This window comes from Phocoena phocoena, chromosome 13 (assembly GCF_963924675.1).
Source record: "Phocoena phocoena chromosome 13, mPhoPho1.1, whole genome shotgun sequence".
Lineage (NCBI taxonomy): Eukaryota > Metazoa > Chordata > Mammalia > Artiodactyla > Phocoenidae > Phocoena > Phocoena phocoena.
The window spans coordinates 39,858,807-40,002,985 of record NC_089231.1 but is presented as its reverse complement, the minus strand read 5'-3'; the positions used below and the strand labels follow the sequence as shown (position 1 = coordinate 40,002,985).

The 144,179-nt window shown below is 38.0% G+C and overlaps 2 protein-coding genes across 2 annotated transcripts; one reads left to right on the top strand and one right to left on the bottom strand.

Annotated features, from left to right (window-relative positions):
- The first annotated feature begins 21,557 nt into the window (after positions 1–21,557).
- C13H18orf21 (chromosome 13 C18orf21 homolog) lies at positions 21,558–28,811 on the top strand. Its single transcript, XM_065890177.1, has 5 exons — positions 21,558–21,677; positions 21,758–21,780; positions 24,060–24,259; positions 25,842–26,041; positions 28,398–28,811. The coding sequence occupies exons 1-5, from the start codon at positions 21,601–21,603 to the stop codon at positions 28,549–28,551; spliced, it is 654 nt and encodes a 217-aa protein (XP_065746249.1). The 5' UTR covers positions 21,558–21,600; the 3' UTR covers positions 28,552–28,811.
- A 23,846-nt stretch (positions 28,812–52,657) lies between these two features.
- On the bottom strand, positions 52,658–121,379 carry RPRD1A (regulation of nuclear pre-mRNA domain containing 1A). Its single transcript, XM_065890234.1, has 7 exons — positions 121,229–121,379; positions 90,448–90,577; positions 87,544–87,650; positions 87,367–87,464; positions 84,125–84,251; positions 83,840–84,015; positions 52,658–52,807 (listed from the first exon to the last, which is right to left on the bottom strand). Exons 1-7 carry the CDS (start codon positions 121,377–121,379, stop codon positions 52,658–52,660), a joined length of 939 nt encoding a protein of 312 aa, XP_065746306.1.
- Between the last annotated feature and the right edge of the window lie 22,800 nt (positions 121,380–144,179).

Sequence of the window (144,179 nt, the reverse complement as noted above, 5' to 3'; positions counted from 1 at the left end):
AGTGAGGAGCTGCCAGCTCACAATGCACACAGAGAGGGGGTTGAGGCAGCCTGAGGTCACGCAGGACAGAAGCTTTGGAACAGAGGAAGAGGGTCGAGGCCAAACACAGGAGCACGGCCCACGTGCCAAAGTCTGAGAGTAATGATCCCATAGGACCTTGCTCCTGAGGTCCCATAGGTGCCTTTTCTGTTTCAAGCTGCCACCAGGTAACTGGCAGCTGTGTACAACTGTTCACCCCTCCCCAACCCCACCTGGGATAGCCATCCCCTTCCTCTATAATAACAGACTTCTACCACTTCCAATGCAGCCAAGGACCCAAATAATGAACCTCACTTCTTGGCCATCCTGGCATTTGGAGGCAGGGGGCCAACTGATTGTGTTTCAACACAATTCAGCAATGATTATCATTTTTGACAATTCTGTAGGTTGGCAAGGCTTAGCTGGGTGGTTCTTGTGTATCATGTGGTATCCGCTGGAGCTCAGCTGGTGCTGGTACAACCAAGATGACTTAATGTACATGATTGATACCTCAGCTGGGGTAGCTGGAATAGCTGGGGACTGGCTGCACCTCCCTTCAGATGGTTGCTCATTATTAAGTAGTCTAGTCCAAGTCTCTTTACATGGTAGCTAGATCCCAAGAGGGTAAAAACAGAAACAACAAGGCCTAGTAAGGCCTTCCAATGCATTCTATTGGTCAAAGCAAGTCACAGGGCCAGCCCCCACACAATGAGAAAAGAAAGAGACTCCACTCCTTGATGGGAAAAATGACATGAGCATACAAGAATGATTGGCAGCCATCTATGTGGACAATATACCACAAAATATATCAAGGCAAGGTACCCGTCACTAAATAGTGGAAGTTGTTAAATCTTACTCAGCTACCAGGTACCCTCTGCCCTTCTCCCTTTCTTCTTTGCTCCCACCTAGAATGTGGGTATGATGACTGGAACTTCAGCAGTCACCTTGCAACCATGAGGCAACCTGGAAGATGGATGCTACACACTGAGGATAACAGAAAGGAAGAAGGTTCCTGGTGAGATACAGGAGCTGCTACACCAGCCAAGGACTGCCTACTTCCAGGGTATTTACACATTTATAAAAGATAGACCTCTGGGACTTCCCTGGTGGTCCAGTGGTAAAGAATCCACCTTCAAATTCAGGGGATGAGAGTTTGATCCCTGGTGGGGGAACTAAGATCCCACATGCTGTGGGGCAACTAAGCCCCTCGCACCACAACTAAGACACAATGCAGCCAAAAATAAATCAATAAAAAAGATAGACCTCTATCTTACCTAAGCTATGATTATTTGGATTTTCCAGTGGGCAGCAGCTCAAATGTGAACAGCCAACAGAAGGAATCACATAGCCCACAACACATTTCTTATTAAAAAATATATATATATGTACATATATATATAACTAATAGCACATATCCTGATTAATCATTAAGTTCCATTAGAGCCATATAAAATATACTAAAGCAAAGGTAAATGTTTAGTGGCAAGTAACTTCTGCCTCTAAGGTACTAGGCATCAGTCCCTGGGGGCTTACGAGAAAATGTAAAGATGTTCCTTAATACTTCCATGTAAACCGTACCTGAGAAAAATATTTTTAATGTCTTTCAGCCAAAACGAAGCTTGAGTGCCTATTCTAAACTCCTCCCCATTTAGGAAGAAATAGGATGTAAAGTTCAAATGGGGTTACCATATCCTACCCCAAACCCCTAATTTCTCATTTTCCATGCAGTCAAATGATCCCGTCTCCAACAATTGAGGCTGATTTATGAGCCTTTCCTTCCCATTCCAAATTTTCTTAAATGTCAAGCAAACAGGCAAGTTTTAAAACACAAGAATGGGATTTTTTTTTTTTTAACAGATGTGCAAAGGAGGACCCTAGGACCGGTAAATTGAGGAGTGGGAAGGACAGTCAAGTATTACAGGCCTGACTGGGGCACACAGACCAAATCTGCAATAACAAATAGCCCCCAGCACTCAAATACAAAGACAGGGGAAATGGCTGCATTGTAGCCTAATACATCTCTTCCGAAAAGTAGCTGAAGTTGGCTATGTTATTATTTCACTCATTTTCGTGTAGGGTTTGGCAAATGTTTTATTTGATGTTTTGCATATATTTCAAATGACTGGAATATTTTAGATTCCTGTCTATTTAAAACTAGTAATCAGCTATCTTAAAAAAGGACACATTCTTGAAATATTTTTTAAACATAATTAGAGTACTACTGCTGCTACATGCAGTATTATTAAGACCTAGAGTAATTAAAAAATTTGTTGTGCTGTTTTGCAACCCTTTAATCCTGAAGTCTAATTATTTACACGAAAGGCTTTTCCAGAGATTCCTCTCTGAATGTTCATCAGGGTGCAGAAAAACAAAGCATCTGGCAATTTATCTCCTAAGCCAATTAAATGTGTACACCTTATCATTTGACCATTTGTCGGAAGAAAACTTGCTGACATGGTGCACGCGTTTCTATCCCTACCATGATAACCTTATAATACCAGCGATAACCAGTGGGTTCTGAAACAATGACCTCCTTCCTCTGACTCCAACAATCTGCTTAGGGTCTGGCTCTCGACAGACAGACGTCAACCCGGACGCACTCGTGCTGCTAACCTGCGCGCCGCACCGAGCTGCGGGGTCCACCCGGCTGTTTCCACGCGGTTCCTTTCCTTGACTTCCCATATCTTTGCTTCTTATCTTTCTGTTCTTTGCTTTCCGTCTCCAATCTCTCTCGCTGCTTCATCACCCACTGACTTTCCATCTTAAAGATCTCGAAAGTGGTGGCTGTTTGTTTCCAGCCGCAGCTCATCATTTGCCCACGCATTTACTCTGGGGCACAGACCCAGGCTCTACGACTGGTCACCAGATACAGAGTTTAGCCAAGATCCTGGAGGGAATAGTTAACATTCAGCGCTAATAAAATAACCACTCTCCTTCCCCTTCCACACACAGCATCTCAGGAGCATGGTTTATTTTTAAGGCTAATACTGTGAACACACTTGTCAGGAGAATGTCCTTCCCAAGCTCCTGATCCCCGCCCTGGAAGACACAACTGTGCAGGCCGGTATCTTGAATCACCAGCCGGCTTCGCTGTCCGCTTCAAACCATTTTGCCCTCTGACTGCTTGAGTCCTATGACCCGACTCTGACCGGGACCCTAGAGTCGCTGGACGCGGGCTCACCTGGTCACCGGCGGACACGGGCGTACGCTCACCTGGCTCCCACTCGGACTCGGGCGTGGGCTCACCTGGTCACCCGCGGAGCGGCGCGCGGCCCCACCTGGGTCCCCCTCCTGCCCGCGCCTCTGCGGCCGCTCTGGAGCAGGCTTTGCGCTGCTGCAGCCCTGCATGCAGGGCTGAGCGGTCAGCAGGGAGTTCCAGCCAACTTACCCCGTGTGCCTGGAAAGACAGGGCTGCTGGGACTATGTATATTCTGTTTCGCGGGTCCTTGCGTTCCGAGTGACCGCTCTAGGCCACTTACCTCTGTACACTGACCGAGATCTCCCCGGCGCTCTTCCCTTCTTTTCCTTTGGTTAGGGAATTAGCTGCGAGGCGCCGGGATCCATCGGAAACAGAAAACTACCTTTCCCCCTGCTGGTGACTGTAAGGAACTGCATGTGGTGGATTAAACCCGCAAACAAGGCTTCCTAACCTCCTAGCAGTTAAGATTAGGGTTCTTGCCCACCCCCACGCCTGCCATATCAAACTTTTGAAAACTTTCCTTTTTATTCATTTTACTGTATTTTAAGTGCCATATTAAGGGAAGGCAACTCATTTTTAGCCTTCGAATTAATGAGAATTAGAAATTTTAAGACAATTAAGACCAAAAAAATTAAGACAAAATCCTGTGCAACCCATTTTTATTTCTTTTTGTAATTATAGAAAATTGCTGGGCTACCCTGGTGGCCCAGTGGTTAAGAATCCGCCTGCCAATTCAGGGGACACAGGTTCGAGCCCTGGGGAGGGAAGATCCCACATGCCCAACTAAGGCCCTGCGCCAAACTACTGAAGCCTGCACACCTAGAGCCTGTGCTCTGCAACAAGAGAAGCCACCGCAATGAGAAGCCCATGCACCTCAACAGAGAGTAGCCCCCACTCGCCATAACTAGAGAAAGCCCGCGTGCAGCAACAAAGACCCAACGCAGCCTTAAATAAATAAATTTATTTTTAAAAAAAAGAAAATTGCAGACATAAAAGTATGCAGAAGAGTATAAGAGATTCTAGCTTTTGGTAATGGTGGACTAATCTTCATGCAGATAAGATTTCTAAAATCTGAGCAAAACATTTAAAAAAAATATTTGAAGGCCTTGGAGATTGACCAGAAGAAGGTTGAAGCTGGAGAGGAAACCATCCTTGAAAGATGAATGGAAATTGTTGAGATTGGTGAGGTTGTGGATTTTTATCTGAGGGCAACCCCCAATCCATGAGCAGCTCCAGCTGAAGAGAGCCACAGCCTGACTGGCTTGAAGGAGACACAAGGCCAGTAGAAGAACGGGAAAGCTAGCGGGAAAATGCACGGAGGAATCTATGGAGAGGATGAACTCCAAAATATGTGTTGTATTAGTTTTCTATTGCTGCCACAATAAATTACCACAAGCTTAGTGACTTAAAAACAACACAGATTTATTATCTTACAGTCCCGGAGGTCAGAAGTCCTGTGCAGGTCTCACTTGACCAAAATCAATGTGTTGACAGGCTACACTACTTTCTAGAGGATGTAGGGGAGAATCCGTTTCTGGATCATTCAGGTTTTTGACAGAATTCAGTTCCTTGCAGTTGTAGGACTGAGTTTCCTGCCTTGTTGCTGGCTGTCAGCTGAGGGTCATTCCCAGTTCCTACAGGCCTCTGCCACATTCCTTGACTTGAGGCCTCCTTCCTCCATCTTCAAAGCCTACAACTGTAGGTTCAATCCCTTTCACACTCTTCACTGTCTCATCTCTCTGACTCAGCCCAGAAAGTTTCTCTGCTTCTAAAAGAATAATGTAATTAGATTGGGCACACCCAGATTATGCAGGATAATCTTCCCATTTCAAGGTCAGTAAACTTAATCCCATCCGTGAAATCCCTCTTGCCATGTAAAGTAACATATGGACATATTCTGGGGATTAGGGCATGGACATCTTCAAGGGGCCATTACGCTGTCTATGACAGTCTGCCCTCTGATCCCTCAAAGATGTCACATCTTAATATCAATAATTACATTAAATATAAATACACTAGGCATGCCAATTAAATGACAGAGATTGTAAGACTGGATTAAAAACTAAAGAAGACAAGACCCAATTGTATACTATCTACCAAAAGAAAAGACTTTAACTACAAAGACACAAATAGATTGAAAGTAAAAGGATGGAAAGAGATACACCATGTAAACAGAAAGAATAAGAAATCTGAAGTGGAAAGTAAAAGGATGGAAAGAGATATGCCATGCAAACAGAAAGAATAAGAAATCTGAAATGGCCAACGAGCACATACATGAAATGATGCTCAATATCACTAATAATAAGAGAAATGAAAGTCAAAACTGCAATGAGATATCATCTCATATCCATTAAGATGGTCACTATTAAAAAACAAACAAACAAACAAAAACAGACAATGACAAGTGTTGGTAAAGATGTGGAGAAATTGGAACCCTTGCGTACTGTTTGTAGGACTATAAAATGGTGCAACTGTATGGAAAACAGTGTGGAGGTAGAGCAAAACATTAAAAAAATTAAAAGTAGAATTACCATATGATCCAGCTATCTCAGAAAACTAAAAGTAGAATTACCATATGATCCAGCAATCTCACTTCTTGGTATATATGCAAAAGAATTCAAAGCAAGATCTCAAAGAGATATTTGCACACTCATGTTCACTGCAGGATTATTTAAAGTAGCCAAGAGGTGGAAGAAACCCAAGTGTCCATCGACAGACAAATGGTTAAAGAAAACCTGATATATACATATGGTGGAATATTATGCAGCCTTTAAAAATAAGGAAATCCTGTAACATGCTGTCACATGGATGAAACTCAAGGACATTATGCTAACTGAAATAAGCCAGTGACAAAAGGGCAAAATACTGTATAATTGCACTCATACAAAATATCTAAAGCAGTCAAAACTCATAGAAACAGAAAGTAGATAAGTGGTTTCCAAGGGCTGAGGAGAGAGGGAGGGGAAATTAGTGTTTAATGGGTATAGAGTTTCAGTTGTGCAAGATGAAACTGTCCTAGAGATCTGTAGCACAATATGAATATACTTAACACTACTGAACTTAAAAGTTGTTAAGGTGGGGTTTCCCTGGTGGCACAGGGGTTGAGAGTCTGCCTGCCGATGCTGGGGACGTGGGTTCGTGCCCCGGTCCGGGAAGATCCCACACGCCATGGAGCGGCTGGGCCTGTGAGCCATGGCCACTGAGCCTGCGCATCCGGAGACTGTGCTCCGCAATGGGAGAGGCCACAACAGTGAGAGGCAAGTTGTTAAGATGATAAATTTAATGTTATGTGTTTTTACAACCCCCCCCACAAAAAAAAGAAATCAGAAGTGGCTATATTAATATTTGACAAAATAGACTTTAAGACAGAATATTATTAGAGATAAAAAGGGAAATTTCATAACTGTAAAAGGTCAATCCAGACAGAGAAAGACAAATACTGTATGATATCACTTATATGTGGAATCTAAAAAATACATACTGAATATAACAAAAAATAAACAGATTCACAGATTCAGAGAACAAACTAGTAGGGAGAGGGAAGGGGGAGGGGCAATATAGGAAATTAAGAGATAACAAACAATTATGTATAAAATAATCTACAAGGATATATTGTACAACACAGGGAATATAGCCAATATTTTATAATAACTATAAATGGAGTATAACCTTTAAAAATTGTGAATCACTATATTGTATACTTGTAACGTATAATATTGCACATCAACTAAACTTCCAGTTTAAAAAGGGGTTAATCCATCAGGAAATCTTAACAATTATAAGTTTTTATGCACCTAATGTCAGAGCTTCAAAATAACCTTAAGCAAAACTAACAGAACTGAAGGGAGAAATAAACAAACCCACAATCACGGTGAAAGACTTTAAGGCCCTGCTTTTGATAATTGATTGAATTAGACACAAAAACTCAGTAAATATATAGAATATCTTCAAAACACTATAGTCCAGGGATCGGTGAACTATGGTCTCTGACCAAATCCCATGAATAAAGTGTTATTGGAAAATAGCTACATCCATTTTTTTATGTACTGTTTATGGCTATCTATGGCTGTTTTCATAGGACTGAGCAGATGAATCAGATCCAAATGGTTTGCAAAGCCCAATAATATTTACTACCTAGCCCTTCATGGGAAATTTTGCTGTCTTTCTACTTTTCAAGAGTGTTCTTGTTGGAGCATTTGTACTATAGGTACTTTAAAGTCTTTGTCAGATAATTCCAACATCTGTGTCAATCTCAGCTTTGATGTCTGTTGATTTTTTGGCCATGTGAGTTGAGAATTTCCTCGTTTTTTTTTTTAATATACCAAGAATTTTTTTACTGTCTCCTGGAAAAATTTAATACTGTGTAATGAGACTCTAGGTCTTGTTTAAATTCTATGGAGAATGGACATATTTTTGTCTTAGGCAATAGACTTGCTTAGGTTTGGGCTACAAGTTCACCCTGCCTTCTGTGGGTTGTGGGTTCAAATGTAAATTCAGTTTTCAAAGCCCTTGCAGTACCATTTGGATAGACTCTGAACATGTGACACTCAGTCATCTGGAACCTGGTCGGTTGTCTGTTAGTTCAGTTTTCAAAGTCACAGCTATCCTGATCAGACCCATGTGTGCAGAGCCTAGTGGTGACCCCAGAAATTCATGTACAGCTTTATGAGATTTTCCTATAAAATTAAGAAAGAGCACCTCTTTCTACACAATCTCCCCAGTACTGTGCAGTTTTCTACAATTCCCCCTTTGGATCCTATGGCCAGAAAGTTACTTCACTCTGTGTACTCCTGTGACTGCTGCCATCTTTGGCCAAGTGGCAGAAGACAGAAAGAGGATAAAGAGGATAGGAGGCTTCCCTGGTGGTGCAGTGGTTGGGAGTCTGCCTGCCAATGCAGGGGACACGGGTTCGAACCCTGGTCTGGGAAGATCCCACGTGCCACGGAGCAACTAAGCCCGTGAGCCACAGCTACTGAGCTTGTGCGTGTGCGATGAAGAGTGGCCCCCGCTCTCCGCAACTGGAGAAAGCCCTCGCACAGAAACGAAGACCTAACACAGCCAAAAATAAATTAATTAATTAATTAAAATTTTTTTTAAAAAAGAAGCAATAGGGATTGGTCAAATTGGGGAGGAATGTTCCCCTTCCTCAGAGTTTTGGCTCCTGCTGGTTCTTGTTGTGGCCTTTGCCGCTGTCACCACAGGAAGGCTTAGGGGCTGGGGCTACAGAAAATTGGGAGAAGAAAAAACATGGAGAATTCCACACACACTCTCTCTGAGTGTTAGGAGTTTCGTGATAATCAGCCAGAACTAAAGGGCCTCCCCTGGAGCTCCCTCTACATGCATCCCAGGCTACATTGCCACCAAAGGAACAAAAATGATAAACCCACATCTAGCTCACTGGTACTTCAAGTCATCTTCCCATTTAGCCTGCTACAATTCACTTTTCAGTCTTCCTGTAGGTGCCCTATGCATTCTATCCAGGTTTTACAGTTACATTCAGTGGAGGGACAGAATGGAGTGTGCTCACTCAATCCTTACCCAGAACCACAATATCAAAGATTAAAGCGAGGATATCACTACAGACTTTACAGACATGAAAAAGATAATAAGTTAGTATTATAAATAATTTTATGCCAATAAAGTTGACAGTTTAGATGAAACAGACAAATTGCTTAAAATAAAACTTACCAAAAGTAACACAAAAAGAAATGGAATATATGAATAGTCTTATATATTTTTTTATTAAAGTAAAATTAACTTCCAATATTATATTAGTTTCAGGTATACAACATAGTGATTTGATATTTTTATGCTTACTAAATGATCACCACTATAAGTCTAATTACCATCTGTTACCAAAGTTGTCACAATATTATCAACTATATTCCTTATGCTGTACATTATGTGCCCATGATTTATTTATTTTATAACTAGAAGTCTGTAACTCTCTTAGAACCCTTGCCCTATTTCACCCATCTCCCCATTCCTTCCCCTCTGGCAACCACCAGTTTGTTCTCTGTATCTATGAGTCTGTTTCTGCTTTATCTTTGTTCAATTGTTGTTTTTTAGATTCCATATAAGTGAAATCATAAGGTATTTGTCTTTCTCTGTCTGACTTATTTCATTTAGCATAATACCCTCTAGGTCCATCCATGTTGTCACAAATGGCAAGATTTCATTCTTTTTATGGCTCAGTAATGTTCCAGTGTGTGTGTGTGTGTGTGTGTGTGTGTGTGTGTGTGTGTGTACATCTTCTTTATCCATTAATCTAGTGATAGACACTTAGTCTGCTTACATATCTTGGCTATTGTAAATAATGCTACAATGAACATTGGGGTGCATTTATTTTTTTCCAATCAGTTTTTTTGTTTTCTTTGGATAAATACCCATAAGTGGAATTGCTGGATCATATAGTAGTTCTATTTTTAATTTTTTGAGGAAACTCCATATTTTTTTCCATAGTGGATGTACCAAATTACATTTCTACCAACAGTGCACAAGGGTTCCCTTTTCTCCATGTCCTCACCAACACATGTTACTTATCTTTTAGATAGTAGCCACTCTGACAGGTGTGAGATGATACCTCACTGTGTTTTTTATTTGCATTTGCCTGATGACTAGTGATGTTGAGCCTCTTTTCATATACCTGTTAGCCATCTGTATGTCTCCTTTGGAAATATGTCTATTCAGATCCTCTGCCCATTTTTTAAATTTGCTTGGGTTTTTTTAGGTTGTTGTTGTTGAGTTGAATGAGTTCTTTATATATTTTGGATATTAACCCCTAATCAGACAAATCATTTGCAGATATCTTCTCCCATTCAGTAGGTTGTCATAGATTAATATAAGCATGGGTTCACTTTGGGCTCTCTATTCTGTTTCATTGTGTGAAAGACACATCTGTGTCTGTTTTTGTGCCATACCATACTGTTTTGATTATTAAAGCTTGGCAGCATAGTTTGAAATCAGAGAGCATAATACCTCCAGCTTTGTGCTTCTTTCTCAAAATTGCTTTGGCTATTTGAGGTCTGTTTTGGTTTCATATAAATTTTAGGATTGTTTGGTCCAGATCTGTTGAAAAATGCCTTTGGTATTTCGATAGGGATTGTACTGAATCTGTAGATGCCTTGGGTAATATGGTCATTTTAACAATATTATTGCTTCCAATGCATGAGCCTAGTATATCTTTCCATCTGTTTGCATCATCTTCAAATTCTTTCATCAATGTCTTATAGCTTTCTGAGTACACACCTTTACCTCCTTAGGTAGGTATTTTGTTCTTTTTACTGCAGTTGTAAAGGGGACTGTTTTCTAATTTCTCCTTCTGGTATTTTGTTATTAGTGTATAGAAATGCAACAGATTTCTGTATGTTAATTTTGTATGCTGCAATTTTACTGAATTAATTTATTATTTCTAATAGTTTTTTGGTGGAGTCTTTAGGGTTTCTATATATAGGATCATCATCTGCAAACAGTGACAATTTTACTTTTCCTTTCTTATTTGGATGGTTTTTATTTCTTTTTCTTCTCTGATTGCTGTGACCAGGACTTCCAATCCTATGTTGAATAAAAGTGTCAAGAGTGGGCTTCCTTGTCTTGTTCCTGATCTTAGAGGAAATGATTTCCATTTTTGACCATTGAGTATGATGTGTGCTGTGGTTTTGTCATAAATGGCCTCTATTATTTTGAGATATGTTCCCTCTATGCCCACTTTGTTGAGAGTTTTTACCATAAGTGGATGTTGAATTTTGTCAAATGATTTTTCTGCGTCTATTGAAATGATCATATGATTTTTATCATCTTGTTAATGTGGTGTATCACACTGATTGATTTGCAGATACTGAACCATCCTTGCATCCCTGGAATAAATTCCACTTGGTCATGGAGTATGATCCTTTTAATGTGTTACTGAATTCAGTTTGCTAATATTTTGTTAAGGATTTTTGCATCTATGTTCATTAGGGATATTGCCCTGAAATTTTCTTTTTTTGTAGTGTCTTTGTCTGGCTTTGGCAATGCTGGCCTTGTAGAATGAGTTCAGAAGCATTCCTTCCTCTTCAATTTTTTGTAGTAGTTTGAGAAAGATAGGTGTTGACTCTTTAAATGTTTAGTAGAATTCACTTGTGAAGCCATCTGATCCTGGGCTTTTTTTTGTTGGGAGTTTTTGGATTACTGATTCAATTTCATTACTTGTTTTTTGTTTATTGTTTTTAATTAATTTATTTTTGGCTGCATTGGGTCTTCATTGCTGGGCACGGGCTTTCTCTAGTTGCAGAGAGTGGGGGCTACTCTTTGTTGTGGTGCGCGGGCTTCTTATTGTGGTGGCTTCTCTTGTTGCAGAGCACAGGCTCTAGGTGCACAGGCTTCAGTAGTTGTGGCTCATGGACTCAGTAGTTGTGGCTCGCGGGCTCAGTGGGATCTAGAGTGCAGGCTCAGTAGTTGTGGCACATGGGCTTAGTTGCTCCATGGCATGTGGGATCTTCCCCGACCAGGGCTCGAACCCGTGTCCCCTGCATTGACACGCAGACTCTTAACCACTGCACCACCACGGAAGCCCCAATTCCATTACTTGTAATTGGTCTATTCAGATTTTCAATTTCTTCCTGATTCAGTCTTGGAAGATTGTATGTTTCTAGGAATTTAGCTTTCTTCTGGATTGTCCAATTTGTTGGCATGTAATTGCTTATAGTAGTCCCATGATTCTTTGTATTTCTGTAGTATCAGTTGTAATTTCTCCTTTCAGTTCTGAATCTATTTAATCCCTCTCTCTCTCTCTCTTTTGATAAGTATGGCTAAAAGTTTATTTTTTAATCTTTTCAAAGAACCAGGTCTTAGTTTCATATATCTTTTCTATTATTTCTTAGTCTCTATTTCTGATCTTTATTATTGCCTTCCTTCTACTAATTTTGCAGCTTTGTTTCTTCTTTTTCTGTTCCTTTAGGTGTAAAGTCCAGTTGTTTATTTGAGATTTTTCTTGTTTCTTGAGGTAAGTCTGTATCAGTAGGAACTTCCATCTGAGAAATGCTTTTGCTGTGTCCCATAGATTTTGGAAAAGTTTGTTTCCACTTTTATTTATCGCAAGGTATTTTTTATTTCCCCTTTGATTTCTTCATTGATTCATTGGTTGCTTAGCAGCATGTTATTTAGTCTCCACATATTTGTGGGTGTGACAGTTTTCTTCTTGTAAGTGATTTCCAGTTTGATATCATTGTGGTCAGAAAAGATGCTTGATATGATTTCAATCTTCTTAAATTTTTTGAGACTTGTTTTGTGGCCTAACATGTTCTATCCTGGAGAACATATCATGTGTACTTGAAAAGAATGTGTACTCAGCAGTTTGGGGATGGAATGTTCTGTATATTCCATCTAGTATAATGTGTCATTTAAGGACAATTTTCCTTATTGGATGAGTAGATGATCTCTCCATTGATGTAAGTGGGGTATTAAAACTCCCCTACTATTATTGTATTATTGTCAGTTTCTCTCTTTATGTTTGTTAATATCTGCTGTATATATTTAGGTGCTCCTGTATTAGGTGCATATATGTTTAAAAATATTATATCCCCTTCTTGTACTGATCCTTTATTATTATATAATGTCCTTCTTTGTCTTTTATTGTTGACTTTGTTTTAAAGTCTACCTTGTCTGAAATGAGTATTGCTACCCCAACTTTCTGTTCATTTCCATTTGCATGGAATATCTTTTTCCAACTCCTCACTTTCAGTCTCTGTGTGTCGTTAAATGTGAAGAGAGTCTCTTGTAGGCAGTATATAGATGGGTCTTCTTTTTTTAGTCATTCAGCCACCCTACATCTTTTGATTGGAACATTCAGTCCATTTACATTTAAAGTAATTATTGATAGGCGTGTACTTTTTGCCATCTTGTTAACTGTTTTCTGGTAGTTTTCATAGTTCTTCCCTGTTATTTTTTTCTCTTGGTCTCTTCCCTTTCTATTTGATGATTTTCTTTATTGTTATTTTGGGGTTCCTGTCTCTTCATTTTTGTGTATCTATTGTAGGTTTTTGTTTTGTGGTTACCATGAAGTTCCTAAATATTGACTTATATGTATAGTTGTTTAAGCTGATAGTCCTTAACTTTGAATGCATTCTAAAAGCACCTAAAGTTTTACTCCATCACCGCCACAATGTTTTGTTTTTGATGTCTTATTTTATATCTTTTAATTTTGAGTATCCCTTAACTACTTACTGTAGTTATAGTTGATTTTAGTACTTTTGTCATTTAACCTTCAAACTAGCTTTTTAAGTGGTTGGTCCATTCCCTTTCCTGTATACTTGCCTTTACCAGTGAGATTTTTTCTTTCATATATTTTCTTTTTTTTTTAACATCTTTATTGGAATATAATTCATATATTTTCTTATTTCTACTTATGGCCTTTTATTTTTTACTTAAAGAAGACCCTTTAAAAATAGCTTTAAAATGCAACTTACCAAAACTAATACAAAAAGTAGAATATCTGAGTAACTTTATATTTATCGATGAAATTTAATTTATTACCAAAAACTGTCAAGAAACCCTAAGCCTAAGATGGTTTCACTAGTAAATTCTATCAAACATTTAAGGAAGAAATAATATCAATCTTAAACTCTTTCAGAACACAAAGGATAAAGGCACACTTTCTAACTTGTTTTATGAGATCAGCATAACCCTGATACCAAAGACCTTATAAGATATGAATACAAAAATTATTCACAAAATATCAGTAAATCAAACATAACAATACATAAATCCATCATGAAAAAGTAGGGTTTACTCCTAGGAATACAAAGTTTGTTTAGCATTCAGAGACCAACCAATGTAACCCACCATATTTAGGTAATAAAGAAAAACATATGACTATCTCAACTGATGCAAAGAAAGCATCTGACAAAATTCAATACCTATTCATTGTGAAAAAAAATGTTTTTAACTCTCAGTAAACTGGGAACAAAAGAGAGTTTGTTTAATTCAATTGCAGATATCTGTGAAAAACTTACAACTAATTAATTCTTAATGGTGAAACACTAAACATATTTTCCCTAATAATAGAAAGAAAGTAAGGTTTTCTGCTCTTGCCAATTCTATTGTATTGGAGGTCTTTGCCAGTTCAATAAGGGAAGAAAAAGAAACAGAAGGCACATAGACTGAAAAAGAAGAACTATATATACCCCTATTTGCATGTGGCATGATCATTTATATAGAAAATCCTAAGGAATCAACTACAGGAACAAACCTTCTAGATCTAATACATGAGTTTAACTAGGTTACTCGTAAACTAATGGGTGAGATTAACTAAGTCAATATATTAAAATCAATAGTATGTCTACATTGGGAAAGTGGAATTAAAAAATAATCTTGGGGACTTCCCTGATGGTCCAGTGGCTAAGATTCTGTGCTCCCAAGGCAGGGGGCCCAAGTTCGATCCCTGGTCAGGGAACTAGATTCCACATGCTGCAACTAAAGATCCCACATGTCGCAATGAAGATCCCATGTGCTGCAATGAAGATCCAGCATGCTGCAATGAAGATCCAGCATGCTGCAACTAAGACTCTATGCAGCCAAATAAATGAGTAAATAAATAAATAAATAAATAATCTCATTTACAATACCATCAAAAGCATAAAGTATTTGGAATAAATTTCATAAAAGACATGTAAGCCCTATACTCTGAAAACAACAGAACATTGCAAAGATACATTAATGAAGACCTAAATAAATGGAGATATATACTACATTTATGGATTTAAATTCAACATTTTTTAGCTGTCAATTCTCCCCACAGTGGTCTCCCTACAATTCAATGTCAATAGGCTTCTTTTAGAAATTGGCAGGAAAATTCTAAAATGCATATGTAAAGGCAAAGGATCTGGAATAGCCAAAGCAATCCTGGGAAAGTAGAACAAAGCTGGAGCACTTACACTACCTGACTTCAAGGTTTATTACAAAATTATAGTAATTAAGACAGTATGGTATCTACATAAGGGTAGACAAATAGATCCATACAACAGACTAGAAAGTCCAGAAATAGACCCACAGTTAAGTGATCAACTGGTTTTGACAAAGGTGTTAGATAAATTCAATGGCGAAAAGCTAGTCTTTACAACAAATGTTGCTGGAACTACTAACACCCTGCCCTCACACCACACAAAAATTAATTTGAGATACCTCATTGACTTAAACATAAAAACAAAATTACCAAGCTTTTAGAAGACAACATAGGAGACTATCTTAAAATCTGAGGCTAGATGAGCAATAACCATACAAGAAAAATAACAAAAATTAACAAATTAGATTTCAGCAAAATTAAAACTTCTGCTCATCAAAATACACCATTAAGAAAATGGGTAGTCAAGACTTTTATTAAAAATATATAACGGGGGGACTTCCCTGGTAGCGCAGTGGTTGAGAATCTGCCTGCCAACGCAGGGGACATGGGTTCGATCCCTGGTCTGGGAAGATCCCACATGCCGCGGAGCAACTGGGCCCGTGAGCCATAACTACTGAGCCTGCACGTCTGGAGCCTGTGCTCTGCAACAAGAGAGGCCACGATAGTGAGAGGCCCACGCACCACGATTAAGAGTGGCCCCCACTCGCCGCAACTAGAGAAAGCCCTCACACAGAACGAAGACCCAACACAGCCAAAAATAATTAAATAAATTAATTTTTTTAAAAAAAAGAATATATAATGGGAAATTCCCTGGTGGTCCAGTGGTTAGGACTCCACACACTCACTGCCAAGGGCCCAGGTTTAATCCCTGGTCAAGAAACTAAGATTCCATAAGCCGCGTGGTGCGGCAAAATGAAATGAAATGAAATAAAATAAAATAAAATAAACTCCTACAATTTGATAATAAAAACAAACACAATTTTTTAAATGGGCAAAAGACTTGAATAGACACTTCACAATGGAAGTCACACAAATGGCCAATAAGCACACGAAAAAGTGCTCAATATCATTATTCACCAGTCAAGTGAATATTGAAACCACAAAGAGATATCATTCCATACCATTACAATAGTTCAAAAGTTAAAAGACTGACAACACCAAATATTAGCAAAAATGTGGAGCAACTGGAACTCTCATACATTCTTGATGAGAATCCAAAGCCATCTAAATACCTTGGAAAAATATTTGCCCATTTCTTTTAAAGTTAAACATGTTCATTTGACCAAGAAATTCTACTATTATTTACCCAAGAAAAGTGAAAATATAGGTTACAAAAAGACTTGTGTAACAATGTTAATCACAGCTCTATTTAAAATAGACAAAAACCGGAAACAGTCCAAATGTTCAACAGGTGAATGAAAAAACAAAATGTAGTATAACCATAAAATGGAATGCCACCCAGCAATAAAAACAGTAAAAGAAGTACATACTATTTCAATCCATTAATGTGAAGTTCTAGAAAGTCATAACTAATTTATGTGAAAAGTATATATCATATGATTCCACTTGTATGAAATTCTGGACAGGTGAAACTAATATATGATAGAAGAAAAAGAAGAAGGAGAAGAAGAAGAAGAAGAGGAAGAAGAAGAAGAAGAAGAAGAAGGAGAAGGAGAAGGAGAAGGAGAAGGAGAAGGAGAAGGAGAAGGAGAAGGAGAAGGAGAAGGAGAAGAAGGAGGGGGAAGAGGAGGAAGAGGAGGAAGAGAAGGAGATGAAAAGTGGTGCCTCTTTGAGGGGCAGGTGACTGGGAAAGATCACTACAGGGACTTACGGGATGAGGAAAATCTTGATAGAGTGTAGTTCCTCTTCCAGGGGGTTGGAAATGTTCTATATATCTTGATAGGAGTATACTCACTTTTTAAATTGTACATTTAAGATTTGTATATTTCAACATAAGTACATTTTTCCTTAAAAATGTTTACAATTGTTATTATAACTGAAGGGGAGTAGGGAGAGTTAGAGATGAAACAAGAATGCCAGGATGCTGAGAGTTGCTGTGTGATGTATATATGAAGGTTCATTATATTATGGTGATTATTTTGTGTATGTTTGAGAGTTTTCATAATAAAAAGCTTAAAATAAATAAATAAACATAACAAACTCACTGCCAACAACTGTCAACTCATGGCTAATCTAGTTTTCTTTTCAACCCCTTCAACTTCCTTTCTTTCCAGTATGATTTTGCAGCTCCTTATTGAGCCCCTGCTCTGTTGCCAGGCCCTGGGCTGGGGTCCACGTAAAAAGCAACAAAAAGGACAGACCAAGTCCTGCTGCCAAGGCATTCAGGAGGATAACAGGAGGAGAACAGGTAAACCATGAACAAATAAGGCAATTTCAGATAGTGAGGTTACTATGACAACAATAAAAACTAGTTATGGCAGAGAGTGACTTGGTGGGTGGGCCAGGAGCAGTTCTTTATTGGGTGGTCAAGTAACGCCTCTCTGAGAGAGTGATATTTGAGCCAAGATGAATGAGGAGGAAAAGTAGCCACGGAAAGGATCCTCATTCAAAGCCAAGGCCCTGGGGTGGGTCTGAGCAGGATATGTTGAGTGACAGAGAGAAGGCTGGCAAGACCGGAGCAGTATGAGTATAGGTAGGGGAGACAAGGTGAGGTCTGCGGTGGGGCAGTGACCAGCCAGCCACATGGGGCCCTGGAGAGCAGGGCAAGGAGCTTGTGTTCCAAGTGCAACGAGGAGCTTGCAGAGGACACTCCATGTCCCCCCAAACGATTTACATTTTAAGAATGTCACTTTGTCTGCCCTGTGAAGAATGGACTGGGAGAAAGGAAGCAGGAAAAGAATGTAGGAGCCAAGGTAGGGATGCAGGCAAAAGAAGAGAGGATGGCCAAGGTGTGAGGAGAAGTGGGCAGAGTCGTGATCTGCCTCTGACTGGGAGCCCGCAGAACTTGTGGGTGGAGTGGCTACAAGGTGTGGGAAGCAGCAGCAGCAATGGCTCTTTGGTGGGGGAAGCCAAGGGTGCTATCTGGGCCCCACCGTGTCTGAGAAAATAAGTTGTGATGCAAGTAGTGGTGCTGACGAGGCATCTGGTTATAGGAGTGCGGTGTTCAGAGCAGATAGAAGGAAACAGCTGAAGGAAAGTGCTGGGGGCCAGGGGAGTATGTACACATGCGTATACAGTGCGTTTCTCCTCTTCTGCTTTACTGGCTAGTGAAACAAAAAAAATCTAGAAGTAGATGCAACTTTATTTTAAAAAAACTTATATAGATAAGCTGACATTTCACCTATGCCACGGGGTTGTGAGGATGACATGAATTAATACAAGACACTTTAAAAAGTGCCTGGCACATATGCAGTGTTCAGTGCATATTTTTTTAAACTTCAATTCCAGTAGAAAAAGACTAGTTTAGCTAGTAAGGGATCTTTGCATAACTTGCTGTCCATCTGGAAAAAATTCCAGTTATATGTTCTACCTCATACTTAAGTGAAAATACAGTTCATACGGTTTAAAGATGTACATGGAAGAGAGACTTCCCTGGTGGCGCAGTGGTTGAGAATCCATCTGCCAATGCAGGGTACATGGGTTCAAGCCCTGGTCCAGGAGGATACCACATGTCATGGAGCAACTAAGCCCCACGACTACTGAGCCTGCGCTCTAGAGGCCATGAGCCACAACTACTGAGCCCACGTGCCACAACTACTGAGGTCCGTGCACCTAGAACCCGTGCTTGGCAACAAGAGAAGCCACCACGCTGAGAAGACCGTGCACTGCAACGAAGAGTAGCCCCTGCTCGCCGCAACTAGAGAAAGCCCACACGCAGTAACGAAGACCCAGCGCAGCCAAAAATAAATAAATAAAATAAATAAATTTATTAAAAAAAAAGAGATGTATATGGAAGAAACCAAACTAGAAAAGTATGAGAAAAACATTTGGATGAATAGTCAGTTGTCTAGCTTCAGCATAAACGAGGCCCTTTAACACTATACAGAAAACCCAGACCCAATCGTGCAGATTTTGACCACATACAAAATCTTGTGTGGCAAAAATGCTATAAACCTTGCCAAGGATAAGAGTTAAGTGAGGAAACATTGCGTCATAAATGACAAGCAGAGGATGAATTTCACCAAAATACAAAGATTCCTAGAAACTGATAAACAACCCAGTGACGATTTCTTTTCACAAAAGAAAATGCAAATCATCAAGAAATAAATGAATAGAGGCTTTATCTCACTGGTATTTAAGTGAACTAATGACCTTCGCCTTTTCACTCATCCAGTTTGACCCAGTTCTCTCACATATTGATGCTGGGAGTGTGAATTGCTACAACCTTTTTTGAATGATCTAGCAAATTAAAATATGGATATCATTCCACTCAGTGATTTCTCTTTTAGGAATTCAGACAAAAGAAATAAAAAGCATTAGCATATACAAGATATTTGCTGTTATACTAGTTGAACTAGCAAAGAACTGAAAAAAAATTGAATGTTCATCAATAGGAAAATAAATTATGGTTCATTACATTTTGTAATATTGTCAGCTATTAAAAAGTACATGTGAGGGCTTCCCTGGTGGCGCAGTGGTTGAGAGTCCGCCTGCCAATGCAGGGGACACAGGTTCGTGCCCCGGTCCAGGAAGATCCCACATGCCGCAGAGCAGCTGGGCCCGTGAGCCATGGCCGCTGAGCCTGCGCGTCCGGAGCCTGTGCTCCGCAACGGGAGAGGCCACAACAGTGAGAGGCCCGCATACCGAAAAAAAAAAAAGTACATGTGAGAACTGTGTATACTGGAGAGATGTTTGTGGCCTGTTGTTAAGGAAAAAGGCAAGTTATATCGTAAAGGACTAACATTCTATTTTTGGGTTTTGGTTTTTGTGTATGTCTTGTTGTTGTTGTTTGTGTGGTGATGGCGATTGGGTATATTTATACATTCATACAAGTGCTTACATGTGTAAGGTCATAGAAGGAGAAGAGACCCAACTGCTAATGTTGACCACCTCACAGAAGCAGGATGGAAAGGTGGGAAGAGCAGACGTAATAACTTTTCTTCTGAAAAATTAAAATATGTCTATATAGGGGTAAATATATAGTTTCTCTTTACAAACTTTTGCATCATTTGACTCCTTCCTGAACTTAAAAATGAAGGATAAATAAGGGTTTAGTATCCAGAATATTTTTTTTCCTTTTTTTTTCAGAATATATTTTTTAAAAACTCTAACAACTCAACAACAAAAGGCAAACAATCCAATTTAAACATGGGCAAAGAAGTGGAACAGACATTTCTTCAAAGATATACAAATTGCCAACAACACATGAAAAGATGCTTAACATCATTAGCCATTAGACAAATGCAAATCAAAACCACAAAGAGGTGCTACTTCACACTACTAGGATGGTTAGAATTAAAAACCCAGAAAATGAGTGTTGGTGAGGATGTGGAGAAACTGGAATCCTTGTTAAAAATGGAATTATAGTAAAACCCAGCAATTTCACTGCTAGGTATAAATCCAAAAGAATAGAAAACAGATACAGCAGCAAATACATGTTCAAGTTCATAGCAGCATTATTCACAATAGCCAAAAGGTAGAAACAACTCACATGTCTATCAATGGATGAATGGATAAACAATACATGGTACATACATACAACATAATATTACTCGGCCATAAAAAGATACGAAGTTCTGATATAGGCTGCAAAGTGGATGAACCTCAAAAACATTATACTAAATGGAAGAAGCCTCACACAAGAGATTCCATGTATGATTCCATTTATATGATATGTCCAGAATAGGTAAATCCATAGAGACAAAAAGCAGACTAGTGGTTGCCAGGGGCTGGGAGGGAGGGAAGAATGGGGAGTAACCGCTAATGGGGTACCGGTAGGCTGATAGAAATGTTTCCAAACTAGTAACAGTGGTGTTTGCACAACACTGCCATTGTACTAAACATCGCTGAGCTGTTCACCTAAAATTGGTTAACGTTATGTCATGTGAATTTCAGTTGACGGAAGTTAGGAAGGAAGCTCGAGGCCTCGCTTCTCCCAGCTGCCCCCTGCGGACCGCGCTTCCGCCCGCCGCGGCCCAAGTCAGTACCCCAGCCCGCAAATTTAGAGGGCGACGGGGGCTGATGAAATGACGACAGGGGTATGGTAAAGGAGGCTACCAGACAAAGACGGAGAGGCGGGCAGCACCCTCGGCTCCTGACGCTGCCACCCCTGCCCAGTCAAGCTGCTCCGCCCACACAAACGTCAGAGGTGATCGCCACCTCGCCCGCGGGGACGGGGTGGGACCCGGGGGGCGGGGCCAACGGCGGGGGGAGGGTCGCCTGCGCGCCGGACCGGACGTGAAGGCACCGGAACCCTTCAGCCTAGGGCACCTGTTTCCGGAGGGAGCTCTTATCCCGACGTCAAAGTCCGCCACGTTGGGAATCCGGTTTCCGGAGTTTCTTTTTGTGACTGGGTCTCAGCGGTGGAGAGGTGGCGGTGGCTATGAGGCAGAAGCACTACCTTGAGGCTGCGGCGCGGAAACTACAGGATAGCTGCCCGGGCCAGGCCCGCTATCTCCTGTAAGGGAGGGAGGGGGAGCGGGAGGCTAGCCGCTAGAGGGTGTTTCCTTGTCCCTTATGAGTCTCTTTCTCTTTTGCAGCTGGGCCTACGGTTCGTCACACGGTAGGGAGGACGCCCGTTGGTTGTGGGTCAGGCTGTCGTCGCCCCGCTCGCCTTCATTCCCCACAACACTCAGGATGATCCAAAAGAATCGGATCGACCCACTGCCATAATAAACCCCCTCGAGAGGCTTCTCAGTTTCGTAAAAAATCCAAATTCCTTAACGTGCCTTATCTTGCCTGACCTATTAGCGGCATTTGACGCATTGATCTGGCTATTCGAAATAGTTTTCTCACTTGGCTTCCGGACCATCACAAAGTTCACCTCCTACCTCTTTATCCAGTACTTCTGTTTTGCTGGTTTCTTCTAATTTCCCCAACTTACAAATGTTGGAGTGTCCCAAGACTCATCCCTTGGACGTTTTTTCTAGCTACACTCAATTCCTTGGTGACAGTTTTTCATCCACTCTCATGGCCTTTAAATTCTGCATACTGAGGACTTACAAATTTATATCCCCAGTCCAGACCACTCCCGCGAATCCTAGGCTCATCCAGATACGTTGACAACTTTTTTTGAATATTATGCTAGGCGAAAATTCAAGCTTTATCCCCCAACACGACAACCCGCCTCCTCCAGTTATTCCCATTTCAGTAAATGGTAACCCCATCCTTAAGAATTAGCCCCCAAACCTAGGAGCCACTCTTGACTCACTAACAGCCGCCTTCCTCCCCAAGCCAGTACGCCAGAAATCCCAATGGCTTTAAAATATATCCAATATCTAGCCACTTCTCTCCACATCCAACTTACCACCGTGGTCCAAGCCATCAGTTTCTCTCCTGGATTATTGGCAATAGCTCCCATGCATTTCTACAGTCCATTCTCAATCCGGCAGCCAACGTGAGCCTAATAGAAACCTAAGCTAGATCATGTCACTTCTCTGCTACCAACTCTGAAATAACTGCCCATCTCAGAGTAAAAGTGAAAATCTTTTAAAGGGACTTCATGGCCCTATGTCATAGGTCTGCATTACCTCTCCGACCTGCTCTCCCTTTTGTTCACTGAACTCCAACCACTGCCAGGCCCCTGTGCTGTTTCACGGCCTTTGCACCTGCCCTTCTACCTGGAAATCTTACCTCACATATCTCCTTGGATTCTTCCTTCACTTCCTTCTGGTCTCTTGCAAATGTCACCCCACAAAGCCTTCACTGGCTGCCCTATTTAAGATTATAGCAGCTCCATCGCTACGCCCCATTCCCCTTTTCCTGTATTTCTTTTTTCTCCCCAGCACTTAACATTTGGCATTGTTGTATTCATTGTCTCTCTGCATGAATTGTCCTTTGTTCTCTGTGGTATTTCCCACACCCAGAACAGTGCTTGGCACTTAACTGTCACTCAGTAAATATGAATGAATTTTACATTTGGCAGAGCTAAGTTACGAACATGGTCTTTGGCTTTTTGTAGTGCTGTCTATCCCTAGCACTTAACACAGGGCTCACCAATAAATATTTATTGAATAACAGATAGTGTGCCCACCTTCCTTTTTAGCAGCATCACCTTCACACCTCACCTTTCCCTAAATAACCATGCTTGCTTTTTCACTGTACTTGTACCTGAAAGCCCGTTACCAATGATAGATGCCATTTCCAAATACAGATAAGAGTTTACAGTCACCTGTGATGACTTTTTTCAAGCCTGTTGGAAGTGTTTCTGGCTAGTCTATGCAGAGTTTAATAATTTTCAGGGCATTTAAATCATATTCTGTTGCAGTTTTTACCAATCTTATCTTTATTTGTTTAGGGCTCCCCAAGAGCGTGAGTTCTATAAAGGTAGCAACTCCTTTACTTCCATATTTATGTCTCCACAGCCTAGCATGGTAGATGATCAGTGAATGCTTTCTTGATTGCATAAAGGTCCTGGGGCTAGTCTGTTGTCCTGTTACCTTGTACTGCAGACAAAGCCCAGCTCACAACCACAAAATTGTGCTAATTGTTTTAAAAAGAAAAGTCACAATATAATTTGTTATTTTGTGATAAATGTGTTTGTAAAATTGATGAGAAATACAGCCTTTTTTACTTGGTAGCAAGTAATGAACAATGTAGCAAAGGGTGGGGACTTACCTATCTGTTGCTAAAAGGAGTGAATGGATAGAATTATAGTGTTTTATAAAATAAATTATTGCTGATTTATGTTTTTGTAAATTCTCATATTTTGAGTGTGTGCTTAAGGAAAATGTATATTTGCTTGTATTAAATAATGTACTCTTTTGCATTTATAATATTGATAGTTTACAGTAACAAAATATTCTGTTTGCTGACTCATGAGTTTCATTTGTATAATTTTAGATGGTAAAAGCACTTTTGAAGGAACATGTCCATACTGTTTCCAGTTGCTGGTTCAGGATAAGTCTCGAGTACGTCTCAAACCCAAACCCAAATTGACACCCAAAATACAGAAACTTCTTAATCGAGAAGCAAGAAATTATACACTCAGTTTTAAAGAAGCAAAAATTTTGAAAAAGTACAAAGACTCCACAAGTGTATTGGTAAGATTTCAATTCCAGTATGTATAAGTAAACCAGAATTTTCTTTTCTTTCACTTAAGATGAGGTTAAGAATTAGCCTGAATATAACTCAGAGGTTTGTAGTAGTATATTTAGATTGTCAAAATATATACATAGGATTTCTTTCTAGTGATTACTGTTTCATCAAGAGTACAGCTTATTTTTGTTTTTCACAATTACCTAAAACCAAACATCGTGAACTCTCAATTGCCCAGATCTTATTGCTGAGCACAGTTATTTTCACAAAGTTGAGAATTTCTTGAGCTCACCAGTGTGACTTCACCTGAACTGCAGTTACCACTAAATTATTTTTTCAGCTAATGGTTCCTTTCTTTGAACAGCAGTATGTATTAGATATACATAAGGCTCTTGCCTTATGTATTAGGTACCAGTGTTACTTCTTCAGTCACCTCCGCTCCATGTCAGAGTATGTATTTAAGTTTATGCCCAACAAAGGTAAGTGCATCTTATGTTCATTCATCAAACATTTATTGAGGATCTATCTTATGCCAGACAATGCTGTGTATTGGGGATGTTAAGTGCAATAAAACAACCAAAAGCAAATTACTCCGTTTACTGTATAGAGACGAGTATCAGATACACTTTATCTGCATGTTTTGTGTTAACATTTATCAACTATTCGAGTGCTTGCTTACTACCAGGCACTGTGCTGGGCATTCTGGACATTATGACAGATTATGTCTGGCCCAAGACTACAGTTGGTAATAACTTAGATTGGAACTGCCATATTTAGGAGTTTACCATAATTGGACAGGTAGATGAATTTTGCTTTGTCATAAAATTGATTGTTTATAGAAAGCATAAAGTAACCTAAATAGACCTCTGTAAATGCATTTTTACCTGCTCATGAACATCAGAGTACTTCTCAGCTAAACTAGTTTCTGTTAATTTTGTTGAGGCCTGGGCTGAATCCTGTGCCTTGTGAGTCAGATATGTAGAAGAAAGGCATTTAGCTATAAAATGAACCATGTGTTGAAAAATGAATCCTGAAAAGAAAGTCAACCTCTATCGCTAATGAAGTGAAGAAGTATGAGAATGTGAGGATTCATTTGATTGGTTTTATAAATTGCTTTAGACCTGTATTTACAGAATAAAGGTTTGAAAGAGTCAATTAAATTTTCAGTGATATTTTGCCATTGTTGTATTGGGAAAAGGCTTGGAGTTTGTCTGCAAAAAACTGCTAAATGTCTACTATTGTTATAAAGAACAACTTTCGAGATGTTAAAGGGTATCATTCCCAGTCTCCTCCATTCCCCGCCAAACACGGTTTTACATTGAGAAAGTAAAGACTTTATCATCTTTAAAAAGGTGTTTTAAATTATATACAAATGTTTAGCCATTGACTTTTTATTGAAGATTTTCTTTTAAATTTGTGTCTTGTCTGGTTCCTGCTGCTAGTTTACAAGCTTGCTGAGGGCAGCCTTTGTTACTCACCCTGTAGTACCTGGTTTAGTCCCTTATGTATATGAATTTAATGAGCATGCAGTTTATTGGATTAAATTACAAGAGAAATCAGACCCACTATTTCTTCTTTTTATGGCAGTTGATTACTTGTAAAACATGCAACAGAACAGTTAAACATCATGGTAAAAGTAGAAGCTTTCTATCAACATTGAAGAGCAATCCTACCACTCCTGTGAGTAAACTCAGCCTAAAGACCCCAGAGAGAAAGACTCTAAGTTCTGCAAAACTAAATCATGATATGTCTGGTTCCGAAGCCAGGAGCCCAGCATGGATTTTCAGGTATCTTAATCCATTAAGTTATTTAAATTACCAGTGTTAACCCATGAGTTCTAATTTCTCTGTTAATACACTCCCTGAAATTGCCATGCAGTTGAGGAAGTCATCACTGCACTGACTTCCAGGTGTGTTCCTCTGCTTCCAGTCTCTCCCTGGACCTGTCCCCAGCTGCCTATTAAATACATCCACTTCCCACCCCTACATGTCCCCACAGGTAACTACTCAAACCTGCCCATCCTCCTAAGTTCTTTATTCTGTAAATGAACATGCCCTTCTAGACATTCTGACCTGAAATGGTGAGTATAGTTGACAATCCTACTTGCTCAGTCTTGGTCCAGTGAGTCGCCAGTTTCTATCCATCCTGCTTCCAAGGTGTCTGCAGCTATTCTTTCCTTTTTCTCCCTGCTGCTGCTGTCTGTTCAGGTCATTATTCACTCTTTGCCAGGACTACTACAATAATTCCCTGAGTCTTCCTGCTCCTAGTTTCAAGTGCTTCTAATCTGATATTTTTTATTTTTATTTTTTATAAATGTATTTATTTGTTCACTTATCTTTCACTGCGTTGGGTCTTCATTGCTGCATGCAGGCTTTCTCTAGTTGTGGCGAGCAGGGGCTGCTCTTCGTTGTGGTGCGTGGGCTTATCCTTGCAGTGGCTTCTCTTGTTGTGGAGCATGAGCTCTAGGCTCACGGGGTTGCTTCTCTTGTTGCGGAGCGCGGGTGCTGGACATGAGGCCTTCAGTAGTTGTGGCACATGGGCTCAGTAGTTGTGGCTCATGGGCTGTAGAGTGCAGGCTCAGTAGTTGTGGCATGTGGGCTCAATAGTTGTGGCACGTGGGCTGTAGAGCGCAGGCTCTGTAGTTGTGGCGCACGGGCTTAGTTGCTCCACAGCATGTGGGATCTTCCCGGACTGGGGCACGAACCCGTGTCCCCTGCCTCGGCAGGCGGACTCTCAACCATTGCGCCACCAGGGAAGCCCCGACAGGCGGATTCTTAACCACCGTGCCACCAGGAAGTCCAAAAGCACAGTTCTGATTAGAAGCTTTAGCACCTCACTCTGTAGCATATGGAACAAATACTCCATTATGGATTTCCAGCCCCCACTACCTGCCACCAATCTGTCTGCCTCTCTTACTTGCCTTAATTCATCTTATGTGTCAGCAAAACTGAACCACTCAGTTTACTTTCCTGCTCTAAACCTTTGTTCTTGCTGTTTCCTGTATCAGAAATTCCTGTGGAAATCTAACTGAATAGGGATTTGTGAAATGATACTAAGTTAACTGTGTGACTGGGCACATGTTTTATTTTTAATAATCCTCAATACACTCTTCACTATGCTAATCAATAAATTTAGCTCCATAGAAACTGTGAAAGGAATTTTTAAACAAACATTTTGTTACAAAAGAGTCTGGTAGTTTCTTGAAAATCAATAACAAAATTCAGCAAGGACTGGATTATTTGTTTTTACTGAATTGAGGTTTTTTATATTGGGTTTGACATTTAAAATTTCAAGTCCAGTTTTCTCTATATTCCTAGTTATTTTGATGTTTGATACAATAGGAATTCATCATGGAAGTTTCTACTTTATTGGACATGTGCAGATACAAGAACATTTGGCATAGTTAAAATAATTCAATTGCATTTAGACCAGACTCCTTCTTAGATATATGCAGGAAAGAGAAAGCTATTTCACATTTATCATGGATGGGGAGTCAGAAGAGGAATGAGACTGACAAATCCCAAATATTGTTTGGGGGGATGAACACAATTAGAAGGAAGGAAATAGAACAAGGCATAAATACACACATACCAGATGGGGAATCATCTATTCAGTGGATATTTTTAGAGGGCGTCCTCTGTGCTTGGCACTGTTAAAAAGCACTGGAATATACAGTTAGTCGTACAAAGTGTCTGCCCCATGGAGCTTATATTGTAGGGGCGAAAATACAATGGAATGGTACCTATATGTGTAGGTTGATATTCTTCACTTTTGAGAAAGAAGTGGTCTTGAGCTGTGAAGAAAAAATATGTTTTTAAAGTCCTTGCTTAGAACTGTCATGAATCTTGGTGTCAGACTTACAAGGAACTCAGACCTGATGACACTTTGCCTTTAGCTTTCTCTTTCAGGTGGTGAAAGAAGCTTCCAGAACCACCCATTATACCTCCTAAATGTTGCCTGTAGCCTGTTTAGTGAGGAGATTTTTAAATAAAATTGGAATGACTTTGCTGGGTACAGCCACTGCTCATATATGGCCATAATTATGGAACAGTAGAAAACGATTCTAGTAGCAGGTATCTAGGCTAAGAAGGAAGAACTGTTGTTTGTCAGTATACCTAAGTGTGGCTTTATGTTTCTTTTCAGAACAGCTAAATCTGGACAGTCAACACCCATTTGCTCCTCAAAGAATGTGAGCAAAACAAAGAAACACTTCTCTCAACTAAAAATGTTGCTTAGTCAGAGTGAATCTGAAAAGAATCCAAAGGTGGACTTCAGAAATTTCTTGTCTTCTTTGTAAAGGATGGACTATGAAAATAAGAAATGTTTAATGTAATTTCTGAAACTAAAGTTAGTCAGAAAACCTACTTTTTAAAGAACTTATTTATTCTTAAAATACATGGAAACTAGGGTTCAAGAGCAAACTTTTCTTGGCATTCTTCAGTGTTTATGGAGAAAATACCTCATTAGAATGAAAAACTGAAACCTGCCTACCTCACCAGGTGATTGTGAGGATCAAAAATATATGAAAGGTCCTTGTAAGTAGTAAAGATATATATGAAATTGAGTGGTTATATTATTTTCTCCTCCCTTAAGTTTTCATTATGTCATTTTCTTTCATAAGGAAATTGAGATCTTTATGAGAGGTGTGCTTACTCCTTTCTAGGTGTCTGTAACCTTATTGATAATTCAGAAAAACAATAAAGTATAATATTTCACCATAAGTGGCATTTCATTTGCTCTGGTGAAGACTTATTTTTAGGTCTAAAATTTATATCAGAACATAACATGGGGAGGCAGAGTCAAGATGGTGGAGTAGGAGGACACAGAGTCTGCATCTCCTCACAACTAGGGCACCTACCAGATGCTGGTGGGGGACCTCGACACCCAAGGGTATAGCAGGAACCCCCAAAAGATAAGGCAGAACATGGGTGGGGGAGCGAGGGGGGAGGAGAAGTAGAGGTGGAATGGGACTGGCACCCCTGAGGGGTGGCGGTAGGGGAAGGGTTCCCATGCCTCGAGAGGCCCACTCGCTGTGAGGGGATCAACAGGGATGCGGAGAGACCCTCGGGGATTCAGAGGATCGGAGGGGAGCACAGCTAGCATTTCCCCTGCCCACTTGGGCCCCAGGGAGCCTGCTGGGTTCACGGGCCTTGTCCTCCACCCTCCAGGGCCCCCTCTGGCTGTGTGGGGGCATTGGAGGATGGGGGAGGAAGAGTAGAGGTGAATGGGGATGGACCCTTGGGGGTATGAGGATTGGGGGGGAACGTAGCTATCATTTCCCGCACCCACTTGGGCCCTGGCGAGCCTGCTGAGGTCCTGGCCCCGATACTCTGCACTCTGAGGCTGGCAGCACTCCAGGGCCCCATCCAGCTGTGCTGAGCCTAAGCCCTGCCCCCCACTTGGGCCTTTTCTGGCCCCGTGGGTCCTAAGAATAGGCCCCAGCCCCCTGCCTAAACCCCCCACCCTTGCCTAAGCCCCACGCCCTGCCTAAGCCAAGGCCTTTTCTGGCTTTTTTTTTTTTTTTGGCTATTGTGGTTCTGTTTTCTCTTCCAGTTGTTGTTTCATTTAAACTTTTATTGTTTCTAATATATCTGTTAGTTTTCTAATTTTATTTTATTTCTTATTCTTTGTTATTGTTATGCACCATGTTGGGTTTTTTTTTTGTTTTTTTTTTTTGCTGCGTGGCTTGCGGGATCTTGGTTCATGGGCCAGGGGTCAGGCCTGAGCTCCTGTGGTGGGAGCACTGAGTCTGAACCTCTGGACTAACCGACAACCTCAGACCCCAGGGAATATTCCTTGGAGTCAGGTCTCCCAGAGTTTCTCATCTTGCACCAAGACCCAGCTTTACCCACTGCCTGCAAACTCCAGTGCTGGAAGCCTCATTCCAAACAACCAGTAAGACAGGAACACAGTCTCACCCATCAAAAAAAATGAGATGACAAAAAAATATACTACAGATGAAGGAGCAAGGTTAAAAACCTACAAGACCAAATAAATGAAGAGGAAATAGGCAAACTACCTGAAAAAGAATTCAGAGTAATGATAGGAAAGATGATCCAAAATCTCGGAAATAGAATGGAGGCACAGACTGAGAAAATACAAGAAATGTTTAACAAAGACCTAGAAGAACTAAAGAACAAACAAATAGAGATGAACAACACAATAACTGAAATGAAAAACACACTAGAAGGAATCAACAGGATTATAACAGTCAGAAGAACAAATAAGTGAGCTGGAAGATAGAATGGTGGAAATAACTGCCAAGGAGCAGAGTAAAGAAAAAAGAATGAAAAGAATGGAAAACAGTCTCACAGACCTCTGGGACAACACTAAACTCACCAACATTCAAATAACAGGGGTCCCAGAAGAAGAAGAGAAATAGAAAGGATCTGAGAAAATATTCAAAGAGATTATAGTTGAAAACTTCCCTAAATTGGGAAAGGAAATAGCCACCCAAGTCCAGGAAGCACAGGGAGTCTCATACAGGATAAACCCTAGGAGAAACACACCAAGACACATATTAATCAAACTAACAAAAATTAAATTCAAAGAAAAAAATATTAAAAGCAGCAAGGGAAAAGCAAAAAATAACATATAAGGGAATCCCCATAAGGTTATCAGCTGATTTTTCAGCAGAAACTCTGCAAGCCAAGAGGGAGGGGCAGGACATATTTAAAGTGATGAAAGGGAAAAACCTACAACCAAGATTAGTCTTCCCAGCAAGGATCTCATTCAGATTTGATAGAGAAATCAAAAGCTTTACAGATAGGCAAAAGCTAAGAGAATTCAGCACCACCAAACCAGCTTTACAACAAATGCTAAAGGAATTTCTCTAGGCAGGAAATACAAGAGAAGAAAAAGACCCACAAAAACAAACCCAAGACAATTACGAAAATGGTAATAGGAACATACATATCGATAATTACCTCAAATGTAAATGACTTAAATGCTCCAACCAAAAGACACAGACTGGCTGAATGCATACAAAAATAAGACATATATATGGTGTGTACAAGAGACCCACTTCAGACCTAGGGACACATACAAACTGAAAGTCAGGGGATGGAAAAAGATATTCTATGCAAACGGGAATCACAAGAAAGCTGGAGTAGCAATACTCATATCAGATAAAATAGATTTTAAAATAAAGCCTGTTACAAGAGATAAGGACACTACCTAATGATCAAGGGATCAATCCAAAAGAAGATATAACAATTATAAATATTTACACACCCAAAATAGGAGCACCTCAATACATAAGGAAAGTGCTAACAGCTACAAAAGGGGAAATCGACAGTAACACAATAATAGTGGGGGACCTTAACATCCCACTTACACCAATAGATCATCCAGACAGAAAATTAGTAAGGAAACACAAGCTTGAAATGACACAATAGACCAGATAGATTTAATTGATATTTAAAAGACAGTCCACCCAAAAGTGGCAGAATACACTTTCTCCTCAAGTGCACACAGCACATTCTCCAGGATAGATCACATCTTGGGTCACAAATCAATCCTCAGAAAATTTAAGAAAATTGAAATCGTATCAAGAATCTTTTCTGACCACAAAGCTATGAGATTAGAAATCAATTACAGGAAAAAAAACTGTAAAAAACCCCACAAACACATGGAGGCTAGACAGTGTGCTGCTAAATAACCAAGAGATCACTGAAGAAATCAAAGAGGAAATAAAAAGACACCTAGAAACAAATGACAGTGATAACACGACAACCCAAAACCTGTGGCATGCAGCAAAAGCAGTTCTAAGAGGGAAGTTTATAGCAATTCAATCTCACCTCAAGAAACAATAAAAATCTCAAAACAATCTAATCTTACACCTAAAGCACCTAGAAAAAGAACAAAAACAAAAAACCCCAAAGTCAGTAGAAGGAAAGAAATCATAAAGATCAGAGCAGAAATAAATGAAATAGAAATGGAGAAAAAAAATAGCAAAGATCAATAAAACTAAAAGCTGGTTCTTTGAGAAGATAAACAAAACTGGTAAACCTTAGGCCAGACTCATCAAGAAAAAACAGGAGAGGACGCAAATCAATAAAATTAGAAATGAGAAAGGAGAAATTACAACTGACAATGCAGAAATAGAAAGGATCATAAGAAACTACTACAAGCAACTACATGGCAATAAAATGGACAACCTGGAAGAAATTGACAAATTCTTAGAAAGGTACAACTTTCCAAGACTGAATCAGGAAGAATTAGAAAATATAAACGGACAAATCAAAGTAATGAAATTGAAACTGTGATTAAAAATCTTCCAACAAACAAAAGTCCAGGACCAGATGGCTTTACAGGAGAATTCTATCAAACATTTAGAGAAGAGCTAACACCTATCCTTCTGAAACTCTTCCCAAAAATTTGCAGAGGGAGGAACATTCCCACTTTCATTTTACGAGGCCACCATCAGCCTGATACCAACACCATAGAAAGATATCACAGAAAAAGAAAATTACAGACCAATAACACTGATGAACATAGACGCAAAAATAATCAACAAAATACTAGCAAACAGAATCCAACAACATATTAAAAGGATCATACATCATGATCAAGTGGGATTTATCCCAGGGATGCAAGGATTCTTCAATACACACAAATCAATTAATATGATACAGCATATTAACAAATTGAAGAATAAAACCCATATGATCATCTCAATAGATGCAGAAAAAGTTTTTAACAAAATTCAACACCCATTTATGATAAAAACTCTCCAGATAGTCAGCATAGAGGAAACCTACCTCAACATGATAAAGGCCATATATGACAAACCCACAGCAAACATCATTCTCAATGGTGAAAACCTGAAAGCATTTCCTCTAAGATCAGGAATAAGACAAGGGTGTCTGCCCTCCACTATTACTCAACATAGTTTTGGAAGTCCTAGCCATGGCAATCAGAGAAGAAAAAGGAATAAAAGGAATCCAAATTGGAAAAGAAGTAAAACTCACTGTTTGCAGATGACATGATACTATACATAGAAAATCCTAAAGATGCCACCAGAAAACTACTAGAGCTAATCAATGAGTTTGTTAAAGTTGCAGGATACAAAATTAATGCACAGAAATCTCTTGCATTCCTATACACTAACAATGAAAGATCAGAAAGAGAAATTAAGGAAACAATCCCATTTACCATTGCAACAAAAAGAATAAAATACCTAGAAATAAACCTACCTAAGGAGGCAAAAAAACCCGTACTCAGAAAACTATATACTGTATAGCACAGGGAACCCTACTCAGTGCTCTGTGGTGACCTAAATGAGAAGGAAAACCAAAAAGGAGGCAATATGTGTATATGTTTAGCTGATTCTCTTTGCTGTACGTTATAAACTAACACAGTATTGTAAAGCAACTATGCTCCAATTAAAAAAAAAGAAAATTATAAAATACCAATGAAAGAAGTCAAAGATGACACAAACAGATGGAAAAATATACCATGTTTTTGGACTGGAGGAATCAATATTTTGAAAATGACTATACTACCCAAAGCAATCTACAGATACAGTGCAATCCCTATCAAATTACCCATGGCATTCTTCACAGAATTAGAACAAGAAGTTTTACAATTTGTATGGAGACACAAAAGACCCCAAATAGCCAAAGCAATCTTGAGAAAGAAAAACGGAACTCGAGAAATCAGGCTCCCCAACTTCAAACTATTACACAAAGCTACAGTAATCAAGACAGTATGTACTGGCAAAAAACAGAAATACAGATCAATGGTACAGGATAGAAAGTCCAGAGATAAACCCACATACCTATGGTCACCAAATCTATGACAAAGGATGCAAGAACACACAATGGAGAAAAGACAGCCTCTTCGGTAAGTGGTGCTGGGAAAACTGGACAGCTACATGTGAAAGAATGAAATTAGAACACTCCCTAACATCATACACAAAAATAAACTTAAAATGGATCAAAGACCTAAGTGTAAGATCAGACACTATAAAACTCTTAGAGGAAAACATAGGAAAAACACTCTTTGACATAAACCAGTGCAAGATCTTTTTTGACCCACCTCCTAGAGTAATGAAAATAAAAACAAAAATAAACAAATGGGACTTAAAAGCTTTTGCACAGAGAAGGAAACCATAAACAAGACAAAAAGACAATCCTCAGAATGGGAGAAAATATTTGCAAAGAAAGCAACGGACAAAGGATTAATCTCCAAAATATACAAACAGCTCATGCAGCTCAATATCAAAAAAACAAAAAACCCAATCAAAAAATGGGCAAAAGACCTAAATAGACATTTCTCTAAAGAAGACATACAGAGGGCCAAGAGGGACATGAAAAGATGCTCAACATCACTAATTAGAGAAATGAAATCAAAACTACAACAAGGGCTTCCCTGGTGGCGCAGTGGTTGAGAGTCCGCCTGCCGATACAGGGGACACGGGTTCGTGCCCCAGTCCAGGAAGATCCCACATGCCGCAGAGCGGCTGGGCCCGTGAGCCATGGCCGCTGAGCCTGCACATCTGGAGCCTGTGCTCCGCAACGGGAGAGGCCACAACAGTGAGAGGCCCGTGTACCACAAAAAAAAAAAAAAAAAAAAAAAAACTACAACAAGGTATCACCTCACACTGGTCAGAATGGCCATCATCAAAATATCTATAAACAATAAATGCTGGAGAGGGTGTGGAGAAAGGGAACCCTCTTGCACTCTTGGTGGCAATGTAAATTGATACAGCCACTGTGGAGAACAGTATGGAGGTTCCTTGAAAAACTACAAATAGAACTACCATATGACCCAGCAATCCCACTCCTGGGCATATACCCTGAGAAAACCGAAATTCAAAAGGACATGTGCCCCAGTGTTCATTGCAGCACTATTTCCAATAGCCAGGATATGGAAACAACCTAAATGTCCAATGACAGATGAATGGAAAAAGAAGAGGTGGTACATATATACAATGGAATATTACTCGGCCATAAAAAGGAACGAAATTGGGTCATTTGTAGAGATGTGGATGGACATAGAGTCTGTCATACAGAGTGAAGTAAGTCAGAAAGAGAAAAACAAATATCGTATATTAACGCATATATATGGAATCTAGAAAAATGGTACAGATGAACCTATTTCCAGGGCAGGAATGGAGACGCAGATGTAGAGAACAAACATGTGGACGCAGTCAGGGAAGGGGAGGGTGGGACCAACTTGGAGATTAGGATTGACATATATACACTACCATGTGTAAAATAGCTAGCTAGTGGGAACCTGCTATAAAGCACAGGAAGCTCAGCTCTGTGCTCTGTGATGACCTAGATGGGTGGGATGGGGGGTGGGGTGGGAGGGAGGTCCAAGAGGGAGGTATGTATACATATAGCTGACTCACTTCATTGTACAGCAGAAACTAACACAACATTGTAAAGCAATTATACTCCAATTTAAAAAAAAAATAACATAGTAACAGTTTAACTATCGTAAGTCTTTCCTGGAACATAGATAAACATTCTTTAAATGATAGGCTAGGACTGTATTCAACCTTTTAAAAGCTCTTTAAATAAACAATTTAGATACTTTATAATACGTTTCCAAGCCTCTTTGCTGCTCAAAAGTTTAAAACTTAAATTTTCTTAAGAACATACAATGAAGAAAGGTTAGTTTCTTCAATAAATAGTGCTAGGAAAACTGGACAACCACATGCAAATAAATGAAACTACCACTATCACACCATACATAAAAATGAACTCAAGGGCTTCCCTGGCGGCGCAGTGGTTGAGAGTCCGCCTGCCGATGCTGGGGACACTGGTTTGTGCCCCGGTCTGGGAAGATCCCACATGCCACGGAGCGGCTAGGCCTGTGAGCCATGGCCGCTGAGCCTGTGCGTCCTTAGCCTGTGCTCCACAATGGGAGAGGCCACAACAGTGAGAGGCCCGCCTACCGCCAAAAAAAAGAACTCAAAATGGATTAAAGACTTGAATGTTAAGACCTGAAACCACAAAACTCCTAGAAGAAATCATAGGCAATATGCTCTTTGACATCAGCCTTAGCATTATCTTTCTAGATATGTCTCCTCAGGCAAAGGAAACAAAAGCAAAAATAAATGGGATTACATCAAACTAAGAAGCTTCTACACAGCAAGGGAAACCATGAATAAAATGAAAAAACCTGAATGGGAGAAGATATTTGCAAATGATATAGCTGATAAGGGATTAATTTATAAAAGACTCATATAACTCAACAACAACAGCAAAAATAACCTGTTAAAAAATGGGCAGAGAAGCTGGATAGACATTTTTCCAAAGAAGACATACAGATGGTCAACAGACACATGAAAAGATGTTCAACATCACTAATTATTATGGAAATGCAAATCAAAATCACAATGAGATATCACTTCACACCTGTCAGAACTGTGAGTATCAAAAAAGGCAACAAAGTGTTGGCAAGGATGTGGAGAAAAGGAAAGATTTGTACACTGTTTGTTAGTAGGAATGTAAATTGGTGTAGATACTGTGGAAGACAGTATAGAGATTTCTCCAAAAATTAAGAATAGAATTACCACAAGATCTACCTATCCCACTTCTTGGTATTTATCCAAAGAATACAAAAACACTGATCTGAAAAGATACCTGTATCCCATGTTCATCGCAGCATTATTTACAATAGCCAAGATATGGAAACAACCTAAGTGCCCATCAACAGATGAAGGTAAAAAAAATGTGGTAAAGCTGTTATTTAAAAAATGAAAATTAAAAATTACCTAAAAATATTACAGCGTATGTTGATGGCAATGTAAATTGGTGCAGCCAGTATAGAAAAGGGTATGTAGGTTCCTTAAAAACCTAAAAACAGAGCTACCATATGATCCAGCAATTCCACTCCTGGGTATCTTCTGGAAAAAATGAAAACACTAATTCGAAAAGATACATGCATCCCAATGCTCATAGCAGCACTATTTACAATAGCCAAGACATGGAAGTAATCCAAGTGCCCATCAACAGATGACTGGATTAATAAGACATATACATACATATACATACAATGGAATATTAGTCATAAAAAGAATGAAATACTGCTATTTACAGCAACGTGGATAGACCTAGAGAATATTATGCTTTGTAAAATAAGTCACAGAAAGGCAAATAATGTATGATATCACTTATATGTAGAATCTAAAAAATAATATAAATGAATGTATATGCAAAACAGACTCACAGATACAGAAAACAAACTTGTGGTTATCAAAGGGGAGAGGAAAGGGGAAAGGGACAAATTAGGGGTATGGGATTAACAGACACAAATTACTCTATATAAAATAGATAAGCAACAAGGATACACTGTACAGCACAGAGAATTTTACCATGAGTCTTGTAATAACCTATAATGGAGTGTAATCTGCAAAAATACTGAATCACTATGCTGTACATCTGAAACTAACACAATATTGTAAATCAAATATACTTCAATAATTTTTTAAATATTACAGTGTAGATAGTTAAGTGAAAATGATAGTCTTATAAAGACAAGCAGCACATGTGCCATGTAGGGCTCAGACTACGAGCAGTTCTGATCCCTGGACCTCCATCTCGTTGCCATGGCACTTGTTCATATGCTGATGAATCCTCCCAGCTACCACAGTGCTTCCTGAACACAGCTTGCTTAGCTCTGGGCTACTTGTCTAGTCATTGGATGCGGAGACTGGAACATGTGACCAGAGAACCACTGATCCTGTGGACTGCAGCAAGCCTAATTGGAGGCTCTCACCAGCCAGAGAGGGATGGGGTGGGCAGAACCCTGAGAGGGAAAATCAAACCAACAGGAATGGGTGGGAAAGGGGCAAGGGGAGACAAAGATCTAATATTGCCTCATTTGTGTCCACAAAGAACTTTGGCACCAGATGGTTGACAATCTGTAGACCAAAATCATCTTCAATATACCCTGGTTCCATGCTGTCCACTATTGTCTCCCTCAGCACAGCCCCTGGGCCGCAACTGCGAAAGCACAATGGTGACTTTTAATGTGATCCCTACTCAGATTTTAGGACTCTGAGTAATGTTCCTAGGTGGGTCAGTCAAAGTACAATTGCACATTTGAGACATTGCTCTACTTTTTTTTTTTTTTTTTTTTTTTGCGGTACGCGGGCCTCTCACTGTTGTGGCCTCTCCCGTTACGGAGCACAGGCTCCGGACGCGCAGGCTCAGCAGCCATGGCTCACGGGCCCAGCCGCTCCGCGGCATGTGGGATCCTCCCGGACTGGGGCACGAACCCGAGTCCCCTGCATCGGCAGGCGGACTCTCAACCACTGCGCCACCAAGGAAGCCCACATTGCTCTGCTTTTAAGCTGAGTTCTCTCACTTTCTCACCAGGGCCTCTCTTGCTTCCCTCCTGTTCCAGAAGAGGCAGCCTTCCTCCTCCCCAGCAAGGCCAGTCTGGCCATCGATCCTGGATTTCGCCCCTTCTCTGACCCAGGGCCGTTGGCCAGTGGAATAGCCCTGCCTTCTTCATCTTCTCCCTCTACTGGATCCTTACTCTCAGCCTTTTTAACTTGCTTTTAGTAAGCCATTTATTGATGTATAACACACAGAGAAATGCTCAAAGCCCTGATCACAAGCCTTTGCACAGCTCTTCCCACACAGGAGCCTGGTGAGACTTGTGCCTGTGTGCCTCCCAGTCTGAGCTGTGAGGGCTGTAACCCCTGGGTGTAACTCAGCCAGAAAGTGTTCAGTATGCTTCCATCTGTCCTGGGACTAAACGTACAATTAAATATAAATAGGAATTTTTCTGAATAAAAATCAATTGCATATAATACCAGTTATTTGAAAAGAAAATCCCAAGTTTTCTATAGACTACTTGTTTTAATTTAGTCTCTATTTTGATGTTTAAATTATTACATCTTGGCCAATGAGAGGCCCTTTTAAGCTGCCTTCTTTTTTCTTTCAACCCCATCAGAACTTTGAAAGCATCTGCCTTGCTTTCTCGCAAAGAAAAGTTCCAGACTATCTTCATTCTCTCAGTCATAAGATGTGGAAGCAGCCCCTCTCCAAGAAACCCTGCTACTTTTGAGCACAAATTAGTAGTGATGCCAGAAATAGGATGTTGGTGATACTTCTACGGAGGAATAGTAGTAGTACCTAGACCACTGCAGAGGCAGAGCTGGAAAAGATAAATTCTTAAAAATCCTGAGTTCTTATACTTAAAATTTAATTCTAATATTACCAAATGCCTACTTGAATGTTTTAACCCTGCAACCAAATATAAGTATCTTTTCTTTTATAATCTGATACACCATATATTGTTCATTTAAATAAAATTAATTCTAAGAATTACTTGTTTGTTCTTAAAAACAAATACAACCTTCTGGTTAAGACTGTAGTCTTTGTGGTCCTGCCTTGCAGAACCTGGCTGTGCCATTTATTAACTGTGTAATCTTTGGCAAATTCTTAATTTCTCTGAGTCTGTTTCCTAATATGTAAAATGAGGGTAACGATAGTACTTACCACATAAAGGTGCTGTGAGGACTCCATGAGATGGTACGTGAAAAACACCTAAAAGAGTGGATGGCATGTTGAAAGTGCTCAAGAAATTTGTGGTATTATCATAATTGATCAAAAAAACTGAAAAACTATGAACACCAACAATAAAACCACTAGATGAATAACAAGATCTAGCATTACCCTGTGGTGGTTGTCCTTTGAAAGTATCTCGTTAATGATGTAGGCAAACTGTTTTGAGGTATTTGTAAACATTTTTTGGTTTTAATTATATGGACAAAGACCCTCTTCTTGACCAAACTTTAGACAAGCTTCTCTGAGCCCTCTTTTTGACTAGGCCTCATCCTTGGGCTTTGTATTTGTCCTGCCTAGCCCAGTTTTAGCAAAAATCCTGCTAAGTCAGTTTAGCAAGAATTTCCCCACCCTCAACATCTCCTTTTAGTAATTTTCCATCCACCGATCCTCTTACTCTGCTCCTTGGCCATAAATCCCCAGCTGTCTTTAGCACAGAGTTGAGCTCAAACTTTCTCCCCTATTGGAATAGTCTTGATACCTATCACAAAGGTCCTGAATAAAGTCTTTTAACAAGTGTTAGATTATTTGTTTCTTTAACAATATCAACACTTGTCTAATATATCTTAAGTCTAAGTTCAGGTTCAATTCAAGGCAATTTGGTGTTCTAACAAGTGACAGATTTACTTTGGTGACTGCTTTCTTGAGGTGGCATGTAGGTAGTGGAGGTTAATGGAAGTCTGACCTATGAATTCATTTCATGAAATGCAGAAAATCCAAGTGGTTCAACCTCCAGAATTATGTACAAGAGGCCCTTACAGCCTCAACTGGGTCTTCCTGTAATGGCTCTATCCAAAGTTGTAAATACAAGATTTATATACATGTCTGCTTAGAATAATTCCAAATCATCTTTTACTTTTCTCAAGGACAGAAACTGTAGCAACACTTGTGGAATCAACATATTCTCTTATATATTGTGCACCCCAAAATGTTGGTTATAAATCTTGAGGTCAATTATCAATTGTCATTAAAGTTAACAGACAAAAGAGAACGCAGTGGTACAGGTGTTTAAAGTATATAGTTTTTGATATATTCAATTCAACCTAAGTCTTTTTAACCTTTTCTTGATATGAAATATTTAAAATTTAGCTTTTTAGAACTATTAGCTTTTTAGAGAATATTTTCTTACTAATTTTAATATGCAATCACACACACACATCAAATATACATATGATTTACACTATTTAAAGTATGTCTTTGAATCCTTAACTTTTAAAAATGTAAAATCACCAGTCATAGCATTAGATCTAATTCATTTCAGATTAGTTATTCCAAAATTTCACTCTGAATTTAGGGAAACTTTGCACAAAGATTGGGTAGTGGTCTTAAATATCTGTATTTGGGATTTTCGTTTCAGTATCTTGGAATTACATTTACAGTGTATAGATCTAAATAATTCTCCCTGTATTACTAGCTAGCTATAGTACCAGCTACTTTTTTTCATATACCCTCAGGGGCACACCAGGCAGGATACCTGATATTTAAATATAATTGATAATTATATGATTAATGAAAAGAGACAGAAGTTTTTTAGGTAGGTAAAATTTAACTTTTTAATTTTGTGGCCAAAAGCAGGACTATTTATTTAATAGTGACAGTTTTGGGGAGGTTTAAAGCAGTTTTTGTTGAACTCCCAAGTCAATACAGGCAATGCTTCTGAATTTTAAATATCTCCTAAACTTCTGCTGTTGTCTTGATGAAATACACGACTGTTTGACAAATGGAATATAAAGGAGCAGTTGGGTGGCTGACTTCAAACTTCTGTTTAAAAATCTAACTTGGGGGAGTTCCTGGTGGCCTAGTGGTTGGGATTCCAGGCTTTCACTTCTGTGGCCTGGGTTCAATCCCTGGTTGGGGAACTGGGATCCTGCAAACCATACAGTGTGGCCAAAAAATTAAAAAATAAAAATCTAACTTGACTTTTGGGTTTTGGGGAGAGCACTCCACTGCTAAGGTTCCAATCAGTGCTGTGTTGCTCCCTCACTGCTCCCTCACATCAATTCAGTAAGAATTTCACTATTCCCCTGAGCTTCAAGTATCGCTCTCTAAGGTACAGCATCTTGTCTAGGATAAAAGTGCTCAGAGAGAATGGTCTACCTACACTATTGCTGGCATACCAATTCTATTCTAAAGAATTTACAAACTTTCTTACCACAGTCTTATATACACACATCAAATATGATAATACTCTCTCTAGGCGCTTCCTTGAAAACTATAGTACCTAAATTCTGACAAGAGAAAAACACTTACTTACTCAGATCAGGGGGAGTTTCATAACCTCAATTAACTATGTAAGCCTTTAGGCTCATGCAGGGGAATTATTAATTCAATAAAAGCAGGAAAATATAGTAGATTCCAACAAATCAGTCCTTAGATTAATCGGTGAACAGAACCCTCACTTGAGTCTTTTAACTTAAAGGTCCAGGTCTGAGAGACACAGCCAAAGCTGGGTGAGGGATGCTCCTCCAAGGAGAATTCAAATATTTTACCTCAGCCTGTACGTAGTTCTGGCTGTTGCCTCAAATCCTTTACACAGTCAGAAACGGCATTCCTCAAATTATGTGGTTAAACAAATGAGCTGCTGCATTTACCCAAGAGTAAATCTAGCTAGTTAGCAGCAAGAACAAGTGGCATGCTCCTTGGTCTACAGTTCAGACAGATAGCTGCAATCGGTCCCACTCTCCCTGTCAGATAATCAATCCCAGTCATGACAATATAGTGAAAGAAATCAGATTGCACATCATGTTTCATTTTTATATGCTAGAGTCTTTATTTTACTGGTCTATACTTTAACAATTGTTGCAATTCAGTTCAGACACAGAGTTGGGTTTTATGAAACTAAACATCATGTTCTATCTATCACAGAATTTCCAACAACATGAATAGAATAAAAAAACTGCATCACCTTTTTAGCCACAGAGAAATGTGTGTGTGTATATATACATACACACATACGTGTACTTACACATATAGCTGTGGCTTGGGGTAGGAGTTGGGGGGCAAGGAACAATCCTCAAGACAGCTTCTGTCGTTTGGCCCATGCAGCACATGCTTGAAATCAGGTAACTACGTTCTTCCTTAAAATCTTACCCTTCTTTCCAGTAGACTTACCCTAAACTTAGCCATGTTATTCAACATGAGTAAGATCTAATGCCTTCAGATTTCCACTGAGCAAAAGGTATGTTTATATATACTATTTCATTTCGTTTAATTTTCATTTAATTCATCAGTATTGTTGTGTTCAGGCACAGAACACATTTTAAAAAATCTTTTTCATTGCTATTTGACCCATGGTTAGTTGACAGAGATGAATTCAAATGTCTTTCATCTTTTCTATAAAGCTCTAGCCAACAGTTCCCCATAGACATCAACCATTCTTTCCTCAGTGTTCCACATTTTTCATACCACTTGTGTAGAACTTAAGACATTATAATATAGTCAGTGTCTGTTTCCCACATTAGATTCTGAGTTCTGTAAGGGCAGAGCTGCATCTTACTCATGTTTGAATTCTCTCAGCTTCTGGTATGGTAACTTCCATATATTAAAGGCTCAACACATTCATTCAAAAACCATAGAAACTACATTTGCTGTATTAAATGGAAAGGAGGGATTTATTTAGACACTATACATCCCTATTAATTGGGCTTCTGACAACTTAGGTCAATGAAATCTTGAAAAGCTGGACTGGGAATTTTGGACTGGGAAACTACAGTTTTCTTGGGAATCTACAAACTCTGAGACCACCTTCCTCTTACTGGTCACTACAGTTTAGTTGGCGCCATTTTTGAAACTGTAAAGAACTCATTAAACTTCTTCCTAGACAGCAAAGAAATGTATTTCAATTGCTGTTCCAACTCCAGCTGAATTTTGTTGGCTCTTGATAGTATGTCTTTTGAAATAGAAGACTGCTTAATTTTTTTAATCTGAAGACCTCTGCAAACAATTACTGACAGTTTTCATCCTTTAGAAAAGTACATTGTGCATTCTTAGAGGACATAAAATACAAATTACAATTTCACTAAGTGGCATACAATGAAACAAGTCTATATATCCTTAATACTATACTTTAACAACAAATGAGATTTCTACTACAGTACCAAGAAATTATAAAGTGCCTACAGAATGCTATCATATCCATGTAATGCACTCAGTAATATAACAAAAATGGAAAACAAATCAATGTTCAAAAACAAATATGAAATAGAGGAATATTTTAACCAAATGATGCTTAACACTGCCTCTAACTTTTTATGATGAAAGTAACTGTTTAGAATTTCTAAAATGACAGCGAACAAGCACTTGGGAAATCTCTTCATTATATCTAACCTCATCAAAGTATTCAAAGGTAATTATTAAGCTGCAAAATATATATCTAGTAAAGATTAAGTTTCATATATGACTATGATTAAGTAACATCTAAAAATAAAATTGCATACCTATTGCCCTGGGTTATTTGAATTACCAATTATTACATTGTATAACTACAAGGATTTTTAAACTAATTTAAATAATATGGAGCTTTTTTAAAATGCCCTAGGGGCTTCTCTGGTGGCGCAGTGGTTGAGAGTCCGCCTGCCGATGCAGGGGACACGGGTTCGTGCCCCGGTTCGGGAAGATCCCACATGCCGCAGAGCGGCTGGGCCCGTGAGCCATGGCCGCTGAGCCTGCGCGTCCGGAGCCTGTGCTCCACAACGGGAGAGGCCACAACAGTGAGAGGCCCGCGTACCGCAAACAAAACAAAACAAAACAAAACGCCCTTAAAAACACTTCCACTATATTAAAATAATTAGGTTTTCTGTTTACATATTATTTCTAAAACACTTCCACTATATTAAAATAATTAGGTTTTCTGTTTAAATATTATTTCTAAGTCATACATTTTGAAAAACATACTAGCCTTAAAAAAAAAAGCTCTAAGCCATGTTGCAAAACCTGCTGGTTAAGGAAAAATTATATTTTAACCAATCAATAAGCTCCATCATTAGTAGTTTGCTTTTTATTGGTTCCTGGTGGGAAAATTACACCCAACTAGTAAAAGAGCTTTATTCTGTTGATGTAAAACTTTACCCCAATTGTAATTGCTCTGTCCATCAAATGGACATAAAAGCAAGGAAGAAAAGACAAAGGAAATAGAAAGAAGTTAGTCTTTCTTCCTCATGCTAGCCAAGGTAGGGAGGGACTAGCAACTCTAACAGGGAGAATGCTAAGCACTAATGACTAGGATAGGGTATCAAGAACTATCAATTAGATAAAGGCACAAGGAACTGGACATGGACATGAAGTGCGCCCGAGGTCCTGCAGAGCTCAAATACCAGCTCAAAAAGAAGAATGAAAACTGAATTTCCCTCTGTTAAGCGGTCTAACAGTTCAAATCACAAAACCACAACCAAAACCACAACCACCTTATGGCAGTTATCACTAAATTATGCAAAGACCCTTAAGAATCAAATAGCATTGTGAGCTCTCTGCTAGTAACTCAATCCCATAAGAGTATTACAAGATTTTATAACATAAATATCAAGAGCTGGAAAAAGGAGACACTAAATACTAATGTATTAATATATGATTTAAACCTCAGAATTTCTTGTTTAACTTGTATTTCCATAAATAAACGCGTTTTATTTTTTAAAAATATTTCCTTGTATGTTTGAAATATGACTTTAAGACAATCAACCAAACTAAACAATACCGATACAACTGATTTTTTCTAGATACATCTGAATAAGCTAATGGCTCTGCATAACAATTTCACTTAAATTAATTCAAAATTTCAATTTTTTACCTTTTCCATGATGCATAGAACTCAAATGTGAAATGTGTAATTCTAAAATTCACTTTAGTCATTCCATTTTAGTCAGTGATCCATTTACAAAAAGGGCAGTAAAATACAGTTTTCATTTTTGATAGCATCCAACAAGTTGGAAATAAAATCACAGGGACTTCAGCAATTAAAATGGCTAAACCTGTGGTGGTGTAATTATACCAAGGGCTAATCAGTCTTTTAGATAAGGCAGATAATGGTCAGAGCCCAGACTGCATTACTGTTTCTCCTTCACTCTACCAGCCTCAGATGAATGACAAGAGATGCACTAGACAGAGAAATGAAATAAGAAAATATGGAGAAATTTGCCAGGGCAGACAGAGTGGGGTTCCTAAGAGTAGAAATAAGGCAGATAAAAAGCATTCCTTGGCTTGTCAGGAAAAGCACACTTTTTTACAGTTGCTTTTGTTGGACTAAGTCCTTTTATTCCCTCTAAAGCTTTCCTGAGAATAAAGTGTTGAGGTAAGGTGTTGGATGCCTAGAACAGTGGTACACAATACAAACCTGGAACTTGAGTGTACATTAGAATTACCTAGAGGGCTTGTTTAAAAGATACATTGCTGGTCCCCAGCCTTAGATTTTCTAATTCAGTAGGTCTGGAGCCTGAGACTTCAGCACTTCAAAGAAGTTCCCAGCTGAGGCTAATGCTGGCCTATGGAACCACTGGCTTGGAAAAAATATGCTAGTTTAAAAATAAAAGCAAGCTTTGGTCAATTCTAAAAATTGTTACTGTATCCATTCCCACTAGATTGTAAATTTTTTGAGAGCAGCCATGCAGTTGAATAATCTCTGTATATCTCACAAGATTTAACACCATGCCTTAAACATAGGTATTCATTAAAATGTTGTCTAGACTATCCCTATCAATAGTTCATTCTAACTCTACTTCATTGATACAAATATAAATAATTGCTTTGAAAAAACCAATTGGAAATCAAAGCAGGGACTTGCACAGATATTTGTACACCCATGTTTATAGTCGTATTATTCACAATAGTCAAAAGGTGGAAGCAATCCAGGGTCCATCAACAGACGAATGGATAAACAAAATGTGGATAAACAAAATATCCATTGGATAAACAAAATATTCCATTCTATATCTATACAATGGAATACTACTGAGCCTTAAAAAGGGAAATTCAAGGGCTTCCCTGGTGGCGCAGTGGTTAAGAATCTGCCTGCCAATGCAGGGAACAAGGGTTCAAGCCCTGGTCCGGGAAGATCCCACAATGCCGCGGAGCAACTAAGCCCGTGAGTCACAACTACTGAGTCTGCGCTCTAGAGCCCACGTGCCACAACTAACTGAGCCCGTGTGTCTCAACTACCGAAGCCCGTGCACCTAGAGCCCACGCTCCGCAACAAGAGAAGCCACCTCAATGAGAGGCCCGCGCACTGCCACGAAGAGTAGCCCCGCTCGATGCAGTTAAAGAAAGCCCGAACAGCAACAAAGACCCAACGCAGCCAAAAATAAATAAATTAATTTAAAAAAAATGTCTGTGGTGAGAAACTTTATAAAAAAAAAAAAAAGGAAATCCTGGGCTTCCCTGGTGGCGCAGTGGTTGAGAGTCTGCCTGCCAATGCAGGGGACACAAGTTCATGCCCTGGTCCGGGAAGATCCCACATACCGCGGAGCGGCTGGGCCTGTGAGCCATGGCCGCTGAGCCTGCGCTCCGCAACCGGGGAGGCCACAACAGTGAGGCCCGTGTACCGCACAAAAAAAAAAAAAAAAAAGGAAATCCTGACACATGATACAACATGAACGAACCTAGAGGAGATTATGCTAAGTTTAATAAGCCAAGCACAAAAGAACAAATATTTTGTAATTCCACTTATATGAGGTACCTGGAGAAGTCAAATTCATAGAGACAGAAAGTAAAATGGTTGCAAGGGGCTGGAGAGATAGGGAGTTATAGTTTAATGGGTAGAGTTTTAAATGGGGAAGATGAAAATGTTCTAAAGATGAATGGTGGTGATGGTTGCACAACAGTGTTAACCATCAATGTATTGAATGCCAGAGTACACTTTAAAATGGTGAATTTTATGTTACACACATTTTAGCTCAATAAAAACAACACACAAGACAACTGTGTATAATATCTTTTCATAAGCCCCCCTCCTTCACCACACTTCTAGCTAAGATGTTACTTTTTAATTTGAATATTTGCATGTTATAATTTCACTATAACTTCACGTTATGCAAAATGTGGATATGGTGATGATAGAGCTGCTACACAACATATCAGTATAACAGGCAGCACTATGTAGTGGTTCGGAAGCACAGGCTCAGAGTCAGACTTGGAGCTGGGTCTGAATCCCAGCTTCACCATTTGACTTGCTCAGGGTCACACAGAATTTACACTGTGTCTTAGCTTCCCCATATGTAAAACTAGAATAATCAGAGCATCTATCGCAAAGGATATGTGAAGTGCTTAGAGCAGCCCTGGTGTACAGTAAGTACCATAAATGCGTGACCTACCATCATTGTATGTTATAGACCATAATTTGCTTTGCAGGGCATTGTTTCTCAAAGTACAGTCAAGAATTACCTGCATCAGAATCATCTTGGTAGCTTGTTTAAAATGCAGATTTCCAAATCTATCCCAAATCTTCAGAAACAGAATCTCTGGATGCAGGTCCCACTGTATAAAACCTACTGCTGCAAGGGGGGAAAATTGGAATGGGAATGGGAAGCACCTGGATTCAGATAAAGTGACCAGAGGCCATCCAGGAATGGAAAACCAGGGGCACTAGCCTAAGGACTAGACCTCCCAGACTTTCTAGATAAGAATCACAGAGAATTCTGATTCAGGAGGTATGTGCCCTTTTTGCAAATGTCCCAAGTGAGTCTTATAAAAGGAGTTTGGCAAACACTGCCCTAGAGACTCCTTCAGATTTCTAGTATTTTCCAATTCTGCTTTAAATTCAAGATGTGGTGAGAGGACCTGTACTCCAGGGATTTCAAGGTACCAAGTAAATCTGTTCACTCAAAAGCACTACTGGGCTTCCCTGGTGGCGCAGTGGTTGAGAGTCCGCCTGCTGATGCAGAGAACACGGGTTCGTGCCCCAGTCCAGGAAGATCCCACATGACGCGGAGCAGCTGGGCCCGTGAGCCATGGCTGCTGAGCCTGCGCGTCCGGAGCCTCTGCTCTGCAACGGAAGAGGCCCGTGTACCGCAAAAAAAAAAGAAAGAAAAAAAGCACTATTTCTGTGCAGTAGGTCACAAAACAAGATATGGTCTCGTTCTCTGCCCAAAGGAACTGCTATATACGGAACTGTAAAACCCATACTTTATTATCTTATTACTTGGAATTGCCTGAAATTACCTGGAATTTTAAATCATGAAGCAAGTCACGGACTTGAAAGTTACTCTAGAGCAGCGGTTGTCAAAATGTGGTCCCTAAACTCAGTGGCATTAGCATCAAATTGTTAGAAATGTAAACTATCAGGCCTTATCCCAGAACCTCTGGGGGTGGGGCCCAGCAACCTATAGTTTAATAAGCCCTCCAGGTGATTCGGATGTTCGCTCAAGTTTGGTTCCCATTGACCATGCAAATAGAATCTCCTTTGGCAGTTTCTCCACGGTAATATTGCTGGACACTCCCAGTACTGTTTCCCTCCCAGTCCATCAATGTCTCCCTCCCCACCCCATATCCAATTAAACAAATTCACAAAAATAATCTACACATCTCAAAAAGAACGTAAAACTTTATTAAGAACATCTTATATTTTCATCAGATACCACCAAAGAAAAAGGGGTAACGAAATAGGGAAACTTCATCTTCCCGTGTGCTACTGCCACCTCAGAACAGACTCATGTGTGGATGGCTGGAATTACAGATGGCAACAAATGCTCTGTATAAATACATTCAGTAAGTAACACAATGCTCCCTTTCTATACAGGGAAGAATTGGATTTACACTTTAAAAAGCTTTGATGCAGTGCAACAACTATTAAACAAGACTACATCTTAGGAGCTACTTCTTAATAGAAATCAAAGCAGTATAGAGCTTTATGTTATTTCATATAATATAAATTTTTTGAATGGAAAATTCAGAAAGGACATTCTAACTTTCCTTATTAATTTGTACTTTTGAGTGTTTTCTTTCTAAAGATTTCTCAGAACCTGTTCAATAATGATAACAGATGAGTTGCTCATCTACAGTGACAATTGACAACCTAGGTTTGTTATTTTAATTTTGCAAATCAAGATGACAAGGTCATCCCGGCTGTTGCTGACCCTGAAGGAGTTCTTACAGAAAAACCCTGACGCAGAGTGCATGTGAGAAGAGGTACCAAAATAGCTGCACCTGGACTGGTTTTCCTAGAAAGGGAGGTTGGCTATTAAGCACAGCTCATTTTCTCAGACTCCCGGATTCCCCCATGTGGTTCTTTTACTTACTGTAATGATGGAAGGAGCAGAGGGAACGCCAGGGAATCTGTTCAAACTGCCACTCCAGACAGCTCTCTGCACTGTTTGTGGAGAAAAGAGTGATGGTATCCATTCAAACCAAAATACCCCTACTGCAAGTATGGTGACATGCTTTTCTCTTGAGGGGCCAGGCCAAGCTGCACTCAAAAATGCATGATTTGCCTCACGTACACAGTGAAGAAAATGCTCATGATTCAGAATCTGGTATTACAGTACCCCCAGCTAGCCCCACTTCTTGAGAAAATGTAGTCTCCCTTTTAGAAAGGAAAGCTATTTACTGCTAAGGCTTACCATGTTAATTATCATAAGGCTGAAAACATAACTTCTAAACCAGACCATATCGTTTGTGTTTACAGTCAGTAAATCAACCAACAACTGAAGGTTTGTGGAGGATTGGTCAAAGGGTGAAATTGGGAGTAGGGTTCATGTTGAGTATATCACTTATGACAAATTGCATCAAGCTCTTTAAAAAATAATGCGTTTTCATCATAAATATTTAGAGCAGATACTGGCATTAAAATCAGTATCTATGTCAGAAGTCTGTCTTAAATGGTGAAAATATTTCAACAAACTTCTAATAGGTTTCAAATCTTCCCAGGAGTACATAGTTTATAAATTAGTTTTAAATGGAAAAAATGTATTTTGAATAGATAAATCAACACTTCAGCAGATCATAAATAAGGTCAAGATGCTGAAAATAAACTAATACACAAGCTTTTGCTTTCACTTTAACAAAAATTAACTTGTGTGACATACTTTTACAATAGGTATAACCAGGTTTTAATAATTGTGCATTGGTTACACCCTCCACCACCATGCTGAATCTTTTTCTTACATATCCTACACCTAGGGACAGAAGTACACAAGACAGACATACACCCCAATGTGTAAGTCTGGCTGCTACACACCATTTTCTTAGTGACGTTACAAATGTTGGTCAGGATCTACTACCAGTAATTTGTCAACCACATTACAAGTTAAGTACATTCATGGTTAAGTGGATTAGATTCCTGGGTGAGCTTTCTGTGGTAGTGTGCACAGGGAATCTAATTACTACCGTTCCTGTGAAAAAATGTGCCCCGAGTCCCAAAAGTTGACTAAAAAACTTTGGAATATAAGCCATATGTGGGAACTACTTCTCTGTGTGTCTGTTTCTGAGAGGTCAAACTGTTAAAAGCACTGTTCCCCAAACTACTGGCTACTAAAAATAAATATTTGTCTTCTCCTTCACATATAAATTCATTTTAGCTATAATCTCTAATACTGAGAAAGAGTGAAGCCATTCAGACTAGTGAGACATAACTGGCTTGTGGGATCTAAAAGATGTTTTATTGACTATCTCAGTTGAATCTTCTTACAATGAAAAGAAAAATTTCTAATATGTAAAGTAATGAATGAAAAAAATGTTCATCCTAAGTCATCACTGAGTACAAAATCCACAGCTTAACAATGTGATTTAAAGAGAAAGCAGGAGAGCATGCAACTGCTCTAACACATAGGGTTAGAAATAAAAGGTAAAAAAAAAGTACATTTGTTTTGGTAATTCTAAATATACAAATATAATATTTACCAGATCTACCCTGTAGTGTAGCACTGCTTAATTTCCAAATATACAGTCATTCAAAAACCTTAAGGAAACATTAAAAATGTTCCAGGCTACTTTACTGAACATTAATGAATATTGTGTTCTTGAGATATTAAAGCTAAAAATACTATTGTTTTTAAAGTTAAATGGCTAAGAGAATAATAAAGTATCATTATTTTACACTTCTTTTAATCCCACAGATGGCTTTGTGTTAAAGGGATCAATTATGTTAAAAGGAGCCTGATTTGACAACTAGAAATCAGTTCTAGAATCAGAGTTGTTCTCTTGGTACAATGTCAAAATTCATAACATTTCCAAAGCATTTTCATATTAATCTATCCAAATAATAATAAAGTTTATTCAAGGGGATCCCTATTTAACACTCCTTTTATTCTACACTGTGGCAGTTGGAATGGAACCCCTATAGTACTATTGTGGAAAAGTTCTCTAGGTTCTGATCTGACTCTCAAAATGACATCCATGTTTACTGTTAAATTATTGACCTCTAGGAAATAGGAATCAAAGGCATTGAGAGGCACAGAACTGATATTTTGGTTGGGGAGAAGGGTGAAAATTAAGTTGGAACACTTAGTCCCTTCTACAATCAAGTCCTAACTATACCATAATAAATTCTCAACAAACTCCTCATTAGTTCTTACTCTTTAGGAATTACATACTATACAGTGATTAGATACTGAAGAAAATAAAGAAAATCATTTGAAAATACATGAAGAAATAGAAACATGGAATTTCTCACAAGGCCCTGAATCAAAAAAATTTACAAAAAGATCTTTTGAAAATAATCACTATTTGTGAGCTTATTAATACACAGAGATTCACGTTGTTTAAACTAAGTCATGTTAACTTACCAATAAAATAGTAAACAAACCAACATTTTAAACAATTTTATAAATTACTTATTTCTTTTTGTTAATGTCACTCTCTCAACAATATACAAAAATAACACTACAGGACTATCCACCTAACCTGTCTCCATCTCTTGCAAAGTCCTGGGCCCTGGAAAGAGACTGGTCATCAATCTTCACTGTAGATGTCCCCCGCAAAGGGCAGGTGCATGTGGCTGCCAGTGACATTGGGCAATCGAGATAAGTCCGGCAGGCTCTGGATCCGGGACCTGAGTTCTTTTCGCACCAGGGAAACTCTGGCTAACTTGCGCTTGTATTCCTGTAACATCAAACCACTCTCATTAGCATTTCTGGGAGTTCAGAGAAGAGCTATCTAGCTTATCTAGCTAATGCTCTACGTTAAATCTGGTAAAACATTCAGTTTATGCTGAATAACGAGATTATAATGTGAGCTTTAGGATCAAAAGAGGGACTTGGGAAATACTCAAGTAGGTAAACTCATTATTATGAAAAATCACAATCGTTAAGCTCTGGTTTCACACTTGTAAAGAGAAGACTAAAATATTAATATACTTAACCACAGCATATAAGATTTTCAGGTATACAGGAGCTTGGATAAGAAAAAGTATATATTTATTTTCACCAACTTGAACTGAAATTTAGCACTGTTTTCAGTTCTGAGTGTTGGCAGCAGGCCACAGGAGCATTATCAGTATCTGTGAGTTTAAGAGAAACCAGTTGCTTCGATATTACTTCACAGTTTTTCACATCTATCTTAAAATACTGTTTACATTTATGACTACTTTGAAATTATTAGACCAATTGCTACATGTAATTTATTATATCAGTAAAGAAGCATATATTACTGCACAAATTTTATTATTTCAATAACTCTACTTCAATATAACTTGTTTCCATTGTAATGCTATGCATTTTATTTTCTATATTTAAAATATTTAACTTGAGAAGGGGTCCAAGGCTTCGCCAGATCACCAAAGGATTACAATGGCACAGAAAAAAGGTTAGGAAACCCTGCAAACAGCAGCCTAAGGAGTCAGACTGGAAACTAATTAAGATCATGTTTGGCCTAGTGGGGAAACAGCCCATTCTCTGTAGTGGAAATATCTTTTAACTTAAGTTTCCAGACTTCAACAAGGAGAGAGGACCCTTCTTTACTCCATCACCTAGTAGAGGTGGGATGTGAAGAGGGGAACCTAGAAAGTGGGTATTATTCCCTCTAAAAGCCTACAGCCCTCTCCTTCCCTCTGACCAAGGGTGATCTCAAGACAGACCAGGCGAGTGATAAGCTTTCATCTGGGGTCGAAGGTCTCTCCACAAAGAGCCCTTCTTCTTTAGCTGTTTCTCAACTCTGACTGAATCACCTAGGTAATTTTTGAAGAAACTCAGAATTTTCAAGAGAACTCCAGCCTCACTATCTATCAATTAAATGAGAATCTCTGGCAGTGGATCCAGAGCTCTCAAATTTTGTAAAAGCTCCCCCAAAGGATGCTAATACACAGCCAACTTGTGAGCTACTTCTCTACGGTTTTTCTGTCTAAAATGAAATCAGTTAGCAAACTTTGTGTTACTGAGCCTCCTCTTTTAAAGAATAACTACACCTGGGGAAAGGAGTTTGTCAGAATTACTATATCGCAACTGCTCTAAGGGAAAGGAGAAGATTTCTGAAGCATGGGGAACTGGGCACAATGGCAGACAAAGCAGACAAGGTTGAAAGCTGGACATGTTCTAGGATAGCTTTGGGCACACAAGAGCGGGGTCAATCTTTGCCATGTCTGCCTGTTCCTGAATTTCTAATCCATCATGGAGATCAAGGTTGAGTAAAAGAGAGTTTAATTGGGATCTATAACCTCAAGGTAAGATTTTCCTGTTCCCTTTTCCCCTTTGCCAGTGACACACTGGAACACCAGGTAGGTTTCAGCATAACAGCTCGGAGTGGCAAACAAAAGAGAAGCACCAGAGTATTTCATTCTAGATGCATACTTTTCAGTCGGATCTCCACACACATCTCATTTGGCATACGTGTCTTCCTCAGCACATGCTGATAGGGGGGCAAACACATATCTCCATCTGTCCCTCTGTTCTTACTAAATCATTCTCTAATAAGTAACACCTAAAGTACTCTGGGGTCAGCATGACATATCCACATGCTGTTCAAACACGCTCAAAAGTAATTACTCTCTGCTCCTCTCGAGGCTAGATGTTTTGAGAAATGTCTTATGTGCCTTTAGTGGTCATTACTGCTCACCCTAATTTCTAGTTTCTAGCATCCAGATAGGCTGTACTTCAATTATTAAGGTTTATATTACCCTTGATTCAAAGGATCTGTGGCAATTATTGATAAAAGCCTTCTACCAACTGGCAACACTGCATACAAAAAACTTGGTGAACATAATCAAAAGCTGCCATTTATTGAATGCCACGCATTAAAATACGAACTCATTTAATCCTCTCAATAATCCTGTGAGAAGAGTGACTATCCTTCATAAGCGAGTAAAATCGTGCTTTACTATATTAGGAACAAAAGTCGTAATCAAAAGCTTTCTGCTACTGTCACAGGCGGACTTTCATCTGAAAGACAAAAGATTTAAGTAGCTCTGGTTAACTATTTGATGTTAGCCTGAAGAAAAAACCAGATGAAACCTGACGAACTACCCAATTCTATGATCCAGGCCATAGTCCCAAAACTTTTCAATTGCCTCACTGGTGGTCTAGAAAGAGGCTCCAAGATTCCACAAGTTGGCTTCCTAAGGCAATGATGCTTACAATAAGATATGTATATTGTTTTGATTCTGATGTACAATAATGATAGTAATTCTCTTAGGTCAGAATCATCACAGCACCATGAATGCACTCTCCTCTTTCACAGCACCTTCAAAAAAATGTTGTTGACTGTCTATTTACAATCCTCCTCTCTGCCCTACAAGACTGCAAGTGTTGTGATGGCGGTCCCCAGCATATGGCTAGTATATACTTATTAAGCGCTGGAGATAACAGTGTTAAACAAAACAGATGAGGTCTCTTGCCTTTACAAAGCTAACATTTCAGGGGGAAGGAGGCATAAAAAAACATAAATATCAATATTATTTCAGGTATAAATACAATGAAGAAAATAAAGTTGAGCAATAGGAGAATAAAATACAGCCATGTGTGTGGGGGGGAAGTCAAGGCTACTTTACAAGTAAACAAAAAGAGAGGATTAAGGGTTCAAAAATTTTAAGTTTAAGAGCCTGAAGGCGCCCTTCTGCTCAGCCCCACTCCGTGAAACACAGGCTCTACCTTAGATGCAGAAGCTGAGAATACTAGGGCACGGATAACCCTTGCCCCCGATTCAGGAGGTGGTGGTCTTCATGAGAAGAGGCAAGCCAAGAGGAACACAGGCTCCTGCACCCCTTCCCTTCACCAACAGCTCAGCTCCTATTGCAGGGGCATCATTTAAAGAAAAGCTGGCCATTGTCCCACTCCTAGTTCCACAGACCTGACTCAAAGATTTTGCATGAGAAAGAAACATGTAATAAAACACATAGCGCCCTCCTGGTGTCAGAACAAATATCTAACACTGACCTCAAAACAAAATCAGTGTCTGGAAGAGATACCTGCACTCCCATGTTCATCGCAGCATTATTCACAATAGCCAAGATATGGAAAAAACCTAACTCTTTGTCAACAGGTGAATGGATGAAGACATGGTACATATATACAATGGAATATTCAGCTACGAGAATGAGGAAATTCTGTCATTTGCAACAACTTGCACAAGCCTATGACATTACGTTAAATGAAATTAGCCAGACAAAGACAAATACTATATAATCTCACTTCTATGTGGACCCTTAAAAAAAAGATGAACTCACAGAAACAGAAAATGATGGTGACCAGGGACTCGGGTGGAGCGGGGGTGGGAGATGGGGAGATACTGGTCAAAAGGTACAAGCCTTCAGTTATAAAATGAATATGCTCTGGGGATCTAATGTACAGATGGTGATTAGTTAATAATACTGTGTTGTACACTTGTTGTACACTTGATACACTGCTAAGAGAGTAGACCTTGTGTTCTCATCACCAAAGTAGCCATGTGATGAATATATTAATTAACCTGGTTGTGGTAATCATTTCACAAATACATGTTAAATCATCCCATCGTAGACTTTAAATATATACAATTTTATGTGCCAATTTTACTTCAATAAAGCTGGAGTGGGAGAAAAGAAATATCTCTTTTTATTCTCAGTAAACCAGGAAAATTACCCTAAGCATGAAAGAGAAAACACAAACGTGGATCCAGTGGCATGCATGTATCAGGGAAAGTCAAAGGTGTGATAGTCTAATCTGATAAACACATCAATAGGTAAGGCCACAAGTCTCTTTCAGTGTTCTCATTCTTTTCTAACTAAACCTGCATTTTGCAAAAACAGCTTTCAAAAGAACTTAGCCCTGTTCCAGCCCCAAAGAAGGGGAAGGACCTAATTTTAAATTAAAAAAAAAAAAAACTGCTGAAAAGCCAAAGCATTAAAAAATTAAGCCCCTTCCCTCAGCAATAAATACTGAACTGCTTTTACTGCAAAGGTATCGTGCTCTGACTAGTCTGTGTATTTTAAAGTCTTTTTTTTAATTTTAATTTTTTAATTGAAGTACAGTTGATTTACAATGTTTCAGATGTACAGCAAGTGGTTCAGTTATATATAATATATATTTAAAGAATATCTATATATATTCTTTTAGATTCTTTTCCATTATAGGTTATTACAAGATATTGAATATAGCTCCCTGTGCCATACAGTAGGTCCTTGTTATCTATTTTATATATAGTAGTCTGTATCTGTTGATCTCGAATTCCAAGTTTATCCCTCCCGCCCTGTCCCCTTTGGTCTCTTTCTTCTTTTGTTCTCTTCTTCTCCTGTGATCTGATGACTATTTTTAGTGTTGTTTGGGTCCCTTCTTTTTTGTGTTTATATGTATTATAGATTTTCTGGTTTGCGGTTACCTTGAGGTTTTGGAATAGCAGTCTATATATACACGTGATTGCTCTAAGTTGCTGATCTCTTAATTTCAAATGCATTTAAAAATACCCTTCATTTGTACTCTCCTCCCCTCACAATTACTGTTTTTGATATATTTTACATCTTGTTTTGTGCATCCCTTACCTCCTTATTGTGGACGGATAATTTTACTACTTTTGTCTAACTTCCCTACTAGCTTTGTGTATGGATGATTTCCTACCTTTACTGTATGTTTGCCTATATCTGTGAGCTTTTTCATTCTGTAATTTTGTTTCTAGTTGTGGCCTTTTCTTTTTTACCCAGAGAAGTTCCATTAACAGCCGTAAAGCTGGTGCTGAAATCTTTTACCTGTTACTTGTCTGTAAAGCTTTTGATTTCTCCATCAAATCTGAATGAGAGTCTTGCTGGGTAGAGAATTCTTGGTTGTAGGTTCTTCCCTTTTGTCACTTTAAATGCATCATGCCACTCCTTTCTGGCCTGCAGAATTTCTGCTGAAAGATCAGCTGCCACTTTGGGAACCAATGCTTCACCTCATTTCCTGTTGACTGTTTACATGAGTCATTTTACTTCTCCCTCACTATTCCCCCCTCATTCAACAAGGTCTGTATTTTTGTTCTTAATTTACTTGCCGGTATCACCACCACCACCACCCTAAAACCGCAAACCCTCGTCTGACTATATTTCAACATTAATGAATCAGGAGGTGTTATCTATCTTGCGTGCAGTTAGAGTGGGTTAGAGCTAGGTTGAAATCTGAAGCACCACTAGAAATGCTTTTCTTTGCAGCTAATGTTGAGTATACATTGTGTCCAAATCTCCATTTTACAAGACCTATTTTAAGACCAAACTTTGCCATAGAAACTTTTCCTACTTTAGTTTCACACTAACTTCCTATGATCTGCTACTATTCAAGTTATTTCTGAACTTAAATACTACTATACTGTTTTCTAGTTTTCATAATTAGGGGGAAACACACTTTGTATCTATATTCCTTACAGTGTTCAGCAGAACACTGGGTGTGAAGAGGTCCCCAGTCGATCCTCCTGGGCATTAGGTCAAAAGATCTGGATACAAGTACCACCTCCTCAATTTACTACCTGTAATCTTAGGCAAGGGCACCCTAAGATTATCTAAGCCTCAGCTGCGTCCTTTGTAAAATATGGGTATCTATTTTACTGAGCTGTTAGGCTTAAATAAGTTAATGTGGAAGTTTTCAAATTATGAAGTGCCACAGAACCGCAGTTATCATTCTGGGATGGTATCAGAACCATCTTGCACCCAAAACAGCTAAGAGGATAAATTTCCTAAAATTTGGAGTTCTTATTTATTTTAGGGCTGATCCAGATACAGTTGTTCTAATATTTCAGTTGCTTAAAATAAATAGCTTAACTATTTCTGAATTTAAATATATATATATATATATACATATATAGGGGCTGCCATTACCTTGCACATGCTACTACTAATAATTCTGCTCTCTTCTTTCATACATGACTCTGAATTAAAAAAAAAAACTTGGAGAAATTCAACTATACCCACATGTGCATCTTTAGTGGCCATTAAGGGCTGTGGTCAACAATTTCAAGCATCATGCCTACCATATTACAGCCCCTTCCTTCCTACCCACTTCCTGAGAGACAGCTGCTGCAGCAGAAAGAGGAATATATCAAATTAGGAAGCCCAATCCCGATTCTAGTGAGCAAGCTGTGTAGCTTTTGTAGGAATCGAGTTTGAATGTAATCCAGATTCCAGAATGCTCTGAAAACAAGGCTTTGATAATGCATTCTCTCTCATTTTTCATTGTTCATTTGTGAGATCAATGTTTAGGGTGCCTTTCAAGTATAACAATATGGGCTGGACAACCCCCAGTTTTAAAAGACATATGAGGATATTTTTTTCAGCCAAAAAAACATGGACATCCTAGTATTAAAGACTTTCTCCACAATAGCATTTCTTAAAGATGGAGTGATGTCGTATTTCCATACGACATCTTATTTCCATAGTGTTCCACAAGCTGTATCTATGCAAATACCTAAGCAATTTAATTTCTCCCTTTATATCTCACTATATGTATTCTTAGTCTGAAATCTGGTTGATTCAGTTTGGGCTACTTAAAATTTACCTGTTACATCATTTTTAATCAGTCGTCATAGTAACTACATGTTTGAGAATAAAATAAGTTGGTCCTTGGGTCACAAAAGCACAAGTTAATGTTGAAGGTGGAGCTAGTTATCTTCATTCAAAATAGTATCAAGACATAATCTTCAGAACATATTATAGAACCCCTTAGGTTGATGGTAATCTTCATAATCCTGGTTCATTTTATTTGTTCTTCTGCAGACCCCTAAATGGTTTTGTTCTTTGGTATGTATTTCATTACGTCTTCTGCCTCCCTTTAAATGTTAACAAGTCTTCCTTAAGTGACTTTCTTCAATGTAACTATTTAGAAGCTCTGATTCTCACTTTTCAGGATCCACCATAATTTACTTCATTTTGCTTACCCTGGGGTTGGGGCTCTTTGCTAGACTAGACAGGAAAAGTTAATTGAAGTATCAATCAATATTTTAAAAATACCACTTATTTTCTTAAAGGCGGCCAAGAAATTCCATGATGTCGGGGAGATTAGTCAAGTCTGTTGCCATCTCCAGGTAACAGAGTGTAAAGCAGGTAAAGATCTCAGTGGTTTGCCCTGACTTGTCTTCTAGAAAACAAATACCCAAACTTAGCTTGGGATCTAGTCCTGCAATTGTTAAAAACTATTGTATATATAATTAAAGTATTTTAAAAGTAAAATATCAAATCCTTTCTCATTTCTTTCCACATTATCCCACACATCTCTGATGGAACCATTTTTCCTTGACCATCTGCAGAAGTTACCTTTTAGTGGGAAATACTTTTGTGTAAATGAATGTCATCTAACAGACTGTCTTATATCTTGCAGTTCCTTTGAGGGCTTACTGTCATTCTCTTTAATAAGTATTCTACAATAAAAGCAGATTTTACTTCTAAAATATTCTTGGAATAGGTAATTCCCACCTGTTAATAAATTATAATTCTATTATAATGAAGGCTCATTAGCCTTCTGGATTAACAAGTAGAAAAAAGATTTAATATTTTCTCAGGGACTTAGTTTTCTGCAAGGAACCCAATGCCTACCAGGCTATTGACTGGGTTTTAAAAAATCAAAAATGCTAAATTGTAATGAGGGTAGATACTGTTATAAATAAGCTTTATACATTTCTAGATTGAGTGTGACCCTAACCAAGATTTTGAAGTGCTTACTAAATGCCAAATGCTGTTCTAAGTGGTCCATTTAATCTTCATAGGTAGAGACTCTTATTATCCATGCATTACAGATAATAAAACTAAAGCACAATTAACCACTAATTAAGAAACTTCCTCTTAAGTCAACAGACAAGGTCAAAAAAGCCTGAAACCCAGACAGTCTGGCTTCAGAGTCCTCATGCTTAACCATTATGCTATCCTGCCTGTCGTATCTTGGAATTGTTATTGGGATGGGTATTCTTTAGAAGTCTGTTATCCAACTGAAATCTACCTTACATGAAATATAGGATCACCACAGTCACAGGACTAACAGTTATGTCCCTAAAACTCAAAATCCAGCATGTTTAGGAAACAAACTGTGACTTGTATTAGGTAGTCTAATTCTGCCATTAAAACATCTCTGGAATCCCCAGTAATGGAGAGGAGCTGTCATTTTCTCATGAATAACAGCATATGGGCCTAGAGACTTAAAAACAAAACAAAACAAAAGAAGGACTAATAATAATAGTAGCAACATACAGAAGACACACGGGAAAAGAAACAAGAAAAGGCAAGGGGCTAGTCCAATCAGGAACGATGACCAATATTCCAGGAAAGTTGAACCTATCACTAATCATCAGTTTTGACCTTGGAGGGGGAGGGGGAGCCAGGAGCTGATAGGCAGCATATAACTGAGGTCATTTATTTGTAAGCAACTTCAAAATCAAGTGGGAAGAAGGAATTTAAGGAAGTGAGATATAACAAATTAATTTTTCTACTTGTCTGATATTTAAATTAGGAAGTAGACTTAATTATGCTTTCTATAAATTTTCATTTTGTGTGACCTTTTAGCCTAAATTATTTTCATTTTCTGTGTGACCTTCTGGTCTCACTCCCTTAGTATGTATTACCCAGTTTCTAAAGAATCACACTATTTCAGGGTCATGGAGGTCAGCCAATTTGTTATTTCCCAAATTGGGTGTCCCATGGAACACTGTTACCCAAGGCTTTTAACAGGCAGGCCATAAATCAGAGGTTCTGGGCTGTTTGGGAGCACACATAGTTTCTCTGCTACAACCCTGCTCCAATCTCCAATATGCTCATGTCCAGAGTGAAGCTCCAAGAAGGGAATCTGGTTTGTAACATTCCTCAAAAACCTGAAATACATGTTTGCTGAATATATACTACCATCTCCCAGAGCCAGTTGTTTATATATAGAATACAGTGAGGCAAACGTTAGACCCAACATTTCTCTTGTCCTTGTCATTCAACTTCTTCTTGACCACCTTCAGTAACAGCAAACACTACTTTATCCTTCACTTTTAAAGAAGTTTCACTGGATATAGAATTTTAGGTTGGTGTTTTTCCTTGAACACTTTTCACCCCACTCCCTTCTTGCTTGTGTGATTCTACTGAGAAGTGCACTGTAATTCTTAGCCTACAAGTAAGATGTTTTTTCCCTCTGGCTTTTTTCAAGGTTTTCTCTTTGCCTTTCATTTTCTGCAGTTTGAATATGACACACCTAAGTGCAGACTAGATTTTTTGATATCCTGTCAGGTGTTTGTTCTGCGTTTCCTGGGTCAGTGGTTTGAAGTCTGTCATTAACTCTGGAATTTCTTGGCCATTATTACTTCAAATATTTCTTCTGCTTCATTTGTTCTTCTGGTATTCCAAGCACATGTATGTTACACTTTTCCAAACTGTCCCACAATTCTTGAATGCTCTGTGTTTGGTTTTTGTTTTGTTTGGGAGGGGAGGTTGTTGCTTGTTCTATTTTCTTTTTGCATTTCAGTTTGGAAAGTTTCTACTATCAAGCTCATTGATTTTTTCCTCAGCAGTGTCCAGTCTACTCAGGTGATCATCAAAGGCACTTTTCATTTGTCAGTGTTTATTTCTAACATTTAAAATTTGCTTTTGATTCTTTCTTAAGCATGTTCACCTCTACTTAGATCTGTTCTTGAATGGTGTCTACTTTTCATTAGAGCTGTTAACATATTAATCAGTTATTTTAAATTCCTGAACTGGTGATTCCAGAATTTGTGTCATACAAGAATTTGTTGCTGATCCTTGTTTTGTCTCTTTAGGCTGTTTCTTGCCTTTTGGCATGCTTTGTAATTTTTTCAAAAGCTGAACGTGATTACCAGGCAATAAAAACTGAGGTAAATAAATCTTTATTGAGAGGTTTTACATTAATCTGGCCAGGATTGGGGCTGTATTTAAGGTTTGCTGTACATGTAGATAGCCGAGGCTGAAACATTTATTAAGTAATCCTTTCACATTAGGCCAGTTCTAATTGCCAGAATGGTCTTGCTTGTCACCTGGAACATATCCACTGGTCCTAGGTTCTGCCTTCTTATGTAGACCCAACTCTTTTCTGATAGCTTTCAAAGCATCTGAAGACAGGTAACACATAAATTATGCCTGTCCTCAAGTCTGATCTCTGATATCCCCATTTGTTCAACTGTTCTCCAATGTATTTTGTTTCCATTTCCTTTGCCATCCTGGCCTCTGCCTCTGAATAAACACTGTGCTAAGTTAATTCCCTTTGCTAACGCAGAATTCAGCCTGAGTTCAATACATAAATCTGGCTGTTGTTTAACCAGCATCCAATAAAACAGAACGTACTTTCCATATTCTGAACACTTAGTGTAGCTTAACACTGTTTATGTTACCATAGCTATATCACCATGCTGACTAACAGCTACATGACCGCTGCTTTCTTCCATGAAGTGATGCCAAGCCAGGTCCTGATCATGTTGATGCAGTTAGCTTAGAGGAATCTAAATGTAGGAACTGACAGTAGAAATTTTTAAGCAGCGAAAAGTGATAATGAAAGCAATGCAAGATTCACATTGATTCCCATTCAATTTGCACTAGTTATGGACCAATGGTTATTAAACTGTGAGCCAAAGATGCATATTAGAGGCAGCCCTAATTCAACTGAAGTTGTAGGCAGCCCTAACTCAACTGAAGTTGTAAGCAAATTTGTGCGCGTGTGTATTTTTCAAACCTGTTGGCAACTCAAAAAAGGTTAAAAAGGGCCATGTTCTCATATTTCTGCAATCTTTCTGGTGTTTCATGAATACAACTTTTTAATCAAATAAAACTGAACACATTTAGCTATGGTCCCAAAAGTCAAAAGGTAACTACAATCTCATTTGGAATTAGAATATAAAGCACATTACTGTAGCAAAATGTGTTTAGCATCTAATAAGTTATCAGAATTTATCAAATTTACTGATAATGACCTGCTTAGTTAATATATGTGCATTTTCATTGTATGCAAATTACCTCAATTTTAAAATGTACTAAGTTTATTAATCCTAAAAAACACCCAAGACTATTACTTTATATTGGAATAAGATCACTGATATTAGAAAGATTCCAAGAATGGAACTGGCTTTACTTTGAAGCAGTGCCTTTCTCCATAACCTGATCTAAGCATGACCAAATCTGGCAGATGCTTTACAAAGAATTTTTGCTTTAGGAAGTTATGCCTGACAGAATTCTTTCTGTGAGACTGTTAGTGTGAATGACATAAGGCTCTCCTTAAAATTTTGATTGATTTAACTATCTAAGAGGTTCACATTTTACTTCATCAAATCTTATGTGTGCAATGATATGAAAATTACAAGATAAATTCTAGTTCTAACATGAATCTTACTTCAAAAGTAAGGAGTGAATAAATTAGAAGGTATAGCTAACAAAAATACCACTCCCCCAATAAATTACAATGGTGTACTGAAGGACTGAACTTAGAGAGGAAATGACTTGTAGTAAATAGGTAACTTCCAATATTCTTGATAGTAAATATCCCCCCCCATCCCAATCTGTCACATGGACCTAGTTCTTTCAGTAAATCCAGTTAAGTACAACTTATTTATCCTGATGTGGATAAATGGACCTTTTTTAAAGTTCCACCCCTGTTTGAAATAAAGGAAACAAAAGAAACAATAAATGCTAGCCACCTATAATGTTTTTAAAAAATCACTTTCACAAACATTTTTTAAAAGATGAGACTGAATATACACAATTATTTAAAACAAACAAAAAACCCAGAGTGGAGTAAAACACATTAAAATATTAATAAGTGTTTTCAGAGGTTCGTGTAAACTTTTGAGTTGGTTTTTTTTTCAGTATTTTCCAAATTTTCTATAATAAACATGTATTGTTTTTATGATGGGAAAGTGTTTTAGGAATAAAAGGCAAGGAAAAAAATTTAAACTGCATATTGCTTTCAAAAGATGAATTTCTAAAGTATTCAGAAGTTTCTAACTATAAGAAGGGAATAGGAGAAAAGTCAAAAGCACTGAATTTTAGAACTTAAATAGATCTCACAAATCATTAGGCTTGATATCTACATTTTGAAAAAAAGGGCTTGATACTGCACAATTTCTTCGAGTTCACACAGTAAGTTCTAAAACCCATAACTCTCAGTTCATTATTCTAATCCATACTCCATACTCACTGAAGACTAACCAAGATAAGTACCTGAGTTGGATGTAAATTTGTACATACAGTATGGCTACAACTGTTTAACATTTTTATAACTATGCTTACAATGGTATTTTTAATCTATGATTTTTATAAGATTAAGGAAATACATGGAAGTGTTATCAGGAGCTAAGTGGTCTTATTCATTTTAATGTAATTAATGTATTTTTCAAATTTCCTTTGAAGATAATGTTACTACTTCTGTGCCTCAGTGTTCTCATTCATAAAACAGGTATAATAATAGTAATCCACCTCATACAGTCACAAATAAAAATACGAGCAGTACCTAGAATGGTACCTTCACACAGAGTAAATGCTAAGTATCAGTTATTATTTTATGATAAAAATTTAAATTATCTCCCTTACAATGGAGTTTAAGTGCAATAGCAGGTATCAGGTTAGGCACTGGTAATTTTTCACCCACATAATGTATGGAAATGTTTCCCTTATGCAGGATTGGGATATTGCATTCAAGAGGCCAAAGAATTCTGGGAATCTAAAAACTAATAATCTCTTAGAGGCTCCAAGAGCAGGGTTTCTTGATGAACAGGAGTTTTTGTTGTTTTCATTATGAGTGTAGACACTCAAATGACGGAAAATGGTGCTCACTGATGAGTCAGGAAGGAGTAACAACATGGGATTGCAGAGAGAATGAAATCTAGCAGGCAGAGCCCGAGCTGACGTCCTAAAGGTCAATCTACCTCACTAGCACTAGTCATCCAGATGCTCCACTCCTTCCTACAGATAAATTCTCGGACAGGTCTAGGTAGCGAGCTGAAGAAAAAGAGTCATCTGGCAATAGCAGCTGCTGGATGGGAACCAACATTAAATTCTGGCAGGTGTGAAGAAAGCTGTACTCTTTGTTCCTATCTTCTTTCTTTCTCCCAGTTTTCCTTCTTTCCATCTTTTTTCTCTCCTCTGTTTTTGTTCCTTTGCCTCATGCTGAGTTCTACTGTCAAAGGAAACTCTTAACTCTTATCATTTACAACACAAAGTTCATTTTGTGTGAAATGTATATATACTATATACCAGTATACCTAATACTCCCTACGTATATACACTACATACAGATAATCCTAAACAGCTTTTGTGACACCAAATTCAGATTTTCACACATTCGTTAGCAAACAGGTCAAAGCTACCCTATCATACTACTGTCAACATTTCAGTTTTGTACAGAAGTCCGAGGAGGTACGTGGGTGCTGATACTTGTGATAAAAACAAACAAACAAACAACCAAAAAAAAAATACACGGATAGAAATCAGACATGCTAAGAGTGGCAAATACTTGCCACACAGATACTCCCTGGACTTTGGCTGGCTTGCTCTATGTTCCATGCTAAAAGATAATGAAAACAGAATTTTACTATTCTGAATTGGGATTCAACATCAAAAACTCCAGTAATCCAAAAGTAAAGGGAATTTCACAAATCCAAAGAAAGGACGATAATGCTTCTTTACGTTTCATAAGAAAGCAAGAGAAGATAACAAATTGTTACACATCTTCTGCTTGACAGACAGAAGTTGATGAGACTGCTGTCAAAATGTCAAAATCAGCACTGCAATATCCAGATCAATAAAAACTAAATCCTTCAACTTGAAGATCAGTTCTTCCTGACTATATTATTTTTAAATTGCATTGTCTATATTTAATAATTAATTTATGTCCTTACTAACTTTATATCTCAAATAATACATGGGGGCTTAAAAAACATCAATAACTACAGCAAGGAAGTTTGTAATTTAAAAAAATCTCTCTGGGCAAAAATTGTCCCTCTTAATATATGCTTTTGTTGCTAAAATTTAGTATAGTTTATTTTTATTCACATTTTTAGGAATGCATCATGTACCAACAATGGAGCACTGACTTACTACACTATGTTTAAACTTCATCAGCACAATTTTAGTTTTGCAAAATCTCACAAAGTATCTCACTTGTTCGACTGTTCCACTCTCACCTACTCTCATTTCATAGCCATTGAGGTTTTTATGTCATCGCTTACATTGTTTCCTTGCTTACTTGCCTAGAATTCCCAAACATTCCTTTGTTGATCAGAACAAAACAGTACAGAGCTTTTCATAACATGGCTGTGAGGACACCCTGTTTTCTGATAAATACTAATTAGGGATGGGACAGGATCTCGAGGTGTTTAGGCATTTTCAGTAGTTTACATTACTGTGCTGAATCCTCTATCAACTATTTCCTAGGGGAAAAGTTCTTCCCTCTTGAATCTGCTGTCTTACGTACTGTCCTTTCAAAAATGTTTGATGGTTCCAGTGATGTTACTATCTTTATGTAATTAGACTGTATGTACAACCTACTTGGGATGTCAGTAAAGTGGACAAGATCCAACATGAATTATCCCAGGGAATGGTTTTCCAGATACAGATGATCCCCATCACTCCTGGGTTTCACCAGCCTGGAGGAGACACTACCCGTTTCCCCTGTTGCAAGCTCCTACAAAGACACAGACACCTCACCACTGCTACCTGGCCCAGGAAGGGAGGAATGCACAGGAGTCGACCTTCCTGATTGTTTCCACTGCAACACCCTTAGTCACTGTGTTGTTCCAACCTCCTTCTTCCCGGTGTTCCACTTCTGAGCATAGAGCATTTGTGTAAATGAGATGCTCCCACCTTTAAGAGGGCACATGCCAGGATGTGGTTTATTTCTTCAATTCAATTCCTGTCAGCAATCCACCTTCTAAGAAGACTGCCATTTGAGGGAGAGGGGCACCTACAGCATTCCTTCTCTTATTAGAGTGGAGTTATTACATATTTCATATGTAATAAATATAATTTCCCCACTTTATCTACATCTATCTCTTAAGCAATCTTTATCAATCATTATGAATAGAACTTTCTGTGACAATGGAAATGTTCTACATCTGCACTATCCAACAGAGGAGCCAAGAGCCACATGTGGCTACTAAGCATCTGAAATATGGCTAGTGCTGATAATTTAAATTTTATTTAATTGTAATTAATTTAAATATCACTGTGGCTAGTGGCCACCTACTGAACAGTGCAGCTCCTTATCTCTCTACATTTCACCTCAACCCTCCCATTTCGTCTCTCTCCTTCCATTTCATTTCTCTTCCTGTTTCATCTCCCTCTCTTCATTATACCTTTATATTTTATATTTAGGTAATATATATGTAACATAAGATGTATACATCTTTATTATATAATTATATGATAAAGACAGACTGCACTAGGTTTTATAATTTCTTTATTTTAATATATATATTATCTTTTCTATAAGTTCTAGGAGGTGGGAAAAGCTGCCACTCAGTCTAACATCGTAAAAAGAAATCTATTCTGCTTTTGTTTTCTCTACAGAATAGAGTGAAAATCTAAATCAAGCAAGGAAATAACGTGAACAACACACTTTAATTAAGTCCAAGTCTCTTAACAGAATCAATTACATTCCAGAATGCTGGGGTAAAAGGTAAAAAACACTTCAGACCAACTTGATTCCTGAGACAATTACATCTCAGATGTCATGAAGAACTACCAAGAAGGTACACACCAGCAAATACTGTACCTAATTCTGAAAAGATGTAGACTCTATAAACAAGAGAGGTAGGCCTGGTGCAGATTAAGTCAGAATCTTAGAAAATGATTCAACATATTGTTTAAAAGAACTTAGGAATCCAGCTGCAATCACTGAGATGCTAAGAATATAACTAGGAATATAAACACTTCTTGAGAGGACTATAAACGCTTTTTGAGAGGACTACAGATATAAAAACATTGCAGATATCTTATACTCTTTTTAGAGTATCCCTATAAATAAAACATAAATTCACTGGTTAAATGAGAGAACAGATATAAACTAGTTAGAAAACCTCCAAGTCTTTTTGTTTTGGGCTGCAACTTCTGAGGTACTTCCTATATGCTGGGCAGTTTAGCACCCAAATCATTTAAATCTCATAACAACCATATAAAGCAGGTGTAATTATTATCTCTATTTTACAGACAAGGAAACTGAGGTACAGAGAGGTCAAACGCTTTGCCAAATGTCACTCAGCTAGTAAGTGGTGAAGCCAGAATCTAATCTCAGGTAATCCAGTTCCAGAGTCTCTACTCTTCAGCACAAGACTAAACTGCCTCTCGATGTGTTCACGAATCCAAGACCAAGTCAATTAACGGAGAAAAATTTCTAACCACAGGCATGTTTTTAGCCTTATCTCTTGAACACATAAAATGATTTTTATCTATAATTTAGAATATATCCTTAAGAAATCTGAAGAAGAAACAAAGCCAAGAGAACCAAAACAAGAAATAACAAAAGTCAAGTTTTCAAAAAAACTCTACAGGCTTAAACATTGACTCAATTAATTAACATAGACATATATATATTTTAAAAACTAATTACATAAGAATCTGACAAACAACTCCAAGATTAAGAATGGCTGACGTGGACTTCCCTGGTGGCGCAGTTGGTTAAGGATCTGCCTGCCAATGCAGGGGACACGGGTTTGAGCCCTGCTCCAGGAAGATCCCACATGCTGTGGAGCAACTAAGCCCGTGGGCCACAACTACTGAGCCTGTGCTCTAGAGCCTGCGGGTCACAACCACTGACCCCGTGTGCCACAACTACTGAGGCCCATGTGCCTAGAGCCTGTGCTCCACAACAAAAAAAGCTACCACAATGAGAAGCCCGTGCACCACAACAAAGAGCAGCCCCTGCTTGCCGCAACTAGAGAAAGCCGGCCGGCGCTCAGCAACAAAGTCCCAATGCAGCCCAAAATAAATTAATTAAATTTTTTAAAAAATTTTAAAAAAATAAAAAAGAATGGCTGATGTTTAAAAAGTTAGAGGTAGTCCCAAAATTAGCATGAGCAAAAAAATGCCAGTGCTACATTATCAAAAATATACGCCACCAAAAAAAAAAAAACCCTCAGAGCCTAGAAAAAAGTTTATATGCAGACAAAAAAGCTCTACGTTACTTATGTTGTAATAAATATTTTATTTACAGGAAATAATTTAAATATTCTTTACTTAAAGAATAAAAAGTATAAAGACTCATTATATATTTACTTTGCTTACTGAACTGATCCTTAAGATCCTTTCTCAGAGCCCATTATTTTCACCAAACATATACTTTCAAATACCTATTTACTTGCACATTTCCTAAACCCATGGATTAGGAAAAGTAATCTAAAAGCTGGGAGAGACTGACCCACCTCCTAGAATAACGGAAATAAAAACAAAAATAAACAAATGGGACCCAATGAAATTTAAAAGCTTTTGCACAGCAAAGGAAACTATAAACGACGAAAACACAACCCGCAGAATGGGAGAAAACATTTGCAAACAAATCAACGGACAAAGGATTAATCTCCAAAATATATAAATAGCTCATGCAGCTCAATATTAAAAAAACCCAATCAAAAGATGGGCAGAAGAACTAAATAGACTTTTCTCCAAAGAAGACATACAGATGGCCAAGAGGCACAGTAAAACGCTGCTCAACATTACTAATTATTAGAGAAATGCAAGTCAAAACTACAACCAGGTATCACCTCACACTGGTTAGAATGGGCATCATCAGAAATCTACAAACAACAAATGCTGGAGAGGGTGTGCACTGTTGGTGGGAATGTAAATTGATACAGCCACTATGGAGAACAGTATGGTGGTGCCTTAAAAAACTAAAAATAGGGCTTCCCTGGTGGCGCAGTGGTTGAGAGTCTGCCTGCCGATGCAGGGGACACGGGTTCGTGCCCCAGTCCGGGAAGATCCCACATGCCGTGGAGCAGCTAAGCCCGTGAGCCATAGCAACTGAGCCTGCGCGTCCAGAGCCTGTGCTCTGCAACGGGAGAGGCCACAACAGTGAGAGGCCCGCGTACCGCAAAAAAAAAAAAAAAAAAAAAAAAAAACACTAAAAATAAAATTACCATACGACCCAGCAACCTCACTACTGGGCATATACCCAGAGAAAACCATAATTCAAAAAGACACATGCACCCCAATGTTCACTGCAGCACTATTTACAATAGCAAGGTCATGAAAGCAACTTAAATGCCCATCAACAGACGTATGGATAAAGAAGATGTGGTACATATATACAACGGAGTATTACTCAGCCATAAAAAGGAATGAAATTGGGTCATTTGTAGAGACGTGGATGGACCTAGAGACTGTCATATGAGTAAAGTCAGTCAGAAAGAGAAAAACAAATATCGTATATTAACACATATATGTGGAATCTAGAAAAATGGTACAGATGAACTGGTTTGCAGGGCAGAAATAGAGACACAGATGTAGAGAACAAACGTATGGACACCAAAGGGGAAAAGTGAGGGGCCAGTGGTGGTGGGATGAATTGGGAGATTGGGATTGACATATATACACTAATATGTATAAAATAGATAACTAATAAGAAGCTGCTGTATAAAAAAATAAACAGGGACTCCCCTGGTGGTGCAGTGGTTAAGAATCCACCTGCCAATGCAGGGGACACAGGTTCCAGCCCTGGTCTGGGACGCTCCCACATGCCGTGGAGCAACTAAGCCAGTAAGCCACTGGTGGCTCAGTGAGCCACTACTGAGCCTGCACTCTAGAGCCCGCGAGCCACAAGTACTGAAGCCCGCGCACCCAGAGTCCATGCTCCGCAACAAGAGAAGCTACCGCAATGAGAAGCCCGCACACCACAACGAAGAGTAGCCCCCACTCACTGCAACCAGAGAAATCCTGTGCGCGGCAACGAAGACCCAACGCAGCCAAAAATAAATAAATAAATTTTAAAATAAATAAATTCAAATAAAAAATGAATTTTGCTACAAAAATAAAATAAGAGAAAATGCTTTAAGCACTCATTGCTAGCAATGAAAAATATAAGAAGCTAACCTATAAAGAAACATATATTAAGGTTTATAAAAAGTAGACAGTAGCAAATTAAGCAGTATTTTACATTTACATTGAATAGGTCCAAACACTCCTGTAGACTTCACCAAGCTCTGGAAGCAGGACTATTTTACAGTCGTTACAGATATTTATACTGCAGACTCTCGTATGTGTCACTTTAACAAAGCAACCTGTGCCCGTGGGGACTCCCAGCAGCACGGAGGGGGTCCAAGCCCTACAATGACTAAAGGAGTACTGTATGGTGTGGCTGGTGGGCTGGCAAAAGAGAGGCAAAGCTCCAGTCAGGTCTGGGCTGACTGGGCAAACTCACAAAACTCTGGCCCTAACACCTCTGATTCTGATTTCCTATGCACTTGCCTCAGAGTCGCAGAATCTGTGAACTGGCCAAGTAAAAGCTGTAATAAATCTCTTTTTTTCAACAGAGACTGATAAAAAACTGACAAAACTCTCCACTCCCACCATTAGACAAGCATGCTGCAAGGAAGGACAACTACAACAAAAACAACAGCAACATCAACAAAAACCCATGGGAAAAACTGAAGGAAAATAACAGAAAGGAGAAAAAATGATGAAAACAGATAAGCAATGTGGAATAAAGATTCAAAAGATTCAATATATATGTAATAGGAATTTAAAGAGGAACTATAAAAAATTAACAAAAATAAAAGGCAGCATGCATTTTTCCGATAAAAGGGCATATCAATGTCAAGCCAAATTAATGAAAGGCCAATATCCTAGACATATGATAGTCAAACTGTTAAATGTGTATGAGAAAGGAAAAAATACAGTAACTAGGCCAAAAGAAAAAAAGTGACCCAAGAATTCTATATTCAGCCAAGCAGACATTCACAGGTGAGTAGAAAGGAAAGGCACTCTCAGACACGCCAGGACTTGCACTATTTTGTTATTCTTCATGACTTCCACATCTCTGTCCTTTATTTTGACATAGTTGACTGGAAGAGCTTTTCAAGTAAATTGTGTGTGTGTGTGTGTGTGTGTGTGTGTGTGTGTGGTACGCAGGCCTCTCACTGTTGTGGCCTCTCCCGTTGTGGAGAACAGGCTTCAGACGTGCAGGCTCAGCGGCCATGGCTCACGGGCCTAGCCGCTCCGTGGCATGTGGGATCTTCCCAGACCGGGGCACGAACCAGTGTCCTCTGTATCGGCAGGCGGACGCTCAACCACTGCGCCACCAGGGAGGCCCTCAAGTAAATTTTTTAATGACAAATAATATGTGAATAATGTAATAAAATCTAAAAATAAGAAAAATATGATTCTCTACAGATCACTAAAAGGATCTAGGATTCTATAAATAAAACTGGTCGGTAAGGAAGAAAGAGAAGAGAGGGAGAAACTAAAAGAGGGCTACTATTTAAAATTATGCTATTTCAATATCAATAGTAGGTTGTGGTTTTTATCTACCATTCTGGATTTCTGGTATATTCCACGTTTTCCCCAACGAATAAATGTGAATGTAGACACACACACACACACACACACATAGGTGAACAAATACTTTTGTGAAATTTCATAAATAAAAGTATATAATAAATTTCTAGCAACTGTCCAGAAAATGGAGAAGACTACTCTCAAAACCATATGCTCCCTTCACATCAGAAACATTCAAGCAGATAGATTAATCTATCTTTTGGGAAGAAGATTAATCTATCTTTCAGGAAGTGTGCTAAAATAATTTCCAGCACTGGGTAGGTTAGATGATCTCCAAACTATTTCGAGTAACAAATATCAATCTAAGACTATAACCATCATTTTTCAATGAAAAAACAAAACACTCATTTAAAAAAATGGACAAAGGATTTCTCCAAAGGCGCTAAACAAATGGCCAACAAGTATATGAAAAGATGCTCAATATCACTATTAGGAAAATGCAAAGCAAAACCACAGTAAGATACCACCTCACATCCATTAGGATGACTACTGATCAACAAAAACAGAAACAAGTGTTGGCAAGGATGTGGAGAAATTGGAACCCTGTGCATTGCTGGTGGGAATCTAAAATAGTTGTCATTATAGATAGTATAGTATGGTAATAACATTTTCCCAGAAAAATGGAAAACAGAATTACCATATGATCCAACAATCCCTTTTGGGTATACACCCAAAAGATGTGAAGCAAGGACTCAAAGAGATATCTGCTATGAACCCATGTTCACAGCAGCATTATTCACAATAGCCAAAAGGTGGAAGCTACTCAAGTGTCCACTGATGGATAATTGGGAAAACAAAATGTGGTATTATACATATTATGAAATATTATTCAGCCTTAAAAAATAAAATTCTGGCACATGGTATGACATGGATGAACCTAGAGAACATAATGCTAAGTGAAATAAGCCAGTTACAAAAGGACAAATACTGTATGATTCCACATTTATTAGATACCTAGCATAGACAAATTCATAGAGACAGGTAGCCGGGGCAGTAGGGAATGGGGAGTTGATTAATGGGTATACTTTCAGTTTTGCAACATGAAAAGAGCTCTGGAGACTGGTTACAGAAGAACATGAATATACTTAACACAACTGAACTGTACACTTTTAAAAATGGTTAATATGATCAACTGTATGTCTATCTTAACTACAATTTTTAATGTAAAAGAAAATAAAACTATACCATCACTTTAAGTGCTCCCAGAATTTGTCCCACTAACTACTTTTAGAGTACTATGCAATGTAAAATGATCTGGTAGAAGGCCAAAAGCAGAAAAAAATCATTGTGTAAAATAAGGGCTCTGGTACTTATTGCCAACTGTCCTTCACATAGAATGGGTGATATAAGAATTTATATCCACAATGTAAGAGTCCCCACTTCCACCTTCCCTTGCCATTGCAGAGGACGTTCATTTCATTTTCTTAAACTACCTGACTTGAGCATGAAAATCGCATCGCTTATTACTTTTTCTTGTTTTTCCCTACTAGGAATTTGAGAAAATTATCACAGATAAGCAAAGATTTTTAGCTAAAAGGTGATTCAAAACAATATTTTTCAATGGCAAGAAACTGGAAAATACAAATGCTAAACAGGTAGCTGGCTAAAGAAATACTTCTTTAAAGCAGAATATGATCTAGCTATTAAAATGAGAATATCTGTAATCATGGGAAAACGTTTACAGTAAATGTGTAAAAAGGACAATGTGTAAAAATGTCATTAGATGCTAACGTAATAACTGATTCCATCTTCCAAATCTTGTCAAGGGTTATTTAAGGGGTAATGAGACTTTAGGGGGCCTCTGTGCTTACCAATGGTTTCTAAACCATGAGGAGCACATACTTCTACAATTTTTTTTAAAGAACTAAAATTTATTGACCTACTTAAAACCAAAATCATCCTTCCCCCCTCCCCGAAACTAGTTCCCTAGTTCAATATCCTCTTAGTCAGTGCCAGAATTATGCGTCCCATCATTTTTAATATCTCATTTATCACAGATTCCTCCTACTTCTCAGACCCAATTAACACATTAATTGTTCCCCATACCTGCCCATTCCTTTATTTTCTTTATTTTCTCACTGCTATCATCAACTATGGTTCAGGCCTTCATTACCCACAATATAAAATTTTCCAATCAAGTCATATCTTGGTCTCCCTATTGTAAATCTCTCACCATTCTAATCCACTTAGCAACTATAAGCAGGTCTCCAAACACTACTACTACCAGTCCTCTCTATCCTCTGGACTATTATAACCATCTGCTCGGCCAGCCATTCACTGCCCTTCACAATTTGGTTCCAACCTACTTATCAATCTCATCTCACTCCTAGTAATTCTCAGCTGCTACAGCAAGCTGAGAGAGCAATGTCTCTCTTGAAGGATATTACTATTATGAGTTCTATTCCACGAAGGAGTTAACAAGCAGAGAGCAATTAGAGCCTAATGAACAAACACAGGATTAAGGACTGATTTCATTTGTAGCTCCAGTTCTTCCACCAGGTAGCACCGTGACGCTTACAAATTCTGCACTTATGGACTCATGAGTACTACTGTTCATTTGTCATTCATGTTTTCTAACATGTTGTTAATGTGTTATTCTACTAAAGGAAAAAAAGGGCAAACTGGTAAAATAATTTTAAAATTTCAAAATGGTCATTCATTCTTTTGTTCAAAATGCTCAGCTGCAGTTCTAGAATTCACAGTCCTTGAACACACAACCACTTTTTTTTAAAGTACTGGGCTATAGTAATATGACTTAAAATTAGTTAACCGGGCTTCCCTGGTGGTGCAGTGGTTGAGAGTCCGCCTGCCGATGCAGGGGACACGGGTTCGTGCCCCGGTCCGGGAGGATCCCACATGCCGCGGAGCGGCTGGGTCCGTGAGCCATGGCCACAGAGCCTGCGCGTCCAGAGCCTGTGCTCAGCAACGGGAGAGGCCACAACAGTGAGAGGCCCGCGTACCACACACACACACACACAAAAATTAGTTAACCTATTTTGTGCTGGATACGACTTTCTTCAAAAACCTCAAGTATCTTTAATCATTTTATCAAAGCATCATTCTTTTGTAATCTATCTACAAAAGAAATCACCAATTTAAAATATAAACATTACATACTACTTGCAAACTAAATTTGTACTAGCATTCATTCATTCATTCATCATTCGATGGCCAACTATCATTTACTCACTCAACAAAAACACCTGACTGCCTACCAGGAGAAAAGGACTGCTCCAAGCACTCAGGATATAGCAATAAACATGAAAAACAAAACAAAGTTCTTCTTCTCACGGTGCTCACATTCCAGGCAGGTACAAATGATAACTAAGTATACAAAGTTTTAAATTTCAAACAGTGGTAAGTTCCATGAAGAAAAAATTAGAAAAAACAAAAATGACAATGTAATACAGTGGTAGGGAGCAATGTATTGGCATGAATCAGCAATGTAATACAGGAGAAGAGCAGGTGGAATCAAATGAAATGGATACAGAAGGGCTCTGAAGAGGTGACAGAGGAACTTAAACCTGAATGAAAAAAGGAACCAGCTAAGTAAAGATTAGGAGAGAGCACTCCAGCCACCTTGTTAGCAATCAGCAAAGCAAAAGCTCTGGTCTGAGAACTTGCTTCAACTGCTTAAAGAGCAAAATGGATGCCTTTGAGATGGTTACAAGATGCGGTTAAATGGAGACTCAAGACTAGTGATCTCATAGGACTTATATGGAGTTTAAAATAATATCCAAAAGTGTAATGGGAAGCATTGGAGAGTTTTACATAGGGGAATGATGAGACCTGTTTTCTTAAAAGATCAATCTGGCTGCAGTGATGCAGACAGTTAAGAGAGGGAATAGGAATATCAGTTGTTAACCAGGCAACAGACAAGAGTAATTTGGCAGGAGTTATGAAACATATTATTAGTTCTATTTAATTAGACACAAAAGGTCTTCCATTTATATAACAAAGTGAACTCATGTTTATCTCCACTCCTCCCCAAAAGTCACTAAAATAATAAAACAATTTATAAGGGCAGAAACCCACAAAGACAGAGAAGAGGGAACCACAGTACACAAATGTTCTGAAATTTTTGAAAGATGGAAAAAAATGAAACAGGGAAAATGACCAAAAATAATGTAATTCATCCTGAGTAATTTTGAAAGTCTCAGGACTTTGGGGCATCAACCTCCTTGAAATATAACGGTAAGTCTTAAGGTTGACAATGAAGATCAAATAGATATCTTTACATCAATCTGTTAAAACTCATCCCATAGAGCCAAAAAATGAGGGATAAGAAACTAAGCCAAAGATCTGCATTTGGAGATCCAAATCACACAGATAAGAGGTGAGGCACTGTTCTGAATACAGATGCCCTATGTTAGCTACCCAGCAAACTTAAAACATTTTCTCTAGAGAAAAGGAATGGCTCAGAAGAGAAGACCTATACAGATAACAATTATCTGGGAATCACTTAAGACAATGATCTAGTATAATCTTACTGAAAGTCTTTAACATGAATCAGCAATTTCACTTTTAGGGATTTATCACAAGAGATGATATAAGTGAGTAAAGGGGGCTTCCCTGGTGACGCAGTGGTTAAGAATCTGCCTGCCAATGCAAGGGACACAGGTTTGATCCCTGGCCCGGGAAGACCCCACATGCCACGGAGCAACTAAGCCCGTGCGCCACAACTACTGAGCATGAGCTCTAGAGCCCACAAGCCACAACTACTGAGCCCACGTGCCACAACTACTGAAGCCTGCGCGCCTAAAGCCCGTGCTCCGCAACAAGAGAAGCCACGACGAGAAGCCTCCACTCGCCACAACTAGAGAAAGCCTGCGCTCAGCAATGTAGACCCAATACAGCCATAAATAAATAAATTTATTTAAAAAAAATAAGTGAGTAAAGGGTTAATAAAAGAGACGTTCACTGGGAATTCCCTGGTGGTCCAGTGGTTAGGACTCGGTGCTTTCACTGCTGAGGGCCTGGGTTCAATCCCCGGTCGGGGAACTAAGATACCACAAGCCGCGTGGCATGGCCAAAAAAAAAACGATGTTCACTGCAATACTGTTTATAATTTCAAACCAATGAAAGCAACTGGTCGTAAAGAACAGATAGCTATGATATATCCATACATTAAAAATGTAAACACTGACATGATAAGATGAACATAAAATATTACATGAAAAGGACAATATGCAAAATAATACATGGACCCAATACATGGTGCTAAGCCTTCTGCGTATGTAGCTTTTTTCATATGATGAAAAAAGCGTATTTGCATAATTAATAAAAATAATTAAAAGATTACATGATTCTTGACTAATGGATAAATTAACCATAAAAAGTTTTTAGACTTAATGATATTTCGATCTCGAAAAATTATCTAAGAAATCATTAAGAAACTAGTAACATTTGCCTTTAAAAAATCCATATAGCTCCATCTTATCAAATTAATTTTAAATTTAATCAATATGATTTCAATGGAAAAACAAAGTAAAATATAAAGAAATAACTGAACCACAGATGAAAGATTCCATAAGCAGTTCTCCATATTCTTCCTACTATCCCCTTGAATGGTATTTGTAATTTGATAAATCAATAACCATCAAAAAAGCTACATGAAAACAACACCTTTAGCAACAGACTTTTAAATTTGCATTTTCAGTGCTATATATTTCAAACATTCTTATATCCTATATTGGGAGATAACATTAAGCATTTCTAATCACTAAATGTCTCAGGCAAAACAAAATTGATATTTAAGCATTTTTAAAAAATGGAAATTGAACATTTTGGAAAATAAAATTTTATAAAAGCAAGCACTCTTGAAAAGACCAATTAAGAAATGTCTACTGGGCTTCCCTGGTGGCGCAGTGGTTGGGAGTCTGCCTGCCGATGCAGGAGACGCGGGTTCGTGCCCCGGTCCAGGAAGATCCCACATGCCGCGGAGCGGCTGGGCCCGTGAGCCATGGCCGCTGAGCCTGTGCGTCCGGAGCCTGTGCCCCGCAACGGGAGAGGCCACAACAGTGAGAGGCCCGTGTGCCGCAAAAAAAAAAAAAAGTCTACTTAGCAAAATGTCATTTAAAATATTAATTATGAAGGCAAATATATATGATAATAAGTGGGAAGAAAATATAATTCATATGCACAATAATCATGATTAGCTAAAATTACAGACATGAAAAATACCGAAAAGTAATAAAAACAAAAATCTACCAAGCAGCTAAATGTGGGTAAAACAAATGAGCCAGTAGAACAGAAAACTGACCACATTCATGTATACACATGTATATATAGAAATAAATGACAGAAATGGCATTTTACAATATAGTAAAATATAGACTATTGACTAATCTTTATAATCAATAAATGACGGGACATTTACTATCACTTTCAGACAATTAGTTATATCCCTACATCATATATACCATGAACAAAAAAATCCTAATGGATAAAATTATTAGGAAAAAAACTATAGAAAACTTGTATTTTTGTAGTTATGAATTGAGAAGGTGATCTTAACTACATCCAAAAAACCTATAATCTATAAAGGCAAAGACAAATATTAATTTGTCTTAGAACCATAAACTTAGAACCAAACAGAAAAGTAGTCAAAGGATATAAGAAATTTGCAGCAGAAATAAAAAGGCTAATAAATATTTTTAAATGACCAATCTGAGTGAATAAAAAAAATTTTTTTAACCTATCAGATATGCAAAAAGTTTAAAGATCACTGACATTCACTGTTGGGTGAGGTTGTGCAGGAAAAGATGCACTTACACTTTAGGGAGTTTAAAAAGGCAAAAAACCTTTTGGAGGGCTTGAGTACATTATCAACATTTAAACAGACATTCTTTTTGACCCACCTATTTTATTCTACTTCTGAGAATCAATCCAACAGATAGATATACTAGCACAGCTGTACAAACCTGCATCACCAGGATGTTCTCTCTGGTACTACCTATAATGCACAAAACTTAAAGCAACTCAATGGATGCAATCTGACACCATGAGAAGGGACTGACATAAACAAACAACATTCATAAAATGATTATGCCCTCATTTTTTTTCTTTTTTGTTTGGGTTTCTTTTTGCGGTACGCGGGCCTCTCACTGCTGTGGCCTCTCCTGCTACAGAGCACAGGCTCCGGATGCACAGGCTCAGTGGCCATGGCTCACGGGCCTAGCCGCTCTGCGGCATGTGGGATCCTCCCGGACTGGGGTATGAACCCGTGTCCCCTGCATCGGCAGGTGGACTCTCAACCACTGCACCACCAGGGAAGCCCCCCTCATTTTTTTTTAAATGAGGTAAATCTGAATATACTGATGTAAGACTACAAAAGATAAACACTATCCTTTCTGACAGCTTTCCCATCCTGACTTCTAGAACTTGGAACTATGAATTTATTTCTCCTTTTAAGAGCCATCAAACTTTGATTTCCAATTTTCTATGGAAGTCTAAATTGGGATTTTATAAAAGCATGTTTTCTTATACCAATTGAATCATGAAAAGAAGTATTAAAAATTGAGCAACAAAGATGTTATCACGGCGAATGATTCCCATAGCAATCTATGAAATAGATTTTTAAACATAAATTAGGTTTATTAATTAGGTTTATTAGTCTATTTTAAGTTATCTGCTTTAATAACCAGCTGAAGGTAGTTACAAGTTTAAAAAATGACTCATAATTTTCAAATATTTTAAAAACACTTCATGTTTTCATTCATTACAAATGCTTTAACAATGGCTTCCTTAAGAAATATGAAATAGCCAATTCCTGAGCTGATACTTTAAATTTATGTCCTTTTTTTTTAAAAGAGCAATTAATGACATGTCAATACCTAGTCAATCACAGTTGATGTTCAAAGATGCCTGATAAGTGAAAACTATGTGATGCTATCACAGCTGATATGGTAAGTATAAATCCTGACCTCTCAGCCTCAACTTCAAAGGGATACCACCTACTTGGTACAAAAAAGTATCTAAATAACTCAAATCATTTTCACATCTTCTGACACAAGAATCACATAGTTATAAATGATAATTTACAAAGAGTTATATGGAATAACTTCCTAGTTTATTAGAAATCTAAATATTTTTTACTTGTAAGAAACGTTTGACATAATTTAGGTGGTTTATTTATAATATGAAAATCCAGTCATGCTAAAAAACAACAAAAAAGTTCCTAGAACACTTTATTTTGAGAAAGTGATTACCTCCGAGGAGGGAGGAAACAGAGTTGGAGAGAGGGCTTTAGCTGTTGCTGTAATCGTACATTTAAGCAAAAACTGAAAGCAAAATTGTCATTTTGCAGGCAGACTCCCTAGGTTCTAAACAACTCACTACCTCTTTGTGACCTTTAACAAGTTATTTAATCTCCCAGTACCTCAGTTTCCTTTATTTGTAAAATCTGGATAATAACATTTCCTGCTACATAGGATTAAATGAGTTGATACATGTGAAGTGCTTAGAAAAGTACCTGACACATGGTAAATTTTACTGCCATTATTATCATCAGCCTCACCACCTACAATTATCAATCATGAAATCCAGCTGGTACCTGACACATGGTAAATTTTACTGCCATTATTATCATCAGCCTCACCACCTACAATTATCAATCATGAACTCTGGCTGGAAGGCACTGGGAAAAGAGGGAGTTAAGGTGGGATGGTATCTGATCTTTTTTCTACACGTTTCAAACATAAATGCTATTTTTGTAACGAGTGATATATAACCAGTTTAAGTGAGAAAGCAGTATGCAGCAGAATAACAAAGCTTCAGTCTTCAATTTTCAAAAACATGAGACAATTCAGGCTTTGGATTTTGATATTTATTTTTAGCAGGAAGGATATGCTAATGATGATGACATCGTTAGAAGATACGCCCATGTCCAATACCTGCAACAGAAGCTCAACAGAAGTTAAAGAAACCATACCAAAGACTAAAGACAAAAATTGTATGACATTACTTACCCTTAATTCTGCCAACAATAAAACAAGTAACAGTATGTTTAGGATTGAAGTTCCATCACAAGATCAAAAACTGGCAAGTTAACTATGAAATGTATTTTGAAAAATTCTATCTTTTCCTTTCTATGTAAAATTGGGCAGCCTCTCTAAAGGTAGAGTACAATGCCAACAACTATGAGTGCGTATATGCGAGCAGAGGAGGGGCAGACTGAAAAGGTGCAATGCTAAACAGTGCTACAATTTGGGGTGGGAGAGCTCTGCTGCTGATACTAATTAACTGCTTTCACAGGTAGAGATGGCAATCATCTTTGGCACAATTAGAGACTGCTGAAACAAGAACTAAACTCTAATAAATAAAAGCAACTTAACAGAGGCAGCATCATAACATACCTACAAATTTAAAGAGAACTGTCTTGAAAAAGGGATCCGGACATATGAGAAATTCTCCTACATATTATTTGAAAAAGAAATTGCTACAGCAGCAAACAATTTAAACAAGAACTAATCAAATGAAAGATTCTTTTAAATAAAACCAATCTGGTTCATCCACCCCTGACAATGGCTACTCTGCTCAAAGGAAATTTGAGTGTTTCTTTTTTTAACCCCTGCATCTTCCAGGGGTGTCCAGACTTCCACCTGTCCAGGTGGAAGTCCACCTGTCCAGACTTCTCATCAACAGTATCAATCATCGTTCAATTTAAAGAAGCAATAGTAACTTTCTACCTAAGGGTGTGTCTGAGCCAAGAGTCGGGTAGGAATATGTTAAGCATCAGAATCAAGGATAGGAATAAAGGAGTAACTTGAAGACTACCTTTCCAAACAAAAATGACGTTCAGGAACAGGGAGACTGGGGATACTCATAACAAAAAGTCTTTATTTCATAACTGTATACCCAAAAGACTGCATGTAGTCAGACAGAAATTAAGTCCAACCATAATTTACTGTAGTTGACACCAGACTTTATACCAACTGTTATTTTCCCATTATTTTTGTTCTTGAAGATAAAGGTTTAAGCTCAGAAGACGAAATACTATTACTGGAATTTCACGTGAATAATTTTAAAATGCAACCAATTTTGCGAATTCCAAATTTCTAAATTTACTTAGGCAGATTGATTTGGTTCAAATAAAAAGAAACCAATTAATGCAAGGAGTAGCTTACCTGAGCCATTGTTTAAAAGGTCTATGTCCAAAAAATGCAAAATGTTCAGGAATATTAAGCTATTTTAAAATTCCTACCAAAAATAAATTAAATAAATAAGCACTAAATAAGGAAAAGGTTACGCACTTCCAATTTATGCTCTTTCTCTGCAAGGGCTTCCTTTTGACAACGAAGAAAATCTGCTAACATTCGAGTGAGTTGCTTCCTATCATCTATTTCAGCTGCCAATCTTCCATTGTAATCTGCCAGCAACATACAAGCATCCTCTACCATTTTAGAAAGTCTTTCTCCAGATTCTTTATCTAAGAAAGGCACAGAATAACAAAATTATTACACAACAAAAACAATGCCATATGTGGTTTCCTTACTCCAACTCCCAAAAAAGTTCCAGATCACATTTTCTTTTCTTACCTGTTATTTTATCTAGTAGGGATACTTCTTGAACTTCAACAGGCAAAGAAGCTATCCTTTGATGAACTGCTGCATCACCAGAAGCTGCATTTTCTAGATCTTGTAATGCTCTAACGAGATCTAGAGTCTAAAAAGTTATACAACTTTAGAATCAAAATTAGTGAAGCTTAAACAAATATAAAAGACTTGAAATTTATTTCATATTCCTTAATCCTTATGGGCTATTTATTAGTTTAAGCTGCTTTCAGAGACAGTCCATTTCTTTCATATTAAGAAAAAAGCTACACTATATTAGGTATTGGAAATATATAAATTGGGAACATATAGATATTTCTAGTGGTGGAGACAAATAATGTAAAAATAATTATCTGACTATTAAAACGTGATTCATTTATAAGCCAAATACATACAGTGGTAAAAGGCAGGCTATAATTTCAACCTGGAGAATACAAGTTTTATATATGCTATAGTCACTGTATTATCATTATACCTAAGAATTTTTTGTATTAAATTGGATATTGGGGGATGGGGGATACAAATCATCATCTACCACAACATACAAGAGCCCCTCAAATTCCATTTCTCAATAAAGTAAAGCATAAGAGAAATGTAATTTTGGAATATGTATGTTCAAATATGGCACCTAAACTATCCTATGGTTTGTTACTAAGATCATTAAAATATTACAAAGTTCCATATATATCTGGTGACTAATATTTATATAATGCTTAACCAGTATTTTATCATCAGAATATTTTAGTTGCACTGTTTTCATACCAGCTATAATTATGAGGGAAGGGCAAGTCTCTGCTGATGATTTAACAATTCATAATATATCTAAAGTTATTCCAAAGAAAATGGAGTAAATTTTCTTTTTGCTAGTCTCCATTCCCATCCCACCTCCCTTTTTCTTTTTTCCTTCTTTTTTTCATCTCTAAGCCTAGATTCTAGAACACTAGGAAATTACACACATACATGAAAAATACAGGATATTCAAATTCTGTGTATATATTTAGATGACACTGACAGCCAGTAACTGATTTTTCTTTACGTTATTCCCTTATAAAAAATGCTACCACTGGGGTCTAGCACATAGCAAATGATCAAACATGGTAAGAATGAATGGAACCTAATAAGAAATATACTATCCCAAGTGTGCTTTTAATTCACCACTACATGTTTAAAATCCCAATATTAAAAAAATAATTTTGTTATATTTCACCTCTACAATGAAAGTGAGCTTAAGAGCAATGACAATTACCAGGAAGCTTGTTTCTCATGGTGCCCCAAATAACTTATATATTTTTATCTTTTAATCAGTCTTAGAAAGTTCTAAAATTTTCCGGAGTTCTAAGAAGAAACCTGGCTTTACAGTTTTGACGATGTACGCATGCTTTAATTACAACCTACTCTCATCATACCTTCACACTCCTACATGAGCTAATTCTCCCAATGCTCAGTCAAGGATCCAGATAAGAAAGCAAAGTTGTCTGAAACAACACTAGCCTAGGACTTCCTGACAGAGGAGAATGAAATGAGTTCCAACTACATTCTATAATGAGAAATTTTAGCCATTCTTATAAAGAATGACATATATAAAATGGTAACTATAAAGCTGAACCACTGAGAATTAAGCAGTACAACTAATCTGAAAATGGTCATTGTAAAACAAAATGTGGGGCTTCCCTGGTGGCGTAGTGGTTGAGAGTCTGCCTGCCGATGCAGGGGATATGGGTTCGTGCCCCGGTCCGGGAAGATCTCACATGCTGCGGAGCGGCTGGGCCCATGAGCCACGCATGGCCGCTGAGCCTGCGCATCCGGAGCCTGTGCTCCGCAACGGGAGAGGCCACAACAGTGAGAGGCCCGCGTACCAAAAAAAAAAAAAACAACAACAACAAAATGCGATAGCATTTTATACAACAAGTACTGGAGAAGAGTCAGGTGGTTACTCAGAAACTCTAGGAAGTACAACCTAGGTTACTCTTTCATGAGGTAGAACAGGAGAGGGTAAGACCCTATATTTAGAACTGGGGTAAAATACTGTTCATGGAGTCATTACGGGGCTCTTAGCAAAAAGTGATTCCTTGTCTTGAATTATTACCAAACAGAGAAATATAAGCCTTATTGTTTGGTTGTTCCAAACGTTATGTTCTTATTACATTTCTATGCAAGCTCTTATCCATGGTGACCATATGGGCTTCAGCATTCCTGTCAGTAAGCCCCAACCGGGGCTTGACTCAGGTACTAGCTGAGACCCTCAGGCAAATTCTTTCTGCCTCCTAAGTACTAACACTGATATAAATTCACAATTCCAGGCAGTAATTGGTTGTATCTTTATTTCAAGCTCTTTTCATGGTGGAAAGAGCTCCATCCACCTTCAAGTTTCACGCAGTGAGTTCTGGTCCAGGTCTCCAACTCCTTAGGTTCTTGTTACTCTACAGGATACTAATTTCTGCAAACCATGTCTGCTTCCAGACAAAAGCTCAGCAGGAACCATACTCTGGCTCACATTTTGAGTTATGCTTCTGTACCATTTGTAGCCCATGGCAATATTTACCTTGTTTTAAGACTATGGCTATGTCTTCATTTTCTCCTTTAAAATTTTACCTATCCCTCCTATATGTTTGAAACATAGAAGAAGGAAGCTTTAAGACTCAATGCCCACATAATTAAGGTAAAAATGTCTTTTTGGAATCGTCTGATGGTTAGAAAATGCTACATTGTATCAACCTGGGAGGACATGGAGTATTAAGATAATGATTCTGATTCATCTTATTACCATGGAACTACATGGTTTTATATAGTTACATAGAACTGTATGAATACATACTCGTTAACTCTAACATGCATTTTTATATGTTTAAAAGCAAAAATACTTAAGAGTGGTGCTTATCTCTAGGCATGGAATTTTTAGCATACTTAAACCAAACAACAAAATAGTCTTATCATATAATGTTTTATTTATTTAAAAGGAAACTGTTTAAATGGTAGATATCTCATCAGACCTAATCATACTTAGCAATCAAATACTCTTTCTACGCAAAATGTAAGTGCCTAATATACAGCACACTAAACATAAGCAATGTATTAATCAGAAAATAAGACTTATTCACATAGCTTCTTTCCTGTACCCAGAATTATAATAAAAGTCAATCTACAGAAGTAAAACACTGAAATTAGTAAAGCTTGATGGCTACATGAAGTACTAGCAATTAACTCCCTTAACAGAGAAAAGCCACTACCTGTGGTGGTTCACTTGGAGATCCTAGAGAGGAACAGTTTTCATTCTCATCCACCTTTATCTGTTCATATGTTCGCTTCCTAGGCTTCTTATCGCCATCTGAATTGAAAGAACATTTAAGTTTTAATCAGAGAATACATTTTAATGAAGAGATAATGATAAAAGATTATATACTTACACAGAGCTTGCTTAAGTTGTTCTAATACATCATTTTCATAAACAGACCTTTCTTCCCAAATAGATAACACTCTTCCAAGGTGCTTCTTACAACTTTCATCAGTTTCACTAAAGAAAGATAAAAATATTAACAGTAAAATGCATAGTGCTATTGCAAAGAAAATGGTGATTTTAAATACAATGACACTCATTCCCTGAAAAAAGCTGCCCAAATGTTTACTGAGTTCCACTATGTGACCAGCAGTTCAGGGGTGAAGTGACTAAGATAGACATATTCCCTGCTTCCCTTAAAGAGCTTAGAGACATATTATTAAACAAAAAATGATGAAAGTGTTAGTACTGGTGACTAGGGGTTATCAAGAAGATACCCCTAACCTAATAGGGGATGAACATAAAGCTAAGGAAGATTTCTAATGGGTGATTTTTAAACTTATTTAACAAATATTTATTGATCAAGGTACTATCTCTGACACTGGAGATACAAATGGAGCTTTATGGCAGCTGTATTTTTATAAGTGCCACAAAAGAGAACAGGGTGTTAAAAACAGGCTTAACAGAGAGACACAGTCCACTTCAAGAGAGATCAGGAAGGATATGTGAGGAGGGGTATTTGAGGAAATGATGTATTTAATCTGAGTTCTAAAGACTGGATATACAGGGAAGTGGGAAACAGACTACTTCCAACCACTTCCCACCGCCTTCATCACTACCACTATAGAATGAACCACTATCATCTCCTTCATTCTATTCCCTACTAAAGTAAATCATATCATACTGCTCTCAGTTCTCTAAGAACCACCAATCATACCAAGAATAAAAGCGAAATTCTTATCCTGGGCCACAAAGTGGACATATTCTGCTTCCTGGCTACCTCTCAGTCCACATTTCCTAAATATAAATCTCCTTGCTGATCTTCAAACATGCCCAGCACATGGCTATCTCACTGTTTCTGCCAAGTTTTTTCTCTACCTAGGATCCTTTCCTCCTAGAGTCAAATGGCTCGTTTCATCCCTCCCTTTAGTCTCTGTTCAAATGCTACCTCCCCAAAACAGTCAATCTTTATCTCATAAAACAACTGAGCACCATCACACTCTCTAGCTCCTTCCCTGTTTTAAGTTTCTTCACAGTACTTCTCTTTTGACATTTTAATATATATTCACTTGTCTATTACTTTGTCATCCACTAAAATGTAAGCTCTACTAGAACAGAACTTTGTCTTTCACTACTGTATCCTCACTGACTAGCACATAGTAGGTGGTCAATAAATATTTTATTGAATTCTAGGGAGAAGCAACATATATTTAAAGGCCTAAGGCAGAAAGAACTAAAAGAGATTCAGTTAGCTTAAACTGTATAGTGTATAGAGTGTGTGTGAGAGTGTGGTGGTGGGGGGATGGCCACGGGGAATGTGAGACAGGAGACTGAACAGGTAGCCTGGGCCATGAAGGAATACCTGAAGTCTTACTCAGGACCTGAGACTTGATGTCTAGGACAAACGAGAACCACTCAAAGGCAAGAGAGTGTTGTATCAGCTCTGCAACTCTGGCTACAGTTTCCTAAGTGGATTAAACAATACTGGAGGCTACTGTAATTATACAGAAATGACATTATGGTAATTGGAATGGAAAGAAATCTAAAGAACCGAGGGAACTATATGTACTATAAGGGATAAGGGGCGTGAAGGAGAAAGGACAGTTGATATATTATAAATCACTGTATCACAGAGAGTTCAAGATAACACCTAGTTTCTCACATGGGCATCTGCATAGATGGAGTTGCCATTCATCAACAGAGTGAACCCAGAGAGGAAGCAAGTTTGCCAGGGAGGAAGGACATAGTGAGTTCAATAACAGACACAGTGAGTCTGAGATGTTTGGAGGCATACAACTAGAAATCAAAAGGCAATTGGATATACAGGACTAAAAGGAAAAACATCTGGACTGAAGCATAAGACTGCCAGTTTTTACGGTATGGATAATAAATAAATACATGTAATGTATGAAATCACCCAGAGGGCTAGTAAAGAATATGACACCAGAAGAAGGCCCGGGACTAAACTCTAAGAAATACCAGCACCTGAAAAGATGGTAAGAGTATCTAAATTGAAGGATAAATAATATTAAGAAAGCAATATACTGCAGTGTTTCACACTCTGTAATTTTTTTTCCACACTCTATAATTTGTTTAAAAAATGCTTCTGCTGTGACTGAATCTGCACGGCATGTGGTAAGTATACTTTCATCCTTAAATCGTTCAACACAGATCATCATTCACCACTGAATTCTATAATTTAGATTGATTTAATCGCCTACCCCAATAATGTTTACCCAGTAATCTACCAAATATTTGCATATAATGTTTGGAAATAAGCATTTTAAAAGTACAGATTTCTACCTTCAGAATTTTTCTGTAGCAAAATTTTCAACAGGCTTATGATTATTTTAAATATTCTATATTTCCAAAGCATTTAAAAATGTTATGACATACACCCACACACTAGAAAACCTTAAAATCATTATAAGCAATATGAGAGAAAGGGGTACTAAGTTTTTCCAGAAATATTAGTTGGAAGATTGATAGTTTTATAAGCACACAAATTTTCAATTCAACACATTCATTCATTCTTAATGAATTTCATTCCAAAATGGCAGTTGCTTTTGGTTACTTAAGGAAAAGGTGAAATTCAAGTACTCCAAATGCCCACCTTAGTAACAGCTCAAAAAATGTTTCCTTCACAGCAAGTATTTAACACATTTACAAATGCCATTACAGGTAAGTCTTTTCAAGTGAAAACTTCAAAGAAATACATACTTTGTTTTACTTTAATGTCTTAAGGCAAGTTTTAGCAAAAGGACACATTAGGCATTTACAACAGGTTACCTAGTACCCAAAACAATTATCATACCTTGAAACATGCTTAAAAGCCTCCACTATAACTGGTGCAAAATCTTTTGTAAACTCTGGCCCCTTCCTTTTGCTGTTCTGAATGACATCATTAGCTAGGTAGAGAAAAGTAAGCTTCCTGTTTGGTTTGGCTGAAAAAAAAAAAAAAAGATTTAACCTAATTAAAATATCCTCACTTAATTTAGACAAACTTTCTCAATACCTGAATTAAGCAGTTAGAGAACTACGACAAACTTACTAACCTTTGTGTATTATGTTCAAGCCTAACTTCTCATTCTACTACCAAACTTAGCAAGTCATTATTCTTTAAAAGATAACTACTCTGGTTTCTGAAGGTCACTCATGTGAGGAAAAAAGAGAACTAAAGAGGCAGAGATAGTCAATGAAATATCTGTTTCCTTGCAGTTCTAAGTCGCCCAAACCACTTATCCTTGATTAGTCTTTTTTTTCCCCAAAACAAAATTATTTATTTATTCCAAATTATTTATTTAATCCAAAATTTAAAAGAAATTGGTGGTAAGGAAATAGACTGTTACATGACACAAGATAAAAAACCTAATTCTATATTAAAAAAAAAAAATCAAACCTTAACAATAAAAATACTACCACCTCATGTCGTGGACACGAGCACCACAGGGCCAGGGATGGACCAGCTGTCAGGTGGGCAGGCGGGCAGGGAGGAAGCCAAGGCCGCAGCTTGAGGAAGGCCCTGGCCTCTCCTCGCCTGTGTCTGGCAGAGCCAGTGTGAGACGAAGAGACTGTTAAGGGAAACACTGACCAAAACCGCCCGCCCTGTCCAGGCAAGATAGTAACCACTTGCATGAGTTATCTTACAACAGAAGGTCCTGGTTCAGAACGTGAAAAAAACAAGTTACCACAAACCAGAAGAATTTGGGAAAGGTCAAAAGAGAGAGGAGATGCCAGTCCATACATCCTGCCAACCTTCCAGAATCCTCACTGGAATCCATCTTGGCTGAGCGATCCTTGATTGCTAGTCTTAATTATTTCCAAACTAATAGTTTTATACACAGAAATCCTCACATCTGACTATCCTGTACTAAATTTTATTAAAACTATTAAACACTACATGAAATACAGCCACTTAAGATGGTGATTGGTCATGTTATTAAAATGGTACCCTAAATCTTAACTGAATTTATGACTATTTTAATACCCATGTTGATTTAAAACTCAATATTATTGTCAAATAAAAGAATACAAAATGTAAAATAGGTTGAAAGAGATATCACTTCAATCAATTACATATTTTTTGTTTATGAAAGAAATATTTGCCAAGCTAATATAGTAAATGTTAGGGAAACCAAATGGACAAAGTTTAGATTTTTTCCCCCCTTTGGATTACATGGCCTTAAATAACTGATTCATCTTGACAAAAATATGCCCCTACTCACTATATTCTGTGGGTATAGTCATCCTCCTAAAAGAGCAGGTAAGATTTCACTAATTGCTGACCAGAATCCATTTTTTACTGGTTACAGTGATAAGTGGCATAGTAGTATTAAATATGACTTAAGATTCATATATAAAAGGAAAACCTATGAGTTGAACACAATCTTTTATATTGACTATTTTCATAATTCAATTTTACTAGAATTAAAATTGAATCATTCAAAGTTGTACAAGTATATTCAGGAACAACATACTTTGTGGCATCCACATTATGATGGTGTAGGGGACTTATGATCAGGACTGATAATCCAGCGCACTATTCATGTGGGCCAGTTTATTGGATTTAAGACAAATATTTGGCCAGGTGCACTTGGTCCTCAAGATTTGAGTATTCAATTTAAAATTTAACCCACTTTTGAGTTCACATTTTTCTTTTAGGGGAAACTAGCATCCCAACCTTCTCATAAGAAACTGTAAAATACTGAGTCACAACTGATCGGACCTTACAAAGCTGTGCCACCCACTGCATAACCTGGTTTGCCTGTCTAAAGTTGCAGCCCACCAATTTTCATGCTTTTGAAAGTTGCTGGCATAGAATAAAGATAAGGGAGAGATGGCAATAACAGAGACCAATTTCTGATTCTTCTGGCTTGTCTGGTTAGTCAAGCCATAGAGTATAACTGGTTAAGATACCAGGACCCTTTCCCATGAAAATGATAATAATGGTAACTTTCCCAGTATTCAACCCTATCTTTTTTTTTTTTTTTTGTACCTACCTCTGCCTCTGCCCACAAAACACCTCACACAAAGAAAAGGCCTTATTTAATCCAAGTATTTGCCTTCTTAGCATCAAAATGAGTTTAAATACTCAAATCTGTTCTAAGCACTTTATATATAGATAGATAAATATATATATATATAAAACCTAATTTATCCATATAATGTAAGGTACCGTTATTATCTGCATTTGGCAGTTGAATAAAAATAGACATCAAAAAGGTTATCTGCCCACAGTGAAACAGACAGGAAGGGATCAGCCATGATTTGAATCTTAAAAGTCCAACTCCAAAGCATTCCCTCTTTACAACTGGACTATGCCTACCGTCATAAATGAAAGAGGATACTACCTTTAGAGAAGATTTAGTAGCAACTCAACCAAAATATTTTAGAATGTTAGCAGTATTATTCACAACAGCCAAAAAGTGGAAGCAATCCAAGTGTCTGTCGAAAGATGAATGGATAAGCAAAAGGTGGTATATACATACAAACAGAATACTACTCAGCCTTAAAAAGAAAGGACATTCTGACACATGCTACAATATGAATGAACCCAGAGGACATCAAGTTAAATGAAACAAGCCAGTCACAGAAAGACATATACTGTGTGATTCCATTTATATCAGGTGCCTAGAATAGTCAAATTCAAAGAAAAAGTAGAACGGTGATTGCCAGGGGCTAGGGTGAGGGAGATATGGAGAGTTACTGTTTAATGGGTATAGAGTTCCAGTTTTATAATAGGAAAAGAGTTCTGGAGATGGATGCTAATGATAGTTGCATAACAGGATAAATGTACTTAATACCATTAAACTTCACACTTAAAAATGATTAAAGTGGTCAATTTTTTGTTATGTTTATTTTATCACAAACATTTAAAAGTATACATTTTACACTGTTTTTTAAAATTTGTGAGCTACTAATCTCTTGAAAATAATTCAGAATCATTTCTGCAATGTACACTAAAGTAAAAATTTTCAAGATTTCAACACACATTTCCCAGTATATTCCAAAGAATGAACTCTGTACCAGGAGCATGGCTTTAGTATGGAATCCAAATACCAAAACATAATTTTCATTTCTTTCCTTGTGGAACCCAGGCTAAAATATGAGAAAAACTAGAAATTGCCATAAATTATACCCTTCTCCAAATTTTCAGAGAAAAAAGTTTACTTCCATTTAAAACTTTATGTAGAACAATAAACTAATGCAACAAATCACAACAAGCAATTCCAGAAGAAAATCACAAAAATGATTTTCAAATAAATTTTTATAAGTTATATATAACAGAGCCATAAATTGTTACAAAGACATGCGAAGTTAACAGAAAGGGCAAACAAGCCATTTCATAATTTCTTAAAGAAATAACTCTATTGGCAACAGAATATAAGGCTAAATAATGGGTCTGATGTAATCAACTTCTACGTTTTTACAGTTCACAGTTTCCTTATAAAGACACCTATTTTCTCAATCTTCCATTCAATTTAACTAGCGTTTATTTAATGTTTGCTATGTGCCGGGGACCATGCTGGGCACAGACCAAAAATAACCTTTCCTGTTCAATCAGGAGTTTGCAAGCACCATACAAACTGGCACATGATAGGTGACATGACTAAGTATGTTAGTTCTCTTTTTTTAATTCTTTCTCTTCACTAATATGACACCACCAGAGAAAGCAACCATAAATTCAATATTATATCCCCGTTAGTCTGTGTGTATACTGCTATGTTTGTACCAATATAAGCCAAGTAAGGACTAGTCAACGTATTGTGAGAAACCATTTTCTTATATCTCACCTCACTGAACTAAATCTTAAGTTCCTGTAGGTACTAAGTATAGCCCTTTTCCAGGGGCCTTGTATATGAATAGGTACATCAAAACAAATAATAATAATAATAAAGTCTGGCTGGCTAATATAAGAGAACATAGTATTCCCTAAAAAGTTGAGCATACTCCCCAAAAAGGGCGATACAAGTTCAGTTCATCACACAAGTAAGAAATGGATTCACAATAATTCACAAACAATTCAAATAAGGATCAATTACAAAGCTTCAGAAAGAAGAATCCAGACGAGTAAACAATAGGAAACAAACTTATTCAAAGGATTACAGAAATGCCATCTAGTCTCACTAATTCATACTGAGTTCATAATCTAGTTTTATTTCTTCATAATCAGAAAGTGATAGGATCATTACTTATTTTCTTACACTGTTCAGACCATATGCCTACTTGTTTTGATATGATACAGAATATCATCATCTAATTTAATCACTGTGTTTTTACGTAGATTGAAATTTATAACCACAGTAGATGATAATGCTCATAAATACAACAAATAGCTTAAAAAAATGTTGTTTTATCTGTAAATACAGGAACCTTCTTTCCAAGGGAAGCATTCTATATAGAGAAGCAGCAAAAAAATTTAATAAACGAATATATATATGTATATACACACACACGCACCAATGAGCATTACTGCAGTTCTTATAGAAGGACATCAGAAGAAAAGCCATTATCTTGAAACAAAAATCTATTAAGGATTTATTAACAACTGTTGGACAGCCTTATTTATTTATTTCCCTGATAAACTGAATCACAGACTAGAAAACATGTTCATATGGATGGATAGGTGGCTGTAAGGCAGAAACTGCTTTAACTTAGTAATATTCTTTGCCACAGAAAATGCATAATCAACAGATGGTTCTTGAATGGATCCTATCGATCCCAGACAGGACAAACAGTTCAGTCAGACACAGATGGCTGCTTCTTAATGGCTGAGGTGGGTGAAAAATGGATAGAGCTGGCATACTCCTGTATCACTGCCAGGATGCCTCACACTTTTGGTAGCCCATCCCTTGCTTAAAATCCTTCAAAGATTTTCTACTGTTCTCCAGATAACATTTTAAATCCTTAACATGAACCAAAGGCCCAAAAAGGTCTGTCTCCACCTCTACACTACTCTCTCTTCATGCCCAACACTACTCCTCCTCCAATTTCCCCAACTCCTATCCATGCTTTAGACCTCAGTTAAATGGTTTCCTCTAATTTTTCCCTGACCACCCACTACACATAGGTTAGGCAGCCCTGATACGCTCTCATACCACCTCATACTTTTCCTATGGAGCATTTACTCCAACTATAATTGTTTTAATTTAATCTGGTGCTTCCCAACTAAATTCCATCTAAAGCAACAATTGTCAGTCTCATCTACCAATCTATGGAATCAAGGCTAGCAGCTGATTCATAATTTGCTCAACATTTACTAAATCAATCAATTTTGGCCTAAACTTATGTCTTTAATTATTTGTTCTACTAGCTTAGCTTCTGGTCTTAACCTCACCCAGCAGCTGAAAGGGGAACACGTAAAATTACACTACTTTCAGAAACCTCAACTTCAAATTCTGATTATGGAAGACAAACTTTACTTTCTTACAGATCTAGCACTCTTTCTTATTTTCAGTATATTGAGTTCAAATATTTTCCTTTCCCCTCCTCCATTCTAGAGTTCTCACAAATCATAACCCCACTGAAAAATATGCAAGTAGTGTGAAGGGGAAGGTCAAAGAGTACAAATGTTAAGCAATTAAAACCAACTATCATTTTCTACCTGTTAAATTGATCAAGATGAACGTCTGACACTAACTAAAGTTGGCAAGAATATGGGTAAGATTATCACCTTTAGATACCTTCAGACATTATAATTAAAATATAAATTAGTGTGACTTCTTAGAAAAATAATTTGGCAATATCTATGAAAAATGTAATGCACAAATCCCTTGACCCTGCAAATTTCACTTCTAGGAATTTATCCTATGGGTATCTTCTCATATATGCACAAAGAAACACTAAGCATATTAATGATAAAACACAAAAGACAGAACTAATTAAATCATGGTACATTCATACAATCCAATACTCTATAGCTGTTAAAAAATGAGATAGATTTATATACAAATATAGAAAGATACCTAATAGTATTGAATTACACACATCCAAACAAACACACACATAGTAGATAGCTTTACTCTGAGGGAAGATCAAGAAAGAATTTGAGGGGGATCAAGAGTTACCAACAAAGAAGTCATAACATGGAAACATATGAGCTATATATTAAATGATTAACTTGAGCCTCCATGCTGAAAAGGGCTTCTGGGTAGTACTGACTTGGTGCTCCACCAACTGACTTTGTCCTGCAAGGGCATTTACCCATGATCTCTCCTGTCTCAATGTCTGGTTTAAAAAAAAACTCCACCTAGGCCCAGACAAATGGACATCTTTCCCATTCTAAAAGGCCCAAGGCAATTCTGCTTCCTCAAATTTTAAAAACCTTCATTTTGGTATACACAACAAATGAATTCTTAAAATCTTGAAAAGCACAAACTTCATCCTGGACCATTACACCACTATAAAAGACACTGTGAACTGGAAGAGTTCTAAAGAATACACATCACATTGTATATTCACATTATGCTTATAGAGTGGAACTGAAACTAAAACTTTTTTGGCCTATTAAGAATATCTTTAAAATAATACTGACTAGTTTCTTATTACCTAGGCACTGTTCTAAAAGTTTATTATGTATCTCATTTAGTCTTCAAAACAACCCTACAGAATAAGTTATTATCCCCATTTACCAATGAAAGAAGTATTAAAGTAATTAAATGCACTCAAAGAAATGCACTGAAATCAATCAACACATACTATGGTCCCTAAATAACATTTTGTTAATAAAAGCAGGAACTACATAAGATGAGCCTGTAACATCTCGTCGTGATAGAAAGTAAGAAAATTATTTTAAAAACTACCAAAGGTTGTATCCAAAGGACACAAGCAATGCCCCAAGATGCTGCCACTGGCAAAAGAGTATCAAAAAGAACAACTACAATTGTCTGAAACACAAATAGCTAAAAATCCGTAAGTTCATAAAAAATACTTTAAAAAAAAAGGTTGCTAAAGAACTAATTTAGCTGACAAGGGGGAAAAAATAAGCTATTTATCCTCCTTTTCCTGGATGAACTGAATTTCAGAGTCAACAATGGCTGATGAAGAAAGTTCTTATGCAACAAATGCTCAAACTGCAGCATGCCTCAGAACCACTTAGAGGGCTTGTTAATACGCAGATAACTGGTTCCTACCAATAGTTTCTGATGTAGGTCTGGGACAGGACCCAAGAATTTGCATTTCCAACAAATTCCCAGGTGATACTGATGCTGCAGAGGCCTACACTTGTTGAGAGCCACTGTTAGAAAAGAATTCTGCATAATAAACACAGAAAGAATACAAGAACTAGAAATTCATAATTTTGCAACTCCTGATAAAATAAGGAGTCTAACCAACCACCATCAGAAGCTGCTAAAATCACTGGGTGAAAGGTGATGAGGAACTTCATAATGGATTCATAATGATAACAACTGAATCCACTGATCAATCTCATCCCTAAATATAGAACAACTTGACATTAGGTATCTCTTAATGTGATGCAGCAGGAAGTGCATAACACAGGCAATGCAGTATTCTTTGGGAATGACACCATAATGATGGAATTACCCAAATGCCTAAGGAGGGAAATTCTATAGTCCATGTGACACAGTCTCCTCAACAAGTAAACTACATGAAAAAAATGTAGGGGGAGACGGGGCACAAATTAAAGAGAACTGTTAACCAAATGTTATATGTGGAACTTTTTGGATTCTACTTTGAACATTAACTATAAACAGACATTTTTCAAGGAATCTAGGATACTGAACACGGACTAGGTTCAACAAAAATCAAAGTTAACTTCGTTAGGTGTGACAGAGCTCTTACAATTACATTAAAATTGTAATATAAGGCTTAATTTATCTATTATAAATATATCCTGACATATGTGTTTTAAATGGTTTGAAGTCAGGGTTTTGCTTTAAAAAAACAAAAAAACAAAAAAACAGGAAAATAAGTAGGTATCAGGGTAGGAAAGATTTAGGTAGATGAAACCAGAAAGGTATAACGTTAGTAACAATGCAGCTGGGTGATGGGTTCATGGAAGTTCAAAATCTTATTGTCTTTACTTACTTTTGTATATAATTTTAAGTCTATGATAAACAGTTAATTTAAAAATTAAATAAAAATTGAGCATAAAAAGTGAAATCTCCTTTCATCTCCACACCCTCACCATGAATGAGTTAATTATTTAGTATGTGTATCCTTTTCATACCATTTAATGTGCCTTTGCAAATACTATATACTTATTCACAGATACACACATACACAGAATTTTTTCTTCAGTAAGATCATGTCACACATAATGTTTTACAGTTTTCTTCACACTTCATATATCCAAAGCATTTTTGTGTTCATAAACAGATCTGTCACAAACTCTCTTTAAGAGCCTCATTCCTTTTAATAACTTAGTCACATTATATATATATATATATATAAGTTGTTTCAAATCTTTAATAGCTTTTATGTTTGTAAACCTGAGCAAGTATTTCTATAGGATAGATTTTGACAGGCAGAGGTGATAGGTTAAAAGGTATGCAGTTTAAATTTTGACAGATATCGTCAAGTTGCCCATCAAAAAGGCCAACTGTTTGAACTCCTACCACGTGAAAATGCTCATTTCCCAACATCAACATAATACTATTAATATTTAAGATCTTTGCCAACCTCTCGGGAGTAAAATGATCCTGTTTTTATTTGCAATTCCCTATATATTACTAAAGCTGATTTCTCAGTCATTTATATTCCTTCTTTTGTAAACTGAAGGAATTCAATTCAAGTTCCCCACTCACATCATTTTCCCCATTTTCCTACTGAGCTGTTTGTTTTTTTATCAACTCACAGGAGCATTTTATATGTTATGCATATTAGCCTTTTCCTGTTTTAGGTAGTGCAAATATTTTCTCCAAATCTGTTGCTTAAATTAAAATTTGATATTTTCTGCATTCAGGGATTTTATAACTTTATGTAGCCAAATCTATTTCCTATATGACTCATGGCCTATATTGTATTTAGAAAGTCCTTTCATGATCCAAAACTAGAAATGATTATAAATATGTATTTTTCTTACATGACTCCATAGTTGATTCTTTTCAATGTTATATCTTTAATTCAACTGGATTAATTTCATACGATATTAGTTAGGAATCTAAGAATCATTTATTAATATTCCATCTCTTATCACATGAGTTTCAAGTGTCTAATTTACCAAATGCCCACATAAAATAGGTCTTCTCACAAATCTCTACTCTGTTCCTTTCATATATATATTTCTCTTCCTCTACCAACATCATACTCTTCTAATTTCAATGCCTTTACAGTCTACGTGGATACCTAAAAGGGCACACTACTTTCATTATTGTTTTCCCTTCAAAACTGTCAAAATTCACAAGACAAAGATTGCCTTGGCTCTTCCTCCACATTCACTTTTCCCAATGATCTATAGAATTAGTTTTACATTTCTTACAGACTGCCCTGAATTTACAGATTAATCTGGGAATATCTGACCTCTCTGCAATCAATTTTTACTTAGCAATTTTACATACTACCGTACTTTAAAACACATACAACAAATGTATGTTTTAAACCGATAAAAAGTAAAATTTAGTGTTTAGCATACAGTTACATTAAAATAAGCTTGTTAAAATACTAACACAACAGGCAAGCCTGAAAATATCTTATAATATCAAAGACAAGAAAATACTGGTAGAACACACTAGTCTCAGAGTTCCAAATCATGTGTACCAATTCCAATAGAAAGCCCAATTTGTAGAGGACTTCTGCTTCTGAGAAGATACAGCAGACATACTTTTCCCTATTCCTCCTGCAAAGCACAACTACAAATCCTAGACATTATAAATAAACCAAACATAGGAAAAGAAAAGGCAGAAGACTGGCTAGGGACCTTGGGAGCTCAACACAAGGTGAGTTCCCAGAGTTTTCATTTTACCTCATATATCTCACATTCAAAGTTGAAGAGGCCAGCACCCCAGAAATCCTAACAGGTGCAGATATAAAAAGTTCCCCAAAAAGCCTTCTCACTCTCGTCAAAGGAGCAGGAAAAGGGCAGCCTAGCAAGACAGAAAAACTTTTACAAAATCCCCTATCTACTCCAACCAAACACACCGCAGAAAGGAAAAGAAAAGAGAAAAAAGAAAAATCTGTGACCCCACTCACATCCACACCAGCAAAGGCTGTAATGTGGAAGCCCAACACCTCTCCAGAGTAGTGTCAGAGAAGGCAAAGGAGGGAGCCTGGACTTCCACCCCACTCGGCAGTAAGGAGGCACTCACTGGGGTGGTGTCACAGAAGGCCTAGTGGAAAGTCAGCACCTCCACCATGGCCCAGCAACTCTGTGGTATCAGTGGAAGTCTCGTGGGGAGCCAGAACTCCCACTCACACCCAACAGTAACAAAGAACACCTCCTTCCCCTGATGGGGTAGTGTCAGAGAAACCCAGCTTAAACAGGATTAAGTAAGGTCCAGAGTCTCCTAACATAATACAAAACAATCTATGGATCAGCAAAATTTCCATCATACCAAGTACCAGGAGGCTCTCAAACTGAACGAAAAAAGTCAGTCAATAGATGCCAACACTAAGATGACAGAGATTTGAGAATTATTGACAAAGATTTTAAGGCAGCCATCATAAAAATGCTTCAACTAGCATATGCAAATATGTTGAAAATACAAAATTTGTGGGGTAAAGCTGAAGCAGTGCTGAGAGAAACTTGCAGCACTAAATGCACACACTAGAAAAGATGAACAAGTCTAAAATCAATAATCTAAGCTCCCACCTCAAAAACCTAGAATAAGAAGAACAAAATAAACACAAGGAAGCATGAGGAAATAATAAAAGTAAAAAAAAAAAAAAGAAATTGACACATAAAAATAAAGAAAAAGCTGCTTCCCCCACCCCAGTTTTTTGAGATATAATTGACATACAGCACTATATCAGTTTAAGGTGTACAGCATAACGGTTTGGTTTACATATACTGTGAACTGATTACCACAGTAAGTTAACTATCATCTCGTATAGACGCAAAAACAAAAAGATAAAAAAATTTTCTTCTCCTTGTGATGACACCTCTTAGGCTTTATTTTCTTAACACTGTCATACATACATACAACAGCGTTAATTATAGTCATCCTGTTGTACGTTACATCCCTACTACTTATTTATCTTAGAACTGTTAGTTTGTACCTTTTGACCACCTTCTTCCAATTCCCCCTCCTACACCTCGACCTCTGGCAACCACAAATCTGATTTCTTTTTCTGAGTTTGGGTTTGTGGCTTTTTTTTTTTTTAAAGATTCAACATATAAGTGAGATTGTACAGTATTTCCTTCTCTGATTTATTTCACATAGCATTACGTCCTCAAGGTGCATCCACATTGTTAAAAATGGCAGCATTTCCTCACTTCTTTAAGGCTGAATGATATTCTGCTGTGTGGGGTGTGTGTGTGTATCTCACAACTTCTTTATCCATTCATCTCTTGATAGACACTCAGGTTGTTTCCATGTCTTGGCTATTATATCAGTTGTATTTCAATATACTAGGAATAAATATGAGAAAAATAAAATTAAAAATAAAATATCCCTTTAAATTGCTCAAAATAATTGAAATACTTAAGTGTAAATAAAACAAAACACGTACAGGACTTGTATGCTGAAAGCTACATAATACTGATAAAAAAAAAGTCAAAGAAGATCTAAATAAATAGAGAAATATACCATGTTCATGGATTAGAAGATGTTACATAATAAAGAGGTCAATTTCCCCTAAACTGATATGCAGGATTAATGCAACTCTTATCAAAATCCCAGCAAAATAATTTTTATTGATATAGACCAGATTATATTCTAAAGTCTATAGACAAAGGCAAAAGAACCAGAGTAGCTAAAACAATTCTGCAAAGGAATACAGTGGAAGGAATCAATCTACCCAATTTCAAGACTTATCATATAGCTATCAAGATTACCTGTGGCATTGGTGGAGGGAGACACACATGGATCAATGGAATAGGACAGAGAACCCAGAAACAGACTCACACAAATACACTCAAGTCAATTTTGACAAAGGAGCATAAAGGAAAGACAGCCTGCCTTTTCAACAAATGGTGCTGGAGCATTTGAACCTTGACCTAAATTTCACGCATTATATAAAAATTAACTCAAAATGGATCATGGACTTAAATGCAAAACTATAAGTATTTTAGAACAAAACACAGGGAAAAAAATCTTTGGAATCCAGGGCTAAGCAGAGTTCTTAAACTTGACACTAAAAGCATAACACATAAAAGAAAAATTCAATAAACTAGGGTTAAATAAGGGTGTGCCGGGACTGAGGTGGATGTGGCTATTAAAAGGCAACATGAGGGTTCCTCGTGGTGATGGAAATGTTCCATATTTTGACTATATCAATGTCAATATTACAGTTATGATGTTTTGCAATATCTATAATTATAGAGATTTTATTTTAAACTAGATTTCCATGATGCTATCATTGGGGGAAGCTGGAAATGGGTAAACAGGACCCCTCTGTATTATTTCTTACAAATGAATGTGAATCTGTAGTTACAGAAAAATAAACAGTATTTTCAAAAATTTCATTTTAAGTCCTCTAGTTTTGAAGCTAAAAAATCACTACAAAAGCACTCCCAGAAGAAGGTGGTTGAAACAAAATCCAGTGTTCACTCTACATATTTATTTATAAACATTAATATCAATTTCAGTGACTTAACTCCAAAAGAATCTGAAAGCTAAAGCTTTAAAAACGAAAACAATTACTACATTAAACTAGGCAAGATAGAGATGAACTAAAAGAAAATTAATGCAAAGCACCCATGGTCTCTGTTAATCTGAGAACAACTCTCAAACTTTCTGGTTTCAGGACCCCTTCATACTCTTACAAATTCTTGAGAACCCCAAAAAACTTTTGTTTATCCACCAATACTTACCTTATTAAAAATTAAAACAGAGGAATTCTTAAGACATGTGCTAGTTCATTTAAAAACAATTTTTAAAATTATGTTAACATAAATAACATTTGTTTAAAAAATATATTTCCATCAAAAAAATTTTAAGTGAGAGGAGTCATATTGTTTTACGTTTTTGCAAATCTCCAGTTCAACGGAATACAGCTGGATTCTCATATGTGCTTCCTATTAAACATACCACAATATATTGTTTTAGTAAAAGTAAAGTTGAAAAAAAAGCAGACCACATCCAAATATAAACTTGGTAAGAGAAAAGTGTTTTAACAGTCTTTACAGATAATTGTGGATATTCTTTGAAACTACACCAAAATCCAACAAGTTGTAGTTTTTAAAAAGATTCTAAATTGTAATATGGAATCTGAAAACATATCAATGAACGGCTAAAACCCTCTTACATTAAAATACTTTAAGCTACCATGCTCTTTGAATGGATCTTTGACTCCTGTATAATTTTGTAACATCATGCATAAGTCTTTTGAAAAATACTGGTTTGCTGAGTTACACAAACATTCCAACTGCTGAAACATTTTATTAGACAATATAAAAAAAATCGCATTTGTAAGTATCACTATTGATTTCACTGGAAAAGTGTTTAAAAGCATTGGGAAGTTGTCAGGCTCATGAAGGCACATTTGAGTTTTTCAAAATTCTAATTTTTGCTTGAAAACTTGAATTTTGTAATGGGTAACAAATACTGTCAGTTGTCTTCCTTGATGAACAGGTTCATTATATTCATTTTTTTGAGAAAACATCTGCCAAATATCCGTGTCTGAATAATCACAGTTTCTCTTGTCATTTTTTCAAATAAAATGGTGCTCCATGAAAAAAGCATCTGATTTAGCTCACAACTCAATCACACAGGCGTATTTCCTCCAGAATGTTCAGTATATGGTACGTTATGTAGACTTCCCATTTTGTCACACAGATTATTAAAAAGATATTTAATCACCTCTAATGCAATACTCGATAGTCAAAGACTGACAGCTTTTCCCCTAAGATCAGGAAAAAGAGAAGGATGTTCACTTTTACCACTTTAATTCAACACAGTATTGGAACTTCCAGCCATAGCAATTAGGTAAGAAAAAGAAATAAGACATCCAAATTAGAAAGGAAGAGGTAAAATTATCTCTGTTCACAGATGTTACTTGTATAAAACCCTAATGAGTCCAAAAAAACTGTTAGAGCTAATAAATGAATTCAGCAAAGTTGCAGAATACAAAACATTCAAAAATGAATTGCATTTCTATAGATTAACAATGAACGATCCAAAAAAGAAATTAAGAATTCTACTTACCATTATATCAAAAAGAATAAAATACTTAGGAATAAGTTTAACCAAAGAGGTGTAAGATTTGTACACTGAAAACTATAATAAGAAATAAAAGAAGATACAAATAAATTGAAATACATCCCATTTTCACGGATTGGAAGACTTAATATTGCTAAGATAACACTGCTCAAAGCAACCTACAAATTAAATGCAATCCTTATCAAACTCCCAATGGCATTTTGGTAGAAATCGAAAAACTCATCTTAAAATTCATATAGATTCCCAAATGATCCCAAATAGCCAAAACAATATTTTAAAAGAAAATTAAAATTGAAAAGACTCATACTTACTGATTTCAATACTTACTAGAAAACTATCGTAATCAGAATACTGTAGTATAGGCATAAGGACAGACATATAGACCAATAAAATAGAAGAGCGAGCCTAGCAAAAAACTCTTGCATATATAGTCATCACTAGTCATTATGGAACCGCAAATTAAAACCACAGATACCACTCCATTCCGATTAGAATGTCTTTTTTCAAAACAAAAAAGAAAAAAACAGAAAATAACAGGCACTGATGAAAACGTGCAGAAATTGGAATCCTGGTGCACTGCAAGTAGGAATGTAAAATGGCACAGCTAGTATGGAAAACAGTACAGTTGTTCCTCAAAAAATTAAACACAGAGAGCTTTCCTGGTGGCAAAGTGGTTAAGAATCTTCCCGCCTATGCAGGGGACATGGATTCGAGCCCTGGTCCAGGAAGATCCCACATGCCGCAGAACAACTAAGCCCATGCGCCAAAACTACTGAGCCTGCCTGTGTTCTAGAGCCTGTGAGCCACAACTACTGAGCCCATGTGTAGCAACTAGAGGCCGTGCTCTGCAACAAGAGAAGCCACTACAATGAGGAGCCCGAGCACCACAACGAAGAGTAGCCCCCACTCGCTGCAACTAGAGAAAGCCTGCATGCAGCAACGAAAGACCCAATGCAGCCAAAAATAAATAAGTAAAATAAATTTATTTTTAAAAAAATTAGCATCGAATTACCATATGATTTACCAACTCCACTTCTCGGTACATACTCAAAATAAGAAGGGACTCAAACAGATATTTGTACAACCATGTTCATACCAGCATTATTCACAATAGCCAAAAAGTGGAAGCAACCCTAATGTCAGCAACAAATAAATAAAATGTGATATATACATACAAGAGTATTATTCAGCCTTTTAAAAGGAAAGAAGTTCTGACACATGCTACAGCATGGATGAACCTTGAAGATATTATGCTAAGTTAAATAAGCCAGTCACAAAAGAATAAACTGTATGATTTCACTTAAATGAGGCAACTAGAGTAGCTAAATTCAAACTGACAGGAAGTAGACGGGTGGTTGCCAGGTGCTGGGAGAGAAAAGGGAATTATTGTTTAATGGGAATGGAGTTTCAGTTTGGGAAAATGAAAAAAGTTCTGGAGGTGGATGGTGATGACAGCTGCAAAACAATGTGAATGGACTTAACGGCACTGAACTGTACACTTAAAAAATGGTTAAAATAGTAAATTTATATTATGTATATTTTACCACAATAAAGAGAAAGAAAAAAAGGTTAAAACGTTAAATTTTATGTTATGTATATTTTACACAACAAAAAAAGTGCACACGCACAGAGACACATGCACTCAAGGGTCAAGATTTAACCAAATTAGTAATCTGAGCTATGCTGATGAGCACTGTCAGGTAAGTAATATATTTTTTAAGCTGTGAACGTGTGGTGTGAAAAATACAATGATTACTGGTACAGTCTGGTGTCTCTGCCTTGACTACTGATTAGACACTACCAGTTTTCACCCACCTTTGCTTTTACACCACCACAGAACATGCCAACACAGTGAAAAGGGCCAGGGGAGAGAGAACATCTTAGTAGTACTATGAAAACATTTTTTACCTTGTCCCATATGCCTCTTAAAAGGGTCTTGGTGATCCACCAAGGGGGATCCAGTTACCACACTTTAAGAACCACTTCTCTAAAGATGGATAAATATGGCAAGAGCAGAACAATATGATAGACTGAAAAAGCTGGAAAATTTTCAAGTCTTTCTCTCAATCAGGTAAATGTTTATAAATGGAGTTCAATATTTGCCTTAAGATGTCAGAAGTTCCAAATTCAGGCACTACTCTTAAAAAAAAAACAGCAAAACATTCTGTAATACTCCTAGCTCTAAAAGTCTCAGATTCTATATACTTTGCAACATTCATTCAGTAGCTCACTCAACACATACTTACTGTGTATCTACTGTATGCTACGTTGAGGAAACAAAGGAATAGGCTCAGCCCTCCAGTAATAAGAAACTCAACACAGAACCACTAAAATACTATATGTTAAATGCTGTAATAATAGCAATAAAAAGTACATGGAGGTGACAACAGAGAAAATGTCAAGAATAAAGAGAACTGACAAATATGAAGATAAGAACATTGAAATGGAGTCTGGGGAGCAGAAAGAAAAAGAATAAAGGCAAGAGAACAGAGTGAAATGTACCTGTGAGACACCACCAAGCTAACAAACACACATTATAGGAGTCTGAGAAAGAGAAGAGGGTACATAAAGAATATATGGAGAAATAATGGCCCAAAACTCCCCAAATTTTAAAAAAGCATAAATCTACGAATCTAAGAAGCTCAATGAACTCCGGGTAGGAATAACTCAGAGACCCACACTGAGAAACATTATAATCAAACTGTCCAAAGACAAAGAATTTTTGAAAGCAGCAATTAGCAACTCACTGTCATGTAAACACAAGGGAGCCTCAATAAAATTAACAATTTCTCATCAAACTGTGGAGGCCAGAAGGCTATGAGATGCCATATTTAAACCCCTGGGGGTGGGGGTGAAGTGGGGAATGTCAACCAAGAATTTTAAATCCGGCAAAACTACCCTTCAATACTGAAGAAGAAATTAAGACATTTCAAGGTAAACAAAACCTGAAGGACTTTATTGGTAGTAGATGTCTCCTACAAGAAATGCTAAAGAGAGTCCTTCAGACTGACAAGAAAAGACACTAGATCATAACTAGAAGCCATATAAAGAAATAATGAACATCAGTAAAGTATCTACATAAGTAAATATAAAAGCCAGTATTACTTTATTTTTTGGTTGGTAACTTCTCTTTTTGCTTCCTATGTGAATTAAAATAGAAATGTATAAAATAATAATAAGTCTGATGATGGGCACACAACATATATAAGATGTAGTTTGTGGGATTTCCCTGGTGGTCCAAGTGGTTAAGACTCCACGCTCCCAATGCAGGAGGCCCAGGTTCAATCTCTGGTCAGGGAACTAAGAACCCGCATGCTGCATACCGCACATGGTGCACTGCGCAGCCAAAAAAAAAAAAAAAAAATGTAGTTTGTGACAACAATATAAAGACACATAAAAGTGCAATGTATTTATATCACTTTTTTTTTTTTTTTTTTTTGGCAGCACGCGGGCCTCCCACTGCTGTGGCCTCTCCCGTTGCGGCGCACAGGCTTCCGACGCACAGGCTCAGCGGCCATGGCTCACAGGCCCAGCCGCTCCGCGGTATGCGGGATCTTCCCGGACCGGGACACGAACCCGTGTCCCCTGCATCGGCAGGCGGATTCTCAACCACTGCGCCACCAGGGAAGCCCCACCTTTTTTTATTTTTATATCTTTATTTATTTATTTTTTTGGCCACACTGTAATGCTTGTGGGATTTTAGTTCCCCAACGAGGGATCGAACCTGTGCCCTTGGCAATGAAAGCCTGGATTCTCAACCACTGGACGGCTGGGTAATTCCCTATATCATCTTTTTTTTAATTGAGAGAAAGTTCACATTACATTAAACTAACCATGTTAAAGTGTATAATCCAGGAGCATTTACCATATAGTTGTGCAACTATCACCTACATCTATTTTCAAAACACGTTTGTCACCCCCAAAGACAACCTCATACCCCTTAAACAGTCATTCATTTCCCATTACTCTTCTCCCCCCAGTCTCTGGCAACGACTTTCTCCCTTTGTGGAATCATCTATTCTATTGGTATTCAACAGATACTTCATATAAAATGAAATCCTACGATATGCGACCTTTTGTGTCTGGCTTCTTTCTCCTCATTTTTCTTTTCTTTTCTTTCTTTCTTTTTTTTTTTTTTTGGCTGCTGTTGGGCCTTCGTTGCTGCACACAAGCTTCCTCTAGTTACAGCAAGCAGGGGCTACTCTTCATTGTGGTGCTCAGGCTCCTCATTGCACTGGCTTCTCTTGTTGCGGAGCACAGGCTCTAGGCGTGCAGGCTTCAGTAGTGGTGGCGCGTGGGCTCAGCAGTTGCAGCTCATGGGCTCTAGAGCATGGGCTCAGTAGTTGTGGCGCACTGGCTTAGTTGTCCCACAGCACATGGGATCTTCCTGGAGCAGGGATCGAACCCATGTCTCCTACACTGGCAGGAGGATTCTTAACCACTGGACCACCAGGTAAGTCCTCACTTCATATGTTTTTGAGATTCATCCACATTGTACCATGAATCAGTATTTCATTCCTTTCTATGGCTGAATAATATTTCATTGCATGGATATACCACATAAATCTATTCATCCACTAATGGACGTTCAGGTTGTTTCCACCTTTTGAGTACTGTGAATAACACTGCTATGAGCATTCTTGTATAGTATTTGCTTGAATACCTACTTTCAATTCTCCTGAATATATACCTAGGAGTAGGATTACTGCAAGAGTGCTAGTAAAAGATGAGGAGCTGGGCAGTGGGATGGGATAGCAGAGACAAACAGAATACTGCTAAAATAGCAATAAAAAAGCTGCAGGTGAGGTATGTATAAAGAGAGGGGGTCAAGATAATCTTGAAGTTCTGAAATTAGGCAACTGGTAGACAGTAATCCCTTTCACTCAGATAGGAAATACAGGAAGAGTAACAGGGAAGTGGGACAAGAGTAGGGAAAGATGACAAAGTGTTGCATTGTACATGCTGAGTTTGAGGTGCTCAAGAAATACAGTGACGTTGAGACTGCTACAAAAAAAAAAAAAGAATATTGAATCATCAGCATATTGATGGAAGAAAGCAAAAATTACACCTAAAGTGTCAATTATAAAAATATAAAGTGAGACTTCCCTGGCGGCACAGTGGTTAAGAATCCACCTGCCAATGCAGGGGACACGGGTTCAATCCCTGATCTGGGAAGATCCCACACGCTGCAGAGCAACCAAGCCCATGTGCCACAACTACTGAGCCTGCGCTCTAGAGCCTGTGAGCCACAACTACTGAAGCCCGTGTGCCATAACTACCGAAGCCCACGCGCCTAGAGCCCGTGCTCCTCAACAAGAGAAGCCACTGCAATGAGAAGCCTGTGCACTGCAACGCAGAGTAGCCCCCATTCGCTGCAACTAGAGAAAGCCCGTGCACAGCAATGAACACCCAACGCAGCCAAAAAAATAAATAAATAATAATTTTTAAAAAATTTTAAAAATATATAAAGTGAAATTATTCTTAATCATTAAGCATTTTCTATGTGCTAGTTATAGCACATCAACTTCATTTTTAAAATTCTAAAACAATAAACTTGATTAAATCCACATCAAGTATTAGTTGATTTACTAATTAAATTGTTGTAAATCTGAATTATGTACACATTACTCAGGGTTTTCCAGAGAAACAGAACTAATAAGGTGTGTGTGCGTACACAGAAAGACATTATAAGGAACTGGTTCATGTGATTATAGAGGCTGTCAAGTCCCAAGATCTGCAGTCAGCAAACTGGAGACCCAGGAGAGCTGATGGCATAGCACTTGTCAGAAAGCAGACTCAAGATCCGGGAAGAGCCCATGTTTCACTTTAAGTCCAAAGGCAGGAAAGAAGGCAGTCAGGCAGGACAAGTTTCCCTCTTACTCACAGAAGCATCAGCCTTTTTGTTCTATTCCAGCCTTCAACTTACTGAAAGAGGCCCATCAACATTAAGGAGGACAACCTGCTTTACTCACTCTACAGATGAAAATGTTTTATCTCAGCCAGAAACATCTTCACAGACATACCCAAAATACTGTTTGACCAAATAACTAAAGCCACCTGTGGCCCAGTCAATTTGACACATAAAATTAACCATCACAAGTGCTCTTCAAGATAACTCATGATTTTCTACTAAGAAAACTGAATTTTTTGATAGTTCAGGAAAAATACGGTCCTTAACTACCCAAACCTCCTTGTTTAAAAGAATAATCTATAAAATAGAATACCATACACATTATAATTTATTCCAATACTAAAGAGATGAAAACAGCATGTTGAATTAAATAGACAAAGGTTTTTTTTTAATTGTCGTGTAGTTGATTTGCAATGTTGTGTTAATTTTTGCTATACAGCAAGGTGATTCAGTTATACATATATATACATTCTTTTTTATATTCTTTGCTATTATGGTTTATCACATATAGTTCCCTGTGCCATACAGTAGGACCTTGTTGTTTATCCATTCCATATATAATAGTTTGCATCTACTAACCCTCAACTCCCAGTCCATCCCTCCCCCGCCCCCCTTAGCAACCACAAGTCTATTCTCTAGGTCTGTGAGTCTGTTTCATAGATTGGTTCATTTGTGTTATGTTTTAGATTCCACATACAAGTGATATTGTATGGCATTTGTCATTCTCTTTCTGACTTACTTCACTTAGTATGACAATCTCTAAGTCCATCCATGTTGCTGCAAATGGCATTATTTCATTCTTTTTTATGGCTGAGTAGTATTCCATTGCATATATGTACATCTTGTTCATCCATTCATAAATAGATAAGGTTTTTAAACCATGCTCTTGAAGAAGAATATTCCTTGAACTGGACCAAAATGTCATCACAAAAATCAACCAATGCAAACCATTTTCCCAATTTACAAAAAAAACACAGAACGTTAATGAATGTAAATGTTTTCAGTTTTAAGTGCTTTTGCATAACATGACAATCCTCTGACACTTTCTTCTATTAGCCTGTACTAGAATTAAATGAGATACATTTAGTGCAAAGTTGTACAGTTACTGTAAACTTAAATGTGCATTTTGTGATGGTCTTCACAGGGCTTTACAAGGCATCATGAACGAATACCTGAACAAGTTTGAGAACCACTTACTTAAACAATTACAACAAATACATTTAGAATAAGACTGCATGGTTCTCAGCCTAAGAAGATTAGCCATCATAAAGATGTAAATTCTCGGGAATTTCCTGGCAGTCCAGTGGTTAAGACTCTGAGCTTCCACTGCAGGGGGCACGGGTTCAATCCCCGGTCAGGGAACTAAGATCCCACATGCCATGCAGAAAGGAAAAAAAAAAAAAAAAAAAGATGTGAATTCTCTTTGAGTTAATAAAATACCAAAATAATTTTTTTCTTGCAAATGACAAGTTGATTCTAGCGTTTATATGGAAAAACAAAACAAGAAGACACAAGAAAACTCTGGGGAAAAAAAACAAAGGAGAGCAATTTGCAGGCTGGCGGGGGGTTGGAGCGGGATGTCCTACTAGATGTGAAAACATAATAAAGAGTGTGACAGTGATACATGAGTAGTCCGATGAATGGAGCAGAATGACAGTCTACAAATATGCCAAATATATATGAAAACTGAGTGTATGTTAAAGGAGGCATTTCAAATGGGCGGAGGTAAAAAGAACTTAAAAAATGCATCCATAAAATGGAATACAGTGCAGTCATTTTTTTAATTGAGGCAACATCATATATATAAATACATCATAATCTGAAAGACATATTAAAAAGAAAAGCAAAAGAACAGAGAAATCTATATAATATCCAACCATTTGTCTAAACATGAAAGAAAGAAACTGTAACATACGTAGATGACTATATATGCATAGAAAATTCTGGAAGAATAAACTTAACAGATTGATTCTGGGTAAGGAAAATGGGTGGTGGGGGGAGAAGAGTGGACAGGAGCCTTTGTGACTTTTCAATTTCGTATTACATGCGTGTTACTACCTACTAAAATATACTGTATTTTAAAAAAATACACCTGGAAAGTATATAGAATGGTAATTTTTTTCTTAGTTTCTCAGTTATTATAGATATAAAAGGGACTAAGGAAAAGCTATAAAAAGAAGAACAAGAGGGCTTCCCTGGTGGCGCAGTGGTTGAGAGTCCGCCTGCCGATGCAGGGGACACGGGTTCGTGCCCCGGTGAGCCATGGCCGCTGAGCCTGCGCGTCCAGAGCCTGTGCTCCGCAACGGGAGTGGCCTGCGTACCGCCGAAAGAAGAACAAGACTAACAGGTATCTGATAAAAGCCGAGAGAACCAAAAATGACCAAATAACCTAGATGACTGCAAGGTGACTACATAAATAATTCATTATTATAATCCTCTTCATACATTTTTACAAACAAAAGAATTTAAAAAATCTTAAATCACTTAAAGTTCTTTGCAGACATAAAACATTAAAAGTCTACGTAAAATATTTACTTCATTATCCTGTCTAGTTCCAAAAAGGAGTTGTGAACTGAAATGTTACATTTAAAATGTCAAATAACCTTTGTTTGACATAAAACGACATTCAAACGATTAAAGCAACACTAAAAACTATGTCTACATACTTTGTACAGCTCCTAGTAAATTCAAATCTCAAATCAATTGCCTAAACTAAGCTAGTTTCCCAATTATATTGATATTTCTCTTTGTATCACTATGAAATTACTAATTTAGCAGAGTCTGTTGCCCTGACTGATATGTAAGCTATGTCTCCCTTATCCACTGAATCATCCTTGGTCTAGCAACAGAGCAGGAACTCAATAGGTATTTGCTGAGTAAAGGAAACCAACAGGAGAAACTTTTACATATCAAATGAAGATTTCATTTTATTCAAAAATACACTTGTAAAATTATGAACTATAATTATGTTTGCTTAATGCAGGCGCACACCTTTATTTTTATTAGAAATTTAAGGATAATTTCCCTAAATTTTGGAGCCGTAAAAACATCAAATCATCGATTTTTTAAAAAGTTGTATGTTATAGGAAAGAGAACCTAAAGAAAATTATATTATAACCCAAAGGGAAATTTCATAAATTTGGTTTAAGTTCACACTGAGTAGGAATTAACATTTTGGAGGGAATATGTCTGCTTAAGGCAAAGCAATGGGTGCTAGCCTCTTGATCTAACTGCCAATAATAGGAAATGGCCTAGCTCTTAGTATCTGGTTTGTGAATTGTTGGCGGGTCCTCAAAACCCTTTCATGGAGTCCATGAACTCAAAGCTATTTTCACAATAATACTAAGACATTATTTGTCTTTTGCGCTCTCATCCTCTCACCTGTGTACAGTGTTATATTCCTGCGGTTATGTGATATACATCACAAGAAGACTGAATGGAAAAGCTGACATGAGAATTCAGCTGTCTTTAATTAAGACAGACAAAGATTTGCAAAAATGTAAAACAATCACTCCTTTCTCTAATATTTTTAAGTTATTTTTCTTTAAAAATGCCATTTTATGTTAACATAAAATCAATTTAGTACCACAGTTTTAAAATAATAATTATTAAATAAATATTTTTCAAGGTTTCACTTTCTAATATAACTCCCAGTAAATATAAACCACATAAATGAAAGATCAGGGGCTTTTTTTTTTTTTTTTTTGATCAGGGGCCTTTAATAATTTTTACAAAAATAAAGGGATCCTTTAATCATACAGTCAATAATCCCTGGTCTAGACCCTGAGAATATCTATGTAACAACCAATGTGATTTTTTTCAAACAATAAATTTAAAATAAAAGAGGGAATCCACAGATGTAAAGGAACTTAAATATAATAATCAAATGCAATGAAGAAACTTTATTTGCATCCTGATTCAAATAACTGGCTAAAATTTTAAAAATGTGAGACAATCAAGGAAACAAATACTAGCTGGATATTTGATGATATTTTAAGAAATTAACTTTTTTAAAGTTGTTAACAAAGAATATAACTGTTACAGCTGGATGATGACTACACTGAGGTGCATAAAAGTCATACAGATTTGAGAAAAACAAATTCTTAGTGTAATTAACAAAATATAAACACTGTCTAACTTGTTTAATTCTAACTACAAAAAAGTACAGTATTTCCAAAATAACAGTATTAGACAATATAAAAGCCACTGAATTGTCAATTCAAAAACAGAATCTCTTCGTTTTAAGGATTTATATGGCTACATGTTTTTAAAGAGGAAGAAAAATGTTCTTTAACCTTTTGTATTTTTCTAAAACCAAATAGAGTATCTAAGAATATACTTATTTTAGCACCACTTACAAACCTAAAGCCATATTCATGAATATAAATGTTAATTCAACATATTTAAGAATCTTTATCAAAGGCAATATGTTGAGATTATGCAGGCTAAAACTTGGAAAACAACCACCTATAGGAACCCACTATCTACTTCATAACCAACACATAACCCCCCAGTCTATAATACAATATAAAGTGATAATTAGTTCCCTGAAAGATGTCTAATACAGTTTATTGATAACAAAGTACTGATTTTAACAAGTGATTACAAATAGAAGGAAAATCTAAACTTCAGGCATTTTAATATTTTAATTGTTGCCAGTTGGGGAAAAACAGTAACGAGCACTCAAGGGCTGAACATTCCCAGGTTTGGCTCTTTGCATTCCAAGCTATTTCTTGCCTCAGCATCTTCACATATCCCAGTAGCTGAATACCTCCTCCCCACTTATGGCATAGCTGGTTCAGAGAGGTCTTTAATTGAAGGTCACCTTACAGAGATCATTTCCCTCACCATCTAACTACTTAAGGTTCTCCTCCCTTAAATGCACTTAATACAAAATTTATATTTACAATTTTCTTGTTCATTGTTTGCCCTCCCCATGAGACTACAAATTCTATGAGGGCAGGGACCAACTTTCTTTCTTTTTCTTTTTTTAATTGAAATATATTTGACATATAAATATATCCCTGCCGGTCCAGTGGTTAGGACCTGGCACTTTCACTGCTGTGGCCCGGGTTCAATCCCTGGTCAGGGAACTAAGATCCCGCAAGCCACGCGGCATGGCCAAAACAAAACAAAACCAAAAAAACACGTTGTTTTATGACTGGAATATATCCAATGCTAGACACATATATGATAATAAATACAGGGTGAATTAACATACTCTAAAGGGCTGAGACAATTATGATTTTGTTAAGACTCAAATATGAATAACATACAAGAGGCAAGTGTAAACGACTCAATCAACTAGACTACTGAAAGCAGCAACTCTAATCAACTGCAAAGAACTTCCTCCTATCTATTCTCTTTCTACAACTCTTGCAGAGACTTGTTCTTGTACTTGCATGTAGGAAAGAGCCTGTCAGTGTTGTTTCATAAATTCTGGTACATTCATGGATGATATTTCTACAGCAATTAATGCAACATATAATTTAATTCGTGGGCTAATTTATAATTTAGCCCACTACTGAGAAGTTCAGAGTTTAAAACAATCACCTTCAAAAGACAGTGTTAAGAAAGTGAAAAGACAACCCAATGAATGGGAGAAAATATTTGCAAGTCATGGATCTGATAACAGACTTGTATGTAAAATACATACAGATATATGTATATGTATAGCTGATTCACTTTGTTATAAAGCAGAAACTAACACACCATTGTAAAGCAATTATACTTCAATAAAGATGTAAAAATAAATTTTAAAAAATAAATTTAAAAAATAAAATAAAGAACACTTAATAATAAAAGACAACTAATAAGAACCTGCTGTATAAAAAAAATAAAATTCTAAAATTAAAAAAAAAAGACAATGCAATTTTAAAATGGGCAAGGATCTGAATAGACAGTTCTCCAAAGATGACATACAAATGGCCAATAAGCAAATGAAAATATGCTCAACATCATTAGTCATCAGGGAAACACAAATCAAAACCACAAGACACTTTACACCCAACAGGGTGTCTATAATCAAAAAGACAGATAATAATAAGTGTTGTTAAAGATGTGGAGAAATTGGACCCTCATACACTGCAGGCAGGAATGTATAATGATGCAGTCACTGTGGAAAACAGTCTGGCAACTCCCCAAAACATTAAATGTAGAGTTCATATATGACCTAGCAATTCTATTCCTAGGTATATATCCAAGAAAAATTAAAACACATCCACACAAAAACTTGTACACAAATATTCATAGCAGTATTGTTCATAATAGCCCAAAAGTGGAATCAACCCAAATGTCTATCAACTGATGAATGGATAAATGCATACAATGGATTATTATTTGGCCATAAAAAGGGATGAAGTACTAAATACATGCTACAACAAGAATGAGCCTAGAGGATATTATCCTAACCAAAGGAAGCCTAGTCACAAAAGACTATATATCATATGATTCCATTTAAGGTAAATCTATAGAAACAAAGTAAATTAGTGGTTGCCTAGAGGTGGGGAAGCGGGAATGATAGCTAAAAGGCATGGGTTATGAAAATGTTCTAAAATTTATTGTGGTGATGGTTTTACAATATATGATATACTAAAAACCAAATGGGTAAATTGTATGGTATCTTAGTTATAACTCAATAGAGCTGTTACAAAACAACAAAATGGTCACTTATGTTTTTGGTTACACTCTATTGCATTTATCAGGGAAATTATAGCTACTTTGGTCTTCATAAGGGCCACGGGGTATATTCCTCCAAAAAGAAATTATCTTTCTTTAAAGGAGACAAAAATAAGAAAAGTAGACAAAGGGGAAATCTTCACAACTGCATGACTACCATATCTGACGTATCATTTTACCTACTCATTCTCATATTTTGAGCAGTAATTTTTCCTACCAATGTCACATTTTTGTCTTCTTTAAACACTTCAAGAAACTAAAGAATGCCAAGCTTAATACAAAATGTTCAACTAATTTTCCTTAATTTCTTGACATTTCAAATTTGATCAATTCCTTTCAAAAATACTTACTTTGCAGAGATAATGTGAGGAGTCAAGATATCACAGTAAGATGTCTAAAACAATGCCTTGTACTCAGTAAATTACTGTCACTATCATTATGCTAAAGGAAAGAGAGGATCCTAAAGTTGATGAGCAAAACTGCAGAGAATGGGGAGGACATAATGGCTACACCCTACAAAGGCACAATCGTGTGTCAAGGAAAGGAAACCCTTGGCAGAAAAGCCCAGAGCACACTGAGAACTGCAGCAGCAGCAGCAGCATGATCACCTCCACTATTACTATCATTTCTATCATCACCATCATCACCCAACACTACTCTCCTCCTAAAGCATCTATTTATATGCCTTTAACTCTTTCTATTTATGAAACATTTTAACATATGAAAACATCCCCAAACTCAGCTAACAGAACATCTTACCATTTTCCATTTGTTTCAAAAAATGTTTCATATATATGTACTATAAGCTAACACAGATCCATTTTCATTCCCTCTCTTCCTTATGGTAGCCACTATCTTGGACTATGGTGTTAATCATTTCTATGCATGTTCTAGCTACAGATACCTGTAAACAATATGGAGTATTGTTCTGCATGTTTTCAAACTTTCACTATATAGCATATTGGTCTGCACCTTGCTTTCTTAGCCGAACATTCATGTCATGTTGTTTCATGCAGCTCTAGTTCATTCACAAAAACTGCTGGACAGTATTATATTATACTGTATGAAAGACAAAATATATTTGTCCATACTCTAACTAATGAGATGTTTAAAGTGTTTATCTAATTTTGTTATTAAGAGGCTACAATAAACATAATTTCTTGAGTTTCTAGGATATATCCATGGAACTGGTAGGCCAAAGGACATATACCTTCAACTTCTTTAGAGGTTGCTAAGTTCATCTCCTTTTTTACACTACAATCAGCAGTGTAAGAGAGTCCTTGTTTCCTGTCATCCTCACCAATCCTAGGTACTGTCACACCTGTTTTTCTTTTTTTTTTTTTGGCTGTACCCCACGGGAGCTTACTTCTCCAACCAGAAATCGAACTGGGGCCCCAGGCAGTGAAAACACCGGGTCCTAACCACTGGAATGGCAGGGCATTTCCTATCATAATTTTAATTTTGCAAACCAAAGGGTCTAAAGTGGTACTTCATTGATTTATTTTTTCTTGATTAGTAAGATTGAGTATCATTTATTGGCCTTTCAGGTTTCCGCTTACGTAAAATGCCTTTAACAGTATGGCCATTTTTCTACTGATTTGTGGTAGTTCTTAAGAACAATTTGGGTACCAATCCTTATGCTCTTTCTTCCCTCTCCACCCCACCCCCAAATATAAACCTGTTGTTGATTTTCATATCTAGTAAGGTAGAAAAGCAAAGACAATTCCTGCCTTCTCAAAGTTCACAGCTATTCGCCAGACATTTATATCTGTGTTTCTCAAACCTTTTCGGCCACTCACAGGTGAATTCCTCCATGAGAGCCAATACACATACACTTACATATGAAGTGAAAAACAGGGCTCTACATCAACTTATTCTAAGGCAGGGGTCCCCAACTGCTGGGCCACAGACCAGTACTGGTCCATGGCATGTTAGGAACTGGGCTACACAGCAGAAGGTGAGCAGTGGGCAAGTGAGCGAAGCTTCATCTGTATTTAAAGCCGCCCCCCATCACTCGCATTACCACCTGAGCTCCACCTCCTGTCAGATCAGTGGCAGCATTAGATTCTCACGAGGGCAAACCCTACTGTGAACTGCGCATGCCAGGGATCTAGGTTGCATGCTCCTTATGAGAATCTAATGCCTGGTGATCTGAGGTGGAGCTGAGGCGGTGATGCTAGCGTTGGGGAGCGGCTGCAAATACAGATTATCATTAGCAGAGAGCTTTGACTGCACAGAGACCATAATAAATCAACTGCTTGCAGACGTATCAAAACCCTACCAGTGAGTGGCAAGTGACAATTAAGCTGCATCTTACGGAGTAGACTGGACATAAGCAACACACTTAGGGTATCACTGTCTCCCATCACCCCCACATGGGACCATCTAGTTGCAGGAAAACAAGCTCAGGGCTCCCACTGATTCTGCATTATGGTGAGTTGTACAATTATTTCATTATGTATTACAACGTAATAATAATAGAAATAAAGTGCACAATAAATGTAATGCTCTTGAATCATCCCCAAACCATCCTGCTCCCCCCCGGGTCTGTGGAAAAACTGTCTTCCATGAAACCAGTCTCTGGTGTCAAAAAGGTTGGAGACCACTGTTCTAAGGGATTAACCACAAGCAAATACACAAGAAAACATACAGAATGTCTCCACTCTATATAGCCAATGCCACATTTTGGCTCTGATGTTAATCATCATGTGGCTTTCATATGGATCAGTACACAAGCATCTACTTGATTAATAATGGCTTGTTAAAACAATTAATAATAACCATCATATCAGGTACATCAGGATGTCTGAAACAACAATTAAGAGTGCCCATTCTCTTTATCGAATGAAATAAGAATTAAGGTACAAATTCAGACTAAGCAAATGAAATATTTTAATTTTCAGTCGTACCATCATACAATCAGTTCTTACAGATAAATCTGCTCTGCAGTAGTGAAATGATTCTTCTAGATATTTTAGTGACAGCAGACTACAGCTGAAAAAAAGTTAACTTCATTTACAGGAGCACTGTAGAATGCTTTGTAAAATAAAGACGCTGCCCCAGAGGCATGTAATCATAGAGCAAGAAAGGACCTTAGATCAACTTAATCTAATTCCCTCATTTTCAGGTGAGGCACTTGCAATCCAGAAATTAAGAAATCTCCCTAATCCATCTCCTCTAAAATCTACAAACTCAAGAGTTCTTTCCATTGCATCACGCATCTTATTTTACACTCCCCAGCTCTAAAACTATGATTCTCCTTAATTTTACAAGTTTGAGTTGATGTGTTATAGAAATAATGGAAGTATCTCCCCATACCAATCTTTCCCCTCCTCTAGCCTCCATTACAATGTACCCAACGAAAAAACCTGACTGCCTAAATTTCTGACTGTAATTAGGTGCGGAGTGCTGAGCCCCTGGCTACTGTTTCCGCGTTAAACCAATAGAAATGTTAATCCTTTATACAATACCTTCTTCAACAACACCTACTAAACGTAGACTTTGCAGGAAGCGCAGTACACGCCGCTCCTCCTGGCCCGCAGACCACCGACGCCAGGAAGCCCGGGGCCCTGGGGAGGCGGCGTGCGGGGCAGCCGGGAGTTGGGGTCGCTAGGGGAGTGGGGCTCCTAAGGAGGGGGGTAGTCCCGGGGATGCCAGGGAACTGGCCGGGTGGCGGGAAGCGGCAGGGAGCGGCGGGGAGAGGCCGAGAGGCGCGGCCGACTCACCTTTCCGCAGCTCCCGCTCCCACACTGTGACGATGGGCCGCGAGTGCTTGCGGTGGTGGATTAGCCACAGGGACAGGGTCTGCACGCTCTGCTGCGAGTTGCTCAACTCCGACAGCTTCTTCTCCAGCGCCGCCTCAGAGAAGGCGGACATCCCTCCGATACCGTGCTCACGCCGTCCCACGCGGTGAGGCTGAGGAGGAGGAGAGTTTCGCCGCCCCCGCCACGGCCTCGCCCCCTCACCCCACCCTTCCCCACGCCCTCACCACCGCTGCCGCCACTTCCAAGATCAGCCGCAAACCAGCAAGATGGCGACCAGCCGGCAGTGACGTCACGGCCTACCCACGCCCCGCCCACCGAACAGGCTCTGCCGAGGCCGAGCGGAAGGGGCGGGGAAGAGACGCGCCCTGGAGAGGCGGTCGGGGGGCGTGCCCCCTGGGTCTGGGCCGGAGGCGGGGCGGGGTTTGCCAGGCTTAGAACCCTCCTCCTGGGAGAAAATGTATTTACCAAGGGGTAATTAAAAATCCCTTAAACACCAGCGTGTTTGCACAAGGCGCCAAATGCTAGTTGTGTGGTCCAGCTCAGTAACAGTGAAGAGTTGGGACTTTCTTCATGTAAATGGCTAAATCAATTGTGATACTTCATCTTACAGAATACATGCAGCAGTTTAAAAGATTCATAAATCCAATGGTGGATTGTTTTTATTTTAAGTTGCAAAAAATAAGTACAGTTTAACGTTTGTTTTATAAAAGTATATATTTTATAAGAATTCATAAGTATGCAAATAAGAGAGGATAAGAATTGGTGCCCTTAAGCTGTGTCTGAATTGTTTTCATTTTTTACAAGAACATATTACATAGTTAAAAATTAATTTCGGAAATCTCATAATTAATTCAGCACATTTGGACATAGCACTTGTCTTAACTATGATAATTCACAAAAGAAACAGAAGACAGATGCTGTCATATTCTAAATATTAATACAAGAAATTTCAAGGAAGGTATATAAGAAACCACAGGAATTCCTAAGCCATCTTTTGGGAAACACTGTTCAAGAACTTTGCCTATTTATTTGTTTGTTTGATTATAAGTATAGCTTCTCTTTCCCATTTTTAATGTCACTACAGCTTGAGGTTCAGAGATACCTCAAGAAGTGAGGTAACTCTCCTTTCTCTTCCTCTCACTCCAATATCAATTCCTATCTCTACGTTCTTCTCTTTCCCTCATTTTACATCCTTTTCTTTACCCAATCTGCTTAGTCTAGTTCTAAGCCTTAACTTAGTCCAACTTTAACCTGTCTCCCAAGACCTAACAGTATCTTCAACACTATTCCCTGAGCCCTGAAGCCACCAAAATTGCTTCATATCTTCTCCCAAATTGTCTTCACCTGAGATTCCAACTCTTCCCACTCCCTTCTTCTCTATCTCATCTACCTTAACTTTATTTTTTAAATTAATTAATTTTATTTTTGGCTGCATTGGGTCTCTGTTGCTGTGTGTGGGCTTTCTCTAGTTGCAGAAAGTGGGGGCTACTCTCCGTTGTGGTGCATGGGCTTCTCACTGTGGTGGCCTCTCTCTGTTTCGGAGCATGGGCTCCAAGTGCGTGGGCCCCAGCGGCTGTGGCACACGGGTTTCAGTAGTTGTGGCACACAGGTTTCAGCAGTTGTGGTGTGCAGGCTCCGTAGTTGTGGCACACGGGCCCAGCCACTCTGTGGCATGTGGAATCCTCCTGGACCAGGGCTCGAACCTGTGTCCCCTGCATTGGCAAGCACATTCTTAACCACTGCGCCACCAGGGAAGCCCCAAGTCTACCTTAACTTTAAAGACCACCTTAAATTCTACCTTCTTTTCTTTCCCAACCAGTCCAATACATGTGAGAATTTCCTTTCTATGTCATTAACTGACTTGAATGACTTATTTAGTACTTACACCACTAGTCTATTTTATTTATAATTATACATATCTACATATATGTCACTGAGAGCAAAATCTAGCTGCAGAGAGAATATATATAATTCATATGTCCACTTTATTGGGAACGGGTGCCCGGGTGGAGAGCAGCAGGGTAAAGGAACCCAGGAGAACTGCTGTGCCACGTGGCTCACAGTCTCAGGCTTTATGGTAATGGAGTTCGTTTCCGGGTTGTCTCTGGCCAATCATTCTGACTCAGGGACCTTCCTAAAGGTTTGTGCATCACTCTGCCAAGATGGATTCCAGCAAGAAGGATTCTGGGAGGCTGTTAGGACATATGGACTGACGTCTCCTCTCTCCTTTTGACCTTTCCCAAATTCTTCCAGCTGGTGGTAGCTTGTTAGTTCTGTGTTCCTTAGTAGGACCTCCTGCTGTAAGATAACTCATGCAAGTGATTACTATCGGGCCTGGCTAAGGTGGGCGGTTTTAGTCACTGGTTCCCCTAACAAGTGTACCATGGCTTTCCACACCATGCAGTTAGATCTGTATTTATTGACATTGTTAATTATTGCTGTGTTTTCAAAATAGTGATTGTAACTGTTTATGCCCTTAGATAATTATGACTTATTTTCATATCTTGGGTCCTCTGACCATATTTCTCAATTTGTCTTCCCAAATACAGGCCTCAAATTTAGAACAATGCATTTTTTTCCATAAACTATCTTTGGCTTTCTTGGAATGGCCACCAAGTAACAAGAAGATATGCCCCTTCAACTTAAAAAAGGAAGACTATCACAAGAAGACACTGTAGACCAATATCACTAATGAATATGTGGTATACAAGGAATACAAAATCCTTAACAAAATACTAGCAAACCGAAACCAGCATCATATTGAAAGATTATACATGAAGTCCAAGTGGGATTTATCCCAAGAATGCAAGGGTGGTTCAAATACAAAAATCAATCAATATGATACACCATATAAATAGAATGAAGAAGAAACACATGATCATTTCAATTAGTGGGGGAAAAAACGCATATGACAAAATCCAGCATCCTTATATGATAAGAAAAAAAAAACGCTCATCAAAGTAGGAATATTTTTATTCTCAACATAATAAAGAACATGTATGGAAAAACCCACAGCTAACACTATATTTAATGGTGAAAGACTGAAAGCTTTCCCCCTAAGATCAGGAAAGACAAGGATACCTATTTTTGCCCCTTCTTTTCAACATTATACTGGAAGTTCTAGCCATAGAAATTAGACAAGGAAAAAGAAATACAAGGTATCGGAATTGGAAAGGAGGAGGTAAATGTATATCTTATTGCAGAAGATATGATCTTATTTATAGAAAATTGTATATATAAGGAATCCATAAAAATAATTAGAACTAATAAATTAATTCAGCAAAATTACAGGATACCAGATGAACACACAAAAATCAGTTGTATTTCTATACACCAGCAATGAACAATTTGACAATTAATTTAGGAAAACAGTCCCGTTTATAGTAACATCAAAAATAATAAAATACCTAGGAATGCATTTAACCAAGAGGATTTTCAGGTATACACTGAAAACTATAAAATGCTATTGAAAGAAATTAAAGACCTAAATAAGTAGAAAGACAAATCTTATTTATGCATAGGAAGACATATTGTTAATATGGAAATACTACCCAAAGCAATTTTCAGGTTCAGTGCAATTCATTAAAATCCCAATGGTCTTTTGTGCAGAAATAGAAAAGCTGATCCTAAAATTCATATGGAATTGCAAGGGACACTGAATGACCAAAACAATCTTGAAAAAGGAAAGCAAAGTTGGAGAGCTCACAGTTTCTGATTTCAAAACTTCCTACAAAGCTACAATAATAAAAACAGTGTAGCATGTTATTCAGCCATAAAAATGAATGAAATAGTAATGCATGCTAGAAGATAGATGAACCTCAAAAACATTATGCTAAGTGAAAGAAGCCAGACACAAAAGATCACATATTTATGATTCCATTTATATGTAAATATCCGGAATAGGTAAATCCAGAGACAGAAAGTGGTTGCTAGGGTGCATGGGAGGTGGGGGATGGGAGTGAGTGTTTAATGTGGATTTTCTTTTGGGGTGATAAAAATGTTTTGGAACAAGACAGAAGTGGTGGCTGCAACACATTGCAGATGTACTAAATACCATTAAATTGTACGTTTTCAAATGGTTAATTCTATGTAATTAAGATGTTAATTCTATGCATCTTATTTCAGTACAAAAAAAAAAAGGAAACCTAATAGAAATAATTAAGTTTATTTCACATTCTCCACTTTGTAATGGACCCAAAACTGCTATGAGAGCTCTTATGTTTACCAAACTTAGGATAAAAGAAAATTTACAAGCTAAAAAATTTCAGTCTTTCTAAGTTAAACTTTATGTAAGTTATTTTTCTTACTTTAAAAAATTTTTAATTTTTAAGTATAAGTGATTTACAGTATTATATTAGTTTCAGATGTATAGCAGAGTGACTCAGCATTTTTGCAGATTATACTCCTTTATAAGTTATTAGAAGATGATAACTATAATTCCCTCTGCTATGTATAACTAAGTTATTAATATACATATGTTTCTTTTTTAAAATATTTATTTATTTTGGCTGCACTGGGTCTTTGTTGCTGCTCACAGGATCTTTGTTGCGACATGCGGGCTTCTTAGTTGTGGCATGAGAACGCTTGGTTACGGCATGCATACAGGATCTAGTTCCCTGACCAGGGATTGAACCTGGGCCCCCTGCATTGGGAGAATGGAGCCTTACCTACTGGGCCACCAGGGAAGTCCCTACATATGTTTCAATAATGTATTTCTTAGGTTTAAAAAAAGCATACTAATGTTCATATACAAAGACTGTACTATAACAGTCTACAAAAGATTTTACTTACAGATTTCAGGTTTAAATGTTCTTGTCCACTGATAGTGTGTGTAATACATTTTATGAACTAAATTGAAGACTATGGAGTTTTTTCGATGCTCTCAGGATAATTATGAATTAATCCTCAATAGAGTATACTACTCTCCTCTACTCTGATAATGGTACTAAATATAATAAATTAGGGAAAGCTGTTTAGTCTTGCTACCAAAAGGTATGCATGGCCATTGTCCTCACCAGTCACTTAATCAGCTTCTACATAATCTTAGACCAGGAGCTTTTAGATTATGAAGAAGATCAGAGAACAATTTCAATAGAAAGGACCTTAGCAAGTGCTGTTATCAAGTTACATGACAGTAAAATTCCAAGGTACTGATCCCTGGATTCAAGTCTCTCAATTAGATGGACACAAGCCATCATCAATTCATTGTGTTCTGGTTGTCTCTTGGAGCATAACAAACCACCCTAAAAGAGCGACTTCAAACAAAAACAACCATTTTATTTTGCTCAAAACTCTGGGGAATTGGGCTTCCCTGGCGAAACAGTGGTTAAGAATCCGCCTGCCAGTGCATGGGACATGGGTTCGAGCCCTGGTCCGGGAAGATCCCACATGCCGCGGAGTAATGAAGCCCGTGTGCCATAACTACTGAGCCTGCACACCACAACTACTGAAGCCCGCACACCTAAAGCCTGCACTCTGCAACAAGAGAAGCCACTGCAATGAGAAGCCCGCGCACCACAATGAAGAGTAGTCACTGTTCGCTGCAACTAGAGGAAGCCCGCGCACAACAGTGAAGACCCAATGCAGCCAAAAATAAATAAATTAAATAAATAAAAATTTTTTTAAATCTGGGGAATTAACTGAGCTCAGCTAGGCAGTTAGCATTTAGAGTCTCATATGAGGTTACAGCCAGATTGTGGCTAGTGTCATCTCAAAGGCTTCTTCACTCATGTTTGGTCCCTGGGCCGGGAAGACTCAAACAACTGGGAGTTGAAAGACCTAGGGCCTTCAGACCCATCTCTTCTCCCCTTCCCTTCCCTGTCCTCCCCTCCCTTCCCCTTTCTTTCCTTCCCCTCTCATCTCTCCCCCTCCTCCCCCTCCCATTCTTCTTCTCCTTCTTCTTTTTCTTCTTCTTCTTCTTTTTCTCCTCCTCCTCCTCCTCCTCCTTCTTCTTCTTTTCCTCATCTCTCTCTCCTCCCCTCCTTCCTCCCTCTCATCTTCACATGATCTCTTTGCATGGCAGCCCCAGGATAAGCAGATCCCTTAGAGAACTGCAGAAGCCTCCTAGAGTGAGTGCCCCAGGGGCAACTGGAAGTCATACAACGTTGCTTCTATCTTATTCTATTAGACAAGGTAGTCAAAGCCCACCCCAGTTCATGGGTGTAGGGACATAGACTCCACCTATGGAAGGAGCGTCAACAACTCACAGACATGTTTTGGAACCACCACACTGGAAGACTGTTACAGGCAAAGACCTTCATCTGAGGAGTCTTAGGAATCCGCAGAAGTAGAAAACTCCAGATAGGAGAAACATGCACCCAAGCCCTTCAGATCAAGTTAAAAACTGCATAAAGTAAACAATTCCTACTCAAGACCCACAGAACTAGACCCAAATACCAAGAATCACAGATTATCATGCTTTAATACGTATGCTCTTGTTCTTTATTTTTCTAGTTATTTTTCTTCTTCTCTTTTGGTTTAAGACTCTGGGTACCTCTTGACCACAATACTTGTAAGGCCCCATTCTTAATATTGCTCTTTTTATCTTCAGTTAGTCCTTGGTATGAGTCTAATACCTAATGTGATTTTCTTGTGATTTAGCTAAAACATATAATAAAACTAACTGTTGGGTTTGTATCCACTTTCCTTTGAGTGCTACCCAGTTCCCTCTAGTATCTTTCCCTTGTAAAACATCAGTTGATTCCCTGGTTAATTAGATTCAATTACTAACAACTTTTTTTGGCTGCGCCTTGTGGCTTGCAGGATGTAAATTCCCCAACGAGGGACTGAACCCATGCCCCCTGCAGTGGAAGGGTGGAGTCCTAACCACTGGACCACCAGGGAATGCCCCATTAACAACTTTTTATATGGCTTACACCACAACAGTCAAGACATTCAAAAGTCTAAAATCCCTATCATTTCACACCTAGGAAGGGATGTTTCTGTCTCCACCAAAAAGTAAGAGGGGGGATGCTATGTGTTAGGGAAGGGAAGTAACAGGAAAGGTAAATGAATACCACCAGTCATAGAACCCCTCTTTCAAAATTTCATAAGCTTGGAGAGGCAGTGATCAAAATAGAGTTGCTCTAGATATAATATTGACCCCTCAAGGTGGAATATATGTTATCTTAAAAGAAAAATGTACTTAGATTCCTACAGACTTCTCTGGAATTTTTTTTTTTTTGCGGTACGCGGGCCTCTCACTGTTGTGGCCTCTCCCGCTGCGGACGGAGCACAGGCTCCGGACATGCAGGCTCAGCGGCCATGGCTCACGGGCCCACCCGCTCCGAGGCATGTGGGATCCTCCCAGACCGGGGCACGAACCCGCGTCCCCTGCATCGGCAGGCGGACTTCCAACCACTGTGCCACCAGGGAAGCCCTCTGGAATCTTTAGTAGTACCAAAATGTTTCAGGAAACAAGAAATTAGGTCAGGTACTTTGGCTGATTTTCCCCTATAAGTAGATACTGCCATGCAGCCATTGTCACCTCAGATGATTCAACAGCTCATCTTCTAACAAAATATGAAGTACTGACTTTAATTCAACAACAGATAGTGTCCTCTAAACAACCTTTTGATGAATGGAATCTTGACAGTGGACCTGAATTTCACAGAATAAAATATCCTGCAGGCTGACTTCATCCACCCTTGATTAAAACAGGGAACTGAGAAAGTAAAAAGATAATCCTGGAAGCTGATAGCTAGTGTTAACCTAAAACTATAAAACATCCAGCTATTTTTAGTGGCAAAATGAGTTTATGTGGGAACAGCAAAGAAGTACAATTCAGGACATGCGACTATGGCAAACCACAGGCAAGCCCAGTAAAACAAGAGAGAAAACTCTTTTATAGAGGAGGAGGAGTTGGGAGGGGCTGTTAGAAACAAGAAGTCCATTGGAGGAAACTGGGAGTTTGAAGTATAGTGGATTTTTCATTGGCTGGGCTGTTGCCAGGCAAGGAGAAATTATTTGTTTTCCTCCTGCTGGTGGTAGTAGTGTCACTTCTGCTGGAGTGATAGGGTTTGTCTCTTCCTTTTGGAATCTGTATTGAGGTCTAGTGGTAAGAGTGTGAGAGCTCCCCTTTTTGACCTCCCGACTCCATTTTGGTGACTTTTCCCTTTATTAATTTTCACACTAAGCTATAATGTTCCTAACAAAACATCAGCTAGGCCTCACAAGATATAAACAATAATCAGAAAAGGCTATTCTGAGACTGTTGTGGAACAACACAGAGTCAAGGCCACCCTGAAACCATGAAAATGGCTACTACCTTTTTCTTATATTGTAAATACATAAATAATTACAACTCCTTTACCAGTGGTATCTCTAGCTCAATCTTAATCCTTTGGCATTTCAGTTAAAAATTTCCAAATATCTACTCAGTCACCAAACTGCCCCTGCTTCCTGCAGTGCCTAATCCAGAACAGGATCCTGCTTTCCCTAAAACCTCCTTAAAATCAGCACAAGATCAAATCTTGTAATAAACCCTTCCTAATTCCTTTTTTAATTTTTTTTTGGCCGTGCCACGAGGCTTGCAGGATCTTAGTTCCCAAACCAGGGATTGAACCCGGGCCCCATGGCAGTAAAACTGCCAGGGAATTCCCCCCAATTCCTTCTTAATGATCCATCCCCACAGTTTCTCTGGCGTGTGCTCTTCCTTGCTGCAGCAAGCTAAATAAATCTAACTTTAACTTTAGGTGGTTCTTGTGGTCTTCAGCTGGTGAGTTTTTGTTTTGTTTTTTTTTTTTTTTGCGGTACGTGGGCCTCTCACTGTTGTGGCCGCTCCCGTTGCGGAGCACAGGCTCCGGACGCGCAGGCTCAGCGGCCATGGCGCACGAGCTCAGCCGCTCCGCGGCATGTGGGATCCTCCCGGACCGGGGCACGAACCCGTGTCCCCTACATCGGCAGGCGGACTCTCAACCACTGCGCCACCAGGGAAGCCCAGCTGGTGAGTTCTGATATGGAATATACATCAAACTTTTAATAGTGGTTAGCTGTATGGATAAGAAAATAGTGGTTTCTTCTTTCCAATGTTTATATTTCAGTATGGTTTGAGTTTTTGACTACAAGCATGTATTAGTTGTATAATGAGAAAAAATAATAAATATATTTTGATTGGGGCAGGGGAGGGACCTCCATTGATTCTCCCTTGCCTATAAGAAAAATATCATAGCCTTAGTGTGGCATACAAGACTCATATTAACTCAGTTCTAGCATTCTCAGCAGCCCCATCAGCCACAGTTCCCCTCTCTGTGCTCTTGAGCCCCCAGCAGTGACAAACTTCTCTCTTTCCCCAATCCTATACAATTCCATTTTCCACTGCTTTTTAAAAAAATATTTATTTATTTATTTTTGGCTGTGTCGGGTCTTAGGTGCAGCATGAGGGATCGTCGTTGAGGCATGTGGGATCTTTCACTGCAGCACTCAGTCTTCTCTCTAGCTGTGGCATGTAGGTTTTCTTTCTCTAGTTGTAGTGAGTGGGCTCCAGGGCACGTGGGCTCTGTAGTTTGCAGCACATGAGCTCAGTAGTTGTGGCGCGCGGGCTTAGTTGCCCTGCGGCGTGTGGGATCGTAGTTCCCTGACCAGGGATCGAACCTGCGTCCCCTGCATTTGGAGGTGGATTCTTTACTACTGGACCACCAGGTAAGTCCCTCCCCTGCTTTCTATCCATTTAAACATGCAAACACTATCCTTCCTGCAAACACCTGCACCCACCTCCCCCAAATAAAGAATTTCCTTTTAAAATTGGTTTGAATCAACAGATGAATGGACAAACAAAATGCAGTATATGCAAACAATGTGATATTGTTCAGCCATAAAAGGGAATGAAATTCTGATACATGTTACAACATGGGTAAACTTTGAAAACACGCTTAGTGAAATAAGCCTGACATGAAAGGACAAATATATGATTTCAACTATATGAAGTACCTAGAGTAGGCAAATCCATAGAGACACAAAGTAGAACAGAGGTTACCGGAGTTGTGGGGAGTAGGGAATGGGGAGTTATTGTTTAATAGATAGTTTAATCTATTAAAATAGATAGTGGTGATGGTTGTTCAACATTGTGAATGTATTTAATGCCACTGAATTGTACACTTAAAAAAATGGTTCAAATGGTAAATCTTATGCTATGTATATTTTACCACGATATAAAAAGAAAAAACTTGATTGGAATTTTTGTTATGGAAAATTTCAAGAACATAAAAAAATCAAGAATATTATGAACCTCCACGTATCCATCCACAGTTTCAACTATTTTCAACTCCTGGCCAAACTTCGACTCTTTCTCACACCACCCCTACACCCACACTAAATTATTTGCAGTGAATTACGCTTTTTTTTTTTTTTTTTTGGCCAAGCTGCTTGCAGGATCTTAGTTCCCCAACCAGGGATTGAACCCAGGCCCTCAGCAGTGAAAGCATGGAGTCCTAACCACTGGACTGCCAGGGAATTCCCAGACGTCATATCATTTATCAATAAATATTTCAGATTGTTTCTCTAAAATAATTAGGCACTTTTTTTTTAACCAGGGGATTCCTATCCCATCTTCAAAACCCAGCTCAGTTATGACCTCCTCTGTAAAACCTTTCCTTATGTTCCCTAGAGCTAGCATGACCCATTCCTCCCTCTATGTATCTTTCACTTTTTCCCCCTCCCTCTAGAACAGGGTTTCTCAACACTGGCACTGTTGACATTCTGAGAGGAACGACAGATCCTTTGATGTGGGGCTGACCTGTGCACTGTAGGATGCTTGGCAACATCCATGGCCTCTACCAACTAGATGTAAGTAGTACCGCTCCACCCCCCCACCTTGGTGACAATCAGAAATGTCTCCAGACATTACCAGGTGTCCCATGGGGGGTGAAATTGCCTCCAGTGAGGACTATTTTTCAGAACTGCCCTTAAGAACTACACTGCAGATGTTTGCTTCCATGTCTGTCTCCACTTCTAGACTGTGAAATCCTAAAAGGCCCTAGACAGGTTTTCTTCATCTTAGTGGAGCCAGTGTCTGATTCTTCCTGGGAACTCCATAAGAAGAATGCTGGAAGGCCAAGCAGGTTTGGGGAGATCTTCACAGAACTGCAAAAAAATCTGAGGCTATTAGTCCAGCCTTCCATTCAGTGCCTTAGTCACGTCTATAATATCCCAATCCATTAACTCTCCAGTCACCACTGAGAAGTCAAATCATTGGAATTCATCTTCCTGTTGAGGGGCTCATTTTGTTAAAGCTTTTACAGTGAGTGGAAGCTTGCTCACTCTGTGACTTTCCCCATTGTCCCAACTCTACCCTCTGAATTCTTATAAAATGAGCCTATTTCATGGGACAGCCCTTCAGGTATATGAAGACCACCATTATATTCATTCATTAAATCATTAAAAAATATATACTTGAACAAGAGAAAAGCAACCACTGACCTTGGGAATTAGCCTGGTCCTATTAGGCAGGTCTAAGTGGCATTGGCCTCTAGCCTGGCATTCACAGATAGACATGTATTTTCCCTAGTGGACATAAACAATTTCACAGAACACCTACATCAATCAAGACCACTCTATGACCTTGATAAAGTAGGATAAAACAAAACAAAAACAAGACCACTTCATAAATCTTATCTAAGCAGAGATAAAAAACGAGGTCACTGTGTAAACCACAAAAATACTGAACATCCCCCTCTCCCCGCTAATGTAACTGCTGCTGCTTTACCGACAGTTTTTAGCCTTGCACTCTTCCCTCTATCCAGAAAATTCATTAAGATACCCAACCAGGGAATTATTACTGTTTCCTGACAGCATCCAATCCAGAGCAAAGTCCCACTTCCTTGAAACCTCCCCGCAAATCTCCTAATATACACAAGCCTTACTGCTCTAAGTCAGTGCTAACATCTGCTGAGTCACTCCATGGTTCCCCTTGGTGTGCGTTCTCCCTCATTGCAACAAGCCAGCAACCCAACTGTTCACCAGTGGGTGTGTGACTGGTGGTCTGGCTGGTGGACGTTGACATGCTGAACACCTAATATGAGCCAGGCCCTAGGGATACAGCAATGAATAAAGGGGACAAAAATCCCTGCCCCTCATAGAACTTCCAGAGAGGTGAAGAATGAATCACGTATGTAAATGCTATATGGTGTTAGGTTAAGTGCCATCGGGAAAAGTGAAGGGCGGGAAGCGGGGAGGTGATGTGACTTGGAAGTTTTAAATTGGTTAGCCAGGGAAAGCCTCACTGAGATGACACTTTAGAATCTGAAGGAGGGGAAGCCTGAGTCAGGCGGTTATTTCAGGATGAACCGAGCAGAGGGAAGAGCAAATGCAAAGGTCCTAAGACAGGAGTGTGTCTGTTGTGGCTCAAGAAACAGCAAGGAGAACTCATGTGGCTGGAGTGGGGTGATCAGAGAGGAGAGAAATAGGAGACAGAGAGTAAGACAGGGCCAGGGAGGGAAGAATGATCATATAGAGCCTTATGGACCACTGCGAGGACTTGGGCTTGGCTTTTACTCTGAGATGGAAAGTTGTTGAGAAGCGTTGAACAGAAAAAGGACATGATCTTATTTACATTTTAATTAAAAAAGCAAACACTCTAGCTGCCATTCTAAGAAAAGATTGAGGGAGCGGGGACGAAGGTGTTAGGAGGGAGACCAGGTACAGGTTTTCCCTGGTCTCCGAAAGCAGAGCGATCCTATGAAACTTTTTCTTAGCCGAAATGGGGGAAGGCAAAAAAGCAATTGCCTTAGGACACATCTTGCTAACAGATGAACAAAATAAATCGAGATAAAGTGCAGACGCTCACAGACACAGTGCAAAGCTCTGGCGGCTTGATGCTGAGATGCTGAGTGTATTTCCAGGGGAAGGAGCTTGGCGGTGTCATTCTCCGAGCTTCGGGTGCAGCCTCTATAACCAGCTAGCTGCAAAACAAACTTGAACACTATTTTCGTTTTGTTTGTTTGTTTTTTATGAAAGCGAAAATCCTCTTTGGACTTTTATCAGTTAGAGAAAATAGGCACTAATGTAGGTTTTTCCAAGAAGTGAAGTGGCAAAACTCGAACTTTTTGAAAAGCAGAGGAAAACTGTACTTGTGATAATGCAGTAAGAGATGATGATAATTTGAACTAGGCTGGAAATATCGAAGGTGAGAAGCTGGCACATTCTGGATATATTTGGCAAGTACAACAGGCCAAATTTACTGGTAAGAAGACAGGGGTGAAAGAGGAAAGTCAAGGAAGACATTAGGGTTTGCAGCCCAAGCTGAAACTGGAAGGCTGACAGTTGCCATTAACTGTGGGAAGACAGTGGGAAGGGCAGGTTTCTTAGGAGGAAAGAACAGAAATTCATATTAAATTTGTAATTACAAGTGGAGACATTGGGTAAGCAATTGAATAGCTTTCAATTCAGAGGAGGGGTCTGGGCTGTAGTTATAATTTTGGAGTTTGGCAATATACAGTATTTAAATCATGGGACTGGATGAGATCACCAAGCAAGGGAGTGCAGACTGACAGAGAAGGTCTCAGGGCGCTACTATGTTTAGAGGTTGGGGAAATGAGAAGAAATAACCTAAAAACAGCCAAAGGATATTAGCCACTGAGATAGGAGGAAAGCAGCAGTGTGGAATCCTGGAACCCAGAATGCATTTGAAGAAGGGAATGATCAACTATGTCAAATGCTGCTAATTGACCAACATGAGGATGAGAATTGACTAGCAATTTTGTTATGTTGACTAGCAAGATTTAGCAACATTTTCCTTTGGCCTTTTCTTTTCAGGAGAAACATCTGATTCTGTAATCCTTTTTTTAAAAATATCACTTTCCAATGCGTGCCATAATTTACCTATTTATCTTATTGTCTGCCTATTCTTACTAGAATGAAAGCTCTATTAGGGCAGGGATTTTTGTCTGTTCTGATACTTAACAAAATATTACATAGAACAGTCATAGTAGGAACTCAGTATTTGTTGACTATATGGTTTTCCGATCCATAACTATGTTGCCCTGACATCTATGAACATGCCCATTTGGCAATGTTTCTCTAAAACTATTAGAGTATGTTCTAGCCAAGTCCTGGAATACTAGGATGGTTCCCCTTTGTTCAAAGCCTGGCATTTTATGGTACAGCCCAGCAAGCTCAGCCTGTTTGGCAGGCAGCCGCCCTGCTACATCACGCCTCCCTGTTCAGCACCATATACTTTCCTGTGAACTGGGGAAAATAATCCACAATGAGCCAGCCCCGCAGAGCTCGGGATATGAGCCACATCTCTAATGTGGAACCATGTGTTTCAAAGGATATGGAGAAAAAGGACATCAGACAACAGATTGGGAAATCCCTTTTAAGGTGGGGTGCCCAATGGGAACTCCCCAGTGTTTCAGCTTTGGAAACTGACAGGACTTTTAAGCCCTTTCTGTGGCATGAAGTGGTGCTGAGACTTTTGTCACACCAGTGAATTTTACTGAGCTTCATTTTCCTCATCTGCAATATGTAACTAATCAGGTCTATATTGCAGGGTTGTTATGAGGATTGAGAGAATTATGTTCAGGCCTACAACAGACTTTAATAAATGCTATTATTCTTACTTCATAACTCCTTCCCATTTGCTAAATGCTTTCAGCTAAGATAGAGTGGAAGTAAAGAGCTTATTTATTTATTTTTTAAATTTTTATTTATTTATTTTTGGCTGCGTTCCGTCTTCGTTGCTGTGTGCGGGCTTTCTCTACTTGCGGCGAGCAGGGGCTACTCTTCGTTGCGGCGCGCAGGCTTTTCATTGCGGTGGCTTCTCTTGTTGCGGAGCACGGGCTCTAGGCGCGCGGGCTTCAGTAGTTGTGGCTCCTGGGCTATACAGCTCAGGCTCAGTAGTTGTGGCGCACGGGCTTAACTGCTCTGCGGCACGTGGGATCTTCCCAGACCAGGGCTCGAACCCGTGTCCCCTGCATTGGCAGACGGATTCTTAACCATTGCGCCCCCAGGGAAGCCTAAGAGCTTATTTTGTAATGGTAACTCCATACAATAAAAAAGGACAAATACAATATTTTGCAATATGCAGTCTTTTATATGGTGAAAAGCGATTTGAATCTTTTTCCATGACCACTCAATGCATGTGTTTTGTGTATTCCTCCTAGACAAGAACATAAAATACCTTTACATTTATTCAAATACTTGTGTCCATTAGCAACACTTTTAAGTTATCCTCATATAGATCTTGCATAGATATGTTAAATAAAACTGGTTCTTTAAATTGACGCTGGAAAAAACCCTAATGGTTGAACTCAAGTGGCATCACTTCTAAATTACAGCCATCCTCTCAATTTGTAAAATTGGAAGTTGCATTAAAATTCCACAAGGCGGCAGACTGGTTCCATTAAATCAGGTTTACTGCACTGATTTAAATACAGTCTAGATATTTATACTTGGCATCCCCAAGTATAAAAAAACTTTCTAAGCCAACACAAGGAATCTATGAAGGCATTTTCTCCCATAAACAACTTTACAAATGATGGTTAATTTTGTAAATCAGTTCACAAATCTTACCATTAGTTGTAAAAGAATCATAGAATTTTACACAACTTAAAAATAATTTAATTATATAATTCTTGCCCCAATGCAAATATACTTATTCTTGGCTTAAAATAAAAACATGGCCGTTCTATTGTATAGCACAGGGAACTCTACTCAATATTCTGTAATAACCTAAATGGGAAAAGAATCTGAAAAAAGAATAGATATATGTTTATGTAACTGAATCCCTTTGCTGTACACCTGAAACTAACGCAGTATTGTAAATCAACTATACTCCAATATAAAAGTTTTAAAAAAAGGACCCTTAGATTTACCCTTCCTCTAAAAAAAACAAAATAATAAAAAAAACCACACAAAGAAACATGGCATTGGAAGTTTAAAATTGTATGGTTTGCTGTGGAAAACGGTATGGCAGGTCCTCAAAATATTAAACATATAATTATGATTCAGCAATTCCACTTCTGGGTATATACCCCAAAGAATGGAAGCAGAGACTCAAACAGATATCAATGTTTGTGCACCTATGTTCATAGCAGCATTGTTCACAATAGCCAAAATGTGGAAGCAATCCTACATCACTGGATGAAAGGATAAATAAAGTATGGTACATAGATATAGTGGATATTATTCAGCCTTAAACAGGAAGGACATTCTGACACATGCTACAACATGGATGAATCTTAAAACATTATACTAAGTAAAATAAGCCAGACTCAAAAGGACAGATATTGTATGATTCCATTTATATGGTGTACCTAGAATAGTTAAATACATGGAAACAGAAAGTAGGACCATGGTTTCCAAGGGCTGGGGGTAGGGAGAATAGGGAATTATTCTTTAATGGATACAGAGTTCCCCAGAATAGGATGCTGAAAAGGTTTTGGAGATGGGTGGTGACGATGCTTTCACAACAATATAAATGTATTTAATGTCAGCGAACTGTCCACTTAAAAATGGTTGAACAGTACCATTTATGAGATGTATATTTTACCCCCAAAATAAGGCATGGTAAAGAAAATAAAATTAGAGAAAATTTATAAAGAATACTAAATGGGAGTTCCCTGCGTGGCCAAAAAAAAGAATACTAAACTCTCCCACTTTACTGTATATACTTCCAAAATCTATAAGCACACATCCACACTCTTGTATAAATAAATAACTTGATATTATTCACTGTATAACTAAATCAACAAAAGTTTTACAGGAAAATTACTTTTTAAATTTTCAGTAGAGTTCTATAACTTTTATTACATGTATAGACTTGTGTAATCAGAATCAGGTTACAGACTGGTTCCATCTCCTCAAAAAAACCTCCGTGTGTTAACACTTTATGGTCACACCCTCCCCACAACACGAACCCTGGGAAACTACTGGCCTGTTCTCCCTCTGTTTTTTTTTTTTTTTTTTTTTTGGCTGTGTTTGGTCTTCGTTGCTGCGTGCGGGGTTTCTCTAGTTGCAGCAAGCGAGGGCTACTCCTCGTTGCGGTGCATGGGCTTCTCATCGAGGTGGCTTCTCTTGTTGTGGAGCACAGGCTCTAGGCGCATGGGCTTCAGTAGTTGTGGCACACAGGCTCAGTACTTGTGGCGTGTGGGCTCTAGAGCACAGGCTCAGTAGTTGTGGTGCACGGGCTTAGTTGCTCCATGGCATGTGGGGTCTTCCCAGACCAGGGCTCGAACCCATGTCCCCTACATTGGCAGGCCGATTCTTAACCATTGCGCCACAAGGGAAGTCCCTCCCTTTCATATTATCTCCTCCAGAATGTCGTATAAATGGAAACATCTAATATGTAACCTTTTGTATCTCTTTTTCCACTAAGCACAATGCCTTTGATATTGATGGAAGTTGCTATATATATCAGTTGTCCATTCCTTTTAATACTGAATAGTATTGTATTGAGCAAATACACCAGAGTATAATGTATCCAACTGTTGAGGAGATTTGGGTAGTTTCCAGTTTCTGGCAATTACATATAGAACTGTTATACAAGTTTTTGTGTAAATGTAAGCTTTAATTAGGGTAACACCCTAATTAACACCCCACTTTAACACCCCACTTTCACCAATGGACAGATCATCCAAAATGAAAAAAAATAAGGAAACACAAGCTTTAAATGATATATTAAACAAGACGGACTTAATTGATATTTATAGGACGTTCCATCCAAAACCAACAGAATACACATTTTTCTCAAGTGCTCACAGAACATTCTCCAGGATAGATCATATCTTGGGTCACAAATCAAGCCTTGGTAAATTTAAGAAAATTAAAATCGTATCAAGTATCTTTTCCGACCACAACGCTTTGAGACTAGATATCAATTACAGGAAAAGATCTGTAAAAAATACAAACACATGGAGGCTAAACAATACACTACTTAATAATGAAGTGATCACTGAAGAAATCAAAGAGGAAATAAAAAAATACCTAGAAACAAATGACAATGGAGACACAACGACCCAAAACCTATGGGATGCAGCAAAAGCAGTTCTAAGGGGGAAGTTTATAGCAATACAAGCCCACCTTAAGAAGCAGGAAACATCTTGAATAAACAACCTAACCTGGCACCTAAAGCAATTAGAGAAAGAAGAACAAAAACACCCCAACGTTAGGAGAAGGAAAGAAATCATAAAGATCAGATCAGAAATAAATGAAAAAGAAATGAAGGAAACGACAGCAAAGATTAATAAAACTAAAAGCTGGTTCTTTGAGAAGATCAACATAATTAATAAACCATTAGCCAGACTCATCAAAAAAAAAAAAGGGAGAAGACTCATATCAATAGAATTAGAAACGAAAAAGGAGAAGTAACAACTGACACTGCAGAAATACAAAAGATCATGAGAGATTACTACAAGCAACTCTATGCCAATAGAATGGACAACCTGGAAGAAATTCTTACAAATGCACAACCTGCCAAGACTGAATCAGGAAGAAATAGAAAATATGAACAGACCAATCACAAGCACTGAAATTGAAATTAGGATTAAAAATCTTCCAACAAAAGCCCAGGACCAGATGGATTCACAGGCGAATTCTATCATACATTTAGGGAAGAGCTAACACCTATCCTTCTCAAACTCTTCCAAAATATAGCAGAGGGAGGAACATTCCCAAACTCATTCTACGAGGCCACCATCACCCTGATACCAAAACCAGACAAGGATGTCACAAAGAAAGAAAACTACAGGCCAATATTACTGATGAACATAGATGCAAAACTCCTCAACAAAATACTAGCAAACAGAATCCAACAGCACATTAAAAGGATCATATACCATTATCAAGTGGAGTTTATTCCAGGAATGCAAGGAGTCTTCAATATACGCAAATCAATCAACGTGATACACCATATTAACAAATTGAAGGAGAAAAACCATATGATCATCTCAATAGATGGAGAGAAAGCTTTCGACAAAATTCAACACCCATTTATGATAAAAACCCTGCAGAAAGTAAGCATAGAGGGAACTTTCCTCAACATAATAAAGGCCATATATGACAAACCCACAGCCAACATTGTCTTCAATGGTGAAAGACAGAAAGCATTTCCACTAAGATCGGGAACAAGACAAGGTTGCCCACTCTCACCACTCTTATTCAACATAGTTTTGGAAGTTCTAGCCACAGCAATCAGAGAAGAGAAGGAAATAAAAGGAATCCAAATCGGAAAAGAAGAAGTAAAGCTGTTTGCAGATGACATGATACTATACACAGAGAATCCAGAGATGCTACCAGAAAAGTATTAGAGCTAATCAATGAATTTGGTAAAGTAGCAGGATGCAAAATTAATGCACAGAAATCTCTGGCATTCCTATACACTAATGATGAAAAATCTGAAAGTGAAATTAAGAAAACACTCCCATTTACCACTGCAACAAAAAGAATAAAATATCTAGGAATAAACCTACCTAAGGAGACAAAAGACCTATATGCAGAAAATTATAAGACGCTGATGAAAAAAATTAAAGATGATACAAATAGATGGAGAGATATAGCATGTTCTTGGATTGGAAGAATCAACATTGTGAAAATGACTCTACTACCCAAAGCAATCTACAGATTCAATGCAATCCCTATCAAACTACCACTGGCATTTTTCACAGAACTAGAACAAAAAATTGCACAACTTGTATGGAAACACAAAAGACCCTGAATAGCCAAAACAATCTTGAGAACGAAAAACAGAGCTGGAGGAATCAGGCTCCCTGACTTCAGACTGTACTACAAATCTACAGTAATCAAGACAGTATGGTACTGGCACAAAAACAGAAATATAGATCAATGGAACAAGATAGAAAGCCCAGAGATAAACCCACGCACATATGGTCACCTTATCTTTGATAAAGGAGGCAGGAATGTACAGTGGAGAAAGGACAGCCTCTTTAATAAGTGGTGCTGGGAAAACTGGACAGGTACATGTAAAAGTATGAGATTAGAACACTCCCTGACACCATACACAAAAATAAGCTCAAAATGGATTAAAGACCTAAATGTAAGGCCAGAAACTATCAAACTCTTAGAGGAAAACATAGGCAGAACACTCTATAACATAAATCACAGCAAGATCCTTTTTGACCCACCTCCTAGAGTAATGGAAATAAAAACAAAAATAAACAAATGGGACGTAATGAAACTTCAAAGCTTTTACACAGCAAAGGAAACCATAAACAAGGCCAAAAGACAATCCTCAGAATGGGAGAAAATATTTGCAAAGGAGTCAACGGACAAAAGATTAATCTCCAAAATTTACAAGCAGCTCATGCAGCTCAATAACAAAAAAACAAACAACCCAATCCAAAAATGGGCAGAAGACCTAACTAGACATTTCTCCAAAGAAGATATACAGATTGCCAGCAAACACATGAAAGAATGCGTAACGTCATTAATCATTAGAGAAATGCAAAACAAAACTACAATGAGATATCATCTCACACCAGTCAGAATGGCCATCATCAAAAAATCTAGAAACAATAAATGCTGGAGAGGGTGTGGAGAAAAGGGAACACTCTTGCACTGCTGGTGGGAATGTGAATTGGTACAGCCACTATGGAGAACAGTATTGGAGGTTCCTGAAAAAACTACAAATAGAACTACCATATGACCCAGCAATCCCACTGCTGGGCTTATACACTGAGAAAACCATAATTCAAAAAGAGTCATGTACCAAAATGTTCATTGCAGCTCTATTTACAATAGCCAGGAAATGGAAGCAACCTCCTAAATGTCCATCATTGGATGAATGGATAAAGAAGATGTGGCACATATATACAATGGAATATTACTCAACCATAAAAAGAAACAAAATTGAGTTATTTGTAGTGAGGTGGATGGACCTAGAGTCTGTCATACAGAGTGAAGTAAGTCAGAAAGAGAAAGACAAATACTTTAGGCTAACACATATATACGGAATCTAAGAAAAAAACCCAAAAATATCATGAAGAACCTAGGGGTAAGATGGGAATAAAGACAGAGACCTACTAGAGAATGGACTTGAGGATATGGGGAGGGGGAAGGGTAAGCTGTGACAAAGTGAGAGAGTGGCATGGACATATATACACTACCAACTGTAAAACAGATAGCTAGTGGGAAGCAGCCGCATAGCACAGGGAGATAGCTCGGTGCTTTGTGACTCCCTAGAGGGGTGGGATAGGGAGGGTGGGAGGGAGGGAGACGCAAGAGGGAAGAGATATGGGAACATATGTATATGTATAACTGATTCACTTTGTTATGAAGCAGAAGCTAACACACCATTGTAAAGAAATTATACTCCAATAAAGATGTAAAGAAATAAAAATAAAGATAAAGTCTGGCAAGGAAGAGAAAGCGAGGTGGGCACCTGTTTAAAATAAATAAAATAAAATAAAATAAAATGATCCTGCTGGGATTTTGATTGAAATGGACATATTTACTATACTGAGCTTTCCAATCCATGAGCATGGTATGGCTCTCATTTAGCTTTCCTTCCTCCCTCTCTCCCTCCCTCCCTTCCTCTCTTCCTTCCTTCCTTCCTTCATTTCTATCAGCATTTTGTAGCTTTCAGCATAAAAATTCTGTACATGTTTTGTTAGATTTATACCTAAAGGTTGCATTTTGGCAGGAGTTATTATAAACAGAATTTTATTTGAAAATTTCAGTTTCCAATTGTCCACTGCCAAAAAATAGAATCACGATTGACTTGTGTTGTTGACACTCACTGTAACCTTGCTAAAACCACTTATTAGTGCTAGGAGGGTTTTTTTTTTTGTAGATTTCTTGGGATTTTATATGTAGACAATCATGTCATATGTGATTAGGAACAATTTTATATTTTCTTTTCCAATCTTTATGCATTTTAATTAAGTTTTCTCCCCTTATTGTACTGGCTAGGATTTCCAGTAAGCTGTTGAAAATGAGTAGTAAGAGTGGAAATCCTTGCTTTATATCTGATTTTAGGAGAAAGCATTTGGTCTTTCACCAGTAAGTATGATGTAAGGCATAGTCTGCTGAATTGTTTTTTCTTAATCATAAATGGCTAATATGTGTCAAATTTTTTTCTGCATCAATTGATATGATCATGTGATTTTTCTTATAGTTTTCTTGTACTGACCTGATTTAAAATTTTTTTTTTTTACTTTGGCTGCACCGCATAGTTTGTGGGATGGTAGTTCCCCAAGCAGAGATTGAACCTGGGCCCACAGCACTGAAAGCGCTGCATCCTAACCACTGGACCACTAGGGAATTCCCTGACATGTCTGCTTGAAATCAGTAACGTTGGTCTCATAAAATAAGTTGGGAAGTGTTCCCTCCTATTTTCTAAGAGACATCATTTACTTTTGGTATTTTTCTTCTTTATATATTTGGTAGAATTCACCAATGAAACCATCTCAGCCTGTAAATCTCTTTTTCAGAGGTTTTAGCTACAAATTCAATTTCTTTAATCGTTACAATACTATTTAGGTTGCTTATTTATCTTGGGTGAGTTTTGGTAATTTGTGGTTTTTGAGGAATTGATCCATTTGATCTAAGTTGCCAACTTTATGTCAGTATGGTATTCTTTTATCCTTTTATTTTTAACTGAAGAAAAATGAAAAATGCAATGTATCAAAATTTGTAGGATGCAGTTAAAGCAATATCTAGAGGGAAATTTATAGCATTAAATGTTTATATTAGAAAAGAAGAAAGATTTCAAATCAATGATCTAAGCTTCCACTTTAATAAGTTAGGAAACAAGAAACAAAATAAACCGGAAACAAGGAGAATGAAGGAAATAATAAAGTATAGAAATTAATGCAATTGTAAACAGATAAACAATAGAGAAAATCAATGAAACTAAAAGTTTATTTTTTGAGAAAATCACTAAGATTGACAAACCTGTAGTCTGATTGATCAAGAAAAAAGAAGACACACATTACCAATAGTAGGAATGATATCATTACAG

Bases quoted from the DNA above. Each gene is read 5' to 3' on its own strand.
- C13H18orf21 (XM_065890177.1), top strand. From the start codon at position 21,601: ATGAGGCAGAAGCACTACCTTGAGGCTGCGGCGCGGAAACTACAGGAT. The intron at 21,678-21,757 runs GTAAGGGAGGGA...TCTCTTTTGCAG, and splicing joins GGCCAGGCCCGCTATCTCCT to CTGGGCCTACGGTTCGTCAC. The intron at 24,260-25,841 runs GTAAGATTTCAA...TTTTTATGGCAG, and splicing joins AAGACTCCACAAGTGTATTG to TTGATTACTTGTAAAACATG.
- RPRD1A (XM_065890234.1), bottom strand. From the start codon at position 121,379: ATGTCCGCCTTCTCTGAGGCGGCGCTGGAGAAGAAGCTGTCGGAGTTG. The intron at 87,465-87,543 runs GTAAGTATATAA...CTTTCAATTCAG, and splicing joins ACAACTTAAGCAAGCTCTGT to ATGGCGATAAGAAGCCTAGG. The intron at 84,252-87,366 runs GTAGTGGCTTTT...ATAACTTTTTAG, and splicing joins CTCCAAGTGAACCACCACAG to ACTCTAGATCTCGTTAGAGC.